Source organism: Oryzias latipes, chromosome 4, assembly GCF_053564925.1.
Source record: "Oryzias latipes strain Hd-rR chromosome 4, Olatipes_Hd-rR_3.1".
Taxonomy (NCBI): domain Eukaryota; kingdom Metazoa; phylum Chordata; class Actinopteri; order Beloniformes; family Adrianichthyidae; genus Oryzias; species Oryzias latipes.
Window position 1 is genome coordinate 9092287 of NC_136240.1, and position 110697 is coordinate 9202983.

Below are 110697 nucleotides of genomic sequence, written 5' to 3' on the forward strand. Positions count from 1 at the left end.
CAATTCTAATTGGCTGCTGGGTATGGATTAAGTAAGGGATAATGGCAGACAAAATGTGCATTATGAGAAATTAACGGACGGCGTGAAAGCCTGAACTGTCCAATGCAACATCGTGGACACCTTGTCCAGCACTATCCCCTACTTATGTTACGCACAGCTGAACAATAATATAACTGCAGGATTTTTCTATTTTCTTGGCAGAAAAGCTTTGGATTCAAATGAATTCCCCACTTTCAGAAGTTCATGACTTCACAGGAGGACCTGCTCTCAGAGGTTTCATCCATCCATGACATCTGCACTATAAACAGAATTATTCAATAGACCAAGACATACTCAGAGATTTTTCTTTAGGATTTTGGTTTTTGAAGAAAAAAGTCTAGAAAAAGAAGCAGAATAACACTTCAACCTTTTATATTTATTCAAAAAGAAATGACACTTTTGTTTGATCCACTGATTAAAATCACTTGTTCTGTACAAAAAGAAGACTAATCACCTCCAAACACACAAGTGTTTGGGGGATTAAAACAGTTATACATCTGCACCGTTTAATAGGAAAAAAATACCAAAAATGGCTTTGACATCCTTTTACAAACTGTATCTGAAAAGTTCCTGGTGTTGGGTTGAGGATCAGTCAGGATGAAAATAGGTTTCTGAAAGACCCACTCCGATAAAAGTGGTGTTTTTAACAAGTTCTTGTGGGATTTTTTTCAGACGAGGGAGGACATAAAGAAAATTCACATTCAAATGACATTTCTGAGTATATCTTTGCTCAAATCAGTGTGAATCAGGAGCAGATGAAAAAATGCAGTTTGATCGTATTTGTGATTTAGAAAATACGTTGGGTGGGGCCACAAGAACCCCGCTGTGCTCCATTCTGACACATCCACCGATGGGCTGTAAGGTAAATGGTAAATGGCGTATACTTATATAGCGCTTTTCTACTTACAAGGACAAAGCGCTTTACAGTCACAGACCCATTCACACACTGGTGGCGGCTCCGCTGCCAAACACAGGGGCCCGCATACCACCAGAGGCAAGGTGGGGTTCAGTGTCTTGCCCAAGGACGCTAATGGGAGAGAGTGTAAACAGAGAGCTCTCCGCAACAGGGAGGGAAAGGTCCCGCCGACAATTTGGAGATGAATTTCTGACGCTCTGCAGAAACTATGTCCTAGAAAACAACACAGGTTTTTAGATTTTAGCTAAAAAAGGCATCATCATAATTAAAAGACCACTGGGGACTTTGAAAAGATAACAAAAGATGATCGGAGTGAGACTTTGAGAGTGTTGCATTTCTTTCACATCTAGGCACAGAAACTAGTAGCCGTTTTCAGACATTTCCTTAAAATCCTCAGGAAAAAGTCTGGAATTTAATAAAAACCTTAAATTGTGTTTTTCAGTCTTGACCTCCCACAAAGTTAAGCCTCGGTTACAAACATGTGTGCGATGGAAACCCTGAAATGGCAACACAGTGGAAGAGGAGTAACTAATGATTATCGAAGAGCAGAATTTACCAAATTGTGTTGAATCTGCGTGTTTGTGTGAGAACATCACAGGGAAGGAGACCAGCGATATACTCGAACCATACAGAAGACATAAATCATGCCCTTCTTTTTCTGTAGGACAAAATCCATCAAAAATAGGATTTTGCTCTAAAGGATCAAAGTGCAATAAGAAAGATTCCCTTCATGCTAGTGTCTAGTAGTAGAATCTGTACATTTTAAGGTCCTCATACTTGTCTGGGTTCAAAGGTTTCTGGGTTTGTGCATTGTGGATTCACCTCTCAGTAAGGCAGAGGTCTGCAGAAAACGCAGAGAAGAAATAAAAAAACTGGAACTAAACAGCTGAAAAAACGGTAAATGAAATGGCTCAGGAGAGGAAGTCGGGTTCTTCTCATCTGTTCTGGGAGGACCTGAAGGGAAAACATGTCCCACCATGTCTGCGTCATCCCGACCAAGCTGAGACTGGTTCAGTCTCTGTGTATAGCCCTAAAACACTCAGACGTCCAGAGCAGATGTGCCGACGAGAGTCAGAAACTGAATTCAGGAAACTTGCCAAGCTCAGGAGGAAGAACACGGTTTGATACGCTACTCCTCTTTGTGCAGGATCTCATGCAGACCTGAAGACATGTAGTAGGGTCTGGATGAAGAACCGTCATTCCTCTCCAAGTCTTCACCTGAGGCCACCAGGAAAGGAGGAGCAGACAGAAAAAGAAAAAAAGAGAAAGACAGAACAGCACAGAAGAGGCAGAGAGAAGTGAGCCTTTCTAAAAAATACTGCAGACTGCAGTATTTTTTTGTTCTACAGGTTCTACTGTAACAGCAGTGCCTGATATCTGTAGTTTGGTTTGAAGGTGGAGTGTCGTACTCACAAAAGCACAGGAACAGTGTGTCCACACAGATGGCATAGACATTAAAAAAGGCATTTGCAATCACATAGGAGCCAAATGTCACCGTCTGCAGGAATCAGAGCAAATCAGTCAGCATCCAAATGAAGAGGCTTATTGAATTGAGTTTTATCTTCTTACCAAAAGAGGGACCCAAATGTGATGCAGAACTGGCACCTCTTCTTGTAAAAACGGGATTCTTCTTGAGAAGAAGAAAAAAGCAAGAACACCTGAAAAGACAACAAGAAGAGCACAAATATTTGCATTTTTTAAATTAATTATAAAGAAATTGATAGACATAGATGTATTTTATGGCAGAAAGCTTAGAAATAATATTTAAAGACGATAAATAAGAAGAACATGCATGAAAAACAGATATAGCTGTCTTCTCCAACGTGGCCACTAGATGTCAGTGCAGTTACACAAAAGAGGATGTGCCTTTACAAGCGTTTATAAGCCAAAAACTATAGTGGCCCTTAAGTGCAAATCACATCAACAAATCACTCAATGCAAAAACATATTAAAGATCACAACAATAAAAGCCGGGGAAAACTTATACAACATTTTATTTAGATTAAGATTTATTTAAAAAAAAACAAAAAACAACTAAAACAATACAAAATAATAAATACAATTACCATCTTCAATGCTTAAGATAAAAAAAAGAGTGAACTCAGAAAACAAGTAAAAAAAAAAAGAAAAAAAAGAAAATAAAGTTCCAGAAACAGAAATGTAAAAAATAAAAATTTGGAAAACAAATAGGTAACTGGAAAAGGTACATCAGTGATTGGATGATGACATTTTTTGACCTTTTCAAGCAGAAGTTATTGTGCATGGTGGTATCTTCAGTTAGAAGATTTTTTTTTAGCCTCTGCTTAAAGAAATTTTTTTTAAAACATTTGTTGTTTTTTACATCGTCGTCGTGATCTTGAATATGTCCTGATGTGATTTGGAATTCAGGGCCACTGTAAACACTCACCCGACAGCAACAGCAAACTATGAAAAACTCACCAAGTCCTCCTGAAATGAGCAGTTTTCCCAAGAAAAGCAGAAAGTCTGTGACTTTGTCCAAAACAACCACTCTTTGCAGAGAAAGGAAAAACCCAGAAAGTTGGAAAACAGAAAGGACACCATCATGCACTGTGACGTAGACCCAGAGAAGGTCCTAGTCCACATCAGCTGAATGGGATGCTCAGTGATAAAACGAAGACACTAGGCTTAGATTTAACATAAATGTGTTAGCAAGAGTCCTGTTTTCATCAAGAATCATATCCTGTGTGAAGTTTACCAAGAAAAAGTTAGAATAAAACAGATTTGAGTTTGCAGGGAAAGTGACTCTCACCGAACAACGTTCCTCATCAAGAGCGAGAAAGCCTCCTTAGAAGAAGTGCAGAAGTTCTTTCCATATATTGCTATCTTTGGGGAGAAGAAAGCAGACGAAAAATTCAACATTTAGCTTGGTGAAGTCAAACACGCTTTTCTAACAATGATACAATCTGAGGGGTGGAACGAGTTTCTATATATTCAGAAATCTGTTTCCAAAAGTATGAGGGTGAATATTTGTTACATATGAGATCACTGATCCCTTATCTTTATAAATATGTGAGAGTTTAGTCAAATTCATGTCAGGCAGGCCACGTAATTACCACTTTATAAATGCAAAAAAAATATTTGATTTGAAGTAAATAAACTAAAGCCTAATGTGCCGAATGTAAATAAAAAAAAAAGAGTTCAAAATAAAGTGTCGGTGAATGTTCTCATTTTCAAAGTAAAAGCATTAAGTGTTTTTTTGTAAACCAGGGGTGTCAAACTCATTTTCACTGAGGGCCACATCAGCATAGTGGCTGTCCTCAAAGGGCCAGATTTAACTTATACATGTAACTAAATGTAATGAAAAATAAATGTAACTACTAATTAATGTTAAAAAACGAATTATTCATTTATTATAACTTTTCAAAGTGACAATTACAGCTGCATAGAAAACATGTGTTGACTTGTTACTCTAGCATAAATCCTTTTAAATTTTGTCCGCTTATGAAAACCCACATAACTCCATTAATGAAGGATCAAACTGGACAAAGTAAAATAACATAAAACTGAGCTAGAAAGAACATGTATTACACGTGTAACATTTTGCAAAAAAAGGCTGCACACAGCCATGGATCCAACTGATGGTTTGATGACAACAATTTCTCTACATACACACTTAAGACCTGCAGGAGGCTCGACATAAATAATATGTAATCAACTAAAGAAACATTTTATTTTAAGAAATTAAAAACTTTTATGCTGTCGTGGGCCACATAAAATGACATGGCGGGCCACATTTTGCCCCCGGGCCTTGCGTTTGACAAATGTGTTGTAAACTTTGAGACTAAAGTTCTGTTCATTGCAGCAAGTTCTAAAAAGAAATAATTTTGTTTCAAAAATATTCAACATCTAAAAAAAATAATAATGATCAATTTGATCAGTTATGCGAAGTAAAAATTGAGATTCGATCTGTGAATACTTGATTTTAATTTATGAACTGGACCGCCGCCTACGTAATGATCCACAGTCTACCTCAGACGCCAACTACATGAAAAAGTAACAGGTGAAGAATCTCACCATAATGTATGCATTCCTGTTCAGAAACCGGATGAAATGCTCCAGGCACCAGAAACAAGATTTGAGGCAGCAAATCAAGAACCGAGCGCAGCCATTTTGAGAACCTGGAACAATAACAGGAACATCATTTGAAATGTTGAAACATCATGAAATGTTTATTTTTTTATTTTTAGGAAAAATCAAGAAGTAGCTGCAGAAAAAGAAGAACAGGCTCAAGCCTAAAGAGTCCCAGACTCACCTTTCAGTCTGTAGTCCAAGTATTCCAGAACGACTCGAACCATCTGTGTTAAAGCGAGGATTAGAGAGCCAAAGGCCAGAGATCCTGTGTGATACCTGGAAAGCAGAAAAATGAGCAATCAAAACCTTTCAAAAAACAAAATATTTTCTTTTAAAGTCCCACTCCAATCATATTTTCATCTAAAGCGTTCCCAGTGGACTTTTAATGATGTTTATGTTGTTTTTAGCCAAAATCAAAAAAAAAAAATTGTCGTTTTCTAAGACATAGTTGATCAGAAATTCACCTCTGAGTTGTGGCCAGGACCGTTTAACATAGCAACCCCACCCCTCTTCCCATTACCGAGAGCGCCTGCCCAGTGCATTTTCTGCGTCAAAAATATGATCTTTTTTTAAACAGCATTTTTCGTTTACTCCTGATTCACAACAATTAAAATAAAGAAAAACTCAGAAATGTAATTTTAAGTTTAATTTTCTTCCCATTTGTCCTGCATCATCAGACAAATGCTACAAGAACGTGTTAAAAACACCAAAAACTGCATTTTGAGAATGGGTCTGCAATTCATTCCTTTGTTTTCAGCACAAACCAAAACCCGTACAGACTTTTTACCCATAAAATGACAGGGTCTTATTATCCAGAATGAACATTAAGATGAAAGCATGGTTTCCCACCGTATGGCTCTGCTGAAGGAGGAGGACAGCGGGCAGGCAGGGACGTCTCTGGGCTTCACAAGAGCCCAGTAGTAGGAGGCGAAAGCTCCAGCCAGCGTGCACTGGTTCAGAGCCAGGATGAAGTTCAGCAGCCAGAGGAACATGAAGAGGTTACACAGGTGGAGGACGAGGATGTAGCGGTGGTACAGGCTCTCTCCACCGTAGAAGGCAAACAGGCACCGAGACGCGGTGCAAACCCTGGAGACGTTGGTCTGACTGAAGTTCTGAGACAGAGAAACTTCTTTAAACTAACATGTGCTGCTGGAATTTGAGACAAAATGTGAACAGAATGCAAAACAAATGACAGACTTTCAGCAGATAATCCAATCAGATGCAGTCAATGCAGCTTCCAGGTTCATTTTAGGAGTTTATTCAACACAAAATGATCAGTCTGACACCCAACAATAGAAAAAAGGCTGGAGCATAAAACGTTGGTTCTACTTTCACGGTTGACGTCTACAGTTTGGCTGAGAGGCTGGAACGGACCCTGAAGATAAACTTTAGATCCGTGGTCTCCAACCTTTGTCAGGCCATGGACTAGTTTAACGTCACATCTTCTTTTTTTTTTTACAGGCCGACTTGTTCGAGACTGAAGTTGGCATCTGATTTCTTTAGCCTTCAAATTCCCTTGACTTTTGAGGCTGAAGTTTATCTTCATCCTCTGTAAAATATCTGCAGTTAAAATGTCTTAATACGCTAGATTCCTGCAGGAACCATTAAAATGTGATCTAGATTTTCCCTTAATCTATGACTGCCAAAGTAGAAACTTAAAAAAAAATAAGACGCCAACTTCCTCCTCATCTGACTTTTAATAGATACATACACAAAAACGATCTCTAAAACTGTAATAAACTCTAAACGTAATAATAAAGATGAATCCACTGTTTGAACAGCTTTATTAGCAGCATCCTGGAAACATTAGACAGCCGGTTATTATTATGGTCAGTGGGAACAATTCTCATAATAAATCCTTATTTGTAATAAAGACTCCTGGTTTTTGTCTGTTAAATACGCTTTCTTTTATTTTGAAGCCAAGGGCTTTTCTTGTGTTTCCTCTCTGGATCTTTTCTGCCAAATACCTTTGTTTTTGTTAACTTTGCTGGCTTAGGGCTTTCAGTTTAGCGGTTGACGCAGCCGCTTTAAGAAAGTAGTGGATGGATTTTTAACACGTGACCGAGCAACTTGACATGCATGAGTCAGATGTGATGGAGAGAATCCTGTGTTTTTTCCCAAAAAAACACCTCCTTCAAAATCAAATTAGAAATGGTTTTGGTCTGTGGGTTTGAGGACCACTGCTCTAAAGTACTAAGGTTAAAATTTGAAGTACAAATGATTCACAATTCCCAATAAAAGCTGTAAAAACACAATAAGCAAAGACTTTTAGGACATAAATGAAAAAAAGTGTCTAAAAGCTACAAAATCATCCCTCTTCATCTGATGCTTCTGCTTTTAATTTCACTTTAAATAACACATTTTTTTGTGGAATAAACATATTATTTAGCAGTTTTTATGTTTTTAAGCAGTAAGGTCATTCACATTTCATTTCAGGAGAAATCTTTTCGAGAATTTCCAGAAAAGTACTTTGAGTGGAACAGCAAAAGTTTGTCTAAACAAACATAAGAAATATTTCTACAGCGTTTGAGTCAAACCTTTGGATTGCAGGTGAAGTTTGCATACATGCATCGCTCATCAGCGGCAACCACCTTATAGACGGCATTCCCCGAAGAGGCTAAGAAGCTGAAGACAAACCGGTTAAGGCCGACATGACGGCACATCTGCTGAACTCAAGAGTGGTTGATCAATTAAGCAGAAGGAAGGATACACTGCTGTAACCGCAGCATAAGAGACGCAGACGGCCAGAAAGAAGAAGGTCACCAGAGGGTAGAAGAGGGTGGACGTGATGCAGCCGATAGCCCTAAAATAGTCATGGGAGGTGGTTCTATTAAACAGAATCATAGCTGGCTGAAGACAGACGCTCTGGACACTTACTGGCTTCCCTCTTTTAAAAGAGCGATGGTGATGCTCAGCCTGGACCTCAGAAATATCAGCACCATCACGAAGACAACCTCAGCCATGCAAAGCAGGATCACTGCAACCAGAAACATATTTATATCAGAAACCTTTCATCTGCCTTTGAAATCTTTTTAGGAGCAAAGCATTTGGAAGAAAAAAAAACACCAACTACTAATTATAACTGCTCCAGTGGAGCTGCGGATGAAAAAAGCTGAGTGAAAACCCACTGAAGATGAGCCATGTTTGGCTGCGCTGAAGGTAAACGCTGAGATCTGTGTTGAAGCCGCTTTCAGAGATGATGACGTTGGCCTCCGACCTTCTGCTCAGAGCGCTGTACTCCCAGTAACAAAGCCAGATGCCTGAGGGAACGACGACATGCACCAGAGCCATGGTGAGTACAAAAAAAGACCCCCTCCGCTGTCAGGGCCAAAACAGGAAGTATTCACACTCACCGTAACCAACAGCAGAGATGACACAAAAAATGATGGTCCACACCATCAGAAACGCAGTGAAGCGAAGAAGAAGGATGAAGAGCAGACTGACCATGGTGGCGAGAGCCAGACCTCTGCAGCAGAAACAACAACATTGAAAGGAAGCAGCAGATTCTGGGGGTTTCTGCATCACACATGATGAGAACAGAAACACCTTTTGGCAGTGATGTTGGAGTTTTTAATCCCTAAGATGATTTCTGTTTCTGCTTAGTCTTTTTTTACAATAAACGAACTGAACTAACGTTCATTTTTCAAGAACTCCTTTTTGTCTCAAACTAAAATTGACAGTTTGTTACTTGGGTTTAATTTGTGCATCATTTGAAGGCAGGCTATTCAAGATTTTTTTTGGAGTTTATTCTATTTTTATTAATTTATCTTGTATTTTATTTCCTGAACATTAAGTTTTTGGAAGCCTCAGCAAAGAGCAACTCTGCTGTTTTATTTTGAGTTTTATAAAGAAAAATTCATCCAATGATGGAACCAGAGCAGACGGGCAGTTTTCCACCCCACCCGTACGTCTATTTGGTTTAAATCGTCTACGACCACCATCAGCTCACTCCACCTGCTGCAATTTTGATGCACAACGAATGCATAAAAACAAACTGTCTATGCGGTTTGTTTTTTGAAGAACACGGCTTCTGGAGAAGCTAAAGTAAAGACATCGCTCTTTCACTGTGACCTGAAAGCATAAACGAGGCGTCGGCCTCCGGGTTCACAGCAGTCCGGCTAACGCTCGGGAAAGATGCAGCAACAGCAGACGCGTCAGTCAGCTGTTCTGCTCTTGCTGTGGGGATTTCAAGCAAAAACTCAACACAGACAGCAAAGTCAGCACAAGAGCATCCGTGTCGATCCGAGCGGAAAAGTCCAGGAATCCTGACAGCGGCTGAGCGGATCCTCGAAGGGGAAAAAAGCTCACATCAGGAGATTGATGCTAGAAAGGTTTTCTAAGCAACTCAATTTAGTTTGAGTCGAACTTCATTTTAGCAGAGAGTTTTTGACAAACAAGTGTCTTCATTTATCTGAAATAAGTTTAAAATGCATCACTTACCAAACTTTATGAACCAAAAATTAGGCGTACAAATCCCACATGAAATGAGGATATATGAAAAATAACACCAAAACTTCTAACCCAAAGTAAAATAAGCACCGATGAGTGACTGAAAGTGCTAAAAGGTTCAAGGCCTGCTTACATGAGGATCCACTTCCAGGAGCTTGCATAATCTTCCATCATCTGCGTGCTCACTTCTCTGACATTCAACAGGCTGGCGATGCTTCTGTGGTGGAGCAAGTGGAGGAGAAAAGAATGAAGAGGAAGACGAGTTAACAGCCTCCACCAGAGCAGCTTCCCGGGATTTCTGCATCCCTTTAATGACAGCGCCTCCTGTGTGCTCAGGATGGAACTACATCAATAATTCTTTTCTTTATTGAGCTGCGTTCACACCGAACACGATTTACACGGTAGAGGGGGCGAGTTTCAATGTTAAGTCCATGGTACAGATGCGATCTGAGGTCCTGCAGCTGAAAGGTCTGGCAGCAGCGTGATTTGAGTGGCATGCTGCGGCGGGTAAAAGTAAAAAATATTAACTCTGGGGAGGTGGCCGCGTCGTGTCAACCAGTCAGGGACTGGTAGATCGGTCCTATAGTTCTCATCCTGAACTTCCATCCATTTTCTTAAGCCGTTGTTTCCTTTTCGGGGCAGCGGGGTTTCAGGAACCCGTCCTGGCTTCTGTTGAGCGAAGGCGGATACCACCTACAGTCTGTCACAGGGCACATGGAGCTGTGACAGACTGTCCAGGGTGTCCCAGCCTGGACAATCTGTCACAGGGCCCATGGAGCTGGAGCGATCCACATCACTATGCGGCTCCCGCGGGGGGGGGGGGGGGGGGGGGGGGTGAGCTGGCAGTCAGACAGAGACCCACTGTGGGAGGCAGCCTGCTCAGGCCTCCTGAACTTTATATTCTCTGGTTTGGATCAAGGCAATAATAAAGATCCCCTGATTGTATTCTTGTTTTTTGTTTTTCCTTCTCTGGTTAATGCGGGACAGCAAGCCTTCAAACTCGTCAAAGTGAGATGGAAAGACCGTCTTTCAGACACAGCAGCAGGAGAGAAGCTCACTGTACCGGGAGAGTCTCCAGAGACGTGATTACTGTTGCTTTTGTAGAGCTCTTCATGATAAATAAACCGGATCTCTCAACATCGTCTGTGTCTTCCATGCATTGTAAATAAGATCTTCACATTTTTGGACTGGTGGCCAGCAAAGAACTCGCTGCGCGATGAAAGAGAGGAGGCCGACTCGAATTTGCCGCGCGAAATGCGTTCTGTGTAAACGCAGCTTCTCAGTCAAAAACGCTGGTTTCAAACCCAGACTTTTGTTGAAGAAATACACACAAAAACAAAATTTTCAAAATAGGAATTAACACGATGATCCTTTAACAGGTGTCAAGATTCCCTGTAAAATTCTGAAGTGCATTTTTCTCTTTTTCTGAACTAAACTTGAATTGTGATGCTTTCTGTTACAGTTAATGGATGTGACAAAAGATACAGAGCCAAGTAATAAAAAACATTTAATTCAATCCTAATTTCTGCATACTCTTTATCATAGAGACAAAGACTGCATTCTTAAAGACAACTTTAAATCTAATCCAACCTAAAATTCTATATTGATGACAAATTAAAGCAGAGATCACATGAAAGGCTCACTTTTCTGATTTTTACAATAGAAAACAAGTAAAATTAAGAACAGGACTGGAAAAAAAGTATAAAAATAAAAAAGCAGACTTTACATCAATGCACCACCAGGGGGCAGCATATTCCTTTGTCAAAATCGGGACAAAGGGGGTAAATAAGGAAGGTAAATAAATGTTTTTTATCTTTTCCCAATCCTGTTTATGAAGAAAAGTAAATGTGGAGGAATAAAAAACAAACGTTTTCAAACTAACATCTTAATCTAAATAGATTTTATTTGGAAATGAAAACTAAAATAAATCATTCATCATAAATCATTTTTGAGCTTCTCTCAAAAATCTTTGAAAATTCAAATATCATCCATAAGGATCTAGATTTATTTAAAATGTCAGATCATTGTTTTAAATGAAGACACTATTTTAAAGTGTGGGAATGCGAAGCTCTCTCATAACATAAAAGAACACCTGAACTTGAACCTACTGTATGATCTGGAAAAAAGACATGACCCTGGAGTTAAACTGACACAGTTTTGGTTATTTTGATTGCTTTTCAGCATCCCTGCTTAAAATCCATCCATTTTAAAATAATACCCCTTTCAGATTAATAATTAAAATGGAGTGTTTTGCTCTTTATTGGCAGGGCCGACTCGAGTGTCTAAACATCAGTCCAACTCGGCTGCTCTCACCTGGCCGCCTCTTTGAGGTCGTTGATGCTTCTCCTGTTGTTGTCTCCGTCTTTGAAGACGGTCTGATTGGCCACAGTCCAAACCCCATTTCTTCTACTGAAATCAGGGAAGCACCGCTGAAGAACTAAAACACATTTTTTGTTGGGTTTAGGAGTTTGTGAGGCAAACAGCTTATTGTGTGTTGCACAAAAAGCAGATTCTCTTACACGGCCTGCTGGGCACAATCATTGACGGACAGTCTTCATCTCGCATGACCTCTCCGACCGACTACGATGGAAACACAAGAGACCGACTGTAAATGGTTGAAACCAAGAGATTTTTGTTGGACGCCCACAACTCAGAGATGAGTGTCTAATGAACTCCTGCCACTAGGTCCTAAAATACGACCCAAGTTAGGGGATTTTGTGCCAAAAACGGCATCATCAGAATTGAAAGACACGTGCAATACATGTTCTTTCCAGCTCAGTTTTATGTTGTTTTTCTTTATTCAGTTTGATCCTTCATTAATGGAGTTATGTGGGTTTTAATAAGCGGACAAAATTTAAAAGGATCTATGCTAAAAATACATCAAAAGATGACCGAAGTGGGACTTTATTGTCTTCATTCGGTGCGTCACATTTCTGCTTTAAATGGAGAAAATAAAAAATAAAAAATAAAAATGCCAACAAGTTCCAGTTTTTCTGATTCCTGCTTGAGTTATCATTTTCATAGAAGACAGGAAAAAGTGTGATTCAGTCCAAACAGCATGACTGAGCTGTGAGGAGCTCCCACACAACAGCTCCGACTGAGACTTCATGCCAACGTCAGAGACGCTGACCTGCTGCCAGCAGACCAAACCTGACGATCAATGCACATTTCAATCAGCTCCTCAACTATCGAGACACTAGACTGGGCCTTTGTATTTAATCTAACCTTCATTTCCTGTGAAAAAATTTAGAAGCCAGGTGATTTGTTTGACAGCGAAGCACTTCATGACAGAAAGTGGACAACCACCCCTCACCTTCCTGCCGATCTCAAAGCCAGGCTTACAGAACTGTCTGTAATATTTCCAGCTGTTGGTGTTCCGTGCATCCAAAAGAGTGAGAAATCTGTCAGGGCACTTGGAGACGCAGAGCTGTGGGAGACAACGGGGTCCATCAGTCTAATCAGGTGAAGAAGGTGAAGAAAATACACAGCGTGCAGCATGGAAACCCCTCCTTAATGCTCTTACCTGGGTGGTAGGGCACTGCAGGTCAATTAAGATGGTGGGACTTGCACATTTTAGCATGTTGAAGTAGAACAATATGGCTTTGTTTCTGTGAAAACCCAGAAAGAGAGTTTCACTGAAGGCAGGAACAAGGCAGTATTCTGCTTGAGCCTTAAGCTATGTTCACACCGCCACCGGCCACGTGTGTCCAACCAGTCACTTCCAATAAAAAATGTATATAGAAACGCCCGTTACGGGCTTCCGTGTTCAAAACTCTTGCGTCCATGCAAGTTCCTACGACCATTTCTGGGCTCACAAAACACACATCCACAAAATCCACGTTGAACGTCAAACCAGGACTTGAACTCTTTTTATTAACAAAAGTACCAACCGTTGGAATATTGATCACAAAGGGGAATGAATAATTGCGGTTTGTGCTTGGCTGGAATTCGATGACACCAATTCTTTCATATATCGGACTACAGCTGTGAGAGAAAAAGCCTGGAGCAAGATTTGCACCACTTTGAAATTTCACACCAAGACTCTTGCAGCTGTAGTTGTTGGATATGCGCTAGTAAAGAGTAAGAAAAGAAAAAGAAGTAAAATTCCCTCTCTCCTTCTCCTTACAAATACTTCACGATACAATTACCACATGCACAACAATACGTTCCATTTCCATGACGTCCTTTCAGTTGACCGTACGAGCCTCAAGTTAACTGTAGACACAGCTGCCGCCCTCTCTATGACCCTCAATGAACCCTAACAACCCAAAAACCCACAGAACCCGTTTGGGTCAACCCTGATCCGGGTCCATATGACTATGGCTTTATTGACACACGTACGACATGATAACATGCAGAACATGTAAAGCTGAACAATGACCTGGAAAATCACATTTTTGATTATTTCTACTCACGCATTGGAGGAGTTCCCCTGGCCACAGAACTGTCCTTGGCTGTCAGTCGGATAAACAAGTTTCCGGGGGTCCCCTTGGATCCAGGCTGCAAAGAACCAACATCATTTACTCACAGCTGCAGAAAAAAACATGTCAGAGAACCTAGAATTACATGTTTTAGACGGAAGGGTTTTAAAGTTCCAGATCCTAATAAAGAAGTACAAAGATTAGGATGTCTGAGGGTTATTTATTCAAATCATGGTGAATCAGGAGCAGATTAAAATATGCAGTTTGAAAAAGCTTGTTGTTGTTGTTATATAAAATCTACAATGGGCGCAGGCCACAAGCTCCCTGCTCTGCTCCATTCTGATGCATCCACTGTCAGACAAATAGATCCATGAATGCCTTTCATGGAAGATCACAGTTTGAGGAGCAGGACCTCCTCTCCAGAGGACTGTGAGGTCCCGTCATTTGTCTGTATTTGAGAAGTGGACTGAGTGACCCCACCCCTCTTGCGTTGCAAACAAGACATAACTGCTGGCTCCAACAAACCAAAATTCCATTGACTTCTATAGGCTTCTATGAGGCGGCTGGGTAGCTCTGTTGGGAAGGTGAGAGGCTACCACACAGGAATCCAGGGTTCGATTCCAAGAGGGCAATGAACGATGGTACTGGGGCAATTACCCTATCAATGGCGAGCAATTAACCCTTAGGCAAGACCCTTAACGCTACTGCCTCCCAAGCGCGATTCAGCTGCAGCTCACCGCTCCCCCAGGGGATGGGTCAAATGCGGAGAAAAATTTCCCCATTGTGGAATAAAAAAAGTATCAATTATTATTATTATTATTATAGAGAAATCAACAGCTATTACTCAGTCATTCTCTTGGTCAGAATAAACATTCTTGGTCTGATAAATGTTTTAATATCTTCTTGATAATCCTCATTTTTTAAATATTTTTCCGTAGTTCAAGTTATTCAAGTTATAAACTGACCAATCAGACACCACAATAAAATTAGGTGGCCGCGTCTGTATTGCAAGAAACTGACAACTGAATTGACTTGATTTTGTTGGAGCCGTTTTCTGTAGATGACGTCACACTGGTCCAGGTCTAAGATACAGACGATGGATCCAATAAAAAAAAATAGTCTTTGGACATATCCCTCTTCCTGTAAAGGTCAGTACCATCTAGAACAGCGTCCCACTCTCCATAAGGGAATGTTCCACGTTACAAACTCTTAAAACTCACTGCAAACATTGATTGAAAACATACCAGTCCAGGAAACATTGATTTTTAACCTTCTACTATTGAACTGTTGATCTTGTTACCTTCTTGTTCTATCCTGTCAAGACTCTAAGGATGTAAATTATTGCTATAATGCAACATATTTAGCTCTATTTCTGTGTGGATAGATGTAAATATAAGTAATAAATAAAATAAAATCTGGTCTGACGTGATCCTGTGATACGATCCTTCCACCACGTAAATCTTGAACTTTTCTATTTGCAGACTTTGGCGTGTTTCACCATGGATCAGGGGTCTGCAACTTTTACCAGTCAAAGAGCCAATTGAACCATTTTCTTATGGACCAAAGTCCAGGGAGGGTTGCAATGTCTCACCCCCCCTTTTTGAAAAATCTGCTTTGTATTTGTGGTTATTAAGCCAAAAGGTTTTTAAATATTCACAATTGTTGAAATATAGTGATAAATAAAAATAGTGACAAAGTGATTTTCTTTAAAAAAAAAAAAAAATTCTTTCTTTTATTTTAGCAGAACATCAAATTGATTTCAAAGTAAAACACAATAAAATAAGATCCTCCTGTTGCAGCAAATTTAGGTGAAATAAAAATGCAGGAGAGTCGAGTCAAACATAGCTAAGAATATGTGCTTCAAGCTTATTTTTAAAGATAAACCACTCTGACAGCAGATTGAACTTTTTACCATTATTTTGCTCAGTTTTCTGACGTGTTAAAAATCGAATCATAAATGAAAACGTAACTAAATCAAAACCTAAAACTACAAACCCATCCTTCATGTAAATTGTAAGGATTGAAAGCCAAAGAGCCACAATGGAGGGATAAAAGAGCCACATGGCTCCAGGGCCTCAGGTTGCAGACCCTGACCGTGTTTGTAAATGATTACATGAAATATAATGTTATGGTGTTGTCAGGAGAGCTGCTCTGTCCTGCAGAGAGAGAACAGCAAGTACTCCAAACCTCACCGGCATCAGGAGACTTTTGGCGGTTATCACATGTAACGTGGGGGACTCACCCACGGTGCCCATAGCGATGTAGCCGAGGATGAGGCTGACGAAGAAAGCGCACCAGAATGCATCAGTGCAGCTCCTGAGGATGAAAGCACAAACACCAAGAAAGGTCAATCCCAGAAGAGACGATCAGGACTTCCCCTCAATTAGAGGAGTTTCATGTTTTCATGGTGGGACATTATCCCGCTGCAGTTTCAGATGAAGAGGCCGTCTGTGCTTGGAGGCATCACCGGTGAAAATCTGAGCCTCCAGAGAAACAGTGGAGCAGTTTCACCAACTTTTTGATGAGCGCCTGAACGCCCCCCTGGGGTTTCTGTCCCGCAGGCACAACGATTGCCTTTTCAAGTTTTCCTCTGACTGCAGTGTAGCTTTTTTTAAAAGCCATATTTTAGGCTGCGCTTCCAGAAGGGCACCTCACATTTGTTCTTCGAGGAAAGCTCTTCTTCCTGTCCTCCTTACACACAAAAAAGACTTTTTTTCGATTCGTGGAAAAATCAGGGAGAAGTTCAGCACACATGATGCCACCTGCTTGAGGCTTCATTCCCTCCAGTTTTTACAGCTGAAGTCGACTTGGAGATCTGACAGGGAATCCATTTTGTTCTTTTTTGAAGAATTGACCCAGTTTTCTTGGAGAATGTAAGTTGTGAAGATAAACTGTCTGCACTCTCATGATTAACTCGCTAATATGAGGACAACAGGATGAGCTGGGATCGTCAGCCCACAGAGCTAATAAGATGGAGTGAATAAGGTAGCCGCATTCTCCCTGACAAGCACAACTCCGACCACAAAGGATCGGCAGCAGCTCCAGTTACAGCTCTGTGTCGCCGGGACGGCTGCGGATTTAAACGTCAAAAGACGACCTGCTACACCTCCAGTATCACTGTTGCTCAGATGCTATTAATAAAGGACAATGGCTTCATTTCATTCAACACGGCAGGTTGCCATAGCAATGGCAGCTTCCCTCATCTTTAAATCCCTTTTCATCCTGTTTGTAAATAAGTTACCAGACCTGGAACAGACTTCATGGCGGCTCATTCCATGCTGAAATCCTCTCTCCTGAAGTGTCATGTTTCCTGCCAGGCGCTTTTCACGCCCTCACTCGGACACATGTTCAGAGGAAAAGTGCAAGGGCAGCAGGGGAGAGGTGAAACAAAGTCACCTCTGAGGCAAAGGTCAGTGTTGAAAGGAAGCTGCCAAAGTCAGCAGAAGAAAATGACTTTTCTGATCTCACTGGGATGAATCGTATCTGCATGGACCCCCTGCAGTCCCTCATAACAGCACTGCAGCGTTTAGAGTTTAACACAGAAAGGGCGCAGTTTGAGGTAAAAACATCCTCATATGGAAGAGGGGGCTGCAGGTTTTTGGGTCGTCCATGTCCATGGAAGGTCTGTGCTTTAAAAATGAAGTCAGACTGAACAAATCCTCATTGAAACGTATTCAGGACTCAAATTCTTCTACTGATGACATTTGTAAATCTGCTACAAAATGGTTACTGATCTAGGGTCCAGATTGTTAATTGCCTTGAAATTTAATTTATGCTGAAAGATTTATATATTTTTATACATGTATACATGTTTTTTTGTTGTTTTTTTGTAGAGAGCTGTGCCTTGCATCATTGTGTGGTTGTGTCTGCGAGAGTTTTTAATGATATTTCAATTAAAAAAATGTTGGCGTAGGGTTGTAGAGAGGAGAGGCCACATCTGAAGAGGGCGACAATGTTACGTACCATTGACCTGAACTTACAGCTACACTGCATCACTAGGATGACAGTAAGGGTTTCAGGATGTTTGAGTTCCTAAACTGAAACTTCTGAATCTTTCCTAAAAAATCTTCATGTCTGTTTGTCTGAAAACAACACAACCAGAGTGGCTCAAAATAATGTATCATAATATAATGCAGTAAAAGGGCCACCGTTAAAGAAAAAACATAATTAATTCACGATAATAAAGTCTTAAAATTATAATAAAAAGTTATAATCCTACAAGAAAAAGCCACACTTTTTCAAATATAAAACTGGTGGTGTAAGCCTCCATATTATAGGTACCACATAAATCCATCTATGCAGCCATTAATGGGGATGCCATAAGGCTTCAGTGGTAACGTTTTCTTAAAAAAAAAAGTTAGGTTAAGTTGTGAATAATCTATCATGTTTATAAATGAAGATAATTGATGGATTTCAAGCAATGCAGTCAAAGGAATAAAGAATTCAAAGAGATTTATCAAACTCATTACAGAAATGATTCAATAACTAAAATTTACTTTGTACTTAATCAAAGTCATTGTGCTTTTTATGTTCATTTGAGCTTGTATTGTGATTTTTCTTGTAGTTCCAAACCCTGAAGAAGTCCTGCACCAATACCAAACTTTGCTGAAGGAATTCTGACGGACAAAAAGCACGACCCCCACGTGTCGCCAGTGTAATATAGACAAAAATACAATAGATTTGACTGCAATTATTGCAGAAATGACTTTGGCTGGAGAAGGTGAGGATCTGGGGGCATTTCCTGTTTTCACGGTGGGTGACAAACTCATGAGCTATGCAAAGGAGTGCGAATCATTTCTGAAACAACACAAAACTCTGGAAGAAAAGATAAATAATGTGAAAAAATCTGTTCTTTGGAATGCTGCTTTTTACTGTTTGTTGAGAACTTAAAACAAATTTCATTGTGATGACACTTTGTATGCAGCAGAAGTGTATCATATTAAAGATTGTTGTTTTCACTGTTGTCTTGTTTCTATTTAAATTTGCCACATCTTACAAGAAGTAATCAGGCCAGAACATGTTTTTAAAATGCAGTTACTTCACCTTTGCCAACAAGTTTGCATTGTCTCGTTTGGTAAAGTCAGAAGACCAAGTGGGTATATACACTGTACAGGAAGGTAATACGTGAACACACCCAGCATTTACTACTTAAAGGACAATGAAGTTGAGTGGAAATAGGTCTGACTTTCTTTTACAGTCCAGTTTCAGTGTACTTAATGGGTAGTTTCTGTGGAAAAATTCATGGTAAATACCATGAAACATACAGCGAGTGCAGACCTAAAGGTCAAGGTACTTTATTTGTACTTACCTTGTTCTTACATGTGGCAAGTACAACAAAAGACACTTTTGCACAACATGTAAATACCCAGTTAGTATATTATAAATACCCAGTATGTACCACATAAGTATGAACCCAATAGTACCACATAAATACACAGCAAGTACCATGTAAGTACCGAGTAGACACAAAAAAGTAACATGTAAGTACCCCGTAAGTCCCATAAAAAGTACCACGTAATCACCCTGTAAGTACCCAGTAAATTTCATAAAAAGTACCACATAAATACCCTGTAAGTACCCAGTCGTTACACAATAATTACCATGTAAATACCACTTAAGTACACTGTAAGTACTGTACTGTAAAAGAAAGCGTTACTGCTTCAGTTTATCAGAGGAATGTATGTGTCATAATGCATTTGGACCTCTGCTACCGTCTACCGACGGGGTTTATGGCGTGCCAGAAATTCACTCCTTGTGTGTAAAGAATCCTATGAAAATAATTCAGTTTCCTGCAAATTCTTTTATTAGTAAACAGACTTTTGCCTCATAAATGTATACCTTTAATCATGTAAATTCTCAACTTATAAAATTATGCCATTTTATTGTAAAACATTGACTCCTTAACTAATAAGTTTATGCTTGTAAAACTGACTTTTTTCTCGTAATTTTACAACTTTAATCACGTTTTGTAATTTGTTTTCTTTTCTTCCATGAAGGCACTAATACTCAATCATATCATAACACTACATTCCCTGTAAATCCACATTAGTCCTGGAAAAAGTGCATGTAACTGATGTCACTTTTATACTAAAATTCATGCATTTATTGCAGGATCTTCACAAATTATCGAGTGAAGTCATAAATGTGAGGGCAGACTGAAACCAGCCATTGTTCACAAAGTAAACTGTTTGAACATTATTCACTTTGAGAATTAAAGTCATAAAAAGAAAAGAGAGAATACTGAAGTGAAGAAATGATTCCATGTCTAAATGACTTGACAAAGATTTTGCTTTCTGCAGCCATGAATGAAAAATTGATTGATTGATTAATTGATTGATTGGATTGATTTCAAGCATTGCAGTCAAAGCAATAAAGAATGTACACAGATTTATCAAAGTCATTACAGAGATGGGGAAATGCATAAATTAATAAAACTGAAAATAAAACAAAAAAAGACACTTAAATCACATTTGCTTAATTAAATGTAGAAATCATTAACTAAAGTTAAGTAGAGCTTGATTTATTGCTTAAAAAGGAGCAGAAAGAACCGAGCTTATATAATTCCACCCTTACTGAGTTAATTCATTTTATAGTTTTACATAGTTTTTTGTAATCCGGTTCTGATCCAATAGATTCTTTTCAAGTTACAAAAGCCAAGGCCTATAAATGATTGATTATCTTCAGAAAACATTCATTCACTTACAATTAAGACATTATTTATTTTAACTGAGAGCTCAGTATTGGCGTTGTAGTTATTAAAAAACGTCACTTTGGTTTTATCTAGGTTCAAAGATAATTTGTTGTAATTCATCCATGATTTTATTTTTGTTTAACTCTGTGTTTACCACATTAATAAGTTTTCTATGCTTGTCTGTAGAATAGAATATCTTTGTGTCATCAGCAAATAATTTGAGTTTAAACGTTTCAAAATATTAAATATGTTATTTATGTCAATACTGAATAGTAGCGGGCCCAGAATTGATCCTTGTGGGACACCACAACTTATCTCTTTGGCTTCTGATGTAAATTCATCAATCTTGACAAATTGTTTTCTTCCCGTTAAATAGCTTTTGACCCAAGTTAGTGCTAGCCCTCATATCCCATAAACTTCAAAAACTCTGTTCACGTTTAGGATCTTTCTGAGTTTTTTCAGGTTAACATAAGGAACGTATGAATTTTTAACCCCTTTTTCATATTCAGGTCTGTAGCTGCAGCCTGTTCACGCCGTCATCAGGAAAAATTCCGTCCTCTGACTGACTGACGGACATTTGGCGGCTTACGCACCACAGAGTGACTCTCACCACACGTTTAGGTGATGCATGCAAGGATGTGGGTGGAAATGTTGGAGGTCGATAATGTCTAATGACCAGTCTGGCAATCTGGATAACTGAGCCATCATGACAACTGTTTAACATCATAACAGAAGTGTTGAAACCTCCATTCTGAAATATTTCAACACGTTTTACACCAAACTGGATTTGATTCTGAAAACTTTCTCCATTACAAGAAAAGTGGATACCTGTTCTGAACGGGCCCCTTGAAGTTAGGGTCAAACTTGCATGGCTCACCTGTAAAAGAGTAAATAAATCAGCAGAGCGTTAAAAATGACGTCTATTTCCAATAAAACATCATCACAAAAACATGTAATATGAATACTTTGAACATCTCCCAGAGTTTTTCTATTTCCCCCAACAGACAAATAAATGCTTAACAGCTGCAACTTCCATGCATCTCCAACAAGTGTGACTCTCCACTTGGTGCACAGAGCAAAAGCAGCAAAGCAGTGCTGTAACCGAGTTAAACGAGGCCTTGAGGAGCTGTTAATCATTATGTATGGAATTTAGAGACCAGAAGACCTGCCAATCTGCCCAAAATTTCAACCAACTCTTTATAAATAACGGAAAGGAAAGCCAGATTTACGAATAAAATTGTATTTTATGATCACTGCATCATCCAGGTAAAAGACAACAGTACATCCAATAATGTGAAATCAATGCAAGTCTCAAACATGGTGATGTTCTGGTGAGTAATTGGATATGTGATTGCATAGAAACATTAGAAGATGCGCTCTGGGATGAAAGAGGTAAACATGCACAGAAAAAAGCTCCATGCTGTCACTCCAGGCTCTGATTCCTGCAGATCCAAACCTTGCTTCATTCCATTAAAACAGCAACTAGGAGAGTAAATGCCTTTGGACTTCTGCATCAGTCCTTTAGCCAGCAGAACCGGGTCTAGGTACAAAAAAGGTTTAGTTCTTCATTCAAAGAATAACATAGATGTCAGAGCAGTCCTGTCATTTTAAGACGGAAGGAGAATCTGTACCAAACATTAGAATTCACATTTGAAATTTGGCAACAAGGATCTTAAAAACACTTCCGAATTTCACCTGAATAGGTCCTGGATTTCTCCCAACAGGAAGAAACTGAAGGTCCAACTCCAGAAATAGTGTTTTTAACGTGTTTTTGTGGTATTTTTCTGATGGAGGACATATATAGAGAAAATTAGGCTTTAAATTAAATTTATTTATTCAAATCATCAATCAGCAGCAGGTTAAAACGTGTTTTTTGCTGCTCTGCAGAAACTATATCCTAGAAAATGATAAAGTTTGTCATAATAATAAATAATATAATCATTTCTTATAATTATAAACAATAATCATATTTAAAAGACCACTGGCAATGCTTTGAAAATAGATCAGAAGATGATCAGAGAGGGTCTTTGACTGCTCCAGGAGGATGACAGAACTCAGTCTGACCAGCTCTGAGAGTCCAAACGCTGCAAAGCCTACAAGCTCCTAGTTATGATTCAAAATGCAGTCTAAAATATTTCAAAACTAGAATCTGCTCCCCTTTTATTTCCCGCGTCATCCCGCTTACATGTTTTTCTGAGACAGGGGTCTGACGGCAGAAGCAGAGTAAAAGCTGCAAGTGAGCAAAATTTTTCCTCACCTCAGAAAGTGCTGTTGTCAGCAAAAAACAACAGCAAATAAGACAGAGAATGTACTTGAGCTGTCACCCACCCCACCAGATGGAACTGGGGGGGATGGCCACAGGACCTACACCTTGGTGGCCATTTTGTGTCAAAACAAGAACATTTGGTAAAAGTTTCACATTTTCACACAATATGGGAAAAAAACTACTTCTGTTTAATCGATCTTCCTCCAGCTTAAGTCTACAACCAAAGTTACGTTGACCTCTGATGTCTCAGCGGAAAGAAGCCGCCATCAAACATTTATATTAAAACTCCACAAGCGTCATTGAGACGGGGAATAAAATGTTGGCTTTAAACTTTGTAGATTTTTTAACGCTTAGTATGACGATCTTGCAAAAGTGACATTTTTTACCAAAATATGAAAATGTAATACATGAATCCCTGGCTCAAGCTGAACAAAGCAATATGACATACAGTATGAACATATGAGGAACGTGGGTGTGGTTAACAAAAAACCCTCCATTGCCAAAGAGATTCAAACAATTTACTTTCACAGATTCTTCTAAAAATGACACATGGATTTAGATTTAGATTTCTTTAAATTATGTTTTCAGTTATTTTTATGTTCAGGATTTTGTTTGTTGACATCAATACAAAGACGAAGAAGAACCTCAGAACAGGACATCAGAGACGTCCTCACAGACGAGCAAAGTCTTCTTTGGCGGATGTTCCTCAGATTTGACGGTTTCAATGTCAGTTTTCCCCGCAGAGGAGAAGAAGAAATTCATCCATATGGAGGAGACGCGGAATCACACTGAGATCAAAGGGAACAGACAGATTGTGGAGCAGCAAATAACTTGGGGACCGATCCTGCCGAATTCCCGACTGATGTGAGACGTATAGCTGCCAATTATTCCAGTAAGAGAAGCGAAAATCCTCTGCGTCATTTCAAAAGAGCAACCAAAGCTCTGACCATGCAGTCGATTTATGAACTGATAAAAAAAACTGCAAGAATCAAACACATTATTCTTTAGTTTGAAATGTTTCATAGATTTATCAAATCCATTCATTTATTTTCTTTAACCTCTTCAGACATGAGCTAATATTTGAGCTAACCCTTTAAACATGCAGTCCCAGGCGTCGCAGCAGAATTAATTATAATGTAACCAAAATGTGAGACGTATGGTTAAAGTAATTTTGGAACCCTCTATGGCATGACGTTGCATTCAGGCAACAAACCGTTGTTTTGGCTTACACACTGCCCCTTTACATTTTCCTTTTTTAACTAAAACATCCCATTAGTAGTTTGATGAAGGGTCTGTGAACAATGAAATTTGAGCTGGATGTGGCTTTGACCTTTAGCCTTTGGGTCCTTTTTGGGACCACAGCCAACTTGGACATGTTGCCTGCAAAAGGTAAGATACATTTTTTGGTTTGTTTAAATTTATTCAATTTGTAAAAAAAAAAAAAAAAAAAAAAAAAAAATCTGATGTGCATGCATATGTGAAGATGCATTTTTTGATTTTGTCTTCATTTATTTAGTAAATTTCTACACCTAAAAGTTCCAGCAACACTGATTACCCAGAATGGAATGATTGAAATGAGTTTGAGTTTGATTTTATTTGGGTGTTATGCACGCATGTGCCCGGCCTGCATGGGCTTATATGATACTGGAAGACAGAATACAGAAAATGGCCATCACATACCTAAAATAACAATATACAATAATCCACCCAATCAGAGTCTCACAGAATACAAAGTGTCCATTCTTATTGTCCATGCCTTTGCCAAAACAGTTGCCAAATAAAAAAATTCATTTACAAAATGCCAACATAAAAATTTAACTTCAGTTAACCAAAACAAATCAGGACATTTCTTTTCAATTACCTCATGTAAACAAAGTCTGTGTTTTTCATACAAAGGACAATAAAACAAAAAATGAAATTCATCCTCCACCACTTGCAGCTCACAGAGTCTTTCCTCCTCTGGAACAGCTTTAAGAGCCCTACTTCCACCTGTAGGGGGAGCACTCCTGCTCCGAGTTGAGCACATGAGGATCTTTGTCCTCTTTAAATTGTACCTAACAAATGGCTCAGTAGAGAAATTGTCCTTAATTTGCAAATAAGTTAGTAATTTTGGTTTTTGAAACAGTTTCATTTTCCAGTATTTTTCATAATAATAATAAACTCAAGTTTCTTTAACATTAACCATCTTACATTTTTAAACAATTAAAAAATAATGACTGTAAATTTACAGAGGACAAAATCTTCAACACGTTGTTACACCAGGGATAGATATGAGCTCTATCCCAATCAAAAACCTTACGTGTAAGTCTCTCTTAAGGTAAAGTCACCAGCCGGTTTCATAATCTGAGAACTTCTGCTCTTTGTTTGATCACACAAGGTTCCCATCCCATGTCCCCCTCTATGGCAGCTTTAGTGGTGAAACTGTGAACACCCAGTAAGTATCTCATTGCTCTGTTTTGAACCTTATCACACTCAGGAGCGTCTTGTCTTCATAACCCAAGACTCTTGCAGCATAAAATAACACATATCCCATGATACAAGTGAATAGAATGAGATGGAAAAAATACCATTTCAGTATATAAACACAGTGGCTATCTCTAATCCATAACTATTACGTTATTTATAAAATTTTTGTAAGAAGATGTGTTGAAATTCTTAAAATAAAGCTTTATTGCTCGTTTGTTCCTTATTCTACCTATTAAAACGTTGGTGTTTTGGTCCTTCCGTTGCATCTTGTTGCAATGATGGGAAGGGGGGGTCGGGGTTGCTCCAATGATAACTCGGAGGTAATGACTTCCTGCCGCTCTGCAGAAAATATGTCATAGAAATCGACACAGGTTTTTTGATTTAGTCTAAAACCGTTGTTTGGCAATTTGGTTTTTGCAAGTATTAAAGCTTCTTTTTTTCATGTGGAAAGTTTTTCTGAACGTGCTTACAACTATATACCGCAAGTTTTGTTTGTGGTTTATCAATGGTGCAGACGAGTCCAGGTGGGTGATGCATCCAAATTATTATATTTTTAAGTCTCAACATACCAAGTAACCATAAGTTTTATTTTTTAAAGTTATATTTGAAATAATTTTTCACCTGATCCATATCTGAAGTTATAGCTGCATTAAAAGTAAATGTCTTTTTTTTTTTTTTACTTAGTTTTAATTGTGTGTATTTATTTATTTACACCCGTCCACCCACAGCCAGAACCCCAATAGTAGACAAAATCATAGACTAAAATCATTACATTTTCATATAAATATACCAAATAAATTCAATAAAACAGTGGATACAAATAAGAAAAAATATTAAATAAATTAAGCCAGATACAGTACATTGAAATGCGGTAATAGTGGCTTTGCCTTCAAAATCCTTGGACAAGGAAATAACTATTTTCTGGATCAAGTCTGCACCGCCATTATGTGTTGTAATCACGCAAAATAAGTAAAGGTCAAATGGCGAGATTGACCTATGGTCGTATAATTCCATTTACTCATGATGTCATCAGCTTGTGTCACATTTCGGAGTGATTGGGGCGATTCCCGTCCGATGTTCTTGTGACCAAAGTGACTCGAGCAACTCAAATGAATAAACCGGGCCTTGGTCTGCAGCCGTTCAGACTGCACTGCGGCAGCGCGACTGCAGGATGGGAGGCGGGTGCATGGGTGGATTTTAGGATGGGGGTCTGCAGTCAGAACCATCTGGAAAAAGCCTAGCAGGCATCCAACGCTGGGACAGCTCGGGTCGCTTCAGCTTCACTGACCACCAATCTCCTCTATTGATGCAGTTCTGGGTAACGTCACAGTGTCCCGCTCTGACAGGCACAACAACCGTCTATAGATGCAATCTAAAGATCTTTTTGGCTCCAGACTGTATATTTTTTTACCATTTTGCTCTTCATCTCATGTTACAAAAGTGGCTGAAGACTCGCTGGATGGAAGATCAAAGATTTCAGAAGTGTCTTCAGTGTAAGACAGAAAAAAAAAAACTCCAGAATTGGCCTCCACCAGAAAACTGCTCAACCAAAAGATACACAACAAAAAATGAGATGGAAAACATTTATAGTGGTCGGCCTGAAGTCTGACTGTTGAATCAAGTATTTTCATTCATATTTGATTAAAGCGCTCGCTTCGCTCCGCCCTCTGATGGAGGAAAGCAACTGCTGGAGGACGGAACTTTGTGTATCTAATCATTCTTACATAATGCAAGACCACTGGGAACGTAAGTTTCATGAGTTTCCCCACAAGTCTGCAAAAACTATCCGTTTTTGCACGACTGTAGAGTCGTCTCACACAAACACAGTGGAATCCAAGCAATCGATCCGTAAGATGGATTCACACAACAGGAAAACAGGGTGACTTTACCCATTGTGTGTAAAAACGGCACGTGTTTGGTTTTTATTCTATGCTATTATTACTGTTTTCCAAAATGCATTTGGCAAATGTTGGTCCCAATTTCACCAAATAGGTCTGTTAAAAACATTTTTACCCCTGCCGCTTCCATGAGAAAAACTAAAAGGACAATTGTCTTTTTTCCCCCCTACATCATCATCCACAAACAGTTAATAAAAGGGACTTATTTCAAAAACTGAACCCTCATTGGTGCACTTTCATTTATTAGTTATTTGCGGGGGAGGGGCAAAAATGTAAATATAAAAACTGAAGATGCCTAAAAACTAGAGCTGTTAAAAATGAGGATGAGTTTGAGAAAGAAAGTCATAAAAACTTAACTTATCGAATTAAAAAAGGGAATTATCAATAAACACAGAACTACATATACACTTTGTTGAAAATATTGTTTACAAAGAAATTGGTCGACAAACGTCTTTATTGGAAGAGATCTGATGGGAAAAAAGAAAATAAAAAAAACGTAAATTCTCTGTTAACCTACCTGGATCAGATTTTTGACTCTTCTTTCCTGGACAGCAGTGACCTGCTGACCTGAGCTCCATTCAGCTCTTATACACAGGACACACCACTAAACCCGAATCCGTTTTTAATTTGAGAAGATCAAAGGCAAATCTAGTGACGGATTTACGTCCAAAATCTGCACTTCAGTTGGGAATTCTGCAAATATCTATAATTTTTGCAAACTAAATTGTACAGAAGTGTCTCAGTTTTGGTTCTGGACCAAAAATGTCTTCTGACTTTTTTGGTTGTTTGAGAATTACAAAGTTTATGCGTATTTTATGTAGTTTATCCGGAATTATTACATAAATCTTAAAACAATTGTGCGTGAGATGCGTTTGGGAGTTTTGTGAGATGTGTTCACAAATTTGAGGCTTTCCTCGACTGTTCCACATATGTCTAACGGACTTTTCATGCATGTACCACAGATGTATAACTTTTGTATCGCGTATTCGGCACACATATCACGTTCAAATAACCTATTTGATGCATGAATCACTAATGAATTGCATATAAACAGCGCAATAATCACGCATGGTTCATGTTTTACGTTGGTTTACGTGTTCTTTGCGTAGTTAATTCATACTTCTTCCGTGGTTTTAATGTGGCTCTTTCATGATACGTTTGTGAAAATCTCATCTAAATACCACAACTTTTCTCAATTTTTCCACGTAGATTCACATATGAACAATTTTCACCTGTGCAATATGAGCAAAATGAAAGTAGCAGCTGTTTGACACAACCTTCAGACCTGAAGTCTCACTCATCCTCTATTTTCAAAGTGTTCCCAGAGGTCTTTTCATTCTGATGATGTCTTTAACCAAAATCCAAAAACTGTCATTTTCTAAGACATAGTTTCTAACAGGAAGTCATCAGAAATTCACTATTTTCATCAGATTGGGTTTTTAAAACAATGTCCAAACAAAAAGAGCTTATGAATAAATATAAAAATGTGATTATTGAAAAGAAAAATTGAATCGTGGCCACCAAATTCTGAATGGCCACCAAAACACATCAAGTCACTTTTTCAGCAGTTCCTTCTCCTATTGACGTTTTTATAGAAAACTCTGTTATAAATATATTTCATTAAATATATTTAAAAATAATTTGTTAAACCTTGTGAATGTGCAGCATCACATACAGCAGAGAAAGTGAAGCTTTGCTCCTCTGCTGCAGTCCTTCCTGGACAGAAGAACCCGGATCCTGAAGCTTGGGCTCAGATTATTGTCTGGACTGGTTTGGTTTAAAGGAGCTCTGCTTAACAAAATTGACCATGCAAGAAATAAGGTAATTAACGCTGAGTCTGACTCAACACTTCTGTCAGGAACGGAGCTCATATCTATATATTTTATGTTCTTCACAGAACAAATGTGAAGGTACGACTCCAGATGGTTTCCAGTGACTGAACACTTCTGCAGAATAATAAAGGACAGAGAGGCTTAAGGCAGAGGAGTTCATTTAGGTGTAAATGCTGCTTCAAAGCAGTTATATGACTAAAGTCCAATCATTCGCTTAGGGTATTGTTTCTTTCCTTCAGTTACTGATCACATTTCTCGGGTGGTGTCCTGGTTACCACAAAACCCACATTTGATAACCTAATTTGACAAGCTGGTTTCCATTTTCTCCTTCCTCACAAAAAATAAACAAATGAAGCCTCAATGTTTCAGGAAAACAGATGATGGAAAACCATTTCCTGTTAAAGGTGGGATTAATATTGAAACCAGAAGCAAAGGATGAGGTCAAATCAGGATCATCTTAATGTAAAGAAAATACTAGATTGTAAATTTAAAAATAAATAAAGACATCTAAAGCTAAAGAAAAAATATATTTAAAAAAACAGCATTAAACTGCAAAGTACACACAGTAAACTTGAAGTAAAATATTTAACATCTAATCATGTGCACAATTATTTGCACACATTATGTAAAAATGAATACCAAAAAATCAAATGTTTGCAATATAATTTGTGGAATACCTCAGGGGTCTGTCCTAGGACCCTAGTTATCCAGTCTGTGTATAAATGACATCGTTGGTGCATCCAAAAGGTTCAAATGGATCTTTGAACTATTTGCTGACGACAATATATTTGATATTTAGGCAATAATCTAGAACATATGGAAGCGACGGTCTAATCAGAATTAAAAAATAATGAAACAATGGTTTGATGTACATAAATTATCAGTGAACTGCATACAAAAAAGCCATTTTTATGATGATTAGATACAGACACATAAATCCTAAGTAAAAAGGCAGAAAAATATGTTTTCTTCTCTCTGTTCCCTTTCATGTATAAAGCTTCTGTAAGATCTTTCGTTTTTGTTGTTTTGTGAAAAATGAAAAGGAAAAAAACAAAAAATTATTATTTAAAAGTATTTATAAATTTATTTAATATTTGGGAATAAATTTTGATTCCAACAGGCTTTGTGATAACTCCTCAGCCCTACTGGGCATGCTCCAACAGCTACCTGACAATTGGCTGATTTTGCTTTGGGGAACTCGGCCCAGACATCCAGGTTGGTGAGGACTGAGAGGAAAACCCGTTTCAGTTTGACAAAGCAGAGCAGTGAGAATCCAGAACTAATCAGCTTCTCTGTTTAGGCCAACCAAAAAGATTTAACATTTACGTGATCAAACTGATGGACAACAGCATGAAGAGGGTGACCTCACATCCCACAACATCCCAGCAGAGAGCATGCTGGGATGTCCCTCTCCAGTGAGCTCCAGAGCCAGATTGCAGCCTTGACAGGCAGATTGCTGGAGTCATCAGGTCTCAGAGACAAACTTGTTAAGATGTGTGGTGGATGGTGTGTGCGTGTTAGAGAAGGGGCACGCTTTTTTCCTTTAGCTGTAAGTGATTATCAGTGAGTTACTGATCAGGATTTGATATTTTAAACCTCGTTAAGTTGTACAAAAAAGTACCGTATTTTCTGGACTATAATTCACTCCGGAGTATAAGTCGCACCAGCCCAAAAATGCATTATAAAGTAGTAAAAAACACAGATAAGTCGCACTGGACTATAAGTCGCATTTTGACGGGAAATTTATTTGACAAAATCTGGGACCAAGAACTAATAACTTTCACAACCTCATATGACACAATCATATCAGACTGTTTATCTCATAATTTCACAGTAATTTTTTCTCATACTTATTTATTTATTCCTTTCATGAAGCATCATTGGCCAACTAATACTCTGTTTTCATCCTGTATTTGTAGAAACAGTTGTCATTTTTATTGCATTTCTGAATCTATGAAATCATTGGAAAATAGAATATTATGTTGTTAGCCTTCAAGATCTTACTGTAAAAAAAGTTTGCTGATTCTCTGAGTCACTTAACATACTCTTAACACTTAACATACCTCATACATCAAATTGACCCAGGAACGTCATCTCTGTTCCTCACAAATGAACATAACAGGAGGGTTAACAATGTATTTATTTCAATTTAGTTCTAATATAAGTCGCTGCGGAGTATAAGTCGCACCCCTTGCCAAACTATGAAAAAAAGGGCGGCTTATAGTCTGGAAAATACGGTATTTTTGTATTGTTATCGAACTCTGTGAGCAACTTGAGACTTTTTTTCGTCTGCGTAGTACTGTACATTTATGAAAAGAAAAGTACGTCATTTGAGACTATTTTAACTCAATGTTGTGAGAAATGAAGGTTGAAAGCTTCCAAACAACCACCAAGAATCATGTAGCCCCAGAAAATATTTAGCTTCAGGGAGAAAATTCAACTTATTATGATTTTCTAAAGTCAGAGTATTAATACTGTATTAATGTCAGGTTACATTAGTGTAGAGCGTAAAAGCAGAAGAAACTTAGCTGGAACTTGAACTGAATAAATGATGAAAAAAATCAAGTTATTTATTTAACTACTAGGTCGAACATTGTTTCACAAGATAATTCTGTCACCAAAAAAATGACAATATCAGAAATCATGTTTTAAATGTAACAAACAACATAAACAGGGAAAAATAACTCTTTTAGACGATGTGTAGACCTATGTTGCTTTTTAAACAGAAATGGGTACATATCACTGTGCAAAAGAAACTGTTAGTGGGGTTTTTAACATGTCCTTGTGACATTTTTCTGGTGATGGAGGTCATTTATAAAGAAAATTCGAATTCAAATAACATTTCTGAGTATCTTTTAATTTCTAATTGATGCGAATCAGGAGCAGATGAAAACATGCCGTTGTAAAAAGATCACATTAGTGACGCAGAAAATCAATGTGTGGGCCAAAATCTCTCTGCTTCGCCCCATTTCGATGCATCCACAAATAGATGGACGTCTTTATTATCCTCGTCTGAGTTGGAATCTGGATTTAAACTGTACGGCTGGATAGCTCTGATGTAACTAGCTGTTTTTGTTGCACCGGTAAGATGGGTGACGGGAAGTGCTGGTGGGCTTGCTCTGCGGCAACAGTCCTGCCCACAATTCAGAGGTGAATTTCAAATGAATTCCTGCCGCTCTGATGAAACAATCCTAGAAAACGACACAGATTTTGGGATTTTGGCTAAAAATCAGAATGAAAAGACCACTGGGAACGCTTTGAAAATTGATCCAAAGATGATCGGAGTGAGACTTTAAAGTTAATTCTGTTTAATGTTGTTTTGTCGTTTAGTAAACATTACTGTGATCCACTCAGTGTAATGTGATGATCATATATCTGGTTTTATTAAGATGATAAACCAGGAGCATCCGAGTGATGCAAAAAAAACTCTCCTGTCATAACAGGTTTGTGTGGGGGGTGGGGTGAGCCGTGCCACATGCAGGTCTGACCCGTGTCGGTCCGGATCCACCGACGCTTTTCCTTTTTTCTCAAACATCTATGGTCTAAAACAAACGACAGCATTTTTGTGTTCATTTCTGACCCCAAACAGTCGTGGCAGATGGCGGCCTTCTTGGTCTGCCGGGGAGGATGTTTTCAGAACGTCACCTGGTCCAGAATTTATATCAGTTATTAGAAAAGAGTTGTGAAAGCCTTCTGATTTTATGAAGACAGATTTGAATCATTTTAATTAATCCAACAATCTTTTAATTACTTCCAATGTCCTAAAGAGTATCTTAAAGCTTCAGTTATTCAGAAATTAATTGAGTTTCACTCAAAACTGTACGGAAAGCCTTAGAGATGGGTGTTTGTTAACATTTAGACTCAGGAGAATGTGACGAAACAATCTAAACATAAATATTTGGAATCTATATTTATGTGGTGTAAAACTATTTCCTTGTGTTTTCTGTGAATAAAATAAAAAGGAAGTTGACTAGTTTGGAGGAAATATATTTTCTCCAGAGCTGCTCTGAGGCCTTAATGAGTTAAAAGACTGATGTCAGAAGAAAGTTCTCAAAATCAGCTGATTAACGCAATTCACGCACATTCATTCTCCCCCTGAAAGGCGCATCAGCCCTTTTGTTTGCTGGAAACTGATAGTTTGGAGGTCCCTGACGCACCAGGTTCTGATCCAACCCGTTCACACGTGCGGCCGGGACTCCGAACACCTCCCGGGACGGAGGCGGCGTCGGAACCGCGTTTTTGTCACAAAGTTCCTCAGTCAAAAACCCGCCTGCATTCCAACAAAGACCAACCGACTCACCGTAGTTCGACGAGGAGACCTGCGTTCCGCGCGTCATGGCACTTGGAGGAACAATCGAAGCGCGCGCGTGCCGGTGTTGGGGTCCGCATAGGAGAGCGGAGGAGCCGCGCGGGGTCTTCACGCCTCTGTCCGGGTCCCGTCGGGTGAGAAACGGAGAGCTACTCGGCTCCGCACCGCTGCTGATGCTGCGGCCACGCAACTCAGCGTCGGTTTTGTTTACAGCGCAGCGTCAATCTGACCCCCTTAAAGGGCCCGCCGCCGCTTCTCCTCCGGCGGGCGCGCGCATCCTTTTGTTTAGGAGATGAGAGCGCGTGGAGAGACTTTACCGTCACTCCACAGGAGCACCCATGCTCGGGTCATCCTAGCAGTGAATCCTATTCAGATCAACCGCTCGTATGAACCACTTTGTTTAAAACTGTTTCCTTATGGAGAAATAGTGACCCCAGCTGGCCGAGTGGAGGTACTGCAGGTGTGTCTTTGTTCCTTTGTTCCTGACTCTTTTATTGAACGCTGCATCATATCATTATTCCTCCTTATTTTATGAAGCTTTTTTATCAAAGCACGTGCATTATTTTATTCATATGAATTATCTACACAAATGTTTGCCAATGACATAATAATCTACATATGCAAATCTGATCAACACAGCAAGGAACTTCTCTTTTTTTGTGTATTTAAGGAAAATCTGCCAATGGGGTCAGAACTTTTGACTTATTTTGACGGGGTCTGCTACTGCAGTGTTTTATACCCCAAATTCAATGGATGGAGGTTTGGGTCCAAAAACACGTCACATCACATCGTTGAAAAAAACACCACAGCTCTGAGGAGCAAATGCTTTACATTTTAATCTCAGTTCAGTTTTGAAAGAGGCTTTGATTTCCATTTTTGTGAGAGGACACTGAACATGTATCACTGTATTATTATAATGTGAAAACAAATCTTTAATATGATCTCAACTAGATTTTTAGCTGCTTCAGAACAAATTCAAATGTTTTCCATGGTGTAAAACTTTCCGCAGACTTCTTTTGTTTTCCTGCTAGATTTTAAAATAAATGCACAAACGAAAAGCCCTCACAGTGAAACTGCACGGGAACATGAGCACAGGTAGTTCTGACAGGTGTCTTCACTTTTCGGCTAACCGACCCTCTTGAAAAACACCACCTCATGTCTGAATCCTGCAGAACGAACTGCTTTTGGAACAGGTGCGGACAAAACAGATGATCTCATTTTTGCATCTTATATGGCTCCGCCTGCAGACAGCCGTCTGGCGCCACAATGGAGAGAAGGATATGGTTAATTTAAAAAAAAGGTTTGGTTCCACATAGACGGTTGCTTTGTCCTCCTCTGTGCACGCTCTCTGCTGCAGATAGACGCTCTGAGATGCAACATTTCTCCAAAACAGCTCAATCCTCTGATTTCACAGTTTCTGAGTTTCTGCTCCCGCCTCACATACAAACTGCCCTTTAGAAAATAATGCTCTGATGCTACCAGACCCACCACGTCTCACCTGGATACGTTTGAGCTGAACACCCTTAAGGCACACGAGGATAAACTCTAAAAATCCTCACAGAAAATCTGAGGTTCAAACTGAAATCCCTCCTGCTGGGATGTGACTGTTATCTGGACACAGACCTCAAACCGAACTGTAAAACTGACAAATGAGCCTCTGCTTCAGAGCTGCTCTAAAAAAAAAAAAAACAAATCAATCTGTTGGATATTTTCCCTCCTTTTGGTTGAAACGGTTCAAGAAACGATTGTTTCTTTGTGCTTGACAAGTTCTTCTCAACGCTGGCTGGGATGTGAGGATTTGATGTCTTCCTTTAAAAAATGCAGCAGGAATGAAATATTCATCCTGGACTCGGCTCAATGACTTTCTCTTATGTTGATGTTGCGTCTTTATGTACGGTACACTCACTGCCTGCAGTTGTGATGCTTTTCAAAGGCAAAACTCTGGTGTCTAAGATCTGGTCTAAGGCTAAGAAACAGGCATTTCTGTTATTTTTAGATCAATGTTTGTAGATTAAAAACATATATGGAATTTAACACAAAAATAAAACAAAGTGTTTTCAAAGCCTCGAGAAAGTCTGCCCTTTTGAAGGATTAATGCATCTTTAAAAATTTCATTAAACCCTTCAGGGACAGGTAACTCCAGGCCTCATTCCTGCATGATTTCCAAGATTCCATGCTCTGGCATGTTCTAATTGGCTGAACACATCTGAATCAGGTAATCAGATATGAGTTTGGATGTTTGGAAATCATGCTGACACACTGGCCCTCGAGGCCTGGAGTTGCCCATCCCTGCTTTAAATTCCCATCCATCCTGCAGGACTTTCAAGTTCTAGTAAACAACATCCGTCTCTGCTGTCTGGTGGTCACTGCTCCAGAGGGTGTTTAACTGCTGCCTGAAGGACTTTTTCCCAATGACATCTTAGTGGAGTGCTGGACATGGACTGCTACTTTAGAATGGTTCTAGATTGTTGTGAGCTGGAATGTTCTGCAGGAAAGGTTAGTCTGGTTTTCCCCTCACCCTTATCCTTCTGAGGGGTCTGGCAAATGTCAGAGAACATTTCTCTAATGGTATGTGCACACTGGGCTCAGAAACTCGTGTTCAAGTGGCTCCTTCCAATGAAAAGTCTTTGCTTGGTTGCAGCACTGCTTGCTGCTGATTACCTGGACCAGGTGTATTCATTCAATTAGAACCTGGAGACATCTGATTGAGTCAATTAGCTTGCAGGGCTTCAAGGGCAGGAAAACAGTTAGGGTGGTAGATCTCGAGGACCAGGAATGAGCAGCCCTGGTCTATCGTATTGTTTCAGTTACGCACTATTGCCATTCTCTAAAATTTCTAAAAATTTACATTAGAACTTGGCTAAAAAAAGTGAGCACAGAAGGAAGAAACAGTAATGAAACAATTCAAAATACTTCAGCATCAGCGAAGCAAGTGCAGCCGAGCGCTGCAGCGACGAGCATCAGCTCTGCCTCTCCATCTCGCTGTTTCAGAGTGTCTGCCACTGCACAGCAAACCCTGTCTGACCTTGGAGTTGATTAACCTAAAAATGATCCAGCGCAGTATTTTCTCTGGAAAGAAACACTTTTTGTAGTTTCTGAAACCAAAATGGACCCTGGTGAGAACATTCAGTAAAAAGTGATGCTGCAGACTGTTTCCATGGAGACAGATCATCACAATCTGATTTAGACTCAGTGAATTCTCCTTTTTATGGTTTTATTTACACATTGGGTTTGAGCATGGATTGAGTTTGTATTGTGAGAGTTTTGATAAATGCGTCTTTAATATATCAAAAAATAACGACGTGTGCACCCCCACCCCCCACTAAGAATAGAGCAATAGCCCCCCAGCTACACTCCTCTGGAGCCAGATCTGCTTAGACCTTAATAAAAATAGATCACACAGAAGCAAGAGCTCAGCATGCAGTTTCTCAGTGGGCTCTGTTTCTAAAATGCTTTTGTCCCATCAGGCTATTTGGGGAAGCACAGGAATCCTTTTACTCTGAAAATATTTTATTTATAGCAAAAATATGGATGGAGGCCAACAGGAGTAAAGCAGACAAGTCTCTTTGCGCTGTTCAAAAGTTTTTATTTTATTTGAGCATATATTTAAATATGTCGCTCTCACGAACCTCAAAACGTTTTAGAAGATTAGACTGAAGGGAAGCATCTCTGCATCTATGATGCTCTCTGCTCGTGAAAATCTGCTCTGCTGGTTCTAGCTTTGTTTGAGAGCTGGGGGATGTTGGAGGATCAGACACAAACGGACCTCTTCGGTAATGAAGGGATGGTTTCTGTTTAAATTCATCCTCCAAACAGAAAAGATGATGAGGATCTTGTCGGTGAAAGCTCTGCTGGAACGGGGCTGTGGCCTCAGGTCTTTAGGCCAGGACGAGATCCGGCAGCAGGTTGTTTAGGACCATGGGGAGGTGAGGGGGGAGCAGATGAGCAGAACGCGCGCCGGTCCCGGCAAGGATGAGGCTCGTTCAGGTCCAGCACGTTGTGGAGTCCCGGAGCTTGTTCCCGACAGGATGAAGACTCACTGCGCGCGTGGAATCGAAAGGGAATGAAGATGAAGATTAGAGTGGTAATTAGGAAATGAAATGCTGGAGCGTCACGCGCGTCAGTGCAGAGCAGTTTGCGGCGGCGCTGCGCCGGTTTGTTTTTACGCAACAAGCCAGTAAAACTCTTACGCTTTGGGCTGTAAACATGACCCGCAGCTGTGTGTGTGTGTGTGGGGGGGGGGGGGGGGGGGGGCGTTTCTGCGCCGCCTCAGTTTTGACAATTTCAGTTTTCATACTGGAGATTTAGAATTTTTTTTAGATTTTCACAGTAAAAGGCTCTTAGGACTTCTCCAACCCTGCTCCACTAAATGCTGTGACCTTCTTCTCATGTCTCTCCAGTGCCAAGGGGTCGGTGGCATCCTGGTGGTTACCATGGTTACAAGCTTCATAGTGATGTACAGCAGCAGCATCTCCAAAGATGGGTCACCTCCACGATCACCGCTGTCCTCTCCACGCTGGAACCCCCCCGTTTCAGCCACAAGTAGGGCAGCTCTGATGGGGTACACCAGCGTCATGGATCGCAAGGTAAACCAAGAACATCTCATAGAGGAGAACATCCATGCATTCAGACAGAGGAAGTCACTGCCAGAAATGTACCTTTAACCCTTGTGCTATCTTAGATGACCCCACCCTTGCATTGAGGTGTTCTCCCTACCATGACAAAGGTGGATAAAGGTGGAAAGATTTCATGTAATCCATGGACACCAGTGAAGATCACAAATCATTGAAGAAAAAAGGTTCAGAGCACTGTCTAGTGGGTCTAGATGACCCAACTCCCAATGCTAAAGTACCTAGGATAGCACAAGGGTTACGTAGAGAAGCTTTACTCTGCATTCACATCCTGCTGGTATTTGAGCTTAAACATGAAGTATATGGACCCTCAGCAGAAATGGTTGAGTCTCAGACTTAAAGACGTGGTGCTACAGAAAGATTTCCCACGGCAGTGAAACTCTCCTGGAAATGCTGCCCATTTGGGAGCAGTTTAGCTGTAAACAAGAAGAAAAAGAATCATGAAGACAATAAACCTCCAGTCTCGTTTGCTCTCTTACAATCCAAAGGTTTCTGCACCCCCTTAATGCACCCTCTTTTTGACGTCTCTGACCTTTTGTTTGATTCACGGTTATTCAGATTCACACGTTGGGATGTTTTTTTGGGGGCACTAACTCTTATTGGTTCACTTTTTAACTTAACTTTTAACTTTTTGCATTCACACAGTTCAGAGCTGAAACAGAACTTGATCTGCAACAGAGTTTAAATGATATATTTATCACATCCTGTCAAATGAAGTGCACTGCGAAAAAATAAACTCATGCTTTCAATTTCATTTGTGAGATTTGTCACCTGGAAAACCAGAGTGCTACAAGCAGCTCAGATATGTTTTATTATAGAATAAATATATCTTTATATCTATAAGTAGGGTTTATGTCAATCATTACATTGTGTACATCTAAAAAATGATATTTCAGACTAAATCAAATATATATGGATGCTTCTTTTTTTTTCAAAGCAGAACCATCTTTTTCTCTCTATCCATTCATCCATAAATCTTCTAAGCACACTAAATCTCTTTTAAGGTCAGGGGGTTGCTGGAGCCAACCTTCATGCCCTTTGGAACATCTGGAGCTTCTGCTTTGGTCGGTTAATCCCTCCTTGTGAAAGCACCAAATAGACGTTCTTGCTTAAGATTTCCTCATTAGTAGTTTTTAATTTGTTTAGATAACATTGAAATACAAAAAACCTTTCTGAGCAGCAGCCGTGATTGTAGAGAGATGGGACAAATTTCCCACCCTGCAAAGCTAGAGATATATCTTTAGGATAAGAGGAATGTTATCTTTCACTAATAACCAGAGCGTTGCACTCATGTTTGGTTGGAGATATATTTGTTTTGCTGCATTCATCTGCTCAGTCTGATCATTTTAAAGCTGACGTACACCAAAAGCTCATTTATTATAGACAAAGGCAGCCGCCATTCCCTCTGTTGTTCCATGGGGGGAGTGTTGTGCAGAGCTGCTGCCCCCTCAGACAAATGTCAGGAGTCATCCATCTGAACAAGTTCTAACTGTGTCATCTCAAAAGAAAGCCTGGCTCTCAGACAGATTCAAGCATAGATTCATCACTGAGAGACTGCAGAAATGCAAATTCCCAGAAACTGCGTTAAAGTTTTATGCCTTCAGAAAGGCTGGAAAATGAGAAGAGTTTGATCCTGTGAGTCGGCTAGACTCTGCTGCTCTGATTTGTGGGCAAATCCTGTTGGCAGTTTTTTCATGTGACTTTAAAAAACAAAAATATGGAGCACATCTTGGTGAAAAAACTTCAGAGACCTGAAGTCCCTCTCCAATCATTTCAAATTCTTCCCGGTGGTCTTTTAATTGTGATTATGCCATTTTTACCCAAAATCAAAAGACCTGTGTTGTTTTCTAGAACATTGTTTCTGCAGAGCGGCAGGAGTTTGTTAGTAATTGGTGCAAGCAAACCCTCTTCCCTTCCCTCCTTGCTGAGAGCTCGGAGCAGGGAGTTTGTGACCCACCCAGCGTCTTTTCTGCATCACAAATACAATCTTTTTCAAACTGTATTTTTTCGTCTGCTCCTGATTCACAACAGAATTGGAAAATACTCAGAAATGCAGTTTTAAGCTTCATTTTTCTTTAAATATGTCCGCCATCATCCGAAAAATGACACCAGAATATGTTAAAAACACAAAAAACAACATTTTCATCAGAGTGGGTCTTTAATAACTTTCGGTTTGTATTTTGTTTAACAACAAATGGGAATAAGATCTGCAGGATCCACATCACGGTTTCATTATTCCCTCTTCATCTTCCTCACCACTGTGATGGTGACTCAAGTTAAAGAGATGTTGACCTTTGAATAAGTGGCAGCAGAATCGATCCGCACCGGCCTTTCTGCGCTCGATTCACAAAGCGTGTCTGAATGGAGATGTGCAGCTGAAAGCTGATTTATCGCGAGTAATCCCAGCAATCCAACAGCTTTTTACGGCCATTGTCCTTCAGAAAACAGGTTATCAGAGAGTTCAAAGCCTCTTCTACCTGCTGAAGATTATAATAAGCAGCATGAGAGACTGCAATAGTATCACTTAAAAAAAAGGAGTTGTTGTTTGTGTTTTTTTTGTCTCACTGCTCCCTTTAGGGGGCGTCTGCTGCATCATCCACACTCATGTCCTCCTTCTCTGCATCCATGAACCTCCTCTTTCCTGGTAGTCCCACCATGACCTCTTCTGTCACACCTACAGAACATCTCAGTCCTGTCTTCCAGCTCTCATCCACGTCCTGAACAACTCCAGACTTCCTCCTCCAAACCACAGCTCCTCCCTCTAGTCTAGAACATGTCATGGACTAGGCCTGCAGAATATACCGCAAATTTATCGTTATCGCAATATCAAGCTCTGCAATATGCATATCGCAAAAGACGGCGAAAATCGTAATAAATCGTAAACCTTAAATGTGTTAATACAACCTTATGGCAGCTTGAAGCATTTAACGAATCAAATAAATCCCTTTATGCATTTGACCAATTGGATGGACGCCTTCACGTTGTTGACCAATTGGATGGAGGCCTATTATGTTAGATGTTTGTCTCCTATGTCGACGAGGGTCATTTGGAGTATAATTTTTAAACTGTTCCAATGAAATAGGAATGATGTTTTTGGTTATTTTGCTATTTGTTTATATACCGCAAATTATACAGTTATCGCAATATTAATCTCTAATATCGCATATCCCGAGTTTTCCTCTTATCGTGCAGCCCTATCATGGACTTTCTCTGGATCTACAAAGACACAAAGCAGCTCCTTCTGTTCTTCTCCAGAAAAATCCTCAGAGTAGATGTTTCACCTGTGTATCTCTAGGTTGGTGCAAGCATAAAGTAGAGGCTTTCCAAGCATCAGGGTGAACAATCAAGACAAACTAAAGTGTTGTGAAAGTTTAGAGGAGATCTGAAGGGCTTTACTCTTGGTGATCTTGTGATGGAGAACTTCTTCTTGAAAGTTTTTTCCGGGGTGACTGCAGCAAGTGTGGGATTGGTAAATGACAGGAACTAAAATTAAGTTGGTAAAAAAGATTTTTCACTCTGCTGCTGCAGTTAAGAGTTTATGTCTGACACATTTAATAAGAATTCATTCATGTTTCATTCACGCATTTTGTATAATAAGTCCAATAAATTTTATATTTTACTTCTTATTCTGATGTTAATATCATTAGAAACCACGAAGGTTTCTAATGATGATGAGCAGGCTCTGCCAGTTGCTGTGTTCAAGTGACAATTTTAAAAAAATGACTCCAAAATCCATGTTTTTTTGTGCGGGAAATCCATTCGCATGTAATAAAATAGAATGCTTTTATTTCACATACTGAAATTTTAAAACAGTTCCCTTTACTGTGGACACATGAGACAGACAAATTGTCACAGTTAGGCAAGCAGGAGGACCTCCAGAGTGTGCTCCTCAAATGCAGAGAGGGCTGTTTAGTAAAGTGCAGGCAGCTGTGATTGCTCCAGAGGGTCACCAGGAGGCTGGGCAAAGTCACAGGCTATGTCCGAAATCCCACCTTAACTCCTATATAGTGCACTATATAGGGCCTTTGCCATTTTGTAGTGCTGTCCGAATCTATAATTCCAAAACAGAGTGCCCTGGAAATTTCCAGAGGTCTCTGCGGAAAACCAGTGCACATCGATGCTCACTAGATCGGCGAATATGAACCACAATGCATTGCGTCCGAACATTTTTTTGCCCAAAAAATGTATTGAAACGTATTGCTTTAATAAACTATCAACATTTTTTTATCTTGAGAAAACAGTGAATTCATAAATAATCATTGCAAAACGCTCAAAAAGATTTTAACTTTGTGAAATTGATGACGTCACTACATTTTTTAAAAAGTAGTGAGCATGGTGTCCATATGGCTTTTAAAATTCAGGGCAGTACATAGTCCCGCATTATACAGTTTTAGTAGTTAGGGGTTAGGGCAGGAATTCCGACAGAGCCACAGCCAGCCAGCACAAAAACCAAGACAAGGAAAGCTAGCGACAAAATGAAATCAAACCAGGAAATCAAAACACAAATTAATACAATTAAAAACAGATAAAAATGTTGAAGAGTAAAGTTGATATTAGAGCTAATTTTGAGTTCAACGCTGTGACAGCTTTGGTAAAGAAACTGTTCCTGAGTCTATTCCTCCGGCAGTTTAGACCTGAAACGTCTGCCAGAAGGCGGCAGGTTGAACAGATGAAACCAGATGTTGTCCTTCAGAATCTTTCTGGTCCTGCTGAGACTCAGTAGGAGTTGAAGATTGAGGTCATTGCAGTTGCTGGTATTTTCAAGAGGTGTTGATCATCTCTGTGCAGCTGGAGTCCCAAACTGGCACGGCATAGGTCAGGGTCTCGATGATGGAACCATAAAAGGTCACCAGCAGGTTTGGGTGGAGTTGCTGCTCCTGAGCACCTTGGGAAGTGTAGCCGCTGCTGTGCCTTTTTGACCAGGGCAGAGTTCCCCAGTCCTACCACTGTTACGTCATCGGCAGATTTGACATTTATGTTCTCTGGGTGGGCGAGTCATGAGTCACACCTCTAGGACTTTTTGGTAGTATTATCCTTTTTCTGTCTTTGACTTTTGTCAGTATTTTGCAGAAACATCAAGCTGTCAGTTCAGGATCTGAATAAGCTGCTTTGTCCTCCAGGACCGACCCTTTTAGTATTTCCCAGAGGCTTTTAACCACAGACATCCACCATCCACCTGCTGTTGTTTGTTCAACAACTGAAATGATTTGCTCCAGAGAAATTGCTGGGGCAGTACTGAAGAGGGAGAAATTTAAAATATCAGTTGTGGAAAATGAAATAACCAAAAGCGTGTGCGTTTTTCAGCAATGCCAGGAAGTGTGTGTTTGTGCAGTCAGGTGAATCATTTGCTCCAACTTCTCTGAAGTTTTCTTGCAGAGAGCCCTTCCTGACAGGAAATTGTTTATTTTGGGGAAATGTGTTGGAAAACGGAAATAAATGTTCCTCTTTGTAGAGAAGCGTTGACTCCCTCCGGCTCTGGGTGGAAGGATCTTTTTACTTTTAGAAAACGTTTGCAGATAGAAATGGTAGCATTTTCACGCAAGAAAAAAATCTGCAGATTCTCCTGTTGTGCAAATGCATGCAAACAAATGATGCTCGGCACAGCAGTCATTCAGTCATCAGGGGTGGAGTTGCAGCTCTCCCTCTGGTAACTGTATATGAAGAGGCACGTCTCCTCCACGTCAGATCCCGATGGAGTGCAAAGTTCAGAAGATTGATGTTCCTCCCTGCTCAGGCTGGAAATAATTCATTCACTTGTTTCTTCACCATTTCCTTACCGCAGCTCTGAAAACTGGATTTAACACAACAGCATAAGTGCCTCGCATCAGCCGTTCAGGCAAAACAATGTCTGCAGCAACAGCAGAGCCACACTGCCACCATCTTTGAATTATCCATTATCCTCAGAGTGAGCTGGATTCGTTATCATAGAGCTCTGTCTAATGCGTGCAGACCCTCAGTGGATGCAGCTCCAAAGCTGTCTGCCTTCATGAAAGTGATCCAGTATCCAAAACCCTGACAGTTAAAGTCTGTGCACCGCTGAAAAAGCATTTGAAAAACGAGACAAAACTTGATCCTAGTTATGACATTGCATCTGGAAGTCAAAGGTTTTGTCATCTTAAAACTAAGGAGTCAGTTCAGACAGCAATGTGTGGGGAAAGGGTGATGCAGCAGGTTGGAAAGGGTGGAGGAAGCTTTCAGGTGCGATGTGTGACCAAAGAATGAAAGGAAAGAAGACGGGGGTGAGACCAGCCACGGTAGAAACAGGAGGCAGAGCTGGAGGTAGCAGAGATGGAGATGTTGAGGTTCTCTTTAGGAGGGACCAGGATGGATCAGGATCTTAAGTCACCTTTAAAGGAGACTTTTAAAGGTGACTTTAAAGGATTTTCACCACCTTTCATTACTGCATCAATGAAATAATTCCATCTATCCATGTGTCTATTATTCATCCATCCATTTCTCCATTTTCGGAATCCATTGAATCCCTTTTCGGGTCCTGTGGTTGCTGGAGCCTATCCCAGCTACTGCAGTAGCTACGGTAAAGCCAGGACATGTCCAGGGGCCTCATTTATAAACGTTGCGTACGCACAAAAGAAGGCGTACGCCACTCTCTACGCAATAGTTGAGATTTATAAAAAGCAAACTTGACGGGAAAATGTGCGGTCCTTCACGCAAGCTCTGACCCAGGCGTACGCACAAAAACGGGTGAAATGAGAAACGGCGACGCCGTCGGCAGATGGAAGAAACACGTTAAAGTGAAAATGACAATACTGCCTCTCAGAAATAACATGAAGACTTCACAAAGCAAGTCTTACAATTAACAGCTAAACAAACACCCGTTGGACCGATCAGCAGTGAAACAAACAAAAACATCAAACGAAAATTACAACAGAAATTCAAATTAACAAATATTTGCAAAAAGAAAAGTGAAATATTTTCTGCAATATTGGCATGTTGTGCAATTCATCCTCATAAATAATATAGTTAACAGAACGAAATAATGTACAAAACTGATAGTCCCGTCAATGTGTCCGTCTGGCGGACCAGATATAGGTGCAATCAGACAGACAGATAGATAGAGAGAGATGCATTAATTGTCCACTAGGGAAAGTTGTTTTCATAGTAAAACATTTCTTCATAAGCTACGGAATTATGGTATTCATGCATATGCCTTTAGTTTGTTTTATTTTTGATGAAACAATGTATGGCGTATGTCTCGACCATTCAGAAAGCAACAAGAAATTACATTTGCGCTGATCAATTTCCCATTTCCACGTCGATTATTACCGACATCTGTAGCTTGTCAGATGTAATTAAATGGAGGGAAATAAAATGCCCCATCACAATGCGTAATGACGCACAATGGCTGATCTAGCGCACTTAGAAGATGTGGCAAATGGAAGAATTCGGAGTGAACGCATCTTTAGACAGCAAGGAGACTTGTTGGCAAACGAGGACGAGTGGCTTATGAGCCGGTTCCCACTTCCTCTGCGGGCTTTTGGGGGTGTGTCACCCGGTGCATCTGGCGCGTCGCTGTCCCCCTGCGCCTCAGTCACCACTCCACTTAAAAGGGATTCCCCAATTATTGCCGCCAGTCTCTCATCAGGAGGGGTCAGCTCCGGTGTCCCCCCCCCCCCCCCCCCCACACACACCCGTGGCAGACACGGGTGTGTGTGTGTGTGGGGGGGTCAGCGCTAGACGTTTTTTTGCCTTGACTTTGATGTCCGACCTTTTCTTTTTTATTTCGGCCACGGTCCGAGGTTGTGAGGCTGCAGCATTTACAGCGTCTGCCGCCGTCTGCCACTCACGTGCCTTTTTGGCATTAGTAAGGCCACACTGTGCCCTCCAAACAACATTATTCTCCTCTTTTCCACCTCGCCAACGATAACTTCTACTTCACATTGAGTGAAGTTACGTTTTTTTGATTTTCTCTCCGTGTTTGGCATGGTTTCGCAATCAATGAATATTCATTTGTGGGCGTTTCATGGACTATTTATGGGCAACTATAGGCGTGTCATGAGGCCGCAAAAGCTGCGCAGCATTTAGAATTGGTTGTGATTTATTAAGAGAAAGATGCGTAGGATGTGTGTGCGCACGGTTTTATAACTCCGAATATTTCTGTGCATACGCACATCCTATGTTTCATCCGTACGCCACTTCTGACGCAAATCCTACGCAATGTTTTATAAATGAGGCCCCAGGGCCTCAAATATTTCAGTCTATGAAAGACAGAATACAGAATACAGAATATATCCATGATTTTAACGAGAAATGCTTGATGAACTAATTTATGCTTCATATAATGATTCTTTAAATAAGCCGATAAAAGCTCATATTTTTTTCCTGCACAGCCTCTGAGGATGCACTGCAAAACTTGTTCCCTGGTCACCAGCTCGGGCCAGCTAACCGGACACAGAAGGGGGGGAGAAATCGATCAGTCTGACTGCGTCATCCGGATGAACGACGCTCCCATCAAAGGGTTCCAGCAGGATGTCGGGCAGCGCACAGACGTGCGGGTTGTGGCCCACTCCAGCCTGCAGAGGGTGCTGCAGAGCAGGCAGCAGCTGCTGAATGGGAGCCAGGTCCTGATCTTCTGGGGGCCAGGCAGCGGCATGAGGCGGGACGGACGGGGCCAGATCTACAACACCCTCAGGCTGATGAGCCAACTGCTGCCCAAACTGAGGCTTTTCGTTATTTCCAGGATCAAGATGCTGAAGTTTGATGAGTCGTTTAAGGAGGAAACCGGCATTGATCGGTAAGGAACACATTTAAACCTTCTTAGCTTGATCTTTGGTATTTTAGTAAATAGGTGTTTGAAAATAGGAACAACCACAAAAAAATCTAGTGATTTTTTTTCTTATCAAGTACTGTAATGTCAAATGTAAATTAGCAGAACACATCGTGTACTCGAGCATGTTTGATTCATTTGAAGACCTCATCAGTAAATCTTAAAGCTAAGACGGTCTTTATAGGAAACACGTCCAAAGCATTCAAGACTAGCAGCAGGGACTTCACAGGAAATGCTCAGAAAAAGGTTTTTTACAGGACGACCAAACAAAATCATGCAGATCTTATGCAAAAGTTGGACTGTTTTTGTTCTTTTTCTGTCAACTTTCAGCTTAAATTCACCCTTTGCAGTAAATGATGGGGAAAACCTACTAGAGGCAGAAATTATGGAAGCTTTTCAATGCTTGTCAGGATAGTTCACTGATCCAAACTTTATATTTGGCTGACCAGTTCTGAACGTCTGAATCATCGTCAGGTACAACAACACTTTGTACTTTGGTCTGGCAAGAAGAAGGCTAAGAACGTATGCTGATAAGTGTTTATGACATTTAGATTGTCGGGAAAATAGTGTGAGAAGCAATTTATATCACCTTAAAAGTTGTTTCCTACATTGTTTACATCCCATAATACTCGACTAAGGTGGCCGTTTTGGTCTAGTTGTTGTGCTCGGAGCATGGAGCCTATTTAGACTGAGGAAACCAAGAGTGAACCAAAGCGCAGTCTGATTGGAAACAAACGAGATCACCCCCACGAAGGATGGGTCAGAGGGTGGTTTCTGGTCCCGGATCAGGGTCCGCTTGGGTGTATTCAGACAGAAAATTTGTTCCGGATTGTTGGGGGAAACGAACTCCGGTTCACTTTAAGTGAACTAAATATGTCCAGTCTGAATACAGCCTAAGATTTAGTTTTAATCTTTACTGTGTCCATTCTATCGAATCATTTCAACCGGTCACAGTGCAGGATGAGCAGCTGTCGCTCTGAAGGAGTGTCTTCTCTTTTGATTACTCTTTCTCACCACAGAAAGACGTCCAACTCGTGGTTGAGCACCGGCTGGTTCACCATGGCCATAGCTTTGGAGCTGTGTGACATGATCAACGTATATGGCATGGTACCTCCTGATTTCTGCAGGTAAAACATTTAACGAGTATAGTGACCCATTTATCCAATCATGTCAACCATTCAAACTATTTTAAACATCTGGTCATCAATGGCAGACCCTTCTATAGCCTATGAGTACATGAGGGGAAATGAAAGTCAGAAAAAGTTCAAACTGACAGCTTATCATGAAACTAAATCAGAAAATCTTACTCCACATGTTGGGTTTGTCCAGTTTAAGCCTTACAGGTGGAAATGGGCTGTCTGTGAGGCAAAACTGGACTAATCAGTACTTTTCTATGGATGACGCTACACTCTGTCCAGTTCTCAGATACAATTTTATTGATTTTTCGATTCGATGTATTCTTTTCACACCCGTCCTGTTGCGTCACCTTGGAGAGCCAAAAGCAGAAAATAATTTTCTTTTGAGTAAATCCAATATCATTAGTAAGTTTAATAACAAAAGCCAGAACATCACAAAAAGGATAAGACGCTCCCGTGATGACAGCAACGAAAGAGATGCTGTAAAAGCAAAAAGCTATATGAGAAAAGGGCAGGCAGCTGTGCCATCTGAGGAGAAGCCACAGCCAACATGCATTGAACAAACCCAAAAACAAACTCTGGGGGGCGATCATAACACATCCCTGTGAGAAACAACTTTCTTTTTTTTTTTATTCACAACTTTAAACGTTAAAGACTCTGCATGCTGACACAAACAGGATGTACTCTCATTTAGGAAGTGCTATTGTAATGTTCATTTTTGACAACATTACTTCTCCCATTGCTGACAAAACCCCGAAGTTCTCAGTGAATCAAATGTGTCTCAGAGATTTTAGCCACAAGCTTAACAGGTCTGTTCAACATTTAGGACCCCTTGAAATGTCACCGATTGTTGTCTTGTTAGGGAACTAGAACATGGAGAACGTGTGAGGCAGAATGAAGGTGATCTGGATGTGACTGAGCACCAGAGGAGTGAGATGCTGCATAATTACCTCCTCTCTTAGCCCAGATTCCACTGATCTCTCTGTTTTCCTGTGTTTGTGTCTTTTTTTTCATCTCCCCGCTGTGACTTGCTTCATCTTCCTCCTCTCCACTCCTGCATCTCCTCCTAATTATCCCAACGCTGCTCCCACGTCTCCGGCTCACACATTCCTTTTCATGCTTTCTTCTTCTGTGAAGATCCTCCTCCCATCTCACCGTGCCGTATCATTACTATGAGCCCTGGGGGCCCGATGAGTGCTCCATGTACCTCTCCCACGAGAGAAGTCGACACGGAAGCCACCACCGCTTCATCACCGAGAAGATGGTGTTTTCAAACTGGGCCAGGACGCTTAACATCCACTTTTACCAGCCGGACTGGGAGCCTGCTGCCACCATGACGGGCGGGAACTTTTCACCCCCAGCCAGATCCGGAAACCCACGGTACAGACCATCGCAGCGTGCGTCAGGAAACCTGTGGACAGTTTCCAGAGAGCAGATTTCCTCTTTGGCCACCGTGAATGTACTAGGCAGCAGAAGGACAGAACAAGCTGTTAGCAGAACGCTTCGCCACTTGGCAGAATGAGATCATCAAGCAGGGGAGGGGATGAAACCTGCTAGAAGCTTGGAAAGTCAAAGAGACTCAGTTAGATGCTGGAATGGCAGAAAGGAGGTTTTCTAAAAATTTTTATCTGAGCCGACACAAAGAAAAAGCTAAAAACAGTAAGAACTGGACTAAGTTTCTTTATTGTCACACTCTTGTAATGTTGACCTGACATGCTTTGACCAAAGAACGCAGAATTCATCAGAAATGTTGGACCCATTTATTATTAAATATGCCCTAAGTCTGTTTTTCCTCATTTCGTCAAAATAAATCTGTGTCAAAAGTTAAAATAAGTTTTTTTATCCTAAAGAACAAAAGTCTGTTTTGACCTCATGCGAAGGCGAAGGCGAAGCTGCAGACTGAAGAACATTCAATTTAGTTTTTATATTCCTCTCCCCCTCAATACGATCTGTTATTATATCTTTTATATTGATTTTAATGTCTTGTAATATATGTAGCCCTTTTTTAATCAATTGGTATTTAAAATTATTTTACTTGATCACTTATCTACAAAAACCATCAGGACACATGTCCCACAATGCATTGTTTTGTAGCCATCAGGGCAGCTTTCAGTCAGTGCAGTACTAAATTTCCAGCTGCGTTCGCTCAGGTTTGCCCCTTGCTCCGCCTCTTTTCTTGTGATATTTTTGTGATGATTGACAGGTGATGTTGAAGCAAAAACAAAAACATACGTCACACACCAGGGGGGTATTCCAGAAAGCAGGTTATGCTAGCTCCCATGGTAAGTTTGAGGCTAAGGAAGTTGATAACCTCAGCTTTCGGTTCCAGAAACAGAGGTATGTTTCAGGGTATGTGAAGTTGCTATAGCAACTCATGCTCCGAACATAACCTGGTCTGGAGAGGTGAAGCAGCATGGCGTGTCCCTTTGAAGATGATTTAGTGGATGAAGAAGCTGAGAATACCTTTTCCACCATGAGAGGGTGATAAGACCACATGGATGTTGGAAAAATAAACTTTTTTACTTTGACCTAACTTAATTATTTGTTTCAGTTAAGATAAATCTTTTTTTTAAGTCAGCTTAAAAAAAACACGTAGTTTTCAGACATTTATTTTTACTTTCATTCAAATGAATTCAATTAAGTAGGTGTAACTTTGGTGCTGCTGTTAGATCAGCACCGCAAAGGATTGTGGGATACCATTCCCTTAGCCTGTCTGGACGGATTTTGGTTTAAGTGTTGGTTTTTGACCAAATGCGTATATAGTACCCCTACTATCTGATATTGTAGTGACAATGATGGAAATTTCTGAATGTTTTTGTTTCGTTCTTTTTATTGTTATAAAAATGAGCATATCTGCCGGCTCAAACTTAGACATATGAGAGTTCAAGAATTATAATTCATTAAGATGGAAAAAATATTAATTGAATTGGAGTAATATGACATTTAGTTAGATAAATATGTAAATATGAGTTGTATAAACAATTATTGAGTTTTATAGATGTAATAAATTAGGTTGAATAAATTTAACTCAATTACTTGTTACCAATAGAAGTAATTCATTTAAGTTGTCAAAATTGGATAAGTTATATATATAGGTGTCACAAGGAAAATGGAAAGCAGAAACTATTTCTTTTGCTGATGCAGCCGTGTTACTTTTTTGATGGACGTATAATCTTCATACGCCGTCATTTAAATCTCCGACTCCGTCTCACTGAAGTATAGCGCTTTTTTTTTTCCACCACGTGTTTCCATGGTGACTCCGGAAATCGGCGATCCATTGAGAATGACTTTATGTACACGCCGTGCACGTGCATTAACACAGGGTTACCAAGTCGAGCGTAATTACGCCAACTCATATCCGGTCTTTTGGAACCGACATAACCAGAGTAAGCAAGTTCAGGCGGATTTCAGCCAGAGTTCAGGATTAAAGTCAGGATAGTTTAAACATGCTTTCTGGAATACCCCCCAGGTGATCTGTGCAGCGTTGCGTCCACATGGGTGATCTCAAACACGCTTATTATTGTGCATCTTGGCTGCACATATTTGGTGTTGCCAATATGAATTTCTATCCTTTTTTTTTTAGCTTTTCTCTGATCTCAGGTATGAGTAACGATTGTTCTGATCAAAACAGCGCCCGTTATTTTATGAACCACAGTTTGAATTCAGTATAAAAATATAGGAGTGTTTGACCGGCTGCTCTACAATAACTTGTGACCGGGGTTTAAATGTGCAAAAAGTCATAAGAAAGAAAATCCAAAAATGGTTTCTGAATTTTTTTTTTTTTCCTTTACTGATTTGTGTTTTAACAAGTAAACTTCAACACGGACTCAAAATTGGGAGCACACCCTCTCTGACTTCTCCACCTTAAATTTGTCACACATTCCTTTTCATGCTTTCTTCTTCTGTGAAGAAGAAGAAAGTCCATGGACAGTCCAGATTTACAGACAATCATCTTCATCCACACTGAGGGTCTTAGCTGTAAGAGGAAGATGCCAAGTGTCCATCAGTGAGAAGAAGACAAGAGAAGCCGTGATCAGAAGAACCATTGATGGAGGTTACAGAATTTAAGTCTTCTTTTGGGTTTAATAGTTATAATTCAACAGTGTGAACTGAACTGCGTTAGGGGCATTTAAATTAGAAAACAGCAGATATAGAAGACTGAGTAAAAACAAATGTATCACTGATTTATTTAGTTATTGATTTTTTTTTTGTTTACGTATTTTATTTTATTGAATGAGAATTTATAAGTAAAATTTCTACAGAAAACAGTTACTAATAGAGTATAGTTAATAGTATAGTATATGTTCCATACACATTTATTGGCTCTCAGACACTCACAAGTTGCGTGTGGGTGGGCGTTGAAGTTGCGGCCCTCCCTCAGCTAGACCCTGCCTTCAGTGGCCCTCAGGTAAATTGAGTTTGAGACCCCTGAACTAAAGGGTTAACACTGGGCTTTTATGGTGAAACATTCTCAAACGTGTCTCCAAATCTTTTACAAAGACAGACCTTTTTTATTAAATAATTTCATGGCTTATTTATTTTCAGGCAAAGTCCACATTTTTCTGGAAGAAAAAACGTAAATAATAACAAAATAATTTTAAAAATTGTTTCTTATTTTGAAATTCATTTTTCAGCAAAAACTACAAAACAGGACACTTTCTCCATGACACAGGGCATTCATTAATTCATGCAAAAGGAGAAAAAGCAAAGAAATGAAGACTGAAAACATTTCTGCTGAAAACATCTTTTTTTGGTTGATCTGTTGTGATCTTATTTTCTGAAAACTAGAGTTTATGATCACATACTCATCAAAATGACAAGAAATAGTCTTAAAATATTTCAACTTATTTATAATAATTCTAGAGTAGAGGTTTCACTTTTTGAATTAACAAAATTGAGTTGTCAGGATCTTTTGATCCTTTGAGATGTATCTATGCATGATTTCATCTCCAGTTATTGCCACCATCAGTCTGCCTGAGTCAGAACCTGGAGCTGCACTGCCCCTTTGTGGTGTTATGTCCTTGCAGTATCTCTTCCTGCAAATACAAACTCCTTTCTTAACTTTAAAATGACAGAAATGCTGCAGTGTAATTATGTGAAATAAGTCCATAAAAACTCTTACTTCAGGATCAAATTCATAATTTTCTGCACAGACTTCCGTTTTACAATCAATCAACCATTTCTGATGTCATCACAGGAAGTGCAGCTTTTCCAGATAGATTAAGTTGAAGGGAATACACAGTCTTTGGCATGTTGAGTCAAAGTCTTCTTTCTTGATATGTTTTGCTGCTCATCCATGTGGTTCCATCCGTTTGTTGCACAGATATGATTTCAAATGCTGGAAGACAGCACTGAGATGTTCTGTAGGTGTGGCAGAAGAGGTCAAGGTGGAGGTGGGACTGCACCTAGGATCAGCTTTGAGCTCCTTTTGGTTTGATGAGGTGATGGACAGACTGACAGATGGGGTTTGACAGGAATCTCTGTGGAGAAATCTGTAGAGAGCGGGTGGAGAAACATCTAGAGGGGTGCAGGTTTGCTTTGGAAAGGAGACAAATGAGAGACAGAGGATCTGTGTGTAAATGAGTAAAAAAAGAGCAGCCATGTTGTTGGTTTAGGGACAGGAGGCAGAGCTGGAGGAGGCAGAGATGAAGATGTTGAGGTTCTCTTTGACCAGGATGGATCAGGAATGAATCCATCAGACCATGGTATGTTCTGGAGATCAATGCAGGGAAGCAGATGGAGATGGGTAGATAGAGGCAGATGTTTTATTGTGGCGCCCCCTATGGGAGCAGCTGAAAGACAAAGAAAATTGTCTGGACAATGTCCAGTTTGTGATGATGAAAAGAGGATTGATCTCATGATTATTTTTTGTGGCCAAGTTAACCCAAAGTTTCTCCAATGTTTACATCTTTACTCAGAAAATGTACCAGAAGATTTTGTTTCTTACTCGAGAATCCTGGATCTGGGTGTCTATGTGATCAGATGGAGAAAAGATGAACAGTGTTGCTGCAAAAAACCACTATTGTTGGTAATTTTCCCATTTTCCTCAATTTCCTTCTGCTCCATCTCCGCCTCTCCGAGGAGTCACACTATTAGAGCAGCCCCATTTGGTGAAGCCAACAAAAGAATGTGATTGTGCTCCCATGCCTGCGCTCGTCTTCTCCACTTCTATTAGTGTGACATCCTCCTTTCAGGTGTAATGTCACCTGGGATGAAAGCATCAGGAGTGGCCAGTTTGTGTAATTAGAGACCAGCAAGCCAAATGAGGAAGCTTAGAGAGAAGTTTCTGACAGGACGTTCTGCTGACACGAGAGCAGACGGCAGACAGGAGTGGAAAAAGAAAAACCCCAAATCTCCTTCAGAGGAGAAAATTCTTTTTCTCTTCCTCTTCACCTTTAAATTAAGGCTTCATTAAGTTTTTACGTCCTTTATTCTGTGTTAATAATCATAAATTAATCAAAAATGGACCACATTGCCTTAAAACCCCAAAACGGCAGTTGAGGGTTAAAGGCCATTTTTGACGAAAATGTTGTTTTTGGTGTTTTCAACATGTTCTTGAGTCATTTCTTTCTGATGATGGAGGACATTTATAAAGAAAATTAATCTCCAAACTTTACAAATTTACAAAATTCCGAAGAAATTTCTTTATTGAAATCCTTGTGAAGCAGGAGCAGACGAAAAAATGCAGTTTGAAAAGATCATATTTGTGACGTAGAAAATATGCCGGGCGTGGCCAGAAGCTCCCTACTCTGCTCCATTCTGATGCATCCACTTGCAGACAAATAGATCCATGAACGTCTTTGTTTTCCTCGACTGAGCTGGAATCTGGATCAGAACTGTACGGATGGATAGCTCTGATACTGCTCACCAATTTTCTTTGCACCGCCATTGTTAGGTTTGGGTTGTAAGAGGATGAAAATAGAGAGCTTTCAGCGATGGAGAAGGGAAGGAGGTCGGGCAAGTGAAACTAAAATGACTCTGTGACCACATTAGAGTCTGAGAAAAGGATTTTTCCAGCTCGTGGCTGCTAAAGGTGATAAAAGGTCAAACTGACTCCTGGCTTTTTACTGCTTCTGCATTGTGGGTCAGTTTTGTGCAGTAGATGAGGGTATAATCACTCATCTTTACATGCTGGGCATCTGAAGTTGTTCCAACTGCTTCTATAGAGACCTGAAAAAACACTGGAATTAAACAGATTTTTGCTTCTAGACATTTCACAGCAAATGGATAATGAATAAGGATTAAACGACCTAGTAAGAAGTGAATGATCTTTCTGATTAAAACAATAAAGTGGAAGATCAGATCAAATTTATAGGAAATAATATAGGAAAACATTTCATTCCAGATTAGGGAGCTTGGAGCGCTGTAAACAACTGATAAAAAAGTTTATAAAAAATGACAAATATTCCAAAAAACAAACACAAAAAATTACATTACACATCATAAAAGTTCGAATTGTTTTTATAAAACACTTGATGAAAAACTTTATTAATTTGAGCACCAATATAATTTGTTACGACTTATTATATGTTGGTCTATTTTTTTCTTTAAAACTGCATTTCTCACAGGTTTTGACCTGATTTTGCATAGAAAAAAGAAGAAATTAAATGTGTTTCATCTTAAAACAAATAATTTTATCATGTTTGGCTGAAATTTATTTGATTGTGCTTGATGTACCCCCCCCCCCATTTTTCCCTTTTGGAAGGAAATGAAATCTCTAGTTTATGTGTGTGTTCTATACGATGTTTGAAGTTGTAGTTTGTGATGTTAAGCGGGTTCATTTTAAATGAGGAGCACATTTTTTTCTTGCATCTCCAAGAGAAGAGAAGAGAAGAGAAGAGAAGAGAAGCGTTAACTGTTTGCATGTACGATGAGATTAAAAGTCACCATATCAGAGCTAGAAAAACAAGATAAGAACATTATAACATTTGATCAAAATATAAACGTGTGTACTATGTGCATCCAGTTGTTGAGTAAAATGTATGTTGCAGATAAAGCCGTGTGACAGTAGTGAGGCAAGAAAAATATTGAGATTAGACAAGAATAAATACCTAAATATACAGATCTACATACGCATATGTGTACATATACATTTATCAGGACATCCAGGAGTTTAACAGTTATTAGCTTTGGGGGGGGGAAAAACTGTCATTGAATCCGTCTTAGATGCAGGTTCAATGTTTTTTAGATGAAGATTTCCTTTTTCTTCTCTGTTATCTGACTTCCCTTGTGTCTGCTGCAGGTGCCTCCTGAAAACAAGCTGCCCCCACCCTCCGTCAAACTCCTCAGTGATTTTACGCAGGATCATCCTTCTTTTTTCCTCTGTGAGGTTGGCTGTAGCGCCTATAGGAAAGGAAGAGCGACGCTGAGCAGGAGCAGGCTGTCTGAGCTGCTCCTCTGCAGTTTGGAGACTTATTCACCGTCTTCTTTTTCTGGGGGAGCAGGTCACTTTCTTCTGGAGTAAAAAGGTCAGATGTTCAGAAAGCTCTTTGATGAGAATCATACTAGAGGTAATACATCCCAGGTTCTTATATTCATGTTTTTCTGATTTTCATTATGATATTTAAGGGAAAAATAATCACTTTTACTACAATTAGTTTAAATTTTTTTTATCTTCCACTTTATTATCATGATGGCCCAAATGATTTCATTCTTTTAATATTTACACAAATTGATTTAGTTTAAGTCATTGAAGTGTTTATTTTAAATGTGGATTTTTTTTCTTTCTGACCACCTCCTGTACTTAAATCACGTTGATCTAAATACAAACTCAACTCATCCATGAAACTTCATTCTTGCAAAATCCTTTACAAATTGGTGTTGTGTTTGAGCGGGGAAAAAATGTGTTCCACAACTGGGGGCTGAGGAGGGCAGAAGAGAGGCCAAAATGTGGATCCGAATAAATTCAAAAAGGGCCGTCAAGCGAGATTGAAAAGAGAACTAAACGACTGAAGAAGAGGATGAGCGGTGCTTCTGTTGATTCTAAGCAAATATTTCAGGTCTGGGCCAAACATGAAAAAAAACAAACATCTGTGCTCCATGAATAAATGAGGAAAATGTCATCTGGTTGTCTCTTTGTTAATGTTTCTGGAGCTTCAAACAACGTTTTCTGAAGGATTTTCAGCTCACTTTTTTCTTAAACTGCTTAAGTATGAAAGCAAAGGAAATGCATAAAAATGTTGAATATTTGAGCTGTTTATTTATATCTATTCTTAAATATTTTCCAAATTCAACAACTAATTATCGTAAAAGAGTGATTTTGATCTCTTTGGGAAATTTTTCATATTGGTAGAAGAAAATAATCTGGGATTTGGGAGGTATTGAATAAATGGATAAGAGAAATTTACAGAAAAAGCAGCTTAACTAAAGGAAGATTTGCTCCGAAGGTGTGAAAATAAATCTCAGGCGTTGTTAAAAAAACTGTCATTGCTCCTTTTTCCATCTTTATTTTTTCTGCAGGTCTGTTTCCAGCATGACCGCTACCTCAGACACTCCCGAGCTCCGAACCGCCAACACTACCTGCTGCCACAAACATCTGTCCATCACAGCCTCGGCCGTCTCCATGACTGTGGGCGTCTTTTCCAACAGCTTTGCTCTCTTCATCCTGATCAAGTCCTACAACCGGCTCCGGATCAAGTCCAAAGCCTCCTTCTTGGTGTTTGCCAGCAGCCTGGTGATCACCGACCTGCTGGGTCACCTCATCAACGGCTCCCTGGTGCTCTACGTGTACTGCTCCCAAAGGAAGTGGGAGACCTTTGACCCTCATGGCGTTGTGTGCAGCATCTTTGGAGTCTGCATGGTGTTCTACGGTCTGAGCCCTTTGTTCCTGGGGAGCGCCATGGCTGTGGAGCGCTGCATTGGAGTCACCAGGCCCATCTTCCACTCTACGGCTTTGGCGTCGCATCACGTCAAAAGACTGCTGGCCCTCAGCTGGCTGCTCGCCGCCCTGGTGGCCTTCCTGCCCGTGCTGCTTCAGAGACCATATGAGGTGCAGAGCTCTGGGAGCTGGTGCTTCTTCCACATGGAGCAGCCAAAAGACTGGCTGGATGTGCTGCTTCCTCTGCTCTTCTCCTTCCTGGGGCTTCTGGCGCTGATGCTGTCCATCATTTGTAACACCTTCGCGAGCTGCGCCTTGCTGCATGGCCGGCTGCGCCACAAGCAGAGCTGCAGAGTAACACCGTACCACTTAGAGATGATCTGCCAGCTCCTGACCATCATGCTGGTGTCCTGTGTGTGCTGGGGACCACTGTTGGTAAGAACATCTGGTTTTAGGATGCACAAAGACCCTGAAGGAGGTCAATAATAACGTTCTCTGCAGCCTGTGGATCAGTGCACACAGGAGACCAAAAAAAAGTAGTTCACCTTTTGGCACAATTTAAAAAAGAAGGACGCCATAAGTGGTAAAAAAAAACAAGTTTTTTTATTTTAAAACTTTATTCTAAATACCTTTGTGGCAGCGACCTGCTGCAGCAAAATCACTTCAATAATCAAGTTTCATCCGAAGAAAAAACAAACATTTTTAAAAGGATCCACAGAGCCACACTTCAGACTGTATAATGTTGCAGCAAACGTCACACGTCCCAACCAAATTAATGCAGACAGGAACAAGACAGCCCTGAAAAGCCAAAAACTTAATTTCTCTTCAGAAATTAGCTTTTTTTTTTAAACTACAAAATGTAAAAACAGGTTATCTGGTCCTTTGTTTTCCTACATTTCTGGTTTGACTCTGAGAATTGAAGAAAAAAAACACAACAAAAGTCCAAAGGTTGCTATCCAACCTGCAGACGAACCGTTCACTGAACTGTTTCCTCCTTTAATAGATGCTTAGAAAGCAATAAAGTGTTTTCAGTTACAGCCTCAACATATAACACGTATGGTATAAAAATGATGTTAACAGGAAAGAAAGCATAATAAAGAGGAATGCTTTTAAATTAATAAGATGTTTTAAATTCTTACAATTAAAAGAAAAAAAATCTAGTTGGACAAAAATGTTTGATATCGATGTACTTTTCACTTTGTACGCTTTACTCTTCAAACTTTGAGGGATTTTCTGTCAAATAGACAATGAAAAACATATGTTGTTGTTGTTTGGTACCTTTACAGTAATATCAATCAGTGAAACAGCCAGTCAAACCCATGTTTATCCATTTAGAGAGCAGCAAACCACACAGGTTAGTTCACGTCTTTTAGAAAAGGCTAGACGGTGCAGGAGTTCACAAATTCAAAGCTTTTAAAATTCACTAAAAATGCTCGAAAAGGATTTCAGTGAAGATGACAATTTGGAGCAAAACCGTTTTAGAGAACAGTTTGTGAGGAAGAAGATAATTCACCTCAGACAAACAGGTTTAGATGCTGTTATTCATTATCAGGGTCTCCTGATGGTTCAGCTTCTATCTAAGCAACCTAAAGGCCCGTACACACCGGGATGAATATTCGCCAGGCGTTATTCGCCAGCGTTTTTCGCCACGTCTTTTGTGTTCACACCCAGGCGATTTTCGCTGACGATGAGCCGAGCGAACATGCAATTTCATTCCCTGACATTAGATGGCGCTTAATGTAAACAGAAATACTCCTGTACACAAGGTGGCGCTGCGCAACTTTACGATTCTTAAAGTCGCTTTTCACTCAGAAGAAGAGAGCAAGTATTTACGCGCTTGTCAGAATCAAACAAAGAAAACATGAATATTTCAAGCATCAGTAGCTCCAACTGGTACTTGGTAAGGGGATATTTAAGAATGTCCGTCATTATTGCTTCGCGGCAGTGTAGACGCTACTTGGCGTCTAACTTCTTCGCTGGTATGTGTGCTCAGCAAGGCAGTTTTGTGTTTGAGCGCCCCCAAGTTGTGTTTTACTGTAACTTCAGAAGCTCCAGACACGTGTGCAAAAGCGCCATTCTCATTGGTCGAATAGATTTCGACGCGACGCGTCGAAAAAAAAAAACGAACCCGAGGCGTTTTTTTTTTTTGACGCTTTGGCGCTTGGCGTTTTTTCGCCTCGGTGTGCACACTCACATTGGTGCCCTTTGTTTAGTCACGAGGCGTTAAACGTCGGCGAAAATCGCCGGCGAAATTCGTCCCGGTGTGAACAGGCCTTAAGGCCCGTACACACCGGGACGAATATTCGCCAGGCGTTATTCGCCAGCGTTTTTCGCCACGTTTTTTGTGTTCACACCCAGGCGATTTTCGCTGACGATGAGCCGAGCGAACATGCAATTTCATTCCCTGACATTAGATGGCGCTTAATGTAAAACAGAAATACTCCTGTACACAAGGTGGCGCTGCGCAACTTTACGCTTCTTAAAGTCGCTTTTCACTCAGAAGAAGAGAGCAAGTATTTACACGCTTGTCAGAATCAAACAAAGAAAACAGCTGCTCGTCTGGGGCTGTGGGCGTCCTTCTCCGGTGGGGCCCTGCGTTGGGTTCTCCCGGCGCGGCGGGGGGGCTGCTCTCCTGGTTGGGCTGGGGCGGCGCCCTCTTTCCTCTCCGTGCCTCCCTGCTCTCTGGCTCTGGGGGCCTTGCGGCGGCCCTGCTGGCCCTGGCCTGGGTGGCGGGCTTGGTCGCCCGGGCGGCGGTTGTTCCCTGCCGGTTCCCGTGTGGCGTTGGGGGGATTCCGGCTGCCGCTGCTGGTGCGGTGGGGGTCTTGGGGTGGGGATGGCTGGGCACTCTCCCTCCTTCTTTTCACGTTCCACCATCCATTTTAGAAGAACATAAACACTCACCTGAGCACAGGTGTTAGCTCAACAGACTGAATGACTGAAATATTTCACACTAGTTGGTTTTAAGGCATAAGTATGTGTGTGAACACTATCTGTTTTGTGTACATGCATGTCGACAGGTGGACATTTTTGCAACTAACAGGTGTGTTTATAACATTTGAGTGTGTGTGTGGACAGGCTCCGCCCTTTTTTTTTTTTTTTTGTTTTTTTTTTCATTTGAACCTTACCATAATGATTAACAACCAGTAAACTTGCTGCTTTATGCTGCTTCATGGTCTTATCCCCCTTCCCCTCCTATTATCACCCCCTACCCCCCCTCTCTCTAACGTCCCTCTCTCTTCTTCCCCTCTTTCCTTTTCCGTCCGGTCCAACACCAAAGATTTTCAGACATGTTTGAAATTAATAAAGTTTGGCCTCAATTACAAAAGGGGTTTATTCAGACATACCTTTGGTTTGTCTGAAGATTAATAACCCCTCTTGTTAAAGTAAAATATGTCCAACCCAAGAGGCCCTCAGCTCTCATCTGTCTGCCTAGCTGTTGGACAGGACAAGTTAAAAAAAAAAAAAAAAAAAAAAAAAAACAAAGAAAACATGAATATTTCAAGCACCAGTAGCTCGAACTGGTGCTTGGTTCGGGGATATTTTAGAATGTCCGTCATTATTGCTTCGCGGCTGTGTAGACGCTACTTGGCGTCTATCTTCTTCGCTGGTATGTGTGCTCAGCAAGGCAGTTTTGTGTTTGAGCGCCCCCAAGTTGTGTTTTACTGTAACTTCAGAAGCTCCAGACACGTGAGCAAAAGCGCCATTCTCATTGGTCGAGTAGATTTCGACGCGATGCGTCGAAAAAAAAAACCGAACCCGAGGCGTTTTTTTTTTTGACGCTTTAACGCGTGGCGTTTTTTCGCGTCGGTGTGCACACTCTCATTGGTGCCCTTTGTTTAGTCACGAGGCGTTAAACGTCGGCGAAAATCGCCGGCGAAATTCGTCCCGGTGTGAACAGGCCTTTAACATGATATATTTGTCTTTTTCGGTTAAGTTTGTTTCTTTTTAGTTTTGTGATATTTGTTTTTATTGAAATCCTTGAACTCATCTCCACTCCCACTTTGACCAACACAACAATTCACTGAACAGGACTAACAACCAGAGAACGTTCTATGGAGACCATCAACTGTATCAGGGAACTGGACTGACTGAGTGTAAAGTCCATAGAACATGATTTAGTCTAGGTCCAACCAAATGAACTCCATTCAGTCGCCATTTTTTCGCAGTACAAACACCACCATGTTAGAGCCAGACATCGTAAGCAGTGATTGGTCTGATTCCGTTAGGCCAGGCCAGGCCCGGCCAAGCCAGGCCAGTCTCCCCTCTCTCATGTCTTGTGCTAGCATTCTGACTGCAGCTGGGAAGAAGCTTCTGGGGAAGCCTGCGGCGTCTGAGGTTGTGTCCTGAGTCCACACACTGGATCAGTGCGTGGGCAGGGTGGTGTCTGTCCCTGGTAATCTTCGTCGCTCTCCTCCTGCTGCGTTGTCTGTAGATGGTGTCGATGGATGGAAGATTGCAACCAATGATTTTTCCAGCTGTGTTGATGACCCTTTGCAGCATCTTCTTCTCTTTTGTGGTGGTGTTTCCAAACCAGGCTGTTAGTCCGCTGGTGAGGATGCTTTCTACAGGCCCTCTGTAGTCTTGGATTAGGGTTTGGCGCTTGAGTCCGGCCTTCTTCAGCAGCCTGATGAAGTACAGCCTCTGCTGGGCTTTCTTCACTGTGTTTCTTTCCCAGCTGAGGCTGTCTGTGAACTGCAGACCCAGGAACCAGTGACAGTTGCTGCGCTCCACCACAGTCCCGTTGATGGTGAGCGGCGGATGTGGCAGGGCGTTCCTTCTATAATCTATTATTATTTATTTTGTTTTTTAAGTCGAGAACAAAGTATGCAGCCTTGTCCCCTCTGATGAGACCAAGGACGGTTGTGTCGCCTGCATACTTAATGATGATGTTGTTGGAGTCCTGGGAGGTTCAGTCGTAGGTGTGCGGTGAGAAGGCCTTTGGACTGAGGCAGCACCCCTGTGGTGTTCCTGTGCTGACTGTCAGCTCTACAGAGACCTTCTCTCCCATCCTCACCACCTGTGGTCTGTTCGTGAGAGAGTCCAGTGTCCAGTTTCGGGTGGGTTTAGGCACTCCCAGTTCAGCGAGTTTAGTTTTAAGGCTCCACCTACTTTTATTGAGGCATCTGATTGGTCAGTTTATGACGTAAATAACTTGAACTACAGTAAAAATGTCTTGAAAAAAAGAGGACTCTCAAGAACATGTTAAAGAAAAGTATCAGATCCCGAACGGTTCTTCTGACCAATAGAATGACTGAGTAACAGCTGTTTATTTCTCTATAGAAGTGTATGGGATTTTGGCTTCTCAGAGCCATTTCCTGTTTGGAATGCCAGGGGGGAAGAGAGTCCAGTCCTCATTTACAGTCTAAAGGCCTGTTCACACCGGGACAAATTTCGCGCGCGATATTCGCCAACAATTATCGCCTCGTGACTAAATAAAGGGCACCAATGTGAGTGTGCACACCGACGCCCAAAAATCGCCACGCGTAAAAGCGTAATTTTTTTAAAAACGCCTCGGTTCGTTTTTTTGGTTTGACGCACCACGTCAAAAACTATACAACCAATGAGAATGGCGCTTTTGCACACGTGTCTGGAGCTTCTGAAGTTACAGTAAAACACAACTTGGGGGCGCTCAAACACAAAACTGCCTTGCTGAGCACACGTACGTAACGGCGAAGAAGATATACGCCAAGTAGCGTCTACACTGCCGCGAAGAAATAATGACAGACATTCTAAAATATCCCCGAAAACACTCATGATACATTTTCAGCTTTTGTAACAGTCGATAAAACTCCCCATGTTCTTCTCTTCTCGTAACTATGGGATGTACCCAAAATCGGCGTCTTTTCCTGCGTCTTTCATCATTCAACAGAACAATAATGTCTTCATCGCTGGAGCTACTGGTGCTTGAAATATTCATGTTTTCTTTGTATGATTGTATGATGACAAGCGCGTAAATACTTGCTCTCTTCTTCTGAGTGAAGAGCGAGTTTAAGAAGCGTAAAGTTGCGCAGCGCCACCTTGTGTATAGGGGTATTTCTGTTTAAATTAAGCGCCATCTGATGTCAGGGAAGGAATTTCACTTGGCTCATCGTCAACGAAAATCGCTTGGGTGTGAACACAAAAAACGTGTTGAAAAACGCTGGCGAATAACGTGCGCCGATATTCGTCCCGGTGTGTACGGCCCTTAAGGCAGTGCAGGAAGATGTGCCACAGAGCTACAGATCAGTCAGTTTAAACCACAAGCAACCTATAAAGCATCCGATTTGGACTACAAAGTCATAAAACAGGCTGAAAGCATCTACATGTTAAGATCACATCCGCAGCCAGTTCTTCATATTTATTAAGAGCTGCCCTAGTCCAGGAATGTGTGACAACCATGTCAAAATTGTCAAGGGGTGTGAATTCGGACACAAAAGCAGGACGGCAGAAGTTCGAATCAAAAGGATATTTTAATCCAAGGAAGGCTTCTTAAGCTCGTAGAGACCGAGGTCAAACAAGTAGAACGATCCGGTGACAAGTGAAATCAAAACAGGAGCTTATATACACACACACATAAATGAAAACAGGTGGGTAAACAGGTGCCGGTGAAGACCGGGGTAAGTTACCTAAAGAACCAACAGAAGACAGAACATGAGTTAACAAAATAAAAGCCCGAACCCGGAAGTGAGACAAAGATGAACCGCCCTGGCCCCGGCTCCTGACAGTACCCCATCCTCAAGGGGCGCCTCTGGGCGCACCACCGGGCTTGTCAGGGTGACGCCTGTGGTACTCCCTGAGCATGCCTTTGTCCAACATCCTAGATGTGGGTTCCCAGGACCTCTCCTCAGGACCGTAACCTTTCCAGTCAACCAAGTACTGCAGACCCCGGCCCCGACGTCTGACGTCCATGATGCGTTTGATCGTCCATGCGGGCAGACCGTCGATGATGCGAGGTGGCGGAGGTTGAGATGGAGGGGGCTGGAGAGGACTAGTAACATGGGGTTTGAGTTGGGAAACATGAAAAACTGGATGTATGCGCATGGACCGAGGAAGGCGTAGTCGGATCGCCACAGGGTTGACGACCTTCTCCACCTCGAACGGTCCGATGAATCGTGGAGACAGCTTTCTAGACTCTGTCCGCAGCTTGATGTTGGCAGTGGACAGGAGTACTAACTGACCTGGCACGTAGGTAGGCGCCGGTAACCGACGCCGATCAGCCAGTCTTTTGTTAGCTGCGGACGAGCGAAGAAGAGCAGCGCGAGCCTCCCTCCAGATCCGTCTGCAGCGGCGGTAGAGGTGTTGTACCGACGGCACCGCCACCTCCTTCTCCTGCTCTGGAAACAATGGGGGTTGGTAGCCTAGAGAACCCTCAAACGGGGACATACCCGAGGCAGATGACGTCATCGAGTTGTGGGCATACTCAACCCAGGGCAGAAGGGTGCTCCAAGAGGTCTGGTGCCGGGAACAGATGCATCGGAGGGCCACCTCCAGGTCCTGATTGGTTCTCTCGGCCTGCCCATTTGACTGTGGGTGAAAACCCGAAGAGAGACTGACCGTGGGACCAAAAGCTGCACAGAAACTCTTCCACACCTGTGAGACGAACTGTGGTCCACGGTCAGAAACGATATCAACTGGGATCCCATGCAGTCTGAACACGTGTTCCACAATGAGTCTGGCGGTCTCTGAGGCCGAAGGCAGCTTCTTCAGGGGCACGAAGTGAGCTGCCTTAGAAAATCGGTCCACAACAGTCAGGATCACAGTTCTGCCAGCAGATGAGGGCAGGCCGGTCACAAAGTCTAGGGCTATGTGGGACCAAGGGCGGCTCGGAACAGGTAAGGGATGCAGCAGGCCAGCTGGAGGTCGATTGTTGACCTTGTTTTGGGCGCAGATCGTGCAGGCAGAAACAAACTCCCGGGCATCCCTCGCCAAACTGGGCCACCAGAAACAGCGACGCAGGAAGGCGATCGTCCTGTGTACCCCGGGATGACAGGTAAGCCGAGTAGCGTGCGCCCACTGGAGGACCTGGCTCCTTACAGCCCTGGGAACATAGAGTCTGTTAGGGGGGCCCCCACCAGGGTCTGGCTCCCGGGCCTGTGCAGTCTTGATCTCCCTCTCCAGCTGCCAGGAGAGGGTACCCAGAACACAGGAGGCAGGAATTACAGTCTGAGGAAGGGAATCCTCCATAGCCGGTTCCAGTTGTCGGGAGAGAGCATCTGGTTTAATGTTCTTGGAGCCAGGGCGGTACGACACCACAAAATCAAACCGAGCGAAAAAAAGTGACCACCGTGCCTGCCTCGGGTTAAGCCGTTTTGCGGTCCTGATATAAGACAGATTTTTGTGGTCCGTCCAGACCACAAAAGGCTGTCCCGCCCCCTCTAACCAGTGCCGCCACTCCTCCAACGCCAGCTTGATAGCTAAAAGCTCCTTATCCCCCACGTCGTATTTCATCTCCGCCGGAGTAAGCCGGCGGGAAAAAAAAGCGCAAGGATGAAGCTTGCTGTCAGCACCCTGCCGCTGGGACAGCACAGCTCCAACCCCGACGTCCGAGGCATCAACCTCCACAATAAACTGGGCGGAGGGGTCCGGTTGGATGAGAACTGGGGCGGTGGTAAAAAGGTGTTTGAGCCGCCGGAAAGCGGCCTCTGCAGTCTCTGTCCAAACAAAAGGAGAGGAGGTGGAGGTCAAACCCGTAAGAGGGGCCGCGACCGAACTATAACCCCTAATAAAACGGCGTAGGTAATTGGCAAACCCCAGGAATCGTTGAAGCTGCTTCCGATTGACCGGAGCAGGCCAATCAACCACCGCGCTGACCTTAGCTGGGTCCGGTCGCACCTCCCCCTCCGCAATCACAAAACCCAAAAAAGACACACTGGAGGAGTGAAAATCACATTTTTCTGCCTTGACGAAAAGCTTGTTCTCCAATAGGCGCTGAAGAACCAGACGAACATGCCGCCTATGTTCGCCGGGACTCCTGGAGAAAACAAGAATATCATCAAGGTATACAAAAACAAAATGGTGAATGTAGTCCCTGAGTACATCGTTTATCATGCCCTGAAATACAGCTGGAGCATTAGATAGTCCAAAAGGCATCACCAGATACTCGTAATGTCCCAAATGCGTGTTGAAGGCGGTCTTCCATTCGTCTCCCTCCCTGATGCGAACCAAATGGTACGCATTCCGTAGGTCCAATTTGGTGAAACACCGGGCCTCCTGCAGCGTCTCGAAAGCGGAGTTCATAAGTGGAAGAGGATAATGGTTCTTTACCGTAATGGCATTCAACCCTCGGTAGTCAATGCATGGGCGTAATGTTCCATCCTTCTTCCCCACGAAGAAAAACCCCGCCCCCACAGGAGACGAAGAAGGTCTGATAAGGCCCGCCTGAAGAGAGTCAGTTACGTACTGCTCCATTGCCTCCCTCTCAGGTTTGGACAGACTATAGAGATGGTTCTTGGGCAGTGTGGCACCCGGCTGCAGTTCAATAGAGCAGTCATACGGTCTGTGCGGGGGCAAGGAGAGAGCCCGGAATTTGGAAAATACCTCCCCTAGGTCATGATATTCAGGAGGGACCTTGGAGAGGTCAGGTGAGGGCGGCTCCCCTACCGGGTCAGCGGAGTCAGACTCTGGATGCCGAGCTGAGCGTAAACAGGCCTCGTGACAATGAGTACTCCAACTGACTACGCGATTGGTTGGCCAATCGATGACTGGGTTGTGATTCAGAAGCCAGGGAAACCCTAGAACCACCGGATTATGAGGGGACTCAAAAAGAAAAAAACTGGTATGCTCGTGGTGGTTCCCAGAAAGGATGAGGTGAACAGGTTCAGTGATCTGGTTAACTGTGGCGACCACCTCACCGTTGAGGGAGATCACCCGCCAAGGGCGGGGAAGCGACTTGGTCCTAAGACCGGCCTGTCTGGCTAGCTCAGCATCCATAAGGTTCTGTTCAGCCCCAGAATCTAACAAGGCCCGAACAGGAAACCCCCCACCCTTAGACACAATGTGACCCTCCAAAAGACAGGAGGTGGATTTAGAATCGACGGGCACCTGGCCTCCGCTCGTCAGTGTGCCCACTTTTAATGACGAGCGGAAGCTTTTGGGCAGTTCTTACAGTAATGACCCCGCTGACCACAGTAAAGGCACTCACCTGCTGCCATCCTTCGTCTACGCTCAGTGGGGGACAAACGGCCACGACCCAGCTGCATAGGTTCCTCCAACGGGGCTGCAGGAGGCACTGTGGGGGTAACAGAAGACATATGAGGGGAGGGCTGGACGTAAACGTCAGGGTGTCCCCTGAACTGGGAAGCGTCCACCCGGCGCCCCCGCCGACGATCCTGCAGTCGATTGTCGATACGAATCACCAGGGCGATAAGAGGCTCCAGGGATGAGGGCAGCTCCAAGGGAGCTAAGTGGTCCTTCAGCTCCTCTGATAATCCCTCTAGAAAAGCGTCCGTAAGCGCTGCGGGGTTCCACCCGCTCTCTGAAGCGAGAGTCCGGAACTCAATAGCATAATCCGTCACCCGACGGTTACCTTGTGTCAGCCGCATCAGCGCCCGAGCCGCCTCTCTGCCGGGTTTCGTGTGTTGAAAAACCTGGGTGAAGGCGTCGAGAAAGGCAGAGAGAGAGGCGCAGGTCGCTCCTCCACGTTGCCACTCCGCAGTGGCCCATGCTCCGGCTCTGTCAGAGAGGTGTGAGATTATAAATGCCACCTTGGCCCGATCAGTAGGGAAACTGGCTGCCTGCAGCTCGAAATGAAGCTCGCATTGAGTGATAAACGCCCGACAATCCCCTGAGTCGCCGGAAAACCTCTCTGGTCGGGCCAGTTGAACCCCCGGGGCGAGTGACGTCGTCTGGACTGGAATCACCGGTGTCGGCGCAGAGGTAGAGTGATGTGGCGGATGAGATGACGGCGGCTGCTGGAGCTGCTTTGCCAATGTCTCAATGCGATCACCGATCACGGTCAGCTGATGCTCCTGGCGCCCAGCCATCTCCAGCATACCTCGCCTGAGGTAATTTAGCTGTTCCTCCTGCTGGAGAATGACCCTCTCCTGGGCGTCGCTGCTCGTTCGTGGAACTCCTGCGTCCGCTGCGTCCATGATGACCGGATCGTAATGTCAAGGGGTGTGAATTCGGACACAAAAGCAGGACGGCAGAAGTTCGAATCAAAAGGATATTTTAATCCAAGGAAGGCTTCTTAAGCTCGTAGAGACCGAGGTCAAACAAGTAGAACGATCCGGTGACAAGTGAAATCAAAACAGGAGCTTATATACACACACATAAATGAAAACAGGTGGGTAAACAGGTGCCGGTGAAGACCGGGGTAAGTTACCTAAAGAACCAACAGAAGACAGAACATGAGTTAACAAAATAAAAGCCCGAACCCGGAAGTGAGACAAAGATGAACCGCCCTGGCCCCGGCTCCTGACAAAAATAAAGGTTTAACCACTGAATGTAAAAAATAACAAGAGAGAGCTTTGATGCAACTTTTTTGTTATTATTGTAATGACTTAAATGCAATTGTGTTTTTGTCTGTACACCCTGTCAGATCCACGTCATCGTTCTGAGTACCAGACGCAAAGAGGAGTCTGTGTGTTTCAGTCTGCTGACCACTGTCCGAATGGCCACGTGGAACCAGATCCTGGACCCCTGGGTCTACATCCTGCTGAGGAGGGCTGTTCTGAAGAAGATCTTCATGCTGTTCCACAGCTGCTGGTCCTCGAAGCACCCAGACCTCCCGTACTGGCAGTGCAGGATGGTCGGCAGCTCCATGGAGGCCAGCAAATCTGACCCCCGCTGTCCGGCTGCACCAGACACTGCCATCACATCCATAACTGGAAGCCTGGCTTGCGGGTCACACCTGAACACGCTCAGCTCGTCTCCACATCACCAGTAATCACTGAGCTGCCAGAAGTGTGCTGTTCTGTGGGGTGTAGGCTTTCTATTTGTTTCTAATTTTCAGTGTTTCAGCAGCTCTCAGAACAAAAAGTAGGGGTGTAACAATTAATCGACTTAATCAATGAATCGATTTCTATTCCTACAACCCAACAAGATCGATCTGTCTGAGCCAAGTTGTCAATCTAATTGACCTAAACTACTATAAAATTGTTTCAAAATGGAACAAATCGACCATAATCGATGCTGGAAAATACCGTTTGGACTTTGGCATTGTAAGTCCTTTCAACAAAAAGACAACTGCTGTTTTCTTTAAAGTTCCACTACGATCATCTTTTGATTTATTCTCAAAGCGTTCCCAGCGTTTTTTTAGTTATGATTATTCCGCTTTTAGCTAAAATCAAAAGTCCTGTATCGTTTTTCTAGGACATAGTTTCTGCAAAGCGGCAGGAGTTCATTAGACGTTCACCTCTGAGATGTGGGCGGACTGTTGGCGAAGAGCAGCTATGCCCCCCCCCCCCCCCCCCCCCCCGTTTTTGAGAGCTCGGGGCAGGGAGGTTGGGACCCACCCAATGTATTTTCCACTTAACATATTAGTTATTTTTCAATCTGCAATTTTTCATCTGCTCCTTATTCATTTGAATAATAAAAAAAACACTAACCAAATGCAATTATGATCCTATCATCTTTATAAATGTCCTCCATTAATTATAAGAGCATGGCGGGTGTTAAAAACAATAAAAACACAAGTTTATTAGTGGGTCTTAAAAGCGATTCATAAACACTTTCCAGCACTTTCAGCGCTCAGAAAGTAAAAGTTTTAGCTCCTCTGCTCTTCTTGTTAGCAAGTCACTACGTTGTAAATAAGAAACCTGTTCTCAGCGCTTTAGTATTAAGCTGTTTCATGTTGTTTCTAAAATGTGCATAGAATGTGAAAATAGGAGACTCTGAACATTAAAGAACAAAACTTAAAACTGTTATTTTTGTGTTTTTTTAGTCAATAATAATGAATTCTTTACTGATTCTGTGCTCTGGTGACATACGTCTACATATTCATCATGTGGATTTATTATAAAATTATTAATAAGTTTTTGGGGGGTTTTGTTGGGTTTTTTTTTGGGGGGGGGGTCTTTTTTACCCTCTTTAGGAAGGGAAATATGCTGCCCTTTCTGCTTTTACAGGGTCAAAAATCCATCGCAGCTATGTGGAAAATCTTTTAATTGAAGCACACTGGGGAGTTTCTCTCCCACTCTGCCATTCCCCATAGAGAAATCATATAAACATTGTAACCCTTGTGCTATCCTAGGCACTTTAACATTTGGAGTTGGGTCATCTAGACCCACTAGACAATGCTCTGAACCTTTTTTCTTCAATCATTTGTGATCTTCACTGGTGTCCATGGACTACATGAAATCTTTCCACCTTTGTGTTGGTGGGGATAACACGTCAAAGTAAGGGTGGGGTCATCTAAGATGGCACAAGGGTTAGGAAAAGAAGAGGGTTTGAAGGTAAAATCTATTCAGAATTGGGTAAGAAATGGCCTGGCTCTGCCACGTGGAGCAGTACTTGACTGGGTGCATCCTTACAAACTGCTAAAGCATCAACACTTGCATAAAATTAATTTAGCTGCTCAGTCAAGTCCTGAAGACCAGCAGACATCTGAGAAAACTGTTGTTTATAGCTGGTCAGAGCCCCTCTAAGCCTTCCAAGCAGTCTGATCTGAGTTCATGAACTGGCCAGAGTTTACTGTCACACTAATGTAAGACCCCAAGAAGACACAGACTTAGCTGGACAATGAAAGATGTGGAGTTTAACAAAATAGATATGTGAAGCTCGAAGAGACTCCTGACCAGCAGGGCAGTGGGGACATCAGGAATGACGGAAGTAGGTGAGACGTTTCTTTTTTCCTTACACCCCCTGAACCTCACCTGAAGGTTCCTTCAGTGGAACGTTTCTCCTTTAGTTGCTCAGTACGGGGATTTCTTCAAAAACTCTTCCATCTACCGGTAATCTTTTGGTCACTTCCACAAACCATGGGCATACAGTTAAGAAAACCTGAGCCTTGTGATATGATCTGGACTGATTTTTTTTTGTGAGACAACCTTTAGAAACTAAACTACGATGAATTGAACTGAAGTGTAAACCAGAAAAATGACTCTAGGATACATTTTATGTCTTTATTTTTCAATTTTAAGTTGCTTCATCTTGTAATCTATTTTCAAAATGTTTCCAGTGGTATTTTAGTTATGATGATGCAGTTTTTAGGTAAAATCTGAAAATCTGTGTCATTTTCTGGGAGTTCTGGAGCAGATCAGTGAGGTCGTGGTCTTTTTTTTGTACAATTACCGGTGTGAATCTCATTGGGACAACTGTGTTGTGATATTGGACTATGTAAATAAAATTGAATTGAATAGAAATTAAATGCTTCTGTCATTTTTCTCGTCTGCTCCTGATTCACAACGATTTGAATAAAGAAATACTTAGAAATACAATTTTGAGCTAAATTTTCTTCACAAATGTCCTCCATTATCAGAAAAATGCAACAAGAACATGTTGAAAACACAATTTTCATTGAACTGGGTCTTCAGGAATTTTTCAAAAACAGTTTCATCAGTATAAATTTTATTTCTAGAATTAGACACATTTCTGGTTGCAGTCAGCAGGGGGCGGCAAAGTGTTAGTCCATTATTTGCTGCACTCTGGTAAGCAAATCCTGCAAAAAGAGTTCCTGCAACATAGCTGGACTTTAAGAGCGACCCGGAATCCCGGCTGATCCGGTTCCGTGGAACTGATGTTAGGATTCATATACTTGTTCTCCTCACATTTAAAACTTTGATCCCACAATCCTTCAAGTTTACTGAAAAGGTGTGAGAATTCTGAGGATATTAAATGAGCTCTCCATTTTGTTACTTTATCTGTGTAGCAATGATATCTGGATTTAATGAAACTGTATTCTGATTATAATCAATGAGTATCACATTACTGATGTCATATGTATTGATTTTAGTTAATGATCACCATATTTAATTAAGAAAATGTGATCAAAGTTTTGTTTTTTTATCTGCATTTCATAGTTTCTGTAATGAGTTTGGTAAATCTGTGTGATTATTTTATTGTATCGACTATAATTAATGCTTGAAATAAAAGTAAATCGAATCAAACTTTCATTTTAAAGATTTGCCCGTGTGTTTCTGAAGAGGTTGAACTGTTCATATCACAGCCCTCCTCCCCAGCTCCCCTGTCGCCCCACCTCCTGCCTTCCCTGTTCCATCCCAAAACAGACAGGAACCTTAGAGGAACAGCAGAACCAGAGCTGCATGACTAACGCTCATTCACCCTTTAACCCCATCCTACACTACAAGAAAAACCCAAAAACCTCTGCCTTTATGAAACATCAGGAGAACAGTTCACACTCATTTCAGTTATTGTCTAAATTAAAAAATAGCAATAAACATAAGTTATCACAGTTTTCAATCAGTTTTGTTATTTTGCAGCTTTAACAGAGAAACCGGAATCATTTCAGATTGTGTGAAATGATACCAAAGTGTTTTTAAGCTGCTGACTGAGTGAAAATGAAGAAACACATGTAGTTTCACTGCTTTGGTTCTGAGGAACATCAAACTTTTCCCAATTTGTCCCAAATGTTTATCGCACTTTGTTCTATGGAATAGATGTTCTGGATTTCTGCCCAGCAGAACCGGCCTGCTGGTTGGGTCCTGGTGGCATCCCCGACCACTCTGCTGCTTGGAGAGAAAGGCTGTATGAAGCTCTGGAAACATTTACGTGTGCACCGTGACAGAGAGGCTCTCTTTCAGGACTCCCTGTTAAGAGTCTTTTATTCTTTAGCGTTCTGTTGAAGCATTACTCTTAAGTAACCTGAGAGACATAGCAGAAGGTCCATTTATGAGAAAGTAGGGTTAGTTCTGTTGTCCTGCTGGTCTTCCATGTGTTGTGGATTCATCTGAGGGGCACACGGAGAATAAATAAATCTATCGTCTCAGATTCAGATCATTTGGTCTCTTCCTGCTCTCCTCTTCACCCAATAGTCTATCCTGCTGCACAAGAACCCATCCCTCACTCCGTGTGTGTTCACACACAGCAACCATTTTTTCATTAGTCCAGGTTCTCCATCTCTGGATCAGAGTTCGTCCCGGGACGCACGAGCTGCAGGAGGCGGAGAATCTCCTGTCACGCTGTTCTGCGCCACTGGTCCGATGCTGCCCTGCTGGGCTGTTTTCCGGGCCTGTTGTCTGTCCCAGTCCGTGGCCACGGCCTCGTCGTCCCAGATGGTGGAGGTCTCGGTGTCACTGATGTAGCCCGGCTCTCCGGTGTAGTGGGTGGGGTAGATGAGCAGTGGCTCCACAGAGAAGGCCTTCAGGTTCCTCGGCTCAAAATGAGACATGTACTGAGCGCTGGGGACAACAGTGGAGGAGGGGGGGGGGGTCAAACAGAAGCAAAGGAATTTCTTAATTAACCTTTATCTTAGTTTATTTTTCGTCAATGTGGTCGATTTTACCCATCATAACGTTCCCACTATTAGTATAAAAACAGAACCTTATCTAAACATAAATGCTGCATCAGTCTAATTTTTCTTTTTTAATACTGAAAAAAGAGGAATCTGTTCAAAAGTTGCTCAAGAATAAAAATCTAAAAAACAAATTTTTTTAAGTCTTGTAAATCTAAAGGTTAAAAAAATTGGACATGGAAAATCAACTCGATTCCATTAAATTGACAATTTTAATATGCATTTTACAATGTCATATAAAAAAAACTATGCAATTTGATCTTCTTAATGTGAATATTTACTGAAAACAAAATCTTTTGCATTTTAAGTTGCTGTGAAAATATGTTTTCATTCAAAAGTCATCACGTTTTCCTGTTTCACGATTCAAATTGACAATGTAGGTCCGCATCAGGGCCATCCCTGCCTACGAGCAATCATCAAGCCCCGCCTCCGGGATTTAGAGGACAGAGTAAATTCTATTGCAGAGGATGGAAGAGTTGTACACCTGAAGGGTTCCTCATCATCATACTTTTTAATGCAGATTAAAGCCAAATGGTCTAAGGTTCAATTTCTCTCTCCAGAGAAATTCTCTCTATTCTGCACTCGAAACAGAGCAGGGCACATCATTACAAATGGACCAGAAAAGCCAGCCAAGACATGAAGGTAAAGGTTAATGTATCTTTGAGTTTCAAGTGCTTTTTTCTGTTTTACACTCAAAACAGTGAGTGTTTAATAACGGGTCGGTTACTCTGTACTTTTGCCACCAGTTACCTTTTCATTGATACTCAAGTAGTTATTTTGTTGACTACTTTTTTTTACTTTTTGGGAAATACTTTTTGAAGTAAAGGTATTTTTCCTGCAGTACAACCTTTGGTATCTGAACGTCTGGCTGCCTCTTTAAATCTTAGTGTCGTGCTGGATGAAACTCCAGACTTTGAGTGAGCCCGAGCTGCTGAGCTCAGTGACACTGCTCTCTTTGTTGTGTTCCTTAGGTTCTGCGTGTTCTTTAACAGAGAATGCTTGAAAAGAACGTCTGCATTAATGCACGCGTCTACAGACACTTATCTCAACTGACATTATCATCCCGTCCTGTTATCTTCTCACATTCAGCACATGCAGGGTGTTCACTATTCCATACGTGGAACACTGGGGACACGTCTCCATTTATTCAGAAAGAATCCACACATTCTCTGTGTTCGTCTGAAACCAGCCCCCACACCTCTATCAATGGGAATCTTGTCCCAGTTCTGCAGCCAGCAGGAAGAGCCGTGCGGGTCCACATTCCTCACACAGAGAGGAGATGTGGGGGGGGGGGGGGGTCTGGGACCACGGAGGTGCCCGACTTCCAAAGGCTTCAGAACAGGAGAGACGTGACAGGAAAGGAGCCAAAAAAAAGGATGAAGAGGTTGGAGATGATGGAGGTAAATAAAATAAAAACATCCCTGCACTGGACCTGATCAGTCTTCCAAAAAGTGAAACCTTCTTGTGAAAGATGGTGCTCTTTATTCCTCTTTTTTCTAAACATCCTCAGCAATGAGCTGCTCTTACGGGTGAAAACGGGCTGTCTGCGAACCTGTGCGGGGTGTGCCAGAAATATCAAGGTCGTAGACCGATCAGTGAGTCCTGGCCTTTTACTGACTGCAAGCATGTGGTGTGCACGTGATCCATAAGTGACCGTAAGACGCCCACACAAACTACACTCTGATTTCCTTATTTCTAACAGTCAGGCTGCAGCAAGGAGCGCACACGTATCACGTGAACAGCACTAACGGATTTAAAAAGTCTGTACGACTCACTTACTTCCCCCTTACGTATTGTATGAGTGTTCACTGCGACCTGTCACCTGCAGCATGCCCGTGGAAAGAATGTGCAGGAACGTTTTCTCCCTACGGGTTCACCGAGCGGTCTACACTTAGTGAGAGTCACCGGTGTGCGCCGTCCAGGTTTGACCATTTTCTTGCCTGTAAGGACAGTTGGGACTAAGACTTAAACTCCCTGCTGCTTTTTGCAGACGTGTTAATGCTGTTCTCTGATTCCCTTTTCTGTCAGTATTTACTCTGGGCTTTCCATTGAGCTATGCTTGAGCTTATTTTGAAAATCATATTGAGAATAAAAGTCACTTAATTAAAAAAAATTGCCATTTCAAACGTCCTGTACTGTGGTATACCTTTCTGCATGGCATGTTTGTGCATTTCCTTCTGTTTTCCATCATTTTATCTATTTATTGAAAGTTTTTCAAGTTTTCACCACAATTTATAGTCTGATGGGGAAGCGGAGGAGGACACTGACTTGGGATGTTTGTTGAACATGATGGGCAGAAACTCGTCAACCGGCAGCATCTTCTTGAACGGCTCAGCATCCAGTAACTTTCTGGCTCCCTGATGCGACAGCGCGTAACCAAGCGTCCAGTAGGAATAATCGGCCACAACCAGGTTGTTCACGCCGTTCACGGACTGTTCTGGTTGATGCACCTGCATGCGCTTCCGCCCCACGTATCTGAAGGAACCAGAACACGGTAATGCAAACAAACATTTTCATCCAACAAACTCCACCAACAGCAACACAACAACAATAATGGGAGCACTGAGGCAAACGCGGGCCTTACATGAGGTCCCAGTCCAGCTGGGCTCTTTCCACGTCCTCCATGATGGCCTCAAGTCTTCGCCGGAACCTGGGTTCAAACCGCACATCGTCCTCTAGCACTAGAACCTTCTGGAAGCTCCGCTCAATCACCTGATTGATCAGAAAATCAGTCAACGGCTGATTGGAAGATTTTTTTTCGGTTTAGCATATAAACCAATTTCCTCCGCTGGTTAGTCCTCATCTACCAGCTGCAGCACAACGAGCGGCAGGCTCCATCACAGCGTGTATCAAATAGTCTGCTTCATTTGAAAAAAACATTTAAAAATAACAAGATTGATTGAATATATGTTTCTTTTGTCAGTGACCATGGTATTCGCGGGACAACCACTCAAAGTGGAGGACGGTTCCCGCCAGCTCATTTTTGATAATAGACACCTTTCAGGGCACCATACCCTACTTATATACCAGACAGGAAGCCACTGGGGGCGCAGCAGAGCATCTGACCCACATCAGGTGACAAATGAAACATTTACTCTAGTAGCAAACTTTTATTTATCTGCAGCGTTTCAGCTCAGATGTACAACTTATTCTGAATTATAGGTCAGATTGGCAAACCTGGAATTGTGTCCAAGAGTAGCTGGTTCGGAGGAAAATCGCAGACGTTAAATGTCCGCTTATTTTTACAGCTTTATGTTATAGAAACTGGACTCTAGCCAGCGGCGCTCACCTGTCTCCATATAGAGTGATGGCTAAGGAAGCAGCCGATCTCCCCCCGAGTTAGGACTCGACCCGAGTACGGGTCCTTGTAGCCCGGCAGCATCTCGATCCCTAGCATCTGCAGCTGTGACGTGTTCAGAGCCCTGAGAGAGAAGCAAAGCAAGTGAGGCAACTGTAATGAGGAGAAGAGGACATCCCATAATTTACATCCATCAGGAAACAGACGCTCCTCAAATGGCGCCAGAAAACCCGTAAGGATTATAACATTCCTGACATGGGATTAAAGTGGGTTCTGAATGGCAGAACCAACTGGACTTCCTGCGTGGGGGTCCAGGTCATTTATGAGGCGCGTGACGTGAAGCGGCTGACATACTTCCCGTCCACGGCATCCACCGATGTGGCTTGAAGGCCGAGCGACGCCATCGTTTTCAACATTCTCTGTCTTCTGTCAAGTCGCCGTTTCAAATTAATCAGGAAAATCTGGAAATCAAAAGCAAATTATTTATAAAGTGTACATTAACAGTTTACATAGTAGTGTGAATTAAAATTCAGCAGCAGAGCTTCCATTCATTTACAAAGCACTTTTCAGAACGCAAAGAACTTTTGCACATTCAAAAATATTTGCACATTTTTGCTGTTTATGTCTATTTACTGTGTGTAATTATTTCTCAAATTATACCACCTTATTTGTTTACATTTATTCTGTTTTAACATTATTCTATGTTCTTTTATGATTACAATCCTGCTACAGTAAGGCACAAATTTCCCACTAGTGGGATCAATAAAGTATCTCTGATTCTGAACCTAAAACGATTAAAACTGAAATTAGAATGCCCTCAACCCCCCCCCCCCCCCCCCCCAGCACCAAACATAAGGAAAAATCTCACCAGCTTGTTTTTTTACGTCACAAATTTCTACCTTTTTCCAACTGCACTTTTTTATCTGCTCCTAAATCACAACAATTTGAATAAAAAATGACTCAAAAATGAAATTTAAAATGTTTTTTTACGTCATCAGAAAAATGCTACCGGACATGTTAAAAATGCAAAAAACACAATTTAAAACTGCGTGGGTCAAATTAACACATTCCTAAATTTCAGCTAGGAGACAGATTACAAAGGAAAGTTAGATTTTTTTTTTTTTCCAAAATTGTGAGTTTACAGACATTTTTTAGGGAAAGAAGCGTCTCAGGAGCGGGCAAAAAATAAAAAATAAAGAGGACGGGAAGCTAAGTGAGCAGAACGCTGAAGGTGGAACTTCTCTGGATTAGTGCAAGCAGGAGAAGAGGCTCCTGACTGTGCCTACATGGACTCTTAAACTCACTTCTTCAAAGCCCATCTTGATCTGCGGCGGCGGCAACATGTACACGTGCTCAGAGGGCGCCATGTCGTGTTCAACTGTTGGCAGAGAGGGGAGGGGTTCACACAGGAAATTAGTAAAAACGAATTTCTGAAGGAATTTCATTTAAAGTCTGAGTAGTAATACAGGAATGTAAAACATGGAGAGAAAAAAGACAGGAGGGTCCCAGGTCAACGTGGAGAAAGTGTAAAGTTTGGTGAATGGTCAGAGGCGTGAGACTCACTCAAAGCTTCGGTGATGGTGTGGATGAAACTTTCTGCCTCGTCCTCCACTGTCTGCTGCGCCTTGAGAGGGACGGGCAGGAAGCCATAGTGCTCCCTGTTGCACAAAAACATCTGCACATCTAAGAAACACAAACAGAAAAAGGAAATTCAGTGTGTGCACTCCAACAGCTGAAAGCAGTTCCCATCCAGTCAGAAGAGGCAGAGCAGGTGGAGCTCTGTCATCTGGGACAGCTTTGCAGCTTTCAGTTTCAACGGAAACTCAAGCTTTGGGTTTTTCTAAAAGGTGGAATCAGTGCAGAAGATCCAAACTGCCCAGAAACAACTTCAAATCGTCGACAATATTTAAACACTGGAGAACCCAAAAGGTCAAAGTTGGCCCTCATTATTTTAATGCTATATTTTTTCCCATTTTTTTTTATTTTTATATTTTTAATTTCTTGGCTGCTGTTAAATGTTGGCTGCCCAAAATAAAAATAAAAAAACAAAACCCAAATTTGTTTAACTTTTTTTTTTTACTTGTCCTGTCCAACAGCTGGGCAGGCAGATGAGAACTGAGGGCCTCTTGTGTTGGACATATTTTACTTTAACAACAGGGGTTATTAATCTTCAGACAAACCAAAGGTATGTCTGAATAAACCCCTTTTGTAATTGAGGCCAAACTTTATTAATTTCAATCATGTTTGAAAATCTTGGGTGTTGGACCGGACGGAAAAGGAAAGAAGGGAAGAAGAGAGAGGGATGTTAGAGAGAGGGGGGGGGGGTAAGAGGGTGATAATAGGAGGGGGGGGGGTTAAGACCATGAAGCAGCATAAAGCAACAAGTTTACTGGTTGTTTATCATAGGGTAAGGTTCAAATGTAGTACAAAAAGGGCAGGGCCTGTCCACACACACACTCGAATGTTTTCAACACACCTGCTGGCTGAAAAAAATGTCCACATGTCAACATGTACACAAAACAGATAGTGTTCACACACGCATAGTTATGCCTTTAAACCAACTAGTGTGAAATCTTTCATTCATTCAATCATGCAAACTGTTAGTGCAAAGGTGAGCTAACACCTGTGCTCAGATGAGTGTTTATGTTTTTCTAAAATGGACGGTGGAATGTGAAAAGGAAGGAGAGCGCCCAGCCATCCCCACACCAAGACCCCCGCCACAGCAGCAGCGGCAGCCGGAACCCCCAACGCCACACGGCAGCAGGCAGGGAACAACGGCCCCCCGGGCGACCCAGTCCGTCACCCAGGCCAGGGCCAGCAGGGCCGCCGCGAGGCCCCCAGAGCCAGAGAGCAGGGAGGCACAGAGGGAAAGGGAGCGCCGCCCCAGCCCAACCAGGAGAACAGCCGCGCCGGGAGAGCCAACGCAGGGCCCCACCCGAGAAGGGCGCCCACAGCCCCAGACGAGCAGCACATCACCCCCCAGGAGTTCCGGGCATCCCCCCGCCCCAACCCCAGGTACGAGCCAGGACCCCCCAAGGGAGACCCGCTCCGCACTCCAGGCAGCCACCCACCCGGCCCACGGTTGGTCCAGGGAAATTTGTTTAACTTTAAAAGCCCTGAAGAAAGTTTTGTTGGGTTCTCCAAACATTATTCTGTAATTTTACAAAACAATTACGTTACCTAAAAAGTATTTTTTACCATACATACTCTTCTGTATTCATAAAGATTGTGAATCAGCAATCTTTTACGTCACAAATGTTCGTGCTTGATCTTTCTAGAATAGATCCCAGATGGCCAAGTATACTAGTTAGTCAGTTAGTTTATTAGCTTAAATTGCTTTTAAAGTGTTTTTATTTTTGGGGATACTGAGTTCAGGATTCATTGGTCATCAAGAAAAAGCCTGCTAGATTTCTGTCTTATTCCTCTGAATTCATTCCTCTCTGGATAAATTCTCTCTTTTTCTTCCTTAATGACCTCAAAAATGCTTTAATGATCTCTTCATGTTTTGTTTAGGTTGTGGACAGCTGTAAGGAAGAGGACATAAATGTGTTCGGCATCTAAGTGACAGAGTGAAGCTGACCTGCTTGGCGCGCTGAGAAAGCAAACACCATGATGTCATCAAAAGCCCAGCTGTAGTCTGGGTGAGGTGGGTAGAAGGTCAGCTCTTTGCTAGATTCACGCCGCAGGTCCACCAAGAAGGTGCTGTGCACCATGGGAACGCGGAAGCAGCCTACCCTCTTCCACTCCCTGATTGGTTGGTAGTCTGGGGTTCGTCGGTAGTAGCCCTGGCGAGAAGGATGGAATTTCAGAACATAACAGAACAGACTGGGTTAAACATACTTTTCAGTCTGTACTGCACCTGTGGGGTGATGCCACACCAGAAGTTGGAGTAGAGAGAGCGGGACTCGAGCATGGGAGCAACCAGGGTTAAGTTCTCAGCTATCAGCAGGTCCAGCACCCGAGGGTTGGTCAACAGATTATCAGTATCTGCAAACTACAGAGGAGAGGTCTTCACCTTCTGACCAAACAAAGGGTTCAATCAAAATACCAACCTTTACTAAATAAAAGACTGTACACCAGGTCCTCAAAATCTACCACCCTGCATGGTCTACAGCTGATTACCCGAACCAGGTGTGTTCAGCCAATCAAAATGACATCTGAGTCAGCCAACTAGTAGAAAGCAGACCAAATCAAAAACCAGGAAGGATGGGAGATCTGGAGGACCAGGGTGGGGCAGGCCTGCATTACAGTAGACTGAGGAGAAGTATCCAAAAGAATTATGGATCATTTTAAAGCAGCAATTGTTTCACACAAAATTACTTGTCATTAATATTACAGGATATCAAAGTCCCACTCTGATGAAAATTGTGTTTTTGGAGTTATTAACATGTTCTTTTAGAATTTTTCTGATAAGGGAGGACATAGATGAAGAAAACTATGCTCAAAATTGCATTTCTGAGTTTTTCGTTATTCAAATCGTCCTAAATCAGGAGCAGATGAAAAAATGCAGTTTGAAGAAAAAAACTTGTGTGAAAATACGCTGGGCGGGGCCACAGTCTCCCTGCTCTGCTCCATTCTGATGCATCCACTTGCAGACAAACAGATCCATGTTCATTTTTGTTTTCCTCGTCTGAGCTGGAATCTGGATCTAAACTGTACGGCTGGATAGTTCAGATACTGCTGCCATTTTTGTTGCACCACTAATCTTAGGTTGGGGGTGTGAGGGGCTGTAAGCTAGGGGTAGAGAATGTAAACAGATGGATGATGGGATATCAACACAAAGGTTACTTCTACACCAATGGTCCCGCCCACAACTCAGAAGTGAATTTCTAATGAACTCCTGCTGCTCTGCAGAAACTATGTCCTAGAAAACGATACAGGTTTATGGATTTTGGCTAAAAATGGCATCATCAGGATAAAAAGATCAATGGAAACGCTTTGAAAATTGATCAGAAGACGATCAGAGTGGGACTTCCCCCTTTTTCAAACAGCACTCCAATGTCTCACTGTGTGTTAGTGTTTAGCGTGAACATGTTTGTGAAAAAACTAGGATTTATCTTATCATTCGCGATCTGCTCTGTAGGGATTAGATTACCAGGATGTAGTCGGCCCATCGTTCCCGCGCAGCCTTCAGAGCCGCTTGTCTCAGCTTCATCACATGGTTGAACCTGGAAGGAGGCCAGTGCTTGGGACCCCACTCATCTGTGAAAGACCTGCAGTCCAAAGATTTTAACGAATCTCCATGAAAACAGAACCAGCCGTTCGGAACGTTTGACTTGCCTGGGTTCCTCCATTGGCCTCCACTCCACAAAGTGGTAGACCTGCTGCGCCTTCTTCAGCCATTCTCTCAGCATGGCCGTGGTGTTGTCCACATTATGGTCTGTCGCTGCCCTGAAACACAAACACATACGATGTAGGCTCGATTGAACCATCTCAGTTGCTGTCGTGACGATAGAAGCGGCTGACATTCTTCAGCAATCACCGTTGGAACTGTCAGCGACGCCACGGAGGAGAAGGCCAAACATTTAACACGGCAGCTTCATCGCTGACATGCTGACAGAGCGTCTCATGGATCAAAGATTTGAAAAAGAACATTAAAAAGAATATCAAGCGATTGTGGATCAGGTTCTTCAGAAATGCACATTGTTGGAAACAGAAGCTAATATAAGTCCAGAGTGTTTACTCTCAGCTTTTTCCACTTCAGCTGTCTGACTCAGTGAGGACAGTGTGACCACTGTTTGTGCGAGTTTGGGTGTGTGCGTGCAGAGGATACTTCCATATGGAGGATAAATTAAGATGAAAACCCCAAAGGAGACACTGCTGCTCTTTGTTTTGTAGAGATGAGGAATATCACCTGTTCCCCCCTGTGCTTTACTTAGAAAATCGTTTAGAACAGAAAAGTCAACAGGTTGTTTGGTAAAAATATGTTTCCAGGCTGGACTTTTCCACTGCCGACAATAATATTCCTTCCTGTTTTACATCGGGCATCCAGAGAAAGAAGACACACACACACCTGACCAGCAGTCCCTCAAATAAGCATTTGACACAGCACCTGTGTTGTGTGTGTAAAGCAGACACACACATGACAACACAATTGCAGATTCATCAACGTGACTCAGTTTGGAATGCGTTCCAGTTGGACAGAAATGTTTTTAAACAGCTGGAGAGTGACCACAGAGCAGCAGCACAATAATTCCAATACCAGTGTTTGTCTGTGTGTGTGTGTGCAGAAGTGTGTGAGAGCAAGAAAATGATCATCTTTCGTGAGCCTTCATGAAGTTTTACTGCAGTGAGACTTGTTAGTTATGATTTAAGGTTTTATGTTTGAAACTGGAAACAGCTTGTGTTTGTGCATGTGTGTGGATGTGTCAAGGGGGCGGGTGTGTGCATGTTTTTGTGTGTGTTTGAGTATGTGTATGCATGTATTTGTGTATTTGTATATATCTGTTTGTGTGTGTGTGTCTGTGTAAAGGGGGGCGGGTGTGTGTGCGTGTTTATGTGTGTGTTTGAGTATGAGTGTGCATGTGCATGTATTTGTGTGTTTGTAAATATGGATGGGTGTCTTTGTGCACGTAGGTTTGTGCATGTGTGTTGTGTGTATGTGTGTTTATACCTTTAAACAGAAGGTAGATCAGTAGTGGTGACCCCCCTCCCCCTCTCCCTGTACATATGTATGTTTCTCCAGCTGTTTATCCTGCAGGAAACCGGCGTGCTCTGACACGCCACATGTCAACAACAGAGTTGGCTTTAGGCCCTGAGTAAACGTGAGCAAATCAGAGTGAGCGTGCACGTCAGTCTGTGCATGCACATAAATGTGAGTGTGCAGGTCAGAGTGAGCGTGCACGTCAGAGTGAGCGTGCACGTCAGAGTGAGCATGCACATCAGAGTGTGCGTGCACGTCAGTGTGTGCGTGCACGTCAGTGTGTGCATACACTTCAATGTGAGCATGCAAATCAGAGTGAGCGTGCACATCAGAGTGTGCGTGCACGTCAGAGTGGGCGTGCTCGTCAGAGTGAGCATGCACATCAGAGTGTGTGTGCACTTTAGAGTGTCCATGCACGTCAGTTTGTGTGTGCACATCATTGTGTGCATGCACGTCAGTTTGTGCATGCACTTCAATGTGAGCATGCAAATCAGAGTGAGCGTGCACATCAGAGTGAGCGTGCACATCAGAGTGAGCGTGCACATCAGAGTGTGCGTGCACGTCAGAGTGGGCGTGCACATCAGCATGTGTGTGCACGTCAGAGTGAGCGTGCATATCAGAGTGTGCATGCACGTCAGTCTGTGCATGCACATAAATGTGAGTGTGCAGGTCAGAGTGAGCGTGCACGTCAGAGTGGGCGTGCTCGTCAGAGTGAGCATGCACATCAGAGTGTGTGTGCACTTTAGAGTGTCCATGCACGTCAGTTTGTGTGTGCACATCATTGTGTGCATGCACGTCAGTTTGTGCATGCACTTCAATGTGAGCATGCAAATCAGAGTGAGCGTGCACATCAGAGTGAGCGTGCACATCAGAGTGAGCGTGCACATCAGAGTGTGCGTGCACGTCAGAGTGGGCGTGCACATCAGCATGTGTGTGCACGTCAGAGTGAGCGTGCATATCAGAGTGTGCATGCACGTCAGTCTGTGCATGCACATAAATGTGAGTGTGCAGGTCAGAGTGAGCGTGCACGTCAGAGTGAGCGTGCACGTCAGAGTGAGCATGCACATCAGAGTGTGTGTGCACTTTAGAGTGTCCATGCACGTCAGTTTGTGTGTGCACATCATTGTGTGCATGCACGTCAGTTTGTGCATGCACTTCAATGTGAGCATGCAAATCAGAGTGAGCGTGCACATCAGAGTGAGCGTGCACATCAGAGTGAGCGTGCACATCAGAGTGTGCGTGCACGTCAGAGTGGGCGTGCACATCAGCATGTGTGTGCACGTCAGAGTGAGCGTGCATATCAGAGTGTGCGTGCTCGTCAGACTAAGCGTGCACATCAGAGTGTGTGTGTACGTCAGAGTGAGCGTGCACATCATTAGTTTAGAGCTAAAGTCTGCAGAAGGGATCCAAAATGTTCTTGATCAGCGTTTTAGTCTTTACAGGAGTTCCTGCAGAACTCTTTAAACCCCCAGAACACAAGAAGCACGAGGCAAGGATGACTCAGCACTTCTGCTGATCTGAGAGACCTTCTTTCTTTTTCAAGTTATTTCTGGGAGATTGGTACAAACGTGTGACGCACTTCCGTCAGAAATGTTTGAAGAACGACTTCCTGTCACAATACAAATGACGGTTGTCCTGAGTCAGCGCGTATGTCTGAACTCTTTTGGAAAAATGAAGATGGAGACATCAAGACATTGAACTGGTTTTCTTGGACGTGTCCAGTCTAGTACCACAGGAGGAACTGTTGCCTTCTCTCCTCTCCTCCACATCAGTTCGTTTCGGTAGATTTGGCCTAAATCCAGACTTCATCATGGTGCTCCGGGCCAGACTTCAGCTGAACATCACTTCCTGTGTCTCAAATCTAAAACCCCTCCCCTCATTTAAACAGGTCCATGCTTTTGACAAACACAACACAGACAGACACGCAATCTTACACAACTCCACACAAACTTCAGTGGTTCTCCCATGATCCCCGTCTTCCTCGCTGTGCGCCCTCACTGCGCTCCTTCCTGTGCGTCTCGCTGCGCTCTTGAAGTTTACGGTGAGCCTCATTATATTGTAGCCTGCAGCTCGGAGTTCACATCAGCATCTGGAGAACACGTGTCACCTTGACCGCACAGGCCTCGCTCCATCACATCCATCCTCTCCAGAACCTTCACAGATTAGATAAAACTCCATTTCCTGAGACTAAACAATCACCTCTCAGGAACCTTGACTTTAACCACGGCCTAGTGAAAGCTTGCTGTCGCATTAACCAGAGAGGGTACAAATAAAAACAAGAATAAAATCAGGGGACGTTTTTAATTATTGCTTCCATGAAATAAGAAAAATATCATAATGTTGAGCCTCGAGCAGTCTCTGTCTGGCCACCAGCTCGCATCCCGGGAAGCCGGCATAGTGATCAGGATTGCTCCATGGGCCCACAGACAGACCGTCCAGGATTGACCCGCTTTCGCTCAACAGTAGCCGGCAGGGGTAATGTTGTGCGATTTGGTTCAGAAACGCCCGCCGCTCAAATCGCACCGCAGGACCTCAGATCACGTCTGTATAATTGACTTAACATTGAAGTTGGCGCCTCTACTGTTAGGTGTGAACACAGTTTAACTGTAACCCGTAATCCTAAACGTAAGCCCACCTCTGGGTCTGAGCAAAATAGAAAAATGTTTAGCACTGGACACAATTTAGAAAATTGCAAATAGTCCCTTTCTTTCTGGCATTTAATTTATTTGCTGTTCAAGGTAATTCAACATTCTGCATCTGCTAGCATCACATCAGTACTGAGCCACAGCCAGTGCTGCTCGCTGCTGCAATGTAGCCTAAATTATAATGTAATTTAAAGCATTTTTCATGGACTTATCAAAGTTCTTTTTGGTGTGTAATTTTATCAAACAGCAGGGTCTGGTTCACACATTTGTTTTGTCGTTCCACACATTGTTCAAAAAGTATCGCTTCGGAACCAAAAATATCACTTTTCACCGTTTCTTTATCGCTAAAGAGAAACTTTGGAGAATAGAGACTGTCAGTCGGTGTTGTTTGTGCCCCCCCCCCCGTCAAGCTCTTCACTTATGCAAGGAAACAGAGGCTTCAGACAGACATGAAATATTGCTTTTTAAGACGCTTAAGTTGTGGAATTTTGATTGAAAACCTCATAATCATAATTAAACGTCTTTAAAACAATTCTCATATAGAGGGACTTTAAGTTTTATGTTTGAAACTAGAAAATGCTTGTGTTAGTGTTAATGTCCTCATGCTGTCCTGAGTTTTAGTTTATTAATTACAAACCAAAGATTTACAGTCATCGCATTAAAACCAGGTGTGTGTTCCCCACAAACCTGATGATTAGCGTTCTTTTCGCCTCTTCCTAACCAGCTCAGGTAATTATCCACCTCAGGAAAGCGTGTCAGGGACCGGACCCTAAACACAGAGGCTGCTCTCAGAAAGTGGCCCTTTCAGATAAATACAGGTCTGAGGGGCCCCGCCGGGCTGCTACCACCTGACTGTTGATTCAATAAACTATCTAATATCCCTCCCAATAATAACCCAGTGCTGCGTGCAATTAAGCAGCAAGACGCCGTTTTCATGCGAAGCAATAATGAGTACGCTCGCGTGCCGGCGTCTGCGCAGACTCTGCAGCTGACGTGGCTCTCTGCTGGACTGAGAGGGCAAAGGAGAAACGGACGTGCAGAGGGATGGGGGAGAAGAAGGAGAACAGCCGGAGGGAGGGGAGGCTTAGAGGGATGAAGAGCTGGAATTTCTCACAGCTTTGAGGGTCAACAGAAGCAGTCGGGGCCGGCAGGGTCACACTCGAGTGTGACGTTCAGCAATCAAACTCCAAACTCTGCAGGAAAATCACAGCATAGAAAGAAAAACAAGCAGAGAAAGAGTCTCAAGAGTGTTTTTCTGTTTGATGCTTTTTTTTGTTTCAACTATAGATAAAAATCATCTGTTGGACTTTAGCATCTATCCGGTTCATGCAACCCTTTCTGAACTTTAGCATAAATCCAGCTGATCGTTTCAGCGAAGAGAAAAGACTCTCCAGATTGAGAGGGAAAAGAGGATGTAAGCATCATGAGACAGAGCGATTAAAGGCGCTGGAATCTGACAAATGCTTCTATCAAAATTCTGCTGCATTCTTCTTCTGATAACTCAAGGTGACACGTTTTTCCTGCTGCTCCTGAGCCTCCACCACCCATTCCCAGGTGTAGCTCCATCCTCAAGCAAAGTCACCGCCACTGCTTACCGCTGTTCTCCCCGTGGGGTTGTTTTCAGAGGAATTTTCCTGCTGTAAAACGATGTCTGCAAATGTGAGGACGTTTTGCATCAACAAGACTAAATAAAATGCAGAATGTCCTCATGATTTTGAAATTCCAATTTCAGTACAATATGAATTCTGTTATGTTTGTAAATGGGTCAAATATCCTTCTGTGATTGTGAATTCTTCCTCAAAGTTTTAAAGCGACGTTTAAGTTCCTGGTTTTTGGCTAAAACTCCTGCAGACCTGCAGAAAAAATCCATTCAAACCACATATTCAGCCCTTTCCTCGTTGTTACAGGTAAAATTGCCCATTTGAGGTCATAGTAACCAAAGCTGCTTTCTTGGACCTGAAGCAGGCGGATCATCATTTCCACGAACATGTCAATCATAGAAAGTGAAAACGCCCTTTCATTGGGGTGAAGTTGGTGTAGGAGGGCGGCTTGCTGACCCCACAGGGGGAATTCTTGTGCTTCTCCTGGCTCGTTGGTGACCTCAGGACTCGGGGTCAGCAGGAGCCAGAAGATTAAGTGTCAGTTCATGTTGGGAAATGCTGGGAGTTGAACTTCACCCTCAGATCTGGAACCTTTTATAGTCTAACTTTTTTTAAACCATTTCATTTTGTTATTTTTATTGTAGATATGTGTTTATTTTACTGATAGTATTTATCATTAATATAATGGATTTTAGTTAAACTGGTTTGCATGGATTCATCTGACTGCAAAGCACTTAGTTGTTCTTGAAAAAGCTCCTCAATACATCTGTAGTGGATCATCACTGTTAACATATTTAAAGTCCCACCCTGATCGTCTTCTGATCTATTTTCTCAGTGTCCCCGTAGGTGTTTTGATTATGATGATGCTGTTTTTAGGTAAAATCCAAAACCTGGGTTGTTTTCTAGGACATAGATTCTGCAGAGCGGCAGGATTTAATTAGAACTTCACTTCTGAGTTGTGGGCTTGAAGCAACTCCTACCTGTTGCAAAGCGAATCGGGACGTTTTTTCCTTCACTTTTTAAAATAAAGTTAGAAAACTTACAGGTGTGAAAGCAAAGAACACCTTTGTATTTTGACAAGCTGGTTATCAGGAACGTGTCACCTGGTTTTTCTGGAGCCAACATCAAAAACCAAAACAGATGTTCAGGAGAGTTTTCTCCTCTAACTGGACTCCTCTGGCTGCAGCCTCAGACATAATTATGGGCTGTTCCAGCACACAGCTCTGGCTCTCTGTGGGTCTTACAGGGTGAAGGGCGGCTGAGTGGAAAACAAGCTCTGTGCCAGAAGAACACAGCAGGACATGTTTGATGCAACGCGCGCATCAAATTACTGACATCTGGAGGCAAAGACTAGCAGGTTTTCCTGTTGGGGACCTTTCCCAAAATGTTTTCTTCTCTGCTTCAGAGCTCCAACACTCTAGAAATGTGGCCTGCTCGCTCCTCACAAAGGCTTTCGATGACGCAACACGCCGGCCCGGTCCGCTAATCTGTTCCACACTCTTGGATCAGGCGTTCTCCCTCTCTGTTCTGGCCTAACGTCACCAACAACGGTTCCTCCTTCTCTACTGGGTTTCACAAACCTCCAGCTGCTGAACTCCGTTCACACAGCTGATGTTTGGGAAACATCCGGAAAGCTTTGTCCTGTGGAACCTGTCAGTGTAGCTGGAAACACCAGTTTCATCTCAGAATGAGGAGTCCAGACAAAGAAGCACCTGAGCACAAGAACAGCCGGCAGACACTTCTGCTCAACGTACATGTGCAACTTTTTATGTTTCATGACAACCACGGCATGTCGTCATCAGGTCATCCTCCTGACAACAATTTCTACAGTGGAGGATCTACTGAACGCCTGAGAAAGCTGAGCTTCTGCTCTTCTCCGTTCCAGAGAAAAACAAACCAACTGTTGTTCAGAAACTCATTAACATTTTACACAATTAGATCTAATAAGAAAAACGGTTCATTATGATGAAACCAGCGGGACACAGCACATACCTGACTGTCAGCGAGGCCGTAAATCTGAAGACAGTTCATTGGTTTAAAGACACAATGTGCCGGTTTGAACCAGCCTGCAGGGAAACCTCAACTCGATCAGCACTCCTGCATCCAAGTGAGCCTGACGTCTGACAGAATCACAAATCCCATCAACCAAAGCTCAGCACCTGGGGAAGCTCTTCCTGCCGCCGGCTGCACGAGGAGGCGTGAAGCTGAGGTACCAAGTAATGAAACTTCCTGCAATCTGATTAAGATAAACATGAATTTAGCTAGTTCTTGTTTCATTTCATGCAGTAAATGTTTGTCATCATAAACAATTCTTCAAGATTTTCAACTTGGTAAAAAAGTTTAGAGCTTTTTTGCCTAAAACGGCAGAAAGAAAGTGTGTATGTTCTTGATTGTGTTCTTGAACTTGAAGATCAGCAGGATTTAAACAGTTTTCCTTCACAAAGTGTGATCGCATAAGTTAGTCCACATGAACATACAGGATCTTCTGCTCGGCTGTAGAATTTACTGCTCTTTTGGTCAAACTTGAGGAAAGGTTGCAGCTGTTGGTGAAAATTTGTGAGTAATTGGTAGAATTTCCAGTGACGTTGATTCTTTGAGAGGCTGGTTTGGAGGGAACGTGTGGACGTTCGGACACGCCCACTGTGAATTTATAAACTCTCAACTTTGGAACATTGTTGAGGAGTTGCTTAAATCTGGAAAACACTGAATATCAGAACTGGAGTGACATTATCCGTAGAAAATGGAAGTTTATAACTTGAATAACTTGAAAAAATATGATGAAAAAAATTTGTATTATCAAGAAAAAAGGTATCAGAGCCTGAATGTTTATTTTTGACCAATAGAATGACTGAGTAACAGCTGTTAATTTCTCTAAAGAAGTCTATGGGATTTTGAGGGTCCTTCCTGTTTGGAACGCCACAGGGGAGGAGTCTTTTAGTCCTGATGAGAAACAAGGAGGATTCTGGGTCAGTTCAGCACACAGCCCTTCTTCTCTTTGGTTTTTGGCACATTTTGTTCCCAAACGGTAAAAAAGATGCTCTGAAGGGATGGCGCCCACATTCAGACGTCCAACCACAAACAGCTTCTGCTGAACAAGGAGGGTCACCTGACCGAGGAATCAAACCTTTAACGTGTTCAGGACAGCACACATCAGATGAAACATAGCTTTCTCGTGAGAGGAAACCTCTGCGTCAGCGGGGCGTAGAACCCCAAAGGCTTGGAGAAAGGTGCTGCTTTCTGCTTTTTATCATCATTTAAAACGGAGCAACACTGATGATACCAATCAGAAAAGCATGAAGCTTCTTCATCTGCGTTCAGTTACATGTGTCACCACAATGGAAAACATGCAAACACGAGTGATGACAAACAGTCTCACTATCATGTGAACTTCAACTATTCTCTGCTTTTGATTCCAGAAACCGCAAAAGAATCTCTGAGTTTTACAGACGAGTCGCTTTCAAACAGACCTGATGCTTCAGTGGTGGATTTAGGCTGGGGCATTGTGGGTAATCGCCCAGGGTGGGACATCAAAACAGGTCAATGCACAATCCTATCATTCCCAGTCATTTAAACTGTCACATCAAATGTCACCTTGTAGTGTAGAAGGTTTAGCTGGTCTGGAGAGCGCAGGTAATCTCACATTCTTCAGGATTAGGGGGGGGGGCTAACATCTTAACCTCAGGAATTAAGAGAATTTATATTTAGAGTCAAATTTGTGAAGGACCAGGAGAGTCTTTTAGAAAGTATAACCATACAGCTGTATGGTTAGTAATAAGATGTGAAATGGAAAATGGGCATCACTGTCATTATTGTTAGTGTGAATATTTAAGGCTGAATGTGGTCTCTGAAGAGGCTGACGACATTAGAAAAAGAAAAAAAAACATCTGAAGGATTGGAAGTTTCCTTAAGGAATAACAAAAATGATGCAAAAGCATGAAAACAACTTAAAAGGACAAAAAAATGAACGATGCTCAACAGTAAGAAACGATGCCAAAAAAAGGGTGTAAAGCAGAAGTGAAATGCAGAAAGGAGCTAAATTTGCTTCTAACATGTTATCAAATATCACATGTGAAATAAAATGCACAAGTCTTTCCAAAAAGCGTCTGGTCATTATGAATCTGTTCTGAAGCAGAAAGATCTTTAGATGCGTTCAGACCGAACACGATTCACACGGCCCCTTCGAGTCGACTGCTCTCTTTCGCTCGTGAATAAAAATGTGTTCCTTTAAGCTCGCCGCTGCAGCCGCGTGTGGGAGGAGCTTCCAGCTAATGTGTTTAGCCTGATTTTAGCCGCTGCCCTGAAAGAGATTCACCGGGTTAAGAAAATGGATGGAAGACCAGGAGAACTTGATTAATTCACTTTAATGGCTGTGTTTTCCACCCACTGTCACTGAATTCGTCATGTTCCCAAAGTTTAGTCCCTAATTGGTTAATGCTAAGCAGATTTCAACATTTTTTTAAACTGTCGCCCGCCGCCCAATTGGCGCAGCCAGACCTCAGACTGCGTCTGTAGCATTGACTTAACATTGAAACTGGCTGCCTCCACCACGCGAATCGCATTTGTTGTGATTGCAGCTTTAGAGTATATTCCATTGAGAGATAAGCTGCGTTCACACCTTGACAGCAAGCGAAAAGAGTCATACATCGCCAGAAAGTAAACTACGCTGTCTTGTCCCAAGACGGGCATAAGAAATGGCGTTCTATTGTGTACAAAAGCGCCGTTAATAGCGCTATTGTTGCTTTTTTCTTTTGCTGACTTTTAGCAACAGTGTTATTTTGATTGTAGTGTTTCTTTTTTGTTCATCCTCTTCGTCTTCTTTTTTGTTTTTACAAGTATGTATTACATTAATAAACTATTTAAAAAAGATCAAAACAGGCTGTCTTTGTCACAGACAATAAAGAAATCTCTTATGGTTACAAAACATTTGTTCATCTGTCAGGTTTCAGGGTCACCCTCGTACTCCTGATTGAAGACTTGATCGTTCACATCTGTTTGGCATTTAGACAACCTATATTGGTCCTCCAAGCCATCAGCCATTGTCGGTTCGTCTGCTTCCATGAAGGACTCACCAATCAAAGCCAAGGCCTACGCCAAAACTCACGCCAAAGAACTAAAGCCAAAGCCAAAGAACCAAGACCAACCCCAAAGAACCAAAGCCAACGCCAAAGAACTCAAAACCAACCCCAAAGAACCCAAAAACCAAAGCCAAAGCCAAACCCCTCTTCATCCTAAAATAAATTTCACAATTTCAAACTAAGAATCAGAATCAGAATCAGAAATACTTTATTGATCCCACACGTGGGAAATTTGTTCGTTACCATAACAACTGACAGGGAAAAAAAGACTAAGAATAATATAAAATAATAAAAAAAAACAAGAACAAGGAAAATGTGGTATAATTTAAAAAGATATTTACAAAACAGTGCAGGTAAAGAGATGTGCAAACGAAATGTGCAAAATAAAGAAAAAGAGGAAAAAAATGTGCAAGGGTTATCTTTTGCATTGTTTGGTAATTTGATGGACGCCTCTGAGTTTTTGATAGACAAAACGCCTTTCTTTATGCCATTTATCCTGGTGATTTACGACTCTTTTTGCTTGACATTTGGTCCTCAACAACAGACCTAAATGTGCGTTTAGGGCCTCCATGTTTAAAACCTTTGCATTCACGCATTGCTATGCACGTTTTTATGACCGTTTTCAGGCTTTGCATACAAAACGTGCAGTCATTCAAAGTTAAACCAGTTGCACTTTGACCAATCGGGGATTTGGTAGTGTTGTGTGGATGGCGTCCTTTTTAATGCATAGAAGTGACAACTGTTTAAAAATGAATAATGAAGGAGAAATTATTAATTGCAGTTTGCTGGAATTCTGTGACACCAAGTCTTTCATATATCAGAATAGAGCTGAGAAAGAAAAAGCCTGGAACAAGATTCACCAGATTTACACCGTTTCGACATTTCACACCAAGACTCTTCTAACTGTAGGAACATGCCCTGGTGTCAAGTAGCGTGTGAGCACCGTGATCTAAACGTGCGTTCATATGTCCGGTGTGAACGTAGCTTCTGAATGAATGAGGGAGCAGCAAACGTTCTATGTGAGGCAGAGGCTGCAGATCTATTTAAAAACATTCTGTGAGCAGCTGCTGCTCATTAGGCACAGATTCCCCCACCTCACCCCAAACAAAAGGACGCTGTTTCTAAACCATAATTCCAAAATTAATCATTCTTTCAGTTTTATAAGGATCAGTGGTGGATGAATCCAGAAATATAAGTTCCACACAAACCAACAGCTGAGTAACAAATGTTCACTTCCTCCAGACAAAAGCATATATCTTCAAAACTTTATTTCACTTAACAAAATCACCATATCCTTGAAAGAATCGCAACCTTCTGGGCTACATCGTCATCTGGTCTCATGTAGGTTCAAGTTTGTTCAAACAATCAGAAGTTAAAGACAAGAACTGAGAAGAAGAAAATCTCTTTGCTTTAAATGGGCAAATATAGAAAAGTCAAATAAAGTTTGTCTCAGATTTGAGGCTCCAGAGGCAAAAGTATCAGACACTCCACATAGAGAGTTGAAGTTTGGGAAACTACAGACGTTTTCCTTCGTTTTGCTAAAAAAAAAACATGACTCTGTGACAAACTGTGTCAGAGTTATGGCGGTTTATCAGGAGATCGTATCTTCAAAAATATCTTTGCACTGTAAGTTTTGACATCATCACCACTCTAGTTCCTAAACATTCCCATTGATTTCCATTCTAAATCCATAAATGACCTGTAAATTTCGTAGAACCTGAACCATAACTTAACAGAAACCATAAAGTATTTTTAAAAACTGAAATAGCAGAGTCTCTGATGGACATTTTAAAGGTGAAATGGTTTCTCTAGCAGCTGAAAGTGTGCAGTTGTTTAAAGCATTGACCGTTTTTGAAAGATTGAACACTTTCCTATTCATTCCTGTGGGGCTGTTGCTAACAGCTTATTGTATGATGGAAATTTTATGCTGATAAATGTATGGAAAGGATAGAAAATCTCAATTTAAAGATTACTAACTTTAATTTCTAACTCGACAATAAATTAAAAAAATTATTGCAAAGTGTTTTGAAACTCAACGCTATAACTGTATTTGGCTTTTTTTTTATTTGGGATCAATAATGCATAAGCAAATACATTTAGTATTGCATCTGCAAAAATATTCTCTTAAAAATAATGTTTTTTTCCAGAAAACCTTGTTTGATTCCGAAACTTTTTATTTTATAGATTAAAAATGGAATTCTATTCTCTCTTCTTTATAATTCATTTTACTAAACCCTTTAGCCTCCATTTAGTTTTTGTCTGAGCCTCTGACAAAACAGAAGGAAGAAGAGGACTGTATCCCAGCTCTCTGATTGGTTACATGACAAGATGCAAAACTACACATTTTCCCAACTATTTAATAAAACCTATTTCCAGATTCACACAAGTAGCTCCTTTTACTTTTTGGTTCACCCTTTTGATGTGATGAAATAAAAAGTTGGACTTTTTCCAGACTTCAGTAAAATGAATCTTAATGTAAGCTGAAAATGTTATGTTTTTGTGTTGAAATGAGGAACAACTTATATTCAAACTCAGAAACATTTCCAAAATATGTTTTAGCCACCTCTGGTACTTTTATTGTTGTGCGTGCACACACACACACACACATATTTTGCGTTTCTATCTGACAGAATTCAGAGACCTTCGATTGCAGAAATTCCACCTAACCTTGTTTCTACAGGCAAACAAAAGTTTTTCCAGAGGAGTGAATCTTTAACCTCCTTTCTGAATGGTTGGCTCCACAGTCCACACGGGTGTGAGGCTGAATCATGCAGGGATTGACTCATGGACCCGCATTCCCTGACTGATTGTGTGCACGCGCATTTGTTAGGGTCTCTGAACAAAAACCATGTTCTGTGCAAACAAAGACGCTGCGTAATGCAAAGGAAAGGGCGGGAAAAAAAAAACAAAAGTCTGCGAGGCGGGTCTCTGAGAGCTCTGAGCTCAGCCTGCTGCGTCTGAGTCCGGATCTGGACCTGCAAACATTTTAGTGTGAATGCATGAGCCGCTGAGCGAACCCCGGTGAAGACAGTTTTAGGATGGAGATTTGACATTCAGCGCAAATGCCCAGGGGTGTCTCTTAATAGGGACCGTCAACAAATTAACAAGTCTATGGTATAGCGAAGATTTTAGATCAAACCCAAGACTAAGGCTACGTTCACACTGCAGGCTGAATCCGATTTTTTTTGCCCCTGTGCAACCTGTATCAGATCTTTTCATGACACTCTGAACAACAGAGATCCGTTCTTTTGAAATGCGACCTCCTTCTGAAAGGCCAGGTGTCATTGATACGCTACAAACGTCATCATTCTGCGTTGAAGTAGGCGGGAACGAGAACATAAACAACAACCATGGCGGACGAAGCTGCTGGGACCAGTCAGTGGAAGGGAATCGAGGTCATCGATTGGATTCATATTTGGGGTGACAGCTCTGTTCAGGCCAAACTCAAGGGCTCTTATCGCAATCGGGCGGTTGTAGTGCGCTGCACGCGCCCTCTCTTACACACACGCACGCGGCCCGAGCATATCCACATCCCCATTCCACAACAGTGGGTACAGACGATCTCGGCTCCAATGCCTTCTAAAAATGAGAAGATTGTAATTGTGCTGGCTCCTTTGTGAAAATGAATTTAATAATGCAAAGGGAGCTCCGCTGTTGACAACACTGTTGTTGACATAAATTATTAACGTTAGCTACTTCCACAAACGAGTGACGTTGTTCACTGTTGAGTACTCTTCTGCACATGCGGGTCACTTCTGGGTCATTTCACGGTCACACAGGAGATCACAAAAATTTGCATTTAATTGGAAATGTGAACGGCCTTGCAAAAAAATTTGATTTTTTTTCAATTAAGCCTTAAGCCCTGCAGTGTGAACGTAGCATAAATGCTTTGCATAAAGAAGTAAATTACAAAAAACATTTCCTCAAGTTGTGTTTAAGGCAGTGGTGGGCCGTCTTCTCTGAAGGCCTAAAAAATATCTGAAACATGGGTTAATTATATTTTGTCCATGCAAACTCACTAAATCATTCCAAATGGTCTGTCCATCCTCTTTTACTGTGTTGATGATGGAAATGCTGCTTCCAGACAGACGTATTTTCACATTGCAGAATTTAACCAATCGAATTTCAACTGTCCTCTGTTGCCAGGCAGGATAAGTGCCTTCACCATGCGTTATGAAGGCCTCCTAATGCAAAATCAATGTTGGTCATTAATTTCCTTCAACCAATCAAATTTTGAGTTGGTGTCAGCAGGGCCTTCTAGCAGGCTTAGGCAACGTCACGGTATTTAGACCTTCTGATTGGAAAGAAGTTTCAGGAAGTCGCATGCACCGTTGTCCAGTTTGACACAGAACCATGGAGCACTTTTTGACCTGTCTCAGTTAAAAGCAGAGCTGACTAATGTTCCCCATGGATAATTTTGCAGGAAAATCTCCCACTGATCTCCTTGACTCGAGCGGACATTTTCAGTTCTAAAGTGAATTCAAACCTATGCAGAAACCCAACTGGACAGACTCGACTCTCAGCACTGGCCTTGATGAAATAGAAAGGACTTCTTGACGGAACTTAAGGACCATAATCTACATGACGGTGATCAAACTGTTTTTAAGGAAAGAGCGGAGGATGGATTTTGTCTTTAAATGATCCGATTTTTTGATGAGTGAAATGATGGTAAATGGTAAATGGCAGTCACAGACCCATTCACCCTGTCACACACACATTCACACACACATTCACTCACTGGTGGCGGCTCCGCTGCCAAACACAGGCGCCCGCCTACCACCAGAGGCAAGGTGGGGTTCAGTGTCTTGCCCAAGGACACTTCGACTCATGGGCGTGCAAAGCGGGAATCGAACCTGCAATATTACGATCATGGGTCGACCGCCCTACTGCTGCACCACGGCCGCCCTGATAAATATCATAGTAAATAATATTCCAAATGTATGTGGTTATTTTCAATGTTTTTTGCTGGATGTAGTTCCATAGCGAGATTTGTTTACTGTTTAGTTTATTCAGTTTATTTAGAGGCATAAAAATGGTTAATAGGGGGTTGAGTGATTCAGACGTAGCACTCCAGTGTTAGAGTAGCACTGTAACACTGGAGGCCCAGGTGTGTTATGCATGGTCTGCCACTGGTTTAAGGGTTGGGGTTATGGATATTTTGCAATGTTTTTATAAGAAAAATGGTTTTAAGTTAATATTCTGCTGTTTTTTCAATAGCTTCCAAACCCTTTGCCCTTATAATTTCAAATATATGCTGAATTATAGCGCCGACATACCACCACCACATAAACACCATTCATAGATGCTGAATATTTTATATCAATTCTTATATTAAACTTTATAGGATTGCATATTATTTCTGGCCATTTATTTTCAATAGCTCCCAAACCACTTGACCCAACAGGTCCAGACATGTGTCGAATTGTGGCACTGACATCCCAACATCAGTCAAACCACTTCGTTTTGCAATCATACATGACGGACAGCTTGCAGATAGCTTAGCTCGTTTTCCTCATCCTTAGGTGATGTATCCAAGTGGGGGCATCGCAATAGTGACAAAATGGGGCACCAAAAAAACATAAGAATCAATCTCTGGCAAACAGCTGGAGGAAGAAAGCACATAATAGAATCATTCAGATATTACCCTTGACCAATGGACCAATGGGATGCATTTGGACTGGATGGGTCACATAGTTTAGGAGCTATAGAAAACGATGGCCAGAATTTGTATGGGAACCTCTGAAAATTGAATATAAGAATTCATATAAAATATTCAGTATCTATAATTTCAAAAAAATTGGTATGTCTGCTGTTGGTATGTCGGCGCCACGACTCGTCATTCATTTGGAACCCTAGGTCACATGGTTTCGGAGCTATTGAACAATATACCAGAATATTAACTTCAAACCATTTTTTTATAAAAACAGCAAAATAAATAAACTCCTTTGAACATAACTTGAAGAAATTTTTCATTGCAATCCGTTTCTTTTTGCAAAGCAGTGAGTCTAAGGTTTGTTCTAAAATCTTCGCGATATCATGCAATGGTTAATTTATTGACGGTCCCTAAGAGACACCGCTGGGGATCCGCGCTAAGTGTCTGCCGGACATAAAACTAACTTCCCCGCGGTCCTACCTGCTCAGTACAGCCGCATTAGCGCCACCCAGACTGCACACATTTTACGCATGCCTTCCCAGAACCCCCCTCCCTCCCCCTCCCCTCCGGACCTGCCACTGTCAGACCAACTCAATGTCTCCTTTCATCCCTTCACCTGGAGGCTCCTGCTTTGTTTTCTGAGAGCACACAGGCTCACCTGGAGCACCCCCCGCGCGCGCACATGTGGCAGTCCTGCTGTTTGAAAGGAAGGCCGTTTCCGCAGGTCTGAGGAAGCACTAATAATGAGGTTGGTCTCTTTCATCTTCTCATCTGGATGCCGGCAGACACACGCGTTGAGTGCGTCTTAAAAGAGGACCCCCGCTGAGCCTCATCGCCGTGAGCTCTGACTGGCTTTGAGAGCGCGCCCTGCCTCATTTATCGGACACTAGCCGTGACTGGAGGTAGTTTCTGGATTCAGCTCTCACCAGATGGCGATGCGGTCCTTCGGGTACTCCAGCCTGTCGATGCAGCCCAGGTAGTACGGCAGGCTGTGCGCTGCGTTTCGCGCCAGAATGGCGATCATGACCTTCGGCTTCTGCAGCGGGGACTCCGGCTGGAGCGGCTCCGTCACCGTCGTCACCGGCTCCGACGCGCCGCCGGCCAGCAGCGCCGCCAGCAGCGCCCACAGCGCACCGACCGTCCACATCTTCCCTTCCAGATTCCGCCACGAGTCAGGGAGCTGCACCCGGAGCGCAGAGGAGGGAGTGTGGGAGAGGCGCGCGGCCAGGCAGGAGAAGGTAGAGGAGGAGGACGGGGGCGGGCAGAGGGCCCCTTACCTCCTTTACCCCTCCCACATCCCCGCTGCCAGGGCAGGAGAGCGTTCAGCAAATGTCAACACAACCACAGAAAGAATATGAAGCAGGTTAATGACCTGCTGAGGTTCAGGGATCTACATCATCTGCAGCATTTTTGTTCCGGCTTCTTTTCCCCTTACATCAACCCTCCATGAAGCCATGAAGTTTGTCTGCATTTATTTAGTATACATTGTTTGGTGGGGGTGCAACTTATACTCAGGTGATTAATAATAAATTAATAATTTTCCACTCATTTAGATCAGTTTGATCTACTGAGGCTCTACGGGACTGCTTTGCCATCACTGACTGGAGTATATTCAAACAAGCAGCCACCTATAATGACATCACTGATCTCCAGGAGTACACAGAGACTGTCACGTCCTATCCTACACATGAGGAAGTGCATGGCCGATGTCACAGTCACCAAAACCATCACCCTTCGAGCCAACCAAAAGCCATGGCTGACAGGAGACGTCCACAGACTGGAGGGAACGGAATGCTGCCTTCAGAGCTGGGAATGAAGCTGTTCTAAGAACAGCCAGGGCCAACCTGTCACGTGGCATCAGGGTGGCTAAGAGGGAGCACTCCAGGAGGATGGCTGACCACTTCAGAGACAGCAGTGACACCAGGAACCTGTGGCGGGGCATTCAGACCTTCACGGATTACAAGCCCGCCCCACAGGCCTGCGACGACTCAACCCCTCAGATGGCATCACCAACATCTTCAACCTCTCACTGAGCCAGGCTGTTGCCCCCGCATGCTTCAAAGCCACCACCATCATCCCGGTCCCAAAGAAGTCATCTTCCTCCTGCTACAAAGACTACCGCCCGATCGCTCTCACCCCCATTCTCATGAAGTGCTTTGAGCGGTTAGTCATACATCACATCCAGTCTAACCCCCCCCCTCACTCTGGACCCCTACCAGTTTGCATATCGGTCTAACCGTTCGACCGATGATGCCATCTCAACAGCCCTCCATTCAACCCTCACCCACCTAGAAACAAAAGACTCTCTTGTCAGAATACTGTTCATTGACTTCAGCTCCGCCTTCAATACCGTCATCCCCATCATCCACAAGATGGACCAACTAGGACTCAACACCTCCCTATGTAACTGGCTGCCAGACTTTCTGACAGGGAGACACAGACAGTTCGTGTCGGCAGCAACACCTCCAGCACCATCACAATGAACACAGGGGTCCCCCAAGGATGTGTGCTGAGCCCCCTTCTCTTCACTCTGCTGACTCCCGACTGCACCCCAACATCAAGCTCCAACCTCTTCATCAAGTTTGCGGATGACACAACAGTGGTGGGTCTCATCAACAACAACGATGAGACCACCTACGGAAGTGAGGTGAGCAAGCTGGCTCTGTGGTGCAAAGACAACAATCTCCACCTGAATGCGGAGAAGACAAAGGAGATGGTTGTGGACTTCAGGAGAACACCCACCCAGCACGCTCCACTGATCATCAATGGTGCTGCTGTGGAAAGGGTGAGCTGCACCAAGTTCCTGGGGGTGCACATCTCCGAAGACCTGTCTTGGAACCACAACACTGCATCACTGCTTTGATGCCCAACAATACATGTACTTCCACCGCAAACTGAAGAGGGCCAGAGCTCCTCCCCCCATCATGCAGACCTTTTACAGGGGTGCCATCGAGAGCATCCTGACCTGCTGCATCAGGGAGGAGACTGCAAAGTCTCCAGGCCAGAACCAGCAGCCTCAAGGACAGTTTCACCCCTCCCTGCCCCCCTCCACTTCCTGTTACAAACTCATTCATTGATTTTCGACTGTTTTATCCCTTTTGGGGTAACAGGGCTGCCAGAGCCTATCCTGGCCACTTGTGGACTGTTCGCCAGTCTGTCGCAGGGCCAACATCACACACCCATTCACACTCACACCTAGGGACAATTTGGATTTGCCAATTGACCTAAGCATGTTTTTGGACAGTGGGAGAGAAAACCCACACATGCACGGGGAGAACATGCAAACTCCACACAGATAGGTCCCCCATTGATGTTCTGTTGCAGGCCCAGCAGCTGGGACTTGAACCAGGGGTCTTCTTGCTGTGAGGCAAGAGCGCTAACCACTGCGCTACCATGCAGCCCCTGCAAATTCACACTGAAAGAAAGAAAAAAAAGACTTTCACACCTGTTCAGAAAATCATCTTCACCAAAGACTGCCATCACCGACTCATCACTTACTGTTCTTAGCACTGTTGTCACTTTAAACTGCCACTTTAACCATCTCATTGCTCTTTTGCAATGTTTAGATTGCTGTTATTCTTCTTGTTTTAACTGTTATTTTATCTATTTCATTGTATTTTATTATTTTATAAGCTGCTTGCACTGTCGGGCGAGAGGAAATAATTTCATCTGCTGTATGTCATGTGTATGCAGCATATTTGACAATAAAGCTGACTTTGACTTTGACTTGCCTTTGACCAACAACCACTAGAAGGCATGGAGCTGTGTGTATCAGCATTTGCTACTGAAGAAGCAGCAGAGTTGTTCCAAAGCGACACAGATGAAGAAAAACTCATTTAAAGTGATTTATAGAGTTCTGTTGACTTGTTTGCACGTTTTTATGCTATGGTGATCTGAATCATTCTTCATATGTTGTGCTGACATACATCCATAGCCATGTGGTGCAGATGTTGGGCGGATGACCTCTGATTGGAAGATTGTGGGTTCAGTTCCCGCTCTTTCTGCCCATGAACTGGGCCAGCGAGGCAGCTCTGCTGTGTTCCGTTGATGGACGATGGTTCTGCAGGTGAAGCCTGAGGATCTTCTGCTTACAGAGCAAAATGGAAATCTGTCGCTTTGGAGGCTATTTTCCCTTTTAGTCCGTTGTTATTTAACAGGAGCTTTTCCTTTCAAATGTTTTCAGATGGATGCTGATGCTCTTTTGTATCACAAAATAATGACAACAAGCAGCTGTAAACATAAATACATGTGAATGAATCTGCTGATTTTTCAACAGTCGATGTTTTAAACAAACCAACCTGCCTCCAGTCTGACGCTGCAGACCATCATCTCTAAGTAAGTAAGTGTGTTTTATTTCTATAGCACCTTTCACAGAACAGAAGTCACAAGGTGCTTCACAAGTTCAAAAACATAAAAGACAAAAAGATGTACCACGTAAAAAAAATCATTTCAAGCCCAAATAAAGACAGTTTCAGTTTAAATGCTAAGCAAAAGAAAACAGTTTTAAGTTTCCTTTATAAGAATTCTCAGGGAACGCTGACAACAGGAGCTCAGAGGAACCTGGAAGGATGTGGCTCTTCTGGTCCGAAAGTGTGTAAAGGGCCAGTGAAGTGCTTTGAGGGGGTGGAGATGTGATCTCTTCTCTTAGTGCGAGTCAAAATCCTCGCAGCAGAGTTCTGGATCAACTGCAGACAAGACAGCGCCTCCTTATTCAGACAAGAAAACAGACGGTTACAATAGTGGTGTAGACACAAAGGCATGAATAGGAACTTCCAGATCTTCTTATGACTCCATTTTCCTGAGCTTGGTTTGACAGCCTTCATAGGGTTTTTCATATCTTGTTGTGACTTTAGTTAAGTTCACCTTCTTCTTCTGAACTCTATCACAAAATGAACAAATAATATTTTGGTGACTTTAATAAGGATGTTTTGGCTAACATGAACTCGTATTTCAAGGAAAACGATTAAAAACGACTTGAAAACGACAATTCTCACCAGTTCTCTAGTTTTAGAAAAGTCAAAAAACAAAATTCTTACCCTGATTTAGGTCATTTAGTTTTTCCCAAATAGTTGACATTATTGTCCTGATATGTTAATCATCCATCCATCTGCAGAACTCTCCGAATCCATTTTGGATCACACACATTGCTGGAGCCTATCCCAGCTACAGCTGGGTGAAGGTGGGGTTCACTGCGGACAGGTCACGAGTCTGTTGCAGCAGCAGACACAAAAATACTCACACACACATAGGGACCATTTAAGCATGTTTTTGGTACACGCGAGGAGAGTTCTATTTTTTTATTCTTTCTATATTTTCTTAAAAAAACAAAATTATTTTAAACGAGGGAAATGAAAGGAAACAGAAAGAAGAAAATGAGTTTTTTTCTGCTTCGTTTACATTCTTTACAGTTAAATACATATATCATAAAATATAATATGTTTTTATTTTTAGACATTTCTGCAATATAGCACATTGGTGTTTGTGGTTTATATTCTGTTTAGAAAAACGCAGCTTTCTGTCATCTTTCTAAGTTTGGGCACCTGGAAGATCCAAACTTCACACAAAAGGGTCCCAGCTGGGATTGGAACCAGGGCCTCCTCACTGTGGGGCGTCGGCAATAACCACGACAGCGCTGTCCGGTCACTGAGCTGATGATGTCCCCTTTAAATGAGTAAATGTATTTGACAGAGTTTACGTTGTTGTCATTTGCTCACACATACTGTTAACGGCCTAATATGATTGTGTCTCTGTTCAGTGAGAAAACACTGATGTACAAAGTGCTGAGTACAGGATATGATGTTCCTGCTCTGCCTGATTGAATGACCTTCTTTCATAAACAATAAAAACAGACTGCATCCACTGGGAAGACGGGACTCCTCTGTTGCAGTATGCACTGTGACAGACGGCTTCTCCTTCTGCAGAAGTCTAACACAATTTCTCGTTTCCTGGTTCTTCTCTTTGTTAAGAAATCCTGTAAAGTAAAAATCCTGAGAGTAATTATGCGCCTTCTCTGTGCATAATGTGAGAATAATTTCAGAAACTCGTTCATTTCATCTTCCCATATCTTTGCGGTTCAGTCAGACACACAATCAATGTTTTTTTTTTTTTTTTAACTTCAATGTCCTTAAATACACACAGATTAAGATTTAAGCTTGGTTTATAATTTAAAAAAAATGCATATAAAAGAAGAAAAGGCAAAAATCATAAAAACCACAAGTTTTCAAGTGTTAAAAACAACAAAAACAGAAAAAATCTCTGAATACATAGAAAAATATGTGAATAAAATGACGCAGAAAAACAAAAGCAGTCCCTGTTAGAGCATTTTCTAAAAGGTGCTCAGAGATCATGAACATGAGGTTCACGAGGATCTGATGTTCCAGAACCTTCTGCTATCTGCTGCACACAGACGCTCCAGAGGCCGTGGTCTCCTCAGATGGAACCTTCCAAGAGAGCATCCTCCCTGATCTGATGGTCTCTGTTCCAGGACCCGCTAGCGGCCCCTGCTGCTCCTACAAGGACGCTCAGGTCCATTAGTGGTTTCATGAGGGCAGGTTAAATAATAAAGGATCATCCAGAGAGTTTTACTGTGAGGCAGACTGGAAGCTGATGATAACTGAGATCTGCAGTTGTTGTTTGGACCACGAGTGACTTTCCCAAAAACTTTGGTCAAACTGATCCAGATGTTTTGTTTTTTCCCAAAAATGTAAAAATCATTTAAGTTAAAAAAAAAAAAAGAATCTCCTGCCTTGATCTTAGGAGAAAGTCCAGCAGGAGCAAGAGTTTCCTTCTTCAGAAGGCTGGAAGTCCGTCCTCTGTTGCAGCAGAACATGCACTTTGTAATTTTGGTTGGGCATTAGACATGCAGCCATACTGTGGATGACAGACAAAGCAGGGTTTTTTGGGATGTTTAAAGATCTGCCAGCTTCTGGTTTGTTAAACTGAACTCAGTTTAAACAGCGAAGCTTCTGCAGGCTTATTTTTGTAGAGTGGATCCGTATAATCAGGGTCAAGGGGAGGACAGGAAACCCACGGGGTAGTTGTGTGTGGTAGGTTTTTATGTAAAAAAAAAGGTTAAACGGAAAAAAATATTTTTTTTTTGCAGATTTCTACATCAACCACCATTGAGACGTCTCAGTTTTACAGCCTGGATGGTTTTCAGCGCCTCACAGTTCGTTTGGGCCACAGAGAAGGCCCGCACCAGCAGATGGCGCTCCAGCATCATTCCTGGAGAGCAGGCCATGCAGGTCTGCGTGGAATCCATTTGGGAGGAAAGTGCCTGCTGTGGTCAGACTGGTGTGATGTGGAATCCCATCATCAGAGACAGAAAACTGCAGACTCAGCAGGTGAATTTGTCAGAACCTAGTGAGAGCCCATCAGACGCTCCAACCCTGCATGTCAGTCTCTGGGAACTTGATGCGGCGATTTGCAGGATTTCCTGTGATGTTGACGTGACGTCCACGCATTCAGAGGATTGCGTAATCGTTCCCAACAATTATCTTCCAGTGACTGAAGTAGGTCACTACTGTGGTGCGATTCCAAAGCTCCTTCCACCTCACAAAAGCCTCAGCCTCCCCCTCATGGGAGCTTCATCCTTGAAGGCCAGGTCCAGAAGATTTGGCTTTGAGAGGTTTTACTCACTAATGAGAGGAAATCACATCTTTTCTTTATTCTTTCGGTTCTTCTAGTGAATGGAGGGGAAATGGTCACGTTAGAGAAAAAGAAGAAAAGAGACGGAACAACGACCAGCTGAGAAAACGTCACGAGTAATGACATGACAGCTGACTCACTGTGGATGTAGAAAAAAGCACACAAACGCACACTTATGCACACAAACATTCACAAAAAGACACACGCACACATAAACATGCAAAGACACACACACTTATGCACAAAAAAACACGCTAAAACACACACACTTACGCACACACACAAACATGCAAAGACACACACGATGGCACACATAAACATACAAAGACACACACACTTATGCACAAAAAAACACGCTAAAACACACACACTTACGCACACACACAAACATGCAAAGACACACACGATGGCACACATAAACATACAAAGACACACACACTTACGCACACACAAACCTGCAAAGACACACATTCGTATGATCACAAAACACACATGTATGCACAAACAAACATACGCACAAACACACAAGAACTAATACTTATGCACACAAACATTCACAAAAACACACTCACGCACACACCAACATGCAAAGACACACACACTTATGCAGACACACACACATGCAATAACGCACACACTTATGCACACACAACAAGCAAAGACACAGACTTATGCAGACATTTAAACTAAACATGTTACAAACACTGATGTTTTTTTGTTTTTTTTCAAGGAAATGAACTGAAGCAGGGGGCACACACACACTTATGTGCACACAAACATGCAAAGACACACACCTAAGCACAAACAACAAGGAAAGACAAATACACTTATGCACGCACACACATGCAAAGACACACACTTATGCACACACAAACATGCAAAGACACACACACTAATCACACACAAACAATCAAAGACACACAGACTTATGCACACACAAACATGCAAAGACACAGACACTTATGCACACACATTCACAGACACACACACTCATGCAAAGACACACGCAGTTATGCACACACTTATGCTCACAAACTCACACATGCACGTGCACTCACACCAACACTCACACACATGCACACACACACACACACACACAAATACACGCGTACACAAACATAGTGCAGCGTCACGTCAGGATTATGCTAAGCATTATTTGACGTGGTGGAATTTCTATGGAAGCAGAACCCTAACCTGTCAAAAAGTGAAGCCTTTCTCAGACCTCTGGAAACCAGCTGCAGGCAGAAGCTGCTTTTTAACCGTCCAGGTGATGGAAACCCGTAACCCGTTAACACGCATGTCAAGTCAAAGCAGCAAAGATATATCCTAAAGACTTTTTCTTGTCAGTAGACAAAATCTGGATCAAACAGGAAATATTCCCAAAGTTCACTGCAGGATGGAGGCAGATCTCTCCTCAGGATTAAAATCAGTACCTTTGATAAAATAAAGAATATTAAAACTCCAACTGTCCCAAACATTAGAATAACCTTTTTTTCTTTTTTTAAATCAATGCTTAATAGCTTTACTGAGACTTAATTGTTTTCCTTATACAAAACCTCCTGGCATTTTATGTTGAAGGCCTGCTTTGGCTGCAGAAGAACTCAGAAGCTTTAGTCAGACAGACGACCCACAATTCCTGTTTGAATGATGTCTTAAACCTAAATGTGAAGCTGCTCCTGTTTTCAGAATTAGTCTAAGGAACACGTCGTTCCTCAATAAAAGCTCTCACACCTTTAGATGCCCCCCCCTCCCTCCCTCAGCTGGGTATCAGTGCCAGGATGGAAAGAAGGATTTCTGCCCATACTTCCCCCCTTCCCCCATCTCAATGAATTCATTCCTTTCTCCCCCTCATTTTTATTTCTGTGTGGGGTTGTTGCTACCAGTGCTGCCCTCAGATTCCCGCTCAGCTTTAGGTCCGGACCCCGAGTTTGTGTGCCGTTTGGCCCAAAGTGGCCAGAAGCTTCTAACAGTTCCACAGGAGAACTTCAGACCCGCATTAGGAACTTATTAGACCCAGATCAGGATTAGAAAACCAGGATCAGTAGAACTTCTGACCCGGACCAGGTGAAATTCAGACCTGGATCAGGAACATCTTAGACCCATATCAGGATTAGAAAACCCAAATCAGGAACCCAAACAGACTCCGATTATCCAGTTATTCCATCATCCTGTAGCTGTTGTAATAAACTCAGATTGGATCAATTTACAAATTTGACCTGATTTGTTTCTTTAAAATGAATATTTACCTGATTTGACCACCAAAGAGATACTATCACTGCTCATAGTAACAATCATAAACTTTGTACTATTTTCTATCTTAAAACTGACACAAGGTAGAACACAGGACTGGACTCAGATGCAGAGTTTTAGATCGTTTTAATTTCTTAGACCTTGATAAACTTGGCTTGGCTTTGTCAAGGAGAAAACAAGACAACCAGGCACAGGACACAGGGAAACTGTGGCTATAAATACATGAGGGGAAGCACAGGTGGAAACGATCAGGGATGATGAGGCAGGCTCAGCTGTGGGGAAACAGACAAGGGAAGGGAGAGGAAGGACTGAAACGAGAGGTGAGTTAAACCTACAAAATAAAACAGGAAGTTAAACACGAGACAACACCAGAGACTGACAGGAACTTGACGAGACATGACAAAAATCTGATTATTGCTCAAACATAACAGTTTTTTTAACAAAAAATTCAAATGTGACTCATTGGATTTTGGTGAAACATTTCCATGCGTGTCTCTGTCAATAGGAAATTAAGTTGTATAAAAAAACAAAAAGGGTGTGAACTAGGAGTGCAACGATAAGCCGGTTTCTATTCCAACCAGCCAACCAGATTGTTCCGTCTGAGGCAAGATTTTCATTGGAATCGACCTAAACCATCATAAAATCGTTTCAAAATGAGATAAATCGACGATAAACATTGGAAGATACCATCTGGATTGAGTTACGGTAGGTTTATTTGTATGTAAGGTAAAAACGACCAATCACAGCAGACAGCACACATGTGATGTCAGCAAAAACTGACCAGTCCATCATTCCAGTCCAATGTGTGGAAACACTTTGAATTTATCAAGGACATGTGACCATCCAGTGTTCTAGAATGTTCTAGGATTGTCCATTTGGACTCTTTGGATGTGGAAAAACAACAGTGGGCTGAACATTAGGAAACTAAAATGTGAATGGATTTGACATTCATTCTTGTTTACTTGTTTGTTTGGACACATATTTCTTTTACACTTAATGATCTTGAATAAATCCAAGGAATCTGGAAAACTGTTCTGTAGCAGGAATTTCTCTCTCAGTCACACTGGTGGAAGTTTTGGACAAAGATGTCCTGGATCCATTTTAGGTCAGTCAATACTGACTATGAATTGGATCAGGAACACAAATGATATGAATCATATCGTTGAAATGAATCGTTATACCCCTGGTGTGAACAGATAAAAACAGTGGGGATTCAAACCCGTTTCTTTGTTCCCACATTTACTGGTTGTTTGTGCTCAGCTCCATCTGGGTTTCATCACAGCCTCTCAGATCTCAAAATGATGGGCAACTCATCTGCAGATCAATACTTCTCTCTTCCTGCCCCCTTCCAGGCATTAGCATCATTTTACCCGCCCCAAACTTTAGCTTTTAAAGGAGTCCTCTTCGCTTGTTGGTGATTCCTTAACCTTAAAAAAAAAAGATTTATGGACATCCCCCAGATGCTGCATGCTGAGACCCCTGAAGGTTTTCTCAATTTTGTTGCACGGATGCTCATTTTCTGCAGAAATGATGCATGAAAGCAAGAGAATCCGTCTCAGATTGAAAAACTGATTCTCTTAAGGTGGAATGTTTCATTTTCCAGGCGGACTCGCGGCCTTCAGAACAGCTGCGGAAGAAGAGCAGCATTTTAGGAGCTTTAGATAAAGAAAAGGATCCAAGGATCCAGAAGGGGTTGGTGCTGTTTGGGACATTTCTAGACTCATTTCTGGGGCAGCAGTGCTTCACC

General features: G+C 42.2%; 4 protein-coding genes across 11 annotated transcripts; 2 read left to right on the plus strand and 2 right to left on the minus strand.

Annotated features, from left to right (window-relative positions):
* Positions 1–394: 394 nt before the first annotated feature.
* On the minus strand, positions 395–33569 carry slc44a5b (solute carrier family 44 member 5b). Of its 3 annotated transcripts, XM_004067820.5 has the most exons (22): positions 33371–33569; positions 21437–21485; positions 16160–16233; positions 13912–13996; positions 13020–13104; positions 12810–12923; positions 12016–12076; positions 11810–11933; positions 9630–9713; positions 8401–8513; positions 8176–8307; positions 7925–8024; positions 7758–7850; positions 7585–7672; positions 5897–6159; positions 5229–5323; positions 4991–5094; positions 3726–3799; positions 3395–3465; positions 2525–2613; positions 2369–2453; positions 395–2173 (listed from the first exon to the last, which is right to left on the minus strand). In XM_004067820.5, exons 1-22 carry the CDS (start codon positions 33405–33407, stop codon positions 2085–2087), a joined length of 2109 nt encoding a protein of 702 aa, XP_004067868.1. In that variant the 5' UTR covers positions 33408–33569; the 3' UTR covers positions 395–2084. The 3 variants fall into 3 exon arrangements, with proteins under 3 accessions (XP_004067868.1, XP_011472132.1, XP_078801857.1); XM_011473830.4 differs by lacking the exon at positions 3395–3465 and having other exon boundaries at positions 33371–33500; XM_078945731.1 differs by lacking the exons at positions 395–2173; positions 2369–2453; positions 2525–2613 and having other exon boundaries at positions 2915–3465; positions 33371–33500.
* st6galnac5b (ST6 (alpha-N-acetyl-neuraminyl-2,3-beta-galactosyl-1,3)-N-acetylgalactosaminide alpha-2,6-sialyltransferase 5b) lies at positions 33381–57524 on the plus strand. 6 transcript variants are annotated; one of them, XR_013655513.1, is made up of 7 exons: positions 33672–33839; positions 37780–37965; positions 46359–46762; positions 47815–47922; positions 49069–49311; positions 56174–56399; positions 57391–57524. XR_013655513.1 is itself a non-coding variant. In XM_078945733.1 (6 exons), exons 1-6 carry the CDS (start codon positions 33672–33674, stop codon positions 56298–56300), a joined length of 1236 nt encoding a protein of 411 aa, XP_078801859.1. In that variant the 3' UTR covers positions 56301–56433. The 6 variants fall into 6 exon arrangements, 5 of the variants coding, with proteins under 5 accessions (XP_011472128.1, XP_078801859.1, XP_078801858.1 ...); XM_078945733.1 differs by lacking the exon at positions 57391–57524 and having other exon boundaries at positions 56174–56433; XM_011473826.3 differs by lacking the exons at positions 33672–33839; positions 56174–56399; positions 57391–57524 and adding an exon at positions 33381–33513 and having other exon boundaries at positions 49069–49764.
* ptgfr (prostaglandin F receptor (FP)) lies at positions 57404–72000 on the plus strand. Its single transcript, XM_004067821.5, has 2 exons — positions 57404–58183; positions 69267–72000. The coding sequence occupies exons 1-2, from the start codon at positions 57404–57406 to the stop codon at positions 69612–69614; spliced, it is 1128 nt and encodes a 375-aa protein (XP_004067869.1). The 3' UTR covers positions 69615–72000.
* A 218-nt stretch (positions 72001–72218) lies between these two features.
* Positions 72219–100343, minus strand: colgalt2b (collagen beta(1-O)galactosyltransferase 2b). Its single transcript, XM_023954088.2, has 12 exons — positions 99980–100343; positions 82717–82827; positions 82532–82649; positions 81296–81430; positions 81017–81221; positions 79000–79119; positions 78741–78814; positions 77791–77897; positions 77428–77560; positions 76723–76850; positions 76407–76613; positions 72219–74025 (listed from the first exon to the last, which is right to left on the minus strand). Exons 1-12 carry the CDS (start codon positions 100198–100200, stop codon positions 73752–73754), a joined length of 1833 nt encoding a protein of 610 aa, XP_023809856.1. The 5' UTR covers positions 100201–100343; the 3' UTR covers positions 72219–73751.
* Positions 100344–110697: the final 10354 nt, after the last annotated feature.

Bases quoted from the DNA above. Each gene is read 5' to 3' on its own strand.
- slc44a5b (XM_078945731.1), bottom strand. From the start codon at position 33,407: ATGACGCGCGGAACGCAGGTCTCCTCGTCGAACTACG. The intron at 8,025-8,175 runs GTGGGTTTTCAC...TTCTGGTTGCAG, and splicing joins CCAAACATGGCTCATCTTCA to TGATCCTGCTTTGCATGGCT. The intron at 3,466-3,725 runs GTGAGAGTCACT...TTCTCTGCAAAG, and splicing joins TTGATGAGGAACGTTGTTCG to AGTGGTTGTTTTGGACAAAG.
- st6galnac5b (XM_078945732.1), top strand. From the start codon at position 33,672: ATGAGAGCGCGTGGAGAGACTTTACCGTCACTCCACAGGAGCACCCAT. The intron at 37,966-46,358 runs GTAAACCAAGAA...TTTCCTGCACAG, and splicing joins CCAGCGTCATGGATCGCAAG to CCTCTGAGGATGCACTGCAA. The intron at 46,763-47,814 runs GTAAGGAACACA...TTCTCACCACAG, and splicing joins GAGGAAACCGGCATTGATCG to AAAGACGTCCAACTCGTGGT.
- ptgfr (XM_004067821.5), top strand. From the start codon at position 57,404: ATGACCGCTACCTCAGACACTCCCGAGCTCCGAACCGCCAACACTACC. The intron at 58,184-69,266 runs GTAAGAACATCT...ACACCCTGTCAG, and splicing joins TGTGCTGGGGACCACTGTTG to ATCCACGTCATCGTTCTGAG.
- colgalt2b (XM_023954088.2), bottom strand. From the start codon at position 100,200: ATGTGGACGGTCGGTGCGCTGTGGGCGCTGCTGGCGGCGCTGCTGGCC. The intron at 82,828-99,979 runs GTGAGAGCTGAA...TTTGTGTTTCAG, and splicing joins AAGGACCGCATCGCCATCTG to GGCAGCGACAGACCATAATG. The intron at 81,222-81,295 runs GTGCAGTACAGA...CCTTCTCGCCAG, and splicing joins GGTGTGGCATCACCCCACAG to GGCTACTACCGACGAACCCC.